This window comes from Plodia interpunctella, chromosome 9, assembly GCF_027563975.2.
Source record: "Plodia interpunctella isolate USDA-ARS_2022_Savannah chromosome 9, ilPloInte3.2, whole genome shotgun sequence".
NCBI lineage: Eukaryota > Metazoa > Arthropoda > Insecta > Lepidoptera > Pyralidae > Plodia > Plodia interpunctella.
The window spans coordinates 1,448,156-1,563,291 of record NC_071302.1 but is presented as its reverse complement, the minus strand read 5'-3'; the positions used below and the strand labels follow the sequence as shown (position 1 = coordinate 1,563,291).

General features: G+C 34.4%; 1 protein-coding gene and 1 long non-coding RNA gene across 2 annotated transcripts; both read left to right on the top strand.

Moving 5' to 3' along the window:
- Positions 1–10,324: 10,324 nt before the first annotated feature.
- Positions 10,325–86,565, top strand: LOC128672570 (uncharacterized). The gene is made up of 8 exons (XM_053749811.2): positions 10,325–11,055; positions 56,555–56,763; positions 57,797–57,932; positions 63,015–63,223; positions 72,391–72,526; positions 73,741–73,874; positions 77,607–77,808; positions 85,273–86,565. The coding sequence occupies exons 1-8, from the start codon at positions 10,977–10,979 to the stop codon at positions 85,356–85,358; spliced, it is 1,191 nt and encodes a 396-aa protein (XP_053605786.1). The 5' UTR covers positions 10,325–10,976; the 3' UTR covers positions 85,359–86,565.
- A 21,302-nt stretch (positions 86,566–107,867) lies between these two features.
- LOC128672463 (uncharacterized) lies at positions 107,868–110,555 on the top strand. The gene is made up of 3 exons (XR_008404971.1): positions 107,868–108,014; positions 109,760–109,874; positions 110,173–110,555. It is a non-coding gene; the product is annotated as an uncharacterized LOC128672463 (long non-coding RNA).
- The last annotated feature ends 4,581 nt before the right edge of the window (positions 110,556–115,136 follow it).

Here is a 115,136-nt window from a genome sequence, read left to right as displayed (position 1 = left end):
ATATTTGATTACATTATTAATGTTTGATTAAAAATTAAGAAACAAAAAATATCCGTGAGCATTGGTTTGTAAGTTAAGATACCTACAGTTTATATTACAACGATTTCCACCACAAAATTACTAGTGTAACAGATAAAAAATGTAAATAAAAAAATGTTAAAACTCAACTAATAAATATCAAATCAAATTTACACATGTAATAAATAAAGCTGACTCATTTTCGAGGGCTACCAACGCCCCGGCTATTAAAGAATTTTATCTTCGAAAACTTCTTACGACGGTTAATTATTTCTGTGACATAAATAAAAATGAAGGGCATTCCCTTTTAGGAAAAAAAAATAACAAACATATCTCTCAAAGTAAGAAAACAAACAACGTATGTTAACATCTGTTGGGGAGCACGAGCCGGTACTGTCGCGAACTCAAGTGTTAAACTTTCTTATTTTTTATATTTATTTACCACTAGCTTTTGCCCGCGCCTTCGCCCGCGTGAATTTCATAGCAAAATCTCAGTAATTTTTTTATCGCGTACTCTGTAAGACTGATAAACAGATATGATTAAATTTTTTTGCATTTTTTCTCCTCTTTAGTTCAATTTTCTGTTTCCCGCTGCGTGTCTCGTCCCGCAAAGTTGTCTACTCCCGCTTCCTGCTATGTAATGTAAAGTAGATATCCCGTACCGTTTCCTACATATTGTGCCATCATGTTTTTCGCAATGTGTCCTGTCCCGTTTTCCACTACGTGTCTCCTTCTCATTTCCCGCTCCTACTTCCCACTCCCGCTTTCTGCAACGCGTGCCGTCCCATTTTCTACGACGTTCACCGGTTAAGCTGAAATTTGGCATGTGCCAAATTTCAGCTTCCCGCCAAGCAGTTTCGGGTGTACGTTGTCTATCATTCAGTCAGTCACTCAACGGAAAAGTTTTACATTGATATATTGATACATACTGCGCCCACAATATAAAAGTATCTATCTACCTACTTAAAATAATTCGTCGTGCGTATTTTTTAATTTTACGATATTTCAGAATCTATTAATCCAATTTATGTGCTGTAAAGGACAAAATTTATCTTCATGAAATTTTCTAGATGATGATACAATCACAATACTTACTCAATACTTTTTAATTATAAGGATTAATATGCTTGTGTAATAATAATTGTAAAAATGCACCTTTTACAAAAAGATACAGAGTATTGTGTCGCGGACTTTTTTATGGATCTATTAAATATCTATATTTTTGTAGTACATTGTGTGCATGTACAATCAATGGTAGGGCCAGCGCACGAACGTAAAGATTTTCGTTAGCTCAACTTAGCTTAACATTTACAAAGAAATCGGAAAAAAAATTCGGATTTCTTTATAAATGTTGATTGATCTGGCCTAAAAATGCTTATAGCAATTTCGGATAATGTAGCTTTCTAATGGTGAAATAATTTTTGAAATCGGTTTGGTAGCTTCGGAGATTACCCGCCTCACAAACGCTTACCTCTTTATAATATTAGTATGGTTTTGTGAGAGAGACACCATTGCGCGATTTAGAGATTTAAAAGTTTTAGCGGCGCCATCTAGTGATTTATTTCGGAAGTACAATATACCATAGCGCCATGTTCAAAACTAAAATATAACAAAATTCAGACAGACGGACGGACGGACGGACGGACAGACGGAAAGACGGACAGACGGACAAAGATTTCCAAAACTATATTTTCGTCATCTATATCAGTAACTAAGTATATTCCATGAAGAATTTTAAAAAATATCCAATGTACAAATTTGACCTTTCTTCAATTTTATTATATTGTATTGATGGTGATATTGAAGTATTAAAGTATAACAATGACTTTAAACAACAAATATATAATATGTGTAGTTATTGTTCTAAATCATTATCATAAATATTCCTTATTTGAGTTTTCTTTTTATTTTATTTTTTAGTCCCTGCAAAGCAATTAGAACATAATTCCATTATTATACTGGATAAATAAACAAGATTTTGACTTACACGTTATTATATTATTCAGAACGTCGCGTAAATTTAAATTTAATATTATTAAACATTTGTAATGTTGATTGCTTTAACATAAATTCGTTTATAATGTTAAAGTGATAAATATAATAAATTAAAATATCACATATTAATTTTATTAGGCATAGATCTATCTATTCATGTATATATAAAATCTGAACGACGAATTTTCAATTATTATTTGTAGGTAGGTACTTGACTACCTACTTTGCCAATTTCGTTCTTATAATAATTTAATGAAATAGAATTCATCTCATCTTATCTTTTTCGTTCCGAATGTACCACATTCCTGAAATTCAATACGTCAGTGTTGATTGCAGTTAATTATAAATTCGTCCCCTTTCATTGTCTCTTTCACTCCCACTTACATTTCATCAAAGGATTCTTACCTTTATTTCGATTGAAATACGGTCCAAAATAGCTTGTCAATGTATTGTAATATTTCAGTTCTTTAATCTGACTGAATCAGAATCAGTACCTAAAGGCAACTCTTTGAAGACATTACTTCCGCCAATAAAATGCTCAGCTTTGTCGTTGAATTGAAAAATCTGCCCTTTGATTGTCTTATTCGTTTTGTGATTTTGTAATTTGCTTTTATTAAAATAACATTTTTGATAGAGCACTTCTTCTTAGCGTGTTGACGCCATTCCAACGATATATTTAAATTTAACCTGAAAATTGTTCTTTAGTCCACAATTGATTGTATACTTACATTATACTATACTATATTATGTCGATAATTTTGCTAGTGTAACCATCGATATGAGGCAAAATCTCTCACATCCTCGCGTGCCTGGTTAAATTAGGAGCTGTGACGCCCCGAAGCAAATGGTTCGCGTAAATAATTAACCGCTAAATTTTGGCTATGCTTTTACAACCGTCTACCTGTCTAACAACAATCATTTCAATCAATCAGCAAGCAAGATTTGAACTAGTTCTGTTCTAGGACAAAACCACACGCCATAGACAAAATATCGATGGTTATCGTTATTTAAGGTTCCGTGCCTAAAAATAAATTATTCTCAGCTACCGATGCAGTCGCGAGATCGGAGAAACTTTCAGAAGTTCTGTTGTCAATGTAATGGTCTTAAATATAGCACTAGTAACCATCAAAGACCTTTAATGGACCAAATAAATATTATCTATGGCTACCCTAGACCCAGATAAACATTTGGCTTTCATTTAAACACGATCTGGGGTCAAAGGTGATGCTTAACTAATTTTATGCAGGATTTGCATATAGATGTTAACCTATATTTTGAATCATACTAGCTTTTGCCCGTGGCTTCGCCCGCGTTAATTTCCCACGGGAACAGTTATTTTTCCGAGATGAAAGGTACCCTATGTCTTTTTCCATACTTCAAACTACGTGTACGCAAAGTTTCAAGAAGATTGGTTGATTATATAATTATGTGAAGACGTAACAAACATACTTTCACATTTATAATATTAGTTAGGATAACATACGATGGCGACCCGCCCAGGCTTCGCATATAAATGCATGTTATAACATATAAAAAAGCTTCCTCAACAATCACTTTTTCTATCATAAGAATAAGCATCAAAATCCGTTGCGTGGTTTAAAGATCTAAGCATACATAGGGACAGACAGCGGGAACACTTTGTTTTATACTATTGTACTGCCGCCTGCCTGACGTCAACCCTCCTCGGGAATGTCTCTTACTTACAGGGTACTTATTGTACTTATATTGGCAATATTTTGTCTACATGCTCAGTCCCATGATTCTGAATAACTTTTAGTGTGGGAGTAAATCCGAAATCGCGAAAAATAAATCATCTGTTCTATACAAAATTAAATACCAAAGTTTTGGATTTTTATTCGCGATTTCAAGGTTGCTTCTATATGAAAAGTTGTTCAGTACTATAGACTGAGCATGTAGATAGAATAAGCTCAATGTATAAGAAATATTCGATGAAGCTGTGGTGGTGTAATTGCTAAGACGCCCGCCTCTGGTTCGAAAGATCCCATGTTCGAATCCTACTCGTGCCACACGAGTTTGTATACCAATCTGACTCGACTCATGTAGTAGTTTTCATAGACCACCACTTGCTTCCGGTGAAGGAAAACATCGTGAGGAAACCTGCATAACTGGTTGATTATAAATAAATAAATAAATATATTAGGACAAATCACACAGATTGAGCTAGCCCCAAAGTAAGTTCTATACTTGTGTTATGGGATACTAACTCAATGATACTTATATTTTATAACAAATACATTATATAGATAAACATCCAAGACCCGGGCCAATCAGAAAAAGATCATTTTCAATCATGACCCGACCGGGGATCGAACCCGGGATCTCTCAGTTCAGAGGCAAGCACTTTACCACTTCGCCACCGATTATTATTAACTTGTGTGTGAAATGTCTCCATTTCACACACAAGTCAGGCAATGGCAAATCACTCCATTAATAATGCCAAGAAAGTTGTTGTGGGTGTTTCATTCCACGTGATGACCACGACCCTCAGCCATGAGGAATACGACTGTGAAGAATAAGAAATACTCAGTATATCTCTGAGCAAAAAATATCGTATATCATATTTCAATTATCTCCGGGCTGGCTGTGATCGTATCACATATAATCGGATTATAGGTGTTTTATATTTTTTAATGAAGAAAAGGTTATCGTGTGTGTATAAGCGATAGCTCGTTTATTTATAAACTTATATGTTGCCCGGGAATTTTGAGATGAAATAGGGTCTACAGCAATCTGCAGTGGATAATGTACCTTTCTAATGGTGGAAGAATTTTTGATATCGGTTCGGTAGTTTCAGAGATTACCCGCCTCAAACATACAAACTCACAACCTCTTAATGAAAATGATAGTATGCTATTATTCATTAGTAGCTCTGCTACTACTAGTCTAAGTACTTTCTCCAACTATTTCCACATCAAAAATCACCTTAATCCGTTGGACTGGAAGAGATTTTTGGTGTGGAGGAAGATAGTGAACTGCTGGTGGCATATGCTAATTGTAGGCAGTGCCGCATGCAACAGCTAGTTTACCAATGAAACTTAACAAACCTTATAGAAAAAGATGATTCTTTTTCTATAAGGTTTGTTACAAGCAAACTTTTTTTTATGTATAATACTGCCGTCGTACGAGAGAAGGGCACATGTATCATTTTGGTCAAACCGAGATATTTAGGATTAAAGTTTTCACCATATTCTGCTCTATAGTTTGAGAACCTATTGCTTTATAGAAAAAAAAATACTGATTATATTTGCGTAAAGGTTAGAACTATTATATTTTTAGCTTTTTAGTTTTTAAATATAATAAATTATTCAATAATTTCAAAAAATAATTTTCAACTAAAGAAAATAATATTTAAAAAATACAATTTACTACAAAGAAAAGGCATAGTTAACCAAATGTCACCTTTCTTTTTAATATTTCTAACAAATTTGTCATCGTGTCATAAAGAAAGGACATATGTGTCCAATTGTGCCTTTTTAATTTAAATAGAACTAATGTGTGTCACAAAAAATAAAAACAAATAATCATGTTAAGAAAGTTTAATAAAATGTAAAACAATTGGTCATGCCATTCCTTTAGTTAGCTTATCCAAATAACTGAAACAAAACTTAGCAAGTCACCTTCGGGAACACCAAAATTCAAACAAAAAAAATATTAATCTTCAATAGTTTTTTATAAATCATTGGGGATAAGCATCTACTTACAATATTGGCTGACAAATAGAACATAATATGAATTTGAAAAAAAAAAGTGAATCAGTAAAATTCTTAAATTCAATCATTCTTAAACCTAAGTTAGATACCTAAGGAAAGTAAAAATCAATTATTTTTAGTAACAGATTGTATGCCAAACTTAAAAATCTGTAAATAATAATTTTAATTTAATGTTGTGATTCAGAGTAAATATACTCTGAATCACAATATTAAAATAAATCAAAATATTCTATATTAATAGAGGTAGTACCTAATAGGAACATCAATTTTGGTTTTGAACCTATGTTAGAGCTTATTCTAATTATTTATTGTTCATTAACTAAATAGCTCACAGCCATAATTATTAAAGACTCTCGTAGTTAAATATTCTAAAAAGTATTATCAATATTATTATAAAAAAATAAATGTAACAACAAACATAATAACGCACTTGGTTGAATTATCACAATGCAATAGTAATAACTATAAAAAAGTTGAAAGAAATAAAATAATCACTTTAGCTTAAAATATTAATTTAAAAATTAGTCTTAAATTTCAGTCTTCATAAATTTCTGTGAGATCAGCTGAACTATCGCTAACGGGTAGGTTTTTCCAAAAACCTCTTCTATTGTCAGGCATAAGTGGCCCAAGCTTGGAAAGTATAGCTGATTTCCTCTCAGATGTTATACCACGTGGAGAAAGCTTCTGCTTAGGCGATGAAATGCCAATTTTAAGATTTTTAACTCTCAAGAAATCCAATTCTATTTGCTCTTCAGTGTCATGGCTGTTCTTGTAGAACATCGATTTGCTCCCTCGCCGAAAAGTGATTTCAGACATGTTTCTCAAATAAGCTCGTGGCACAGAATTTTGTAATTTATACGATGAAGAGCAATCTTCAAAATCGTGAAAATCCTGGACAGTCATTTTTTTCACCACAGTATTTGGACCAGTATCGGAGACAGCTTTGCAAAAGTCTTCAAAGTCATACACTCGCTTGTTCTTCTTAAGTGATTGCTCCACTCTATGGTGAAATTCATCTGCAGCCATAAATGTATGACCGACTTCCAGATAACGCAGTACAACAGTTTCAATAGTTACATCCTTGGAATTGACTAAATAAACTAAATAGGAAAATAGGCACCAGTTTTTGTTTTGGGCCGCGCAGTTATCCAGCCACAAAATCACATGTTTGTAGTCCCGGTTTTCAAAAAAAAATGCTTGAAAACAGCTAATTATATCTTCCTTTTTTCTTCCTGCAATAGCTTCGTGCCATAAGACTCCCAGTGTTTTGCCAACTCCATGTAACCTTTTGTCACCTACAGGAACGAAACTCTGATTGAAAACGATAAGCCTTGGACAAAACATTACCGTTTTGAACTCATCCATGCGAGGTAACATTATTACCTTTTCCAAATCAACTGCAAATATTGTGGTGTCAGTACTTTTTTGCTTCGTTTGGCTTTGAACGTCCTCTTCATATTTCTTTCTCGCTGAAATGTACCTAGTGTGATGATCTTCATATTCTTTGCATTCTTTGCAATTTCTGTGTCTTATTTCTGCGTTAGGGTTGTGAATAGAAAATTCTTCGCACAATTCACATTCCTCGTGTCCAAGTTTTGTGAAAGATATTTTAAGCTCATTTACGACATTCCTATAAAACCCATAGGACACATTTATTTCAGGCTCTTTCTCACAGTAATTGTCATACATCATGCGGATATTGATATCCGAAGGCAAATATTTCCTATTTGGTGCATGAACTCTCCTATAATGCGACACAACTGGACGAAAAGACATAATATGTTCTTTTATCTTAGTCCTGTCTATTTGTGATGGGTTTGGGTTATGACCTCTGCCGTCAATAATAGGCTCTGCATATTGTGTTTTATAGTAAGTGTCAATAATGTTTCTGACAGCCTTGCAGTTATTTTTCTTGTAACCCAAAGTTGTAATAAAAAACGTTTTACACACCGCAACTTTCTCACCGTTTTTATCACAAAAGAAATACGAAACACTCTTAGTACGATCATAATGTTTGCCATGCTCATCATCATGACTTTTTTTCTTTGGTCTTACTGGCTTTTGCTGCATAGTATTAGCTAAATAAAAGTGTTTTTGTTCCGACCAAGACATTTTCCAGAAATTACTATTAATGGTTTTGCGATAATCCTCTGAGAATTTCGTTGAACATTTTTTTTTACAAATGTTCTCTTGGCATCCGGGTTTCACGAAATATTTGGTACATATTTTTTCTTCTCTTTTAATTTGCTTTCGTTCTTTAAGACTAACATCATATCTTTTGCGCTTTCTTACTGTCCCTTTTTTTGTAAGTACTACATCTTCTTTTGTAGATTCATCTGACGATTCTGGAATCGTTTTTTCCAAACACGGTTGAGAACATGGAATGAAGTCTGATTCGGAGCCAGAATCATCCAATAAAATATTGGCCTCACGAGGTTCATAGTTTTCGTTATGAATCCTAATATTTAAGTTTTTAATCACAGATTGTTTTGAGCATTGAGCGGCAATATTGTACGTTTTTTGGTTTTTCGGTGGCTCATAATCTTTATCGACTACTGAATCGTCCGAATCAAAATCTGATTCAGATGCTAGAAATTGTGGCGACCAGTTTTGTAGACCACTAGTGGACGGAATTTGTTCACCAATATCGGATTTACGCTTGAGATTTTGTAAAGCGGCGCTTACTAATCTTTTACCACGTGACTGCATTGTTTAAATTATCTGAAATAATGGAAAAACAAGTGAAATAAATGATAACATATGTTTACCATATTCCTACTATAATAATGAAATAGTAAGACATATCAAATAGTGTTAAATTAAGGTGAAAAGGCTTTGTTTGGCACATCTGGCTAGAAACTGACAGATAACTATTGCGCTTTCGTAGGTGTACGACCTACCCACAAAGTGATGTACTTACTTAAAGAAAAACAGTATGTAAATATGGATAAAATGTAAATAAACTTACCAAGCGCGGGCGGGCTGCTGACAAGCGTGGAGTCGCATCGACATCGCAGGCACAACTGGCGCAATTCATTGAAACTCTACCCTCCTTTCCTCACCTCTCATCGTAAAATATTTAAAGAAAAGGCACAACTGGTTATTTATGCCTTTTATACGTAAATAATTACAATATGCATGGATGAATAATTAAGTAAACAGGGCACATCTGGCATTTGAGCCTTTCCTTTATGTTATGTTGTACGTTGTGTCTTTTCAACATAGTTTTTAGTAAAATCCTAAATGTAGTAATAGTCACAACTATGTATTTGTGCCTTTTCAATATAATATTAAATAATATGCCTTTTCATTCAATAAAACATGAATATAAGTCTCATTTGTGCCTTTTGCGCCTACTGTAACTCCGAATTCCTTAAAGTTAAAATTCTTCAAAAAATTGAGCAGATGCGCCTTTTTTTCCTCATTCTAAATATGTATATAACTCAATTTTTCTTAAAATGTTAGTTGTGCCCTTTTTTCGTATGACGGCAGAATATAACTTTGATAATTTATATTATATATAAAAAAAGTTTGCTTGTTTGTATTTATACCTCCTCATGTTTGTGTTCTCATTCAATAATTTTGTTTTGCTAAAATATGGTTAGAAATAATAATATTTACAAGGATACAGACTACGTTATTCTGGTTTAATAATATCGGTGAACTAAGACAGTGGACGACGCGAATGCGTGATTATTGCGCAGTTTGTATGAGACCTTTTGTTTACTGCAATGAAAAACCAGCAATTTATGCCGAATCTGTAAAATTATAGAAAATCTGCGTTATCTCCAAATTATTGTTGGTGATAACAGAAGCTGTGATATTCCATGGTCACCTTGTTATCACATAATTTATCTCTAAATCTAAAACTTGGTATTACAATACTTTAACATTATAATGTTAAAGTATTGTAATACCAAGTGTGGCAATAAAGTCATTATTTATTTATTTATTTATTTATTTATTATATCTTTCGCGATAAATGTGTGTTATATTTTTAAAAGAAATACTGTCATAAAAATTATTGTTCCCGCGGGAAATTAACGCGTGTAAAGTCGCGAGCAAAAGCAAGTTTAAAAAGAAAACTAGAATTTTCTAAATCATCTATAAAATAAACAACGTGTTTAGGTGAATTTTCCTCGCAAAATTTTCTTTTAATCATACACATAATTAATGTGTTAAAATATTTGTGATCAACGAATTCAAATTACCTAATTACACAAATGAATTATTTTCTTAACGCTACATAATTGGGCGAAATTATTGCATGATTATATAAATTATAAATTTGTCGTGCGTGAAATTATCAGTTAACAAGTAAATTTCCAAGTTAAACTTAATAACTCACTGTGAACACTTACATCTTTGAGATTTATGTTTATTTTAATTGCTTCTTTACACAAGATTTCAGTACGTTTCAACTCGTGTGGGAAAATCTCTTCTATCTCTTTCAGATTAGAACACACGCAACCTGCAACCCTTACGAAAATTCTCTTTTATCCTTGTCTGACGTCCGCCTGGCTGGCACGGGCTAAATCCCTTATATTATGTAAGTCAGTGTGATCCAACAGTTTCCCGGGGACAGACGTGCGCGCGGCGCCGACGGAAAATGTCGAGCGCCCGATGGTTATCCCAAAAAAGTGGTGATACAAGTGATCAAAAGAAACTTGTTTAAAAAATGACAGTGCTTTTAGTGATGCTATTTGTGATTGTAAATTAGCGGAAATGGGATGCCAAAGCGTAATATCTTTTAAACTAGCGCGTCGGGATTAAAACAAGATTTATCTCGGAAAACAACGGAGTTTCCGGGTTTATTTTAAAAGCATCCTATTCATTACATTCTATGGGCTAATCCTTACTATCATTTGTGCTGAAGTTGAATCCCGTACGAACCACTTACGTGTAACGACCCTATAGTTAAAGATTAAAAATAGATGCAAGTAAAAACTTTTAATATATGGGGTGTCATTCATTTTAAAGGCTGAACGTGTCATTTAGTTATTTGTCAACGAGTTAATTATGAACTAGAATAAATGTTGACAGATTTAGTGGAAACAGATAGAGTTAAGTTGTGACATGATGCTTTTAAGCTATTTAGTAACTAAAAGGTAGATTTAATTTAGACGAGATTTATGTTAATTGGGAACTTAGTGTCATAAAAAGTGACGATGAAGTGTGTCAAATTAAACGTAAGCTTTAGTTGTGTGTAAGATTGTGGCAAGGGATACTAAAATGGCTTGTAACTTGAAGTGGATGAAGAGACACTCCTGGCTCCTAAAATCGGTTTTACTTTTCATCACGCTGATATACGGTAAGTGAATATAGTTCTAGTGATCGAATATATAGTGATTTTAGCAATCGTCGAATATGTATTTATTTTATTTTGGTAACATCCCAAAATCGTATTGGTTAATATAAAAGTGAGACCACTCTGATTATTCTTGATTGAATTATAATTCAGATTACACTTTAATCATAAAGTTTGGTTTTGAAATTACTCCAAAATTTATAATTAAAATAAGTCAATCATTTCACCTTACAGTTCACGTACCTACGGTTTTTCAATGACGAAAATATATAAAAAAAAAAAATAATTATTATTAATGTGCCTACATACCAATGTTCATAGAAGTATTAAGGATATTTACGTATAAATTTACTGTCTTAGTTTCACGCTATAAATAATATATTTCATCCCAAACTTATCTCGTTGGTTGTTCAGAAAGGTTGTACTTACATTACTCTGCGTAACGAAGTAATTAATACTACAGCTCTCTGAATAGACCTCTTTGTTACGAGTCGGTTGCAAGTTTTCAATCCCGGTCCGAGATTGAAAGTTTTCAATCGTAGTACAAGATTGAAATTTCAATTTCGCTTCAATCTCTGTTAAGATTTTGATTAGTTTTTCGTTTAGTTTTGAACTCTAGTCCTGGGCTATTTTAAGTTTGAACATTTTGTTTAATTGATATTTGACGCGAGTAAAATGTATTATTTCAATTTGACATGAAAATGTGTCTTCAAAATTCGAATTTTCTCTTAAATATTTTGATCTGAGTATTTTTAAATTAATTTATATTATATATCACATACATTTAATGTAGGTATCTAGAGGAGGTATATATGGATTTTATGATAAAATATAAGCATTTTAAATATTTTTTTTGTATTTGTTTATCAAGCGTTAATAACCAGCCCGTAAATTAACCACGACTGAGTGTCAAAATTAGTATAAAGCATCATATATTTTATTTGTTAAACTTTATAGTTTACCAAGTAAAAACATACATATAAACAAATATCGAACTTAATGCTAAAAGCACTCTATGCCATCCAACCATTAGGAAAAAAAAGAATAATTTGTGCGGCACAGAAATGTATAGTTTAGCAAATTGACAAAAAAAATCCAAAAATAAATATCTACTTCAATTTATGTGCTTTACTCGTAATAATTTTACTATCAAAAGCATATAACGTCTGGAAATGTTTAAAATATGAGCAAGGTGCAAATATAACTTAAGTTTGCTTAACTTCAAACTTATCCACACATACGCTAGCATGAATTTTAAAGTCACGTTTTCTCTAACTTATTCGCAACCATAGCGTAATAACATAAGTCATGGTACTAACATTTCTATGGATTTACTGGTGATCCGAAATAAACGAATTTTTATTTTTTTTTTTATTTATAGCGGCTAGTAAATATTGTTTTCATAGCAGACGTGAGGTATGTTCGGAAAAAATATTTTAAATAAAATATATGAATATGTATGATACAAATCACACAGATTGAGTTGGCTCCAAAGTACGTTTGAGACTTGTGTTATGGGTTACCAACTTAACGATACTATATTTTATATTATATACATAAATAGATAAACATCCAAGACCCAGGCCAATCTGAAAAAGTTCATTTTCCATCTTGCCCTGACCGGGGATCGAACCTGGGACGCAGCGTATCAGACCGGCGGGATGACCATTAGGCCACGGAGGTCATCATTTTAGCCCGACTTACTAGTGGCCTACTCTAGTTATGACTTACTAGTGGCCGGTCCTGGCTTTGCTTGGGTAAAACCATAATTAATTATACACTTGAACCACTGTATCAATTTAAAAAACCCGCATTATAATCCGTTGCGTAGTTTCAAAGATCGGAAATCTCTTTAAAATTATATAATGTGAATAGTCACATGTGGACTCATGTACACTCAACATAGGAGTCGTGCAGCGTTCAGTCACGCAACTTGGACGCCATTTAGGCTGAAAATTTGCGAGTTGAAATTCGGGCCTAAACAGCAACTAAGTGTATACTCAAGTCTTTATTCAATTGGTATTAACAAAATTATGTTATTAGCAGGCAATTTCCGAAGTTTTCAATGTTATTGGAGTTGGCAACTTTGTAAGAAGTGGGACAGGAGTGTTAACCATTTCAAATTTGACCTAAAATATTGTTGAAGAATCGTTTATTCGACTGAATAGACTCCTTTTGTGTAAAATAAGTCTGCTATTGTATATTTTATTAAAATTGTGTCGTTGTTTTCAATGCAAATGAGATACAATAAAATGTAGACTTTTATATAATGTTAACAAATAATTTTGTTGAAAACAGACTTTTTTAACAACACAATTCAAAAACACAACGATTTATACTCTGCCAATGAAACTAGTTTCACTTTCACCTAAGCCATAATATTTTAAGGTTTAAAGAATTTATTTTTTCAAAGAATTAAATTCACTTACAGAGAAAATGCATAGGTATAACTTAATGAGCTATTTACGTACCTTAACTTAATTTAGCGGTGATGGTATAATGGTTAAGACGCCCGCCTGTGGATCGAAAGGTGCCAGGTTCGAATCCTACTCGTGCCACATGAGTTTGTATACCAATCTGACTCATGTATAGTAGTTTTCATCGACTACCACTTGCTTCCGGTGAAGGAAAACATCGTGAGGAAACCTGCACACTGGTTGATTCTCATTAACTTGTGTGTGAAATGGAGAAGGCAATGGCAAACCACACCATTAATAATGTCAAGAAAGTTGTTGTGTGTGTTTCATTCCACGTAATAACCACGACCCTCAGCCATGAGGAATACGACTATGAAGAAGACTCAATATTAATATCTATATATGCCAACAGAAAATGTTTTGCTACACTACACTGATAACCTAACAATTAAATACACTTCACAGTAAAAACTTTTATTTAGTGGTTTTTTACTACGGAAATACATTTCAGCACTCAGCAATTGGCAAAGACAATGCACAAAGCTAATACAAATAGTTTAAAATCAAAGTTACAACGAAGGTAGATTGCATACATTTTACTATAAAAAATAACGTATCCCACCATAAATATAATAGTTTGGGCATATAAGGATGTTTGTTCTCGACTAAATAGGAATATTTGGGTTAAACTTGACAAATAGATAAATGTGTTTCTAAAATTCCCATTTGAAGACGCTTCGTTTTATATCTTTATTGTTATAGCTGGCACTAGATACTCTGCAAATCTAACAAATATAGCAAAAACTTACGACGATGGCATTATCATCAAATCAAATGTTTTATAATCACGTATTTATTTGTGGTGACATATGTTGTCGCCGCTCTTCACTTAAACGCTCACCGTCGCAACGCGTCGTGTACATTCTCTCGATTACCTAGGACGTTTACGAATATTTTTTTGTAACAATTGAGCCTATGTGTCAAATGTCAAACATTTGTTAAATACTCTAAATTTAACGCGTACGGACTTAATTAAAATTTCCTACCGGAAGAAAGAACACTTGTGATTAATTGTAAAGTGTTGGATTCATTCTCGAAATGAGGTCAAGCCCGTATTGTTATATTTTACTAGCTGCGCCCTGGGGTTTCACTCCCGGAGAAATTCCTTGACAAAAATAACTAATAAATAATTTAGTATAAGTTGTTATAACTGATTAATAATATAGTTGGCAAACGACCGATACGAGTCCCTGGTGCTTTGCCGACATTTTGAGGAAGCGAGAGACTCTTTTCTTGAAAACTCCAATGTCAAAACTATTGGGGAACACCGCTGAGGGAAAGTTATTCCATGTTTTATTCCATTCCATGTTCAGCGCAGTAAGCATGTAAGAAATTACTTTAAAAACGGACTGTAGTTGACCGTCAACCGTTAATATTATGTGAGTCGTACAGTTCTGGGACTCAGCGGCTGGCACAAGGTCAAATAGCTGGCCTTAGAACATTCTTCATTATAAATGTATTTATTTCATTTATTGTTATTTAAATACATCGGTATATGTGCATCCTATTACAGTATTTAGTTAATAACAAGTATTTGTTACATAAATTAAATAAAAAATGGTATTTTTTTTTTAAGTTAAACTCATAACCTACTTACTCACTTTGTGGAAATATCTATGTTCACATAAATTCCTAAAATGCAGTGTATTAAAGATTAATGGAATTAAATATGTCAAAAGATGATGTTTTTGAAATATACGAATTTAAAACATATGCATTGATTAGACTAAAATAAAACCGTGGGGCACGTCGCAAGCAATATTCTATTCAACAAAGTCCTAAAATAAATTTCAGATTTGTTCAATTCCATTCCAGTTTTTCGATCTAAACTAATATCCTAATCCTATCCTAACTAATATATACGAAAGTGAGTTTGTTTGTTACCTCTTCACGCTCTATCTAACTCAACCAATCTTCTTGAAATTTTGCATAGTATATAGTTTGAAATATGGAGGACATAGGGTGCCTTTCATCCCGGAAATCAAATGTTACCGTGGGAAATTTACGCGGGCAAAAGCTGGTAACGTATAAGCATCTACATGTGTCTGTTACCGTAAAAACTTCACGTACACAGCCGTGCGTCAATCCTGAACACATGTGCCTTCGAAGTTTTGCATTTATGACAGTTTCACCCGAGCCAGTGTTTACGATAGATTAAATAAGTTTACCGCTTCGGACCGCTTGTTTCATTTGACTTCCACTCTTGTCTATTGGACTTGCCTATTTGTGTTGCCATATTTATATAAATCAAACATATAGTTTTAATACGCACGGTTTGTTAATCGGGGTATTTTTTAATTTGTTGACGTCCAGATTCCTTTAGGCGACTTGAATATAATCTGTCACCTGTCACCAGTGTTAGTAATTAATACACTCGAATAATAATCTTTAAGAAATATAATTATTTTCCCTCTCAATTTTTAACCCCCGACGCAAAAAGAGAGGTGTTAAAAGTTTGACCGGTAAGTGTGTGTGTCTTTGAGTAGCTCATCAACAGGTGAACTGATTCGGATGCGGTTTTTTTCATTTGATAGCTTATTTTTATGCGGTCGTTCTCAAAATCGGGTCAGCCGTTTGTATGTTGTAGCGAAATGAATATTGAAAGTCGGGGGTGTTTTAATTTGTCTACCAAATAAACTTAGATAGATAGATAAACTGTTTATTCATATCGAGGACAAACAATATACATTTATGATACAGTGAACCATTAAAATAAAGGACAAATACACAGGAAACATTCTACATATCATAATCATGTGCCGCAGCGATATAAAAGAGCAGTATCTCAGTGCATATTCTGGTCGACAAAGAGAGCTGGGCACTGGTTTTTAGATACCACCAGAGGGTACACTTGTCATCTATACCTTTAATCTGTGACAAATAAAAATATAATACTTCACTTTTATTATCATTTTGAGTTACAAGAAATTCTATCAATAAAAATACCTCAATTCTTATCATTATAATCATTCGTAAAGGAAACATAAAATCAAAATGGAATACCAGAAAAAACGGTAATAACTGGTATGACGAACCACTTCAATTTTATCGTATATAAAAAAATTCATACCAATAAGTTATACTTAAAATACGAGAGTGAAAGAGTATGTTCCAAATCAAATTAATCCAAAGGAAAATTTATTATGTTGTTCATAAAATAAAAAATTGTGTGATACGTGATATTTTTCGGTTGGTTTGCTTTTACAATCAATTTTCTCGTCGACATTTTTGAGTTGAGTAAAAATTTTGCCAAAATAATGGATTTTCCTGCTCTTATAGCAAAGATACGGTGCTAAGAATAGGTTTTGAATTCACCAATCATATACATTGATTCATATAGCATAACACTATTGAAAACGGGTTGAACGCTAAGATCTTTCACTTAAATTCGTATCACAAGCTCACACATCTAGTCTAAAGTCAAGAATAAACTGATATAGACTTCGTCCTTCACTGGTGTTCACTGTTCACAAAAATTTTCGACATTGCGGCCTTCCAGAAAAATCTTTCGCTTTTCATTAAAAATCACATTCGAAAAAGTTCAATCGTTTTGTTGTGATTTACTTATTTTGTGTAAATATTTAACTCACAATGTTTTTTCGTGTTGAATCTTGTAATTCAATTTTGAAGTAGATTTCTCCAATCGATTGAGCTGAAATTTTGTACATGTGTTCAATTTGGATGACAACACATTATTATGATAAATATGATACGATGGTGCATTTAGACGGCTTCCGACGTTGGAACTCCTCAACGGCTTACTGCACCTACCTAAAGTTTGTGTTAAAAATGTTATTTTTTTAATTTTATTTTGTAATGTTATTTCTTCAGTATACCTCTATATATACTTACTAAGATCTTCTTCATAGTCGTATTCCTCATGGCTGAGGGTCGTGGTCATTACGTGGAATGAAACACACACAACAACTTTCTTGGCATTATTAATGGAGTGGTTTGCATTTGCTTTCTACATTTCTCACACAAGTTAATAATAATCAACCAGTGTGCAGGTTTCCTCACGATGTTTTCCTTCACCGGAAGCAAGTGGTGGTATATGAAAACTACTATACATGACGCAGATTAATATACAAACTCATGTGGCACGAGTAGGATTCGAACCTGGGACCCTTCGATCCACAGGCGGGCGTCTTAGCCATTACACCACCACAGAATAGCAATGTATACTGACGTAAGTACATTTGACGGCGGTTGAAGCCATAGGCGGTCAGTTATTAGTAAATAAAAATATTACATGTCTTTACTTCTATGAAGCCAATGTTGATACAGAATGTACTTTATATAAAATAGCAAAGGTTTTTCATCTTCATAAATATTTCAATAAAACTTGGCGAGAATATAGATTGCTTATTTATTTGTTACAATTTCACGATAAAGATAATACTTTATGTATATTTATGGCTGAAATGATATTTTATTATCTATGCATATCATTCGGTGGAGATATTGCAAAGCATGAAAAACAGCGTAGTAATGAATTCTCAAACTCATCTGAGAATCTACCAGGTTTCTTCTTCAGTCGTATAGCGTTAGAACCCAGTGTCCGCTAGCACCATGAAGAAAATTAAAAGTAAAAAAAACTATGTATATATATATAAAAGAACAAGCGTTATTTAATAATCAACGTCCAGCCTAAATCATATATAAACGCGAAATTTGGGCCGTAGCTTTAGGTAGTGTTTAAATAGCAAAGGAATTCGACCCCCAAAGTGATAAACGTTGGGCGTAAAGTTTATATGAAAAATAACGAAAACCTTTACTGATCTACTTGAAAATTGGCATAAATGCTATGCAACAATGATACCCGTGTTTCAGGATTTCTTAAAATTTGACCTTTAGGATAATTAAATGAGGGTGAAAAGAAATAACGAATAATCCCATTCAAAATTCATGAACTAAAGATATGAGTAGACAGCTCAGCGATAAACACCATTGAATTCACGTTGTTACTGTTGATGGTTCGAATTCTGAACTTCAATTATTTTGAATTAAATCTGATTATCTATAGGGTGATTTCTGAGAAAGATTTATTATGGTTTTACCCGTGGTTTTACTCGAACGAAGCCGGGACGAGCTGCTAGTTGATCATAAAATGTAAAACGATTTTTTTCTTCAATAAGTAGATTAAGAAGCCGTTGCCAAAGTTATTGGATTTATAATGAGAATCTTTATATTAAGAGGTTTAGGAAATTAAGGAATATTAATTACACAAATTGGTTGATGAAATTTTATTACCTGATCTTTATTAATTAAGTGAAGAGATTAATTTAAATTTTCATTCAATCAATTTCAAAATATTTTATTTTATCGATTTTCAAGCTTTCGAAACAGCAAAGGAATAGAATAAGCAAACACAACAATCACGTTTAAGTTAATGTGAAAGTTGTTTGGTGTAACCCACTCTTAATCACGTGTAACCATTTCTATTTTTTAAGTTCGACCTCTGTGGCCGGATCATGGCGGTCCTCAGTCAGGTACAGATAGAAAAAGAACTCTTTCAGATTGTTGATATTCTTGGATTTTTATCTATGAAATATAAACCATAACACAAGTCTCGAATCACAGACTTACATATTAACCTTGGTGTCTCGAACTTACTTTGAGGCCAACTCAATCTCTGTGATTTGTTCATATATAATTATTTTTTCGGCTGATATGGTGCGACAATTCGAAATTTTAATTGTATGATTTCTCGACTGTTCGGTCTATATCTAAGACTGATTTAAAAGATAAAAAAAAAACGGTCCCTAGTATATCTCCTTCATGTGCTTGGATGATTGTGATCGCCCTATATTATTTTAGAACAAACATCTCACAAGACCTCTAGAGTGTACAAGCATCAAAAGACCTGGTTACGAGTTATTTCCAGAAACAATTATAACAAGACTCTTCGATGTCGGCTTCAGTTCCAAGAATGCCTCAAAAAACCGATTCCATCGAATCCGTGGCTGAAAATGCGTACCAACATAAAAACAAACTAGAAACAGCAAATCAAAGTAATAACGATGAAGAAAAGGAAATTGTAAATGTCATACAATAGAAATCGCAGCTAACAAACAAGTGAATAAAGAACTTTGATGTATCGCGAGCGTCGACAAGCGGAATTGTAGCCGAAAAATCTGAATAAACCATGAAATATTTATAGAAATGTGTATCATATGTAAATGTTCCACTGGACGGTGATATATAGAGCTTCACCTTGAATATCAGCATTTAAGTTATTAACTTTTTGTTTAGATTGTATCTTAGTGGGCACATAAAAGTAGCTTCTTCATCTTCACATCATTCACCTGTTTTAACCATAGTCGAGGGAAGTTATAAGTTTAACATGTCGTGTGTATCTTTATGTATGTCTGTATCATCGTAGCAGCCAAACAGCAGAATTGGTTATGATCTACATTTTTCATTGGAAAGAGAATATAATCGAGACTGTTCTTAGCTATATTTCGACGCATACTTTTGTGTATAACGCATATTTATGCCTTTAGCCCTTTGGAAACTGTCAGCACCTTTCGAGCAGATCATGCCAGCATCGTAAATTTTTAATTTATTTTTTAAATCCAAAATCTATTAGTTCTTCATGCCAGTTTAAGTTCAAAAGATTCGATTGGAATCATACTCAGGACAAATGAAATAATATGGGTTAGTTTTCATAGAAAAAAACGTCGTGAGTAAATCTGCAAGCGCCACTGCTACTAGATGCTTTAGGCTATCTACTTGAATTCAAACACCAGTATTAGCAATAATACACTTGACAAAAAACAGAAGTAAATCCAACATCATAAGATTATTCAATATTCTGAGGCTCTGTTTTTCCTAATGTAGATAATGGATAATTTTCCGTGAATATATTCCTAATGTGAAACTATTGCCGTTCTCGCCCGAGCCTGGCAAAAGGAGCGGCTTTACGGCTGAAGAAGAAACCGATAAAATGCTCAGATGGGAGAGAGGGAACCAACATTGACATAATTACATCGTAAAACACAGTTAGATATTAATTGACTGGTAAAAGTGTACTCAAAAATTTGACTACTCAACTTTTTCTTTATTTCCATAAAACCCAACCATCAGTCAAGTCGTCGGCGGCTCAAATAAAGGAAACTTGAACAATGCTGACAGCCATAAATGAACTCAAGAAACTTCGCGTTGTAAAGTTAACGAAATTTTCATTGTGCTACAAGTCCTTAATCTAGCTTTGTTATACTTTACATATTAATTGCGATGGGAGTTCATGGTGTGTGTTGTTATAATATTGGTAATAAATCAGAAATATTTTCCTAAAGTTATTTACAATTGCTGCGCTTATTCTTGCATCATTGAAAATTCAAACAATCAATTGAAAAGGAGATGGCAATCTGAATGTTCTTTCTTTCTTTCTTTGTCTTTGCCATTTCCCACGTTAGTTGGGGTCGGCTTACCTACTTTTTGTCACGAAGACAATCTTAATCCATACTTAATATTTATTATAAATGTGAAAGTCTATCGCTAGTTGCAGGGGAGGAGCCCCGCGGCTCCGCTGAAAGCTAGTGATATAAATACCATCATTACCAAAGGTCCTAAGTTCAGTGAAACACATTTAAATGCTTCAACTTGAGTTTGCAACCACGAAGTTTGTAACCTGTCTAGGAAACCAAGTAAATTGTCATTTGAAAGCAATTAAGTGCCGCGGGAATCCTAGAGCAAGTGCTATGCACTAATTGTGGCACTTTAATGAAACTGCGTTCACTTCTCTATTGATTGTGTGTGCCTTGTGAAGTTAGAAGGACTTTTTGCGAGTATCATTGTAGGTAACTGGGAAAATGGGGATTTTTTGATACGATATGAGATAACATGCTTATTATATATGGCACTTCTCGACTTGTAGTTCAGTACCTTTATAATTTTTTCTAATTGCCTTGTTCAAAATTGTATCTAGGAATGTAATGCTCATTTATTTGTGATTTGTGATGTCGTGTTAAGAAATTATCGGGATAATTATAGATTATGTTTACATTCTTCTAAAACGGTTTAAAATTACTCAGTAAAAGTATTAAAATTAAACAAAATTTATAACAAAATTCTCACAACAATATAAAGATTAGAATTTAAATTTATTTAAAAAGCGCAATGATTGATAAATGTTATTATAATTTGAACGATTTTTTAAAATGATGACTCGTGAAAAATGAGTTAATTTAGTTACTTTCATTTATTAGATTTTGTTTTGTGGGATGATAGCATGCTCTCCATTTAAATTTGCATACCCGTGGACGGTGAAACATGTAGGATTAAGTTTTTCTTTTAATACCACATTGTAAAAAAATGTAAACTCATGTTTTTGCAAATAAATAATCTTCGTCTTTATCTTGTTTTTAGTACAATGTAGTGTTTTTACTTACTTTGAATTGGATTATCAAGTTGATGTCGTACGTGACAAAGTGATGAAATCTTTAACAGCGATGAAGCAACAACAGCATTTCTTAAAATGATTGATGGTCGGTTAGAAAACCATAGCTAAAACTAAGCAATTTTGAAACGGCCGACTTTGGCATTAAGGCATACAGCCACGAATTAAATATTTCCGTAAACACGCGAGAGAGAAAGAGAAGCCATGATAGAAATTAATTCTGGAATATTGTAACAATAAATAAATATATTTGGACAAATCACACAGATTGAGCTAGCCCCAAAGTAAGTTCGAGACTTGTGTTATGGGATACTAACTCAACGATACTATATTTTATAACAAATACATATATAGATAAACAATCCCGGGCCAATCAGAAAAAGATCATTTTCCATCATGACCCGACCGGGGATCGAACCAGGGACCTCTCGGTTCACAAGCAAGCACTTTACCACCTGCGCCACCGAGCTCGTCACAGTAAATGTTAAAATATTCCAACAATCTTGACCAAGAACTAGCTCATTATAATATTTCTCGCGAGAATCCAACAACAAAAGAAGACTGGGTAAAAATAGCTGAAGATAATTAATAACAAGTTTTCTTCAACAAAGCCCATCCTGTAAATGCCTTGCCATATATTTTTAAAGGAGCTCGTTAAGTATGGAAAATGAAGGCATCGTGTTTGTTTGAAAGGTGAAGTTATAATGACTTGGATAACAAGGAAATTGTCACATACTTCTAAATGAGCGAACGTAGATCACATTTATAATTTCAACTTTTTGAGAAATCACTGTAACCTGATATAAAATTTGTATCATCTAAACTAGGTGGCGTAAATAAAATCATTTATTCAGAAATTACTGACCGGCACTTTTTTCAAGTCTGAATAATGTAGTCATTTTGATTAATCTATTAAGCCTTTAAGTACAATTTTCTTGGACAAATGGCGAAGTAGAAGGGAGGCTTTTGCCCAGCAGTGGGACACTACATGCTAATAAAAAAAACCTCCATATCAAAGTAATCATCGACTAGAGCGCAAGTTTCGATGTTTGTATTTACTGGAAAGAAATGCTGATCTATTTAAACATTCTATTGGTTTACAAGCTCTTGTGGAACGAGTAGAATTCGAACTTAGGACCTATTGGTTCACAGTCTTACCCACTGAACCACCTCCGTTTGGTTAAACTAGTGCCTATGTGACTTTTGTTAACAAAAGTCCTCATGCGGGCGTAGGGATGAAATGAATACAAGCTGTCGACTCCACGCCTCATTAGTGAGGCGGAAACGCGAACGACTTTGTGAGTATGTTTTGCTGTAGTATGTTCCCTTTATCCCTCAGCTATTGCTCCTAACTGGGGGACATTTTTCCTTTCATAACGAGCGTCCTTAACACTGGTGTCAGATTTTATTTAATAGCATCTGACAAGACTTGTACGATAACCAACCGATATCTCATTGCAATTATTCGTGTCAAAATGAACTAAATTAACAATCAGCGTGCAAATTTTCTCACGTTGTTCCGCTTTAGCGGAAGCAAGTGGTATTTGTAACTACTGCACTATATACATGCATTTGACTGGTATACATAATCATGTGGCAAGAATAGGATCTGAAACTCGGACCTTTCAATGGCAGGCGGACTGTTTTAACCATTTAACCACTAGACCGCTTCGTCACTGGACTAAATCAAAATCAATCAATCAAATCAATATCATGCATTTAAGATACTATAATTTTTCACTGTTAATATGAACACAGAATATGCTCGCGTCGAAAAACTAAAAACAGTAAAAGTGCAGATGAAACATTAAAAAAGCGGATCCTAGGCTCAGATTCTTATGGCTAAGGAAGGAAATGGGAAGAAGTGGCTTTTAGGCGCACCTAACGAAATGTACCTAAATCTTAGCTAATATTATAAATGCGAACGTTGTTACCTCTTCACGCTCTATCTACTCAACCAATCTTCTTGAAATTTTGCTTACATGTAGTTTGAAGTACGGAGAAGGACATTAGGACACCTTTGATCCCGGAAATAGGTATAATGGTTCCCGTTGAAAAATTACGCGAGCGAAGTCGCGGGCAACAGCTAGTGCTCCTATATAGCACCTTTTACCAAATACGAAGTGCGATTCCAGGAATAGTTTCGGTGCGCCTTAAAATCGGTTGCGCTTCGAGGAATATCTATATAGGGACAAACGCTTGGAAACAGTGGGAATAAAAATTTTCTCTACATATTGTATCAGTCATATTCATGCGAGATTTGTCTGGGACTTATCCTGTGAAGGTAAGAAAATTGACAGGTTGGGACTTGAACTGGAACCGTTTTTACACTTAAGTTTTTTTTTTTTTGTAGTATTAACAAAATGGAATTAGGTATTTAAAATATCATATGAAATAGAATACAGATGGTGTAAAAAATATTTTGTACAAATTTTTGTAATGTTGTGTTATAAAGTTTATTAATTTGATTTGAGCCTTTTTCTGCGCACGCGATTGGTGCAATCCACTCTAATTGTATGAATGTCTGTTATACCTATATACATTCATCTTTTTCACTCAACTTCAACTCAAATTGTAAAGATAATAAAGACTAGACTAGCATGCTAGCATATATCACCAAAACAGTCTCCACACAATTAAACACAAAAAAAATATCTATTCTATTATCATATGTCTCTTATTAAATTAATTTCTAACCATCGTAGAAGCTCCGCAATATATGTTATATAAGATCTCCTTTCTCGATGCTCCCTTTAGTAATTGTACTTTAGACTTACTCCAGGCGAGGAGAGGCTGGTGTACTGAGATACAGGCTCTGCTTAGTTCAGGTACCAGTCTCTTACAATCTTCTTTTATTGATACCTATTTACATATCTAGATTATACCATGTTAAGATTGTAGAGAAAATAAAGAATTTTTTATTTGATTCGATTTGAAAACTAGGCAATAAAATTAAAATGCGTATTCTTGTGTGCAGATAAGTGGTTGGTGGGCTGTGTACTAATTGGCAAGAGTTGAGTGGTTGAACGTTTTGGCACCGACCTAGCTCGTTTATGGAATACGTCTTTAGAAAACAATGGCTTTTCGGCAATTTGGCGGTTACATTTAGATGGTCACTTAAGTTAAACATAGACGAAAATTAATAGGAAGATTTTATTGCGAAGCGGAATGTTTAAGTACTAGATGAGGTTAAACAATACTTGAAGGATAAAAATTATATTGAAGTATGAATTACTTACTATTATGGCGTAAATAACCAGTGGATCTTGAGCTTCGATACTAATAGTAATAATTGTTTATTTCGGCAATAAATGAATACCATATTAAGTGTTAGTAACAATGTTCTTAAAACTATGTTAGTTACTTATTTAAGTGGATATGGGTCCAGTGTTTAAAAAAGGGCCCATCTACCCTGCCAGCGATAATAGTGAGGAGGCTGTTGGGGCCAGCGGCCACTCTCCGCATCAAGGAGGCCACCCTCTTTCGCACTATGGCTTGGAAGGTGTCCACGCGCGCCTCCGCGAACATCCCTGACGCGGAACAACGTCTCGGTAACCCCAACATTGCCCTCAAACCATTATTATATTGGACACGCAAGGCGCTGTGTGCTTTTTGTGTGTAATCGATATTAAGAATCTATTTCGTGCTAACAAATTAATTGAAGTCCTAATTATTATTTTTTCTCACAATTTTGTTTATTGCACCTAATGTAATTACAATTATCATATCAATTAAAGTTTTATGTAGTACCTAATTTCATTATTTTTATCATTGACGCCATATTGACGACCTCGCAATATGGCGTAGTGGTCAGAGGTCCCGGGTTCGATCCCCGGTCGGGTCATGATGGAAAATGATCTTTTCCTGATTGGCCCGGGTCTTGGATGTTTATCTACATATATGTATTTGTTGTAAAATATAGTATCGTTGAGTTATTATCCCATAACACATGTCTCGAACTTACTTTGGGGCTAGCTCAATCTGTGTGATTTGTCCTAATATATTTATTTATTAATAATTTATTTATATGCCTGTCTCTCAAATAAAAGTTTTGGATAAATTGTAACATGTACAAACCATAATAGTACAAGAATAGCATACAAATTGACATAAAAATATGCGTCGCTATATATGATAAATACGTAAAAAATAAAATACAAAAGAATCGCATTTTTTTTACGGAGAAAATGACACATAAATCGCGTTTCGCTCCAAAATGTGTCGCTAGCTCTCGTAATATCTGTGATGACTTCAAATTAGCCATTTATGAATCTCCATATGACATTTCTGGTAAAAGCACGTATGCTGTACAATTTACGGGTGACGTGCGTATTGACTGAAATATGTAGCAGAATGGGAATGGAAGACACCGATGTTCGGTGATATATCGGTGCTGTTAGAGGATAATTTATCAACGGAATTTTTCCGGTACGCACTTTTTTTAAAGGAAAATAAAAGAAGGTGTAATAGCATTTTTATTGGATTTTAAATCGCTTTTTTTTTCTTTTTTTTTTACAGATACTATATTAAAGGTATAAGGTGTGTTTTAGCAGAAGCGTATAGCCTAAAATGATTCAATCAATCATTTAATTTAAGTACATTGTTCTTGTCGGTGGAGCATTTTCCATCTAATTCTGTCCTCAGCCATTGATTTCACCTCCCTATACGACACGAGCTCCGCCTTCTCTTTTATTTCATCTAGGAATGCCCTTCTTGGCTTTCCTTTTCCACTTCTTGCTTCGAGTTTTCCTTCAATCAGATATTTCATAAAGTTGTCGTGTCGTATAAGGTGGCCAAACATCTTTCCCCTTCTTGTCTCTATTGCTTTCAATAACGTTCTTCTTTCTTTGATATTGTCTAGTACTTCTTCATTTGTTTTCTTATCTGTCCAATTCATTCTCTCCATGCGCCTCCAGCGCCACATTTCAAAAGCTTGTAAACTCATTCGATCCTTCTTTAGCAAAGTCCACGCCTCGCTGCCACACAACGCAATATTCCAAACATATGTTTTAATGAGACGTTTTTTCAAGGCTGTTTGAAGCCTATAAGTCATATCATTAATAATACCAACATGATGAAAAAAACTCTGAAGGATGAAGAATCTCAAGAAAACTTGTTTGGTTAGCCATCTGATGATCGACCATTGTCAGAATAACTTAACCGCCGCTATCGTAGTCCGAATACGCAACCAGAGGAGATTACATATTTCTAGTGAAATTATAAATGTTCATAATTTCCATTACAAAGCCTTTATCGTGCTAATTCTCTGATTTTATATCTTCCACCTCGATGGCTTGATTAGAATATTACATAATTCAAAGCGGTTAGCCAATTGAACCGGAAAATTAACAACGCGGAATCCTTAAGCGATTACTCTCTACACCATCTCACATTTTTATTAATTTATTTCAGTTCTTACCGATAATACATTTTCTTAGCATAGCAAGCACAGTATTGGTCAATTTCCAGTGTAATGAAATTTTAAGACACAAAACTGTAGATTTCTATACCAGGAAAAAATATCTTCAGATCTTATAGATGCTCAATCACTATCAAAAATCGTACATTTCTTCCTCTAAGCCTCGTTTACCTGTCGTAAGTTTATCAGTTATCGATAGACCTATCCATCAATTTTCTTAGTAATTCCGTTTTAGGAAGTGGTTCATAAAATACATTTAGTATAAAGTATTTAAATGTTACTTACATTTAAATACTTTATACTAAATGTATTTTTAGCCCTTACTCCATAAAAACACTAACATTTTTTTGCCAATAAGATTAGTCATCAGGGTACTGAGGCGTGTGCTTCCCGCCCTAGAATAAGACCTCTTCATAACCTGCATTATAGGAGATGACTCCGACATAAAGCCATTTGTTTGGTAGTTACAGCATTCCCAAAGAGGGATAAAGTTGGCAGCCCATACAGAATTTCCAAAATTCAAAGGCAAATTCTTACGTGGATTCCGGACTGTGGACGTCACAGTCAGGAATGTATCCAGGAATACACAACAATAAGAAAAAGAGAATACGAGTATCTCTCACTTAAATTTTTGACCATGTATTTTATGTATTATTTTATTATTTACACTATCAGAAAGAAAAAGAAACAATAATATTAAGCCCTTCTAGCATGATCGCCAGCGCTGTTTAAATAAGTTTCTTTCGACATTTCTTCTCAGCTGCGACCGTTCTGAGATGTAATAGTTCGTACCTATTTGAGAAATTACTAAATTATATAAAAAATCGACTTGAAAAATTGCATGTGAATGTAAAATTTTTGAATAAATGATTTGGTTTTGTACAAATGGAACGTGGTAAAAGTCTAAAGGCGGTAAGTGGGTATTTCGACAGAGCACCTGTGACTTCCTGTGTGCACATTAAGTTATCCTGCATGAACCTCTATGGCGCGGTAATAGCGGCGAGTTTGCAATGAATTTGGGTAGTTTCGTTGTGCTGTTGACGGTACCAAGGGCATAAGATAACGTGTATCACATACTTAGTTACAATGAAATAGCTTTTACACAGTCTCTCTTTATAGAATTAATTCTTTACTATAAAACAAGCTGTAATTACATATTTTACCATCTTGAAAAAATCGTAACCAAGCGCATCATAACTTTTCCTAAGAAATGCATAAAAGCATAAAATCTAAGTAAGCAAATAAAATGGCTTCTTTAGAACCAAAGGCTCTTAGAAATACCATTACAAAACTTTCCATCGCCGGCAGCCGCCTTTAGAACACAAAAAAAATCCAATTACAAACTTTTAAATGATCTTAAGTAATAGCAAGAAAGGTCGAATAGTTAGCTAGTTTAAGTCCTTCAGACTTCTTGAAATATTTCAGTTGTTATGTTTACAGTTCATAAGTTTGTCATTGTGAGAAAGAATCATATTTTTTTTAAACTGATTTTTATGTAGCCGCCTGTATCGGAGTTTGTACTTTAGTTCCAGGTTTTAATTTTACTCGTGAAAAAATATTCTTTTCTCTAGTCCTCACTTGAATGTAATTAGCGGCCGTGATGCCTTAGCGATAGCGTAAAAACACAATTTTTATAATTCAGCTGTGATTTTACGACCGGCTACCTGATTGAAGTAATTTCTCTTTGGAAGTGATTCCACAAGAGTATATGCATAAATAAACTAATGTTTAACAAAAAATAAGATACTTGTATCTTGTTTTTTGTTAAGTTTCTTATTAAACAAAGTGTTTTTAGTTCATTAAGTTCGTCGTTCATTGGTTTAACAAAAAATTTGATACAAATATCTTATTATTTGTTAAACAAAGTATTTTTATTTCATTATGTTCCTCGTTCCATACACGTCCGACTGCGTCTTGACGCAAACCGAAGTCTGTGCAAAATGGAGAAGAAAAAGTTGGAAAGAGGACCTTGGGCTCCTTGGCTTTGCAACAAAGGAAGACCCCGAGAAATCTCTCCGATGACAGAGATCCACAACAGGACAGGAGGTGGGACTTTAGGTCGGCTACACCTTGTAAAAGCAATATTTGTATATAGATATATTAGAAATATATACTAATAATATTATAAATGCGAAAGTCTGTCTGTCTGTCTGTTGCGCTCCGCTCGTCCAATTTTGAAAAATCAACCCCCAAATGTCTATAATGGGGTGAAAGTTTGTATGAAAATCGTCGTTCGGCTTTCGCAGATAAATTCACGGGCGAAGCTAGTGAGACATATATGTATATAATCTTCATTACAAACCTCAAGTGTTGATTGGAGCTTGTCTTGCACCACATCTCAAAGCTGTAGTTAGTGCATTACGTAATTAGCCTGGCTAATGTGCATTTAGTATCATCATTTGCAAACATGCTCTTAGCGCGTTTAGTACCTACACTCAACTCCTGCATATACTAGATGTGGCCTGGGGCTTCGCTCCCGTGGGAATTTTGAGATAAAATATAGCCTTACAGCAATCTTGTATAATGTACCTTTCTAATGGTGAAAGAATTTTTGAAATCGGTTCGGTAGTTTCGGAGATTATACCAAGTAGTTTTTAAGTTTATTCATTACAAACAAAATAATAAAAACGCTAAATCATTCATCTTTATAATATTATTATGGATATTGCAATTTTTTTTACAATACGTACAGAAGATGACACGCAACAAATAAACGTTAGCGGCGCGGAGGTTAAATTAATTTTCAAAGTTGACTGGTGGAACTCAGCCTGTGTCCTATCAATTGATCCACCAATTCGTTTTAATTTATAAAATTAATGTAACAAAAAAAAGACATGATTAAAAGGAATTTTTTTGGACATTGCTCATAAAAGTACACTAAGGGTGTACGCATGTTAAAGTTAACGTTAACGTTAAAGTTAACGTTAACGTTAAAGTTAAAGTTAACGTTAAAGTTAACGTTAAAGTTAACGTTGAAGTTAAAGTTAACGTTAAAGTTAGTGCCAGCCACTCTAAAAATTACCCCAAACTGCCATATATCAAGTCCCAGAACGCAGCCAATCTAAATAACACTCATTATAACTTAAAATAACAACGCTACCGGTGTTGTAAATTCAGTTACCGTGTGGTTTTCGGTGGTAACCATTCACCTAACTTCTCAACACACGTGCCAGTTAAAGTTTAAACTCCTCACTTCCGATTCGGCGGCTCCTGTTTTAGAAAGGTTAAAATTGAAAATCTCCCTTCCTTCCTGATGTGAAAATTGCGAAATATGTACGTAACGTTGCTTTATTGTTTACAACTAGCTGATGCCCGCGACTCCGTTCACGTAGACCCGGCGACTCCATCACCTTTTTTATAATATGTAATAAAGCAAATACGATATAATATGGCGCAAAACGCTTAGGCAACATTGTGATATTTTACGTTTAATTTGGATGATAAGTAATTACTCTGAGATAAGTATGATCTGATGCTGCACCCAGGAACGGATCCCGACTAGGGAACTTAACAGTTTACTGCACGGACAAGACGCTTTTCTCACGCATTCATTGAATGCAACAATAAAAGCTTGTGTCAAATGTAATGACATTTTTGTAAATATTTTGTCTTGTTGTTTAATAAGTACAGAGATATTTTACAATAGAATATCTCTTATCGAAGGCCGACATGCCCTGCGATCTATTGCCATCAGTCGGGACTCTATAGTCATTCTTTTGGCTCATCTTTCCGGCGCCATGCGGCTTACATACATACCTACTTACACTTTTTTTTATCCTTTCTTTTATTATACAGAACAGCGTCTGTATATTTCGATTAAATAATCGCTTATACAGGCTCTGGTAGTATTCACAAAAGATTTTCAAAACTGAACGTTGAGTAAAATGATACAGTGTCCAATTTTTGGAAAAAAAAAATTACGCTTCACTAGCTCCAAACGTAATCAATCATTGTAAATACAATCAAAATGAAGAATTTCTTTGACCAAAATAGCAATGTCGGTCTATTTGACTGACAGCAGTAGGGAAGTAATGTTTTTTTTTTTAAATTCAAACCACAGATAAACACAGATTGGTGCGTTGAAGAGAGACTTGTGGGAATTCTCCCTCTAGTTTAAAACAATATTGTTATTGGCTGTTGGCTGGTACAATAAAATGTATTTATATCGCCTTCTTGACTATATACGTGGCATTCCAAGTATATTGTCAAGAAGACAATAGAATACGATGTATCATTATACACACACCTTTCTTGGCACTATTATTGGAGTGATTTACCTTTGTCTTCTTCATTTCATACACAAGTTGATAATTAACCAGACTGCTTCTGGTTTCCTCACGATGTTTTCCTTCACCGGAAGCAAGTGGTGTTCGATGAAAACTACTACACATGAGTCAGTTTGGTACACAAACTTATGTGGTACAAGTAGGATTCAAATCTGGGACCTTTCAGTTCACAGCTGCTGCAGTTAGTTAAATAATGTATTTTATTAAAATAACCTAACAATTCGAATTCAATATTAAAGTAGATATTACAAAAAAAAGGATTCAGCTTCTTAGCATTTGCAATCTCGTTTAGCAAAATCAGACAAAACAAATCAATCAACGTTCAAGAAAATCCCACTGTCAAAACAAAAAAAAAAAAACTAGTGAAGGTGTGTCCATTATTTCATTCGTAAAGCACCGACGACGCGCAAAAAGCATTTTTCGATAAATTGAATTCCGTTGTCTCCCGTAAATTCATTCAAATTGGCAAGCGCGGTCGCCCTACATCTGACTCAATAGTTGACTCGAATTCCCATTGTCCCCTTCTGTTTCGAGACATGGGGAAAGAGTTGGGGGACATTTATTTTTTCTTTTCTTTTGGGTATTACAGTGAAATATTGCAGTATATGTTTCAATGAATTAAATGTATGTTTCTTCATAGTATTATTCCTCATGGCTGAGGGTCGTGGTCATTACGCGGAATTAAACACACGCAATTTTCTTGGCATTAGTAATGAAGTGGTTTGCCATTGCTTTATCCATTTCACACACAAGTTAATAATCAACCAGTGTGCACGTTTCCTCACGATGTTTTTCTTCACCGGAAATCTATGTAAAATATATCAATTTAGAACAAAATATAATCCTAAGAAAATGAATGTACTGCAAATACTGTAAGAGTACATGAGTTACGATTGTGGAATACGGTGGATGTATTGTATTGTGTTTTGACAAAATGTACTGGTACAAAATAAAGTCGAAGGCAAATTAAAGATTTTGATCAAATTGTTACCATTCTCAAGCTTCTGTTTAATTTATTTCTATTCCATACCGTCTGTCTGTCGTTCTGTATGATTAAAATATTTTGTTGCACGGCTTGTTCTACTGAAGTGAAATTTAATTCGCGTCTACACACATCTACGCTTTATGGCTAAGAAAGTAACCTGAAATACGATGAGATAGAAAGAGAACACAATGGGAATATAATACCATCGCATTCTTTTTTAAGTTGGTATTGGTTTGACGACCTCGATGACGCAGTGGAAAGTGCTTGCCTCTGCATCGAAAGGTCCCGGGTTCGATACCCGGTCGGGTAATGATGGAAAATGATCTTTTTCTGATTGGCCCGGGTCTTGAATATTTATTTATATATGTTTTTGTTATTAAATATAGTATCGTTGAGTTAGTATCCCGTAACACGAGTCACGAACTTATCCTGGGGCTAGCTCAATCTGTGTGATTGGTCCTAATATATATATTTATTTATTTTATTTATTGGTGGATAAAGCATGGGGACAAAGAGAATAGACCATTGACTTTAGGGTCAGCACACAAGGTGAATGAAACTAGAGATCAGTATATGTTGGTAATACATACAGATAAAAGCATTACCAGTCTTAAAAGATCTATACAACTTTTTTTCGTTTGGTAGATGAGTCAATAGGTATTGTAGGACAAGAATGGTACTAATATAGAAATAAACTTAAACACCACATGAATGTATATATCCCTCTAATATTATAAATGAGAATGTCTGAGAGATTGTATGTGTAGAATAATAACAACAACTAAGTGTTGCCATTACAATGATATTGCCAGTAATACAGAACAATTAATTTTTGCAATTTAAATTTACAACTGACTACAGTATGTGTGTATGTTTGTTCAACTAACACGCAAAATCTACTAGAATTGCTATGAAATTTGGTACACATGTAGAATGTAAGCTGGAATAACACATAGGGTACTTTTTATCACGAAATTCCCACGGGACTAAGCCTCGGGGCTAACACCAAAATAATGTATATATTCTAAAATACATAGTATGTCGAGAGTTTACTTCATGTATATTGTAAATCGGAGAATTAGTACGGAATGAGCCTCCTTTAATCATTGCAATCTCATTTAACTCAAAGCATTGTTAATGGTTATATACCTAAGTGATACACCCCTTCATTTCTGCAAAAGCACGTACCCACTAGTGTTTATGTTTGGATAGTAAATTATTATATCTCGGGGCGTGTGGATCTGCCCTTGAATAGGACCATTCCGTATACTCACGTGGATATCTTACGGGGTGAGTAAGGGACACATATAGCCTTAACAGATGATAGACAAATATAGCATTTCTAAAGTAGCTTGAAACCAGGTGGATTTCTTCCAAATCAAATGACAATTTTTTTTTACTGAACCTAACTAACCTAACTAAGTTTTGGGCGTCACAGCTTCAAAATGAAGGAAGACGCGAAGATGTGAGAGAGTAAATTATTATCTCTCTCTCCCTCGTTGCATTGTAGGTTGTGATGCCGCGAAGTACAGGGTGAGCGTAAAAACAAGTAAAACTTAAAATTTTGAAGATTCGCATTTTACAACCACAGCCGCCTGCCTGACGTCAACATGTGAATGCTGCTGTTGTCTCTCAGTCGCTTCATACAACACGGTTATATGAAGCAGACATATTGTGATTTTATATAAAACTAGCTTTTACCCGCGGCTTCGCCCGCGTGAATTTCCCACGCGTACTTTTCCACCACACATTTTCAAAATTTCAAGAATATTGATTTAGTATATAAAGCGTGAAAAGGTAACAAACAAACGTACTCTCGCATTTATAATACAATTAGGTTGCGGCTTAGCCCGCGTGAATTTTTCCGGGATGACAGGTACCCTATTTACTTCTCCATACTTCAAACTACATGTATGCAAAAATTCAAGATTCAAATTCAAAATTCAAATTCAAATCATTTATTCAGAAATTAGACCTTCACAGGCACTTTTTCTCGTCAATCTTTATATTTATAGTTATTTCTCACAAGCTACAAACTACTGGCATTTCGGAACGACCACTGCTGAGAAGAAATGCCGAAAGAAACTCATTTGAACAGTGTTGGTCCCTATCATGCCAGATCGGCTTACCATTATTGTTTCTTACAATGGTTTTTTTTTCTTTCTAATAATATATAAAAGTACATAATGTACATAGTCAAAAGGTATATCAAAACAGGTTATGATTGTGATCCGAGTGCTGATTATAATATATATATATATATATATTGAATAGATTGATCGCCTATATGAAGAATTGAAGAGGCAACAAAAAAGCCAAAAATTTTTACTTTCGCATTTATAATATTAGTTAGGATAAAGTTAGGATAAGTTAAAATTTGTTTCCTCAAGCTCACTTGTATACATCAGCTTTTTACAAACTTTTAATTGGCTTTTGTATAATGATGAAAATCCAAATGCCAAGGTCGAATTGCTAAGAGTTCTGAGTATTTATTATTAACTTCTATTATACTCAGGACTTTGATTCCACGCAGTTACTTTTTTATCTTTCTTCTTCATCCCTTGGGATTTTAATCATATTAAAATCACAACCTTAATTTTATCTTTTACTAGCTGCACAATGTGGCGATACCCACAAAATTCTGAAAAACAAACCAACGTTTTTACGAACAGTTGTAGCGCCGTTTACTTTATAAGGCGCCATTGTCTATCAGAATTTTTGATCAAATCATACGGGAATCGCGTTCTTTCGGGATAAAAAGTATACTATGTATTAATCCAAGGTATCAGCCACCTCAACATCAAATTTCATAAAAATTGAGCCAGCCGTTTGAGAGTGAATAAGTTAACAAACATACCCACAAGGTTTCGCCTTTATAATATTAGTGGGATAGCATATGGTAGTACGAGCTATTTAACCACAGTCCTAACATAATGCGATGTGTAAAAATATCTCCGTTTTAAGTCTTCAGCTATCCTCCTACAGATCTCCAACTGCCTATATATTTTTCCCCCATTACGTCAGCCTTATCAGCTGGCTCCCACCCAAAACATAAAGCTATTATGCTCCTGTAACATTACGCATTTGTGTATGTATTTTTTTGCTTACAAAGTATTTTTCGAAGATTTTTTTAGGTTTGAAAATTAATTCAAATATTACAAAAACTAATCTATTAAAATGGTTCTGTATTAACGCAAAATCTAGTCTTTATCTTTTGAATGTGTTAGGTGATTGTCAGAGAAAACTTTTGAATTTATAATATTAGGATGAAACAACTAAGTTTTTATCAAGCACGTGAATGCAGCTCAAGATGCCGCTATTTAAAATGACCTTTATATGTTCATACATTGATATTGTATCATGTAGAAGGCATGCATTACAATAAGATCGATGTCGACACTAGTGGGCTTCTAGAAGTTTCAATTGTTCAGTCCGTCATTGTGATATGACAATGCAAACGAAGCCTTAATAGCGTTCACTTCATAGAATTTGGACCATTTCTGTTATTTACAAGTATGTTTAAAATATGAACTGCAGGCCTACCATCAACTTTTACGGAACGGTTCAAATGAGTTCAATTTAGGAACCTAAAATGAATCGCATTCATACTAAAAATTAAGTTAATGGTACGAATTGGCGATGCAGATCAGTTTAGGTCGTAAAGTGGATCGCGTTAAGAGATGATGGTAAACCCCCTGTTATTTAAAATATGCTTGTAATTTTGATAATCAACGCTGATTTAGAACGGTGATGTTGTGAAAATATATATAGATAACATGGCTTTTTTAAATTATTATTGTCCATACCCGTCACTGTATTTTTTTCTTATATTCGAGTGTGTCATTGCTGACACAGAAGGCCTACCACGAAACATACAAACGCGTACAATACAAAACGTTAGTGGCGTCCACGTGCTCTCTCTTTTGCCGTGTACGTTTTATCGTGTACGCATCGTGTAAAAAAGGAAAGAATGTATCGACGCAATAACGTGCTACTTGTGTTATGTTTCATGGTAGGTGCCCTCCTGGTGTCAGATTTTATTTAAGTAAGTATTTAAGTCGCCTAAAGTCATCTGGCATGACTGTTACAACTACTTACCAATATGGAGTGGCAAGTAGCCGCATACACACTAGTGAACTTAAACTGTCAACCAGTGTGCAGGTTCCCTATGTTTTCCTTCGCCGGAAGCAAGTGGAATGAAATGAATCAGGTTGGTATACAGTTTGTATACCAACCTGATTCATTTCATTGATTCATTTCATTCACGTGGCACGAGTAGGATTCGAACATGCGACCTTTCGGTTCACAGGCCTTAACCATTACACCGCCACTTCATACGATACGTGATACCTACGATTGTATAAAAAATATTAGTTTAGTTGTTAATTGTATTTCACTGTAATGGGATCACGATGTAATTACATTGTGATTAGATATAGAGAGATTAAATTGTAATCCACATCTGGTTCTCTCATCATCAACTAAGTACTACATTTATGTGAGGACTTTGAATAATAATTTATCATTTGTTAAATTTTTATGCTCAGTCTACTGTGAAAGTAATGATATATTCGACAAATAATCTCAAACAAATCCATATTTTTTTTACTTCTGTTTACTTAAGTACTAGCTGATGCCTGCGACTTCGTTTGCGTGGCCGAACAATTTTTGGTAAGGAGTCAAAATTATTAGAGAAATTTAATTGTACAGACAAATGTAACGATACCTATACATATAGCTAATCAGACTGAAAAAGTATACTTTTTATAGTTTAGCTGAACTATTATGACTCTTCTTCAGATGTTCCAGATCTTCGATTTTTATATCTCAGCAGAAAATTTTCATCAGACTGAAAATTTTTTGTTAAGTCGTCATTTCTATATTCGCTATAGTTTAGCTGTACCATCATGGGTCTACATCAGGTGTTGAAGATTTTCGATTTTTATATCTCAACAAAAAATTCTCATCAGACTGAAAAATTTTTGTTAAGTCGTCATTTCTATATTCCCTATAGTTTAGCTGTACTATCATAGTACTCCATCCAGGTGTTCCAGTTTTCAAAATCATTTATACCCTATATGTTGACCAGGCTTTATAGCTAAACAACAAAAAAGCTTCATTCAAATCAAATGCTGTTAAATGTCAATTGTCAATTGTGACATCCGATAATTTTTGAAGTGAAAAAACTTCTTTAGCAACGTTGTGCACTTTTTGTGATGGGTAAAAATGTTAAACTCGCGTCAGGACACGTGACCTGATCGAAAATTCGTAAAATGTCGAAAATGCACAACGTAAATATTCAAGTTTTCACTTCTGCCGGCACCTCCCGGGGTGCAACCCGGTTTTTTTTCTCTCTCTAAGGCCTGCGCTCATTCTCTTTGCACTGTGTATTCGCCTTGTCTGGTGTATGAGAAATTAAATCCAAAAAACACCTACCTAACGTTGTTTCGCTGCTACATGGATAAATCTATTCCAACAGTGCCTACTTATCTAGTGCTAGATCTAATTTTAACCATTACGACCCCGGACCAAGGTGTAGCCGGTCTCACATGGTTTTAGCCGTAACATATACATACATGCATGAATTGGCATTTAATTGGTCTGCGTCATTCTCGGCTTTGATGCCCCAAACCCCAATGGATTTGGGGCACCACAGCCGAGAGTCATAATGGAAACGTGCTGCGTTTTGAGTGGGATTAAGTCGCAAAGTAACATTTTTATTTCCGTACATAATATTTTTCTCAGAGCACTTTTAAGACTTCTGTTATTGACAGTTCCGGCTTTTCCTTGTTCCAGGAAAATATAGTTTTACGAGAGTTTGCTGCTGGCGCTAAAATGACGTCTGAGACATTGGGTTTACAATTATATTTTTATAAAAAAAGATTTTTTTATTTTTTGATTTTTGAATCAAGGGATTCAAACTTGGCTACGACGCCACTACCTTTTAATTAGTATAATTAACATAAAATATATTTATAATAAATTTTGAACTGCCATGATATTCTCGCCGTACAAAATTTCCTGTTTTTTGAGTGCATTTTGTCATTTTAATTTACTGAATTATTTTCTTATTATTTATTGTTAATTGAACAACTTTTAGTATGGGAGTGATCCATAAAACGTGAAAAATATGAGCTGTTCCATACAAAATCAATTACCTCTAACATGAGATAGGATCAGCTGATTTTTCATTAGACTGAGCACGTATACAAAATAATGGAAATGTATAAAAAATAAAACTGTATGGATCCGTTCTTAATAATGTATTCCAATTTAAACGTTGTAGTTACAGTGAATCAAATAACCCGTCCAAACTTTGTGTACTTAACCCAAAAGTAATTTACGTTTCTTAACTAAAACAAGTCGTATTACAAACAGCACAAAGCTCACTATGGATTCTGCGTCAAATATAAAAGAGATCTATTAAAACTAGAAGTGCTTAAGTTGTAACAAGTCCATTGTATCAAAAGCAAGTTGGAGGCAAGCACAGAATTTGAAATAAATATAAAAAAGAAGTGGCACCGACGCGACGTGTTAGGTCTTCGTTGACGTTTACCATTCGTAACCAAACGATTGAAATTTTATTCCCACGGATCTCCTTGCAATGTAGGTCCTCCATTCAATCACTCATACACGCAATGTTTTTAAACCAGTGGTTCCCAAAGGTTAAGAGTGCTAGGACTCATCTAATACTATTTTGGTTTCATATAAGTTCTTGTGAAAAAAAAAAGAATTTAGATTTTTTTTTAATCTTCAATTATCGTTTATTTAAATTTCCAATTACGGTTTACTGAATGTCTTGCGTGTTTGTGTTGTATGAGTATATTTATTTGTGAAAATATATATTATTTCAATATTGTCCCTGTTATTTAGTGAACTTTATTAGACAACTGATGTCATTTCTCTTCATTTTATTATTCCAAGTTTGGAGATTGGATTACAGGCAAGATAAAAGCAAGAGGTGTTTTTCATTTTATATCCAACTTACTATAGAATTAGTTGTTAGAAAGTTTTTGTCTTCGCACTTTCATCTGGTATTTAAGTGCAATGTTATTAATGGAAAAGTCTGGGATTAAGAGTGTCCTGTTCTAAGTGAAGTTACTGAATAAACTTAATTTTATTTTGTGTTATTGTTACAGTTATCCTATTCTATTTATTATAATCATTACTCGATGCCGTCTCGATACCACTCTCGTATTGCAGACATACAATTATATACCCATCGTTGGGTTATCGATATTATAAAAAATTTTTAGGTCAAAAAATTATTGTATAAAACTATAAACTTTTTTGCAACACTATCTGTGACTCTCATCTTCGGGTGTTCCCGGTTACATTCGGAGCTGTGACTCCCCAAGCCCAGGGTTAGCTTAATAAATATGCTATAAATTTTTAAGACTTAGTTATGATTTTACAACTGGCCGCTTACCTGACATCAACCCTATTTGGGAATGCCATTGTTGTCTTTTAGCTGTTAAAGCTGTGTCCCTTAGTCACACTATAATGGTCCTATTTTACGGCGGGAGCACACGCTACGCAATATTTTATGTAACTATCGTCCACATACACTTCTCTTATTAACTAGTCCAGATTTTCCTCTACAGTTTTCGTCAATTTTTCTATCAACATAAAGCTTGGAAATCTTTTGGAAACAGATCACTCAAGTTCCACTTGTAACCTTACAAGGGAGTAAAATTAAACAGTTTTATTTTACCTCTAGAAAAAGAATGAATATAACATTTAATAAAAGACGAAGTGGAAGTAAAAAAAAAACGGAATTATTCTCCTCCTCAAAACATCTTGCTCCGGTAAAATGCTATGAAAATTCTTTGTAGTTTTAAAATGGTATTTCTTTGATAGTTTGTTCCTGATAAATTAGTTCTAAGTTAGTTCAGAACAAGATTCTTTAGTTTCATGCTTGATAGCTTGCTTGATGCTTGTAGATATGTAAAATATATATTTTTTTATATTTTATAAAATATAATAAAAAATATTTTAATTAAATTTATTATTAAATGCGTTCTTATAATTAGACCAGGCAAAAGGGGCAAATCCACGAAATGCTGGCTTGATGTCGTAAAGGATGATATGCGCGCCCCTGATCTGACTACTAGGGATGCCAACGACCGTGCGAAGTGTAGACGTAAATGAGGAAAGCGGACCCTGGGCTCCAACGCTCAATGGCTCAGGAAGAAACCAAGAAAACGCTCAGATGAGAGAGAGTAGTACAAAGCAACTGAGTGGATTGCACCAGTCAATTTTAATCGGCGCGGAAACACGCAAAGTATACGCCATTTTGTCAAAACGTCCGAGGGGTTGACGGTTTAATTTATATAGGTAAACAGTCAACCCCCAAAAGGGTTGAAGTGAAACATTAAATGACTCATGAATCTTCAAGATTGGTTTTATAAAAGTTTGATTTTTATGCAGACATAGGAGAATGCAACAAGGGATCACCTAAACGTATGTGATGCTTATATCCTATCCCATAGAATCCTTTGTTCCGTTATGGAAAGAGAAAACAGTCGATTGCTAATCGCTTCCTCGCCTGGCTTAAACCCATTAGGCTCAAAACGGATGTTTCAAAACAGTATTTTGCCCATCTGTTTGTGTTCTTCCGTGAGTGGACCCAAGCTTCCCATTAGCCACTTGAAATGTGTTTAAATGTTTATGTTTACATTATGCGTAATAAGGAATTGTTCATAATTACAAAGCGGTTAATTTTAGGGAGCGTTGTGATCTTTTAGGATAATTTTCTTGATGCAATTAGTTGATGAGGGGTTCTATTAACTGGTCAAAACTTAAGATAAATATTAAAAATTATATATGGTAGGTAGATACTTACGTCGATATTAGATTATCGTTACTGGCATTCAGAATTGCAGACGACAAACACAAAATGGCTATCACATTCCGTTTATTTATATTTTTCGGATTATAATGATAGTTTGTACAACTTTACAAGTTTTTACAAATTTTCTTGCGCGTATCTTCTTTCCTCAATTGATCTTCACAAATCTCGGGGTATTGTTTTACTCATTCAGGATTTTGTATCATTTTCCCGTCTACAATATTGTCTACCTTGGGTTTTTAAAGCATATTTTAATAGATTATAATACTAGATAGAACTAAAGTAACAAAACTGGAGTGCCACAGTAAGCTTTGTACAGTCAACAGCACATCAAATTACGCTGCATAAACCTCTATGTCGCGGTAATAGCGGCGAGTTTGCAATGAATTTGTGATGGTTGATGTGTTGTTGACATAGTGATGGGTTGTTACACTATATGACGCCTATGAGAATGGAAAAGCAACTGAAATGTTCTATTTTTCATTTGTTTGAAATATATCTTGATTAACCACAACAAAATACTTAAAAGTATAAGCATTAACGAGAAAACTTAATTAATAATATTTACTTTTTCCTTCTCTCCCACACCAGTCAGTTTAGTTAAAAACTTTATTATTTTTGTCCCGACATACGATATGCGGACACATAAAGCGTAAATCAAAATATTGAATTCGAAATATTCGCACCCATATATCATAAGCTAACTCCCTGAATTACAAAAGCATTTCCTAATACATTTTTTTAAAAAAAGCTCCCGAAAGCCAATGCTATTTAAAACATGTCGTGTCAGATTAAGTCATAGGAAGAAGCGGTTTACTATGGTTTCGAAATAAAGGAAGTTTTGTGTGTGTCTATCATGACGTATCTTTATTTTTAAGGATAAATATATTACCTACATTAGTCACTTCCCGCTGTTTTTCCCTATGACATGTATGCTTGCATTTTTAAAACTACGCAACGGATTTTGATGCGGATTTTTTTATAAATTGTGTGACTCCTGGGAAATCTTTCGTTGTCATGTAATATTTATGTATAATATGATAAACTAGGAGCCCAGGTAAAAACGTGGATATCACTTCAAAATTTACGTATTTTATAACAGTTTTTGATAATAAATGTATTTGATTTGATTTTTATATGGTAAAACGCAACGTACCTCATTTTGTCTAAACGTCAGCGACGAGCATATTAAAGTCAACGCCAAAGGTACAATCATAGGTGCAACTCACCCAAACACAACAAATGAATTCTTTCATTTAAATGGTCAAGTTATACATGTCACACATGCATTTTAACGTATATCATCGTTTTTTGTAATCTTTCATTTTGCAACAGGAAGATTTCCAAATCGCCAACGTCTATACGCTTGTACCAAACCACACAAAGGACGCATTTGAAATACGGCCGTGAATCACGGGGTGGAATGCGTTAATAAGTCCCATAGGAACTCTCTCTGATGCTTTGCCGTGTGTTTAAGCGGGACTATTTGACGGGAATTGCCACAGTCTATGGAACTGTGTGATTTGCAATTCGTTCATAATCTATTATTTACCCTTATCTTCCCAGTTTCCTTCGACATTTATCGTTGTTTAGTAATGCCAGTAGTTTGTAGCTCTTTGAGAAATTCTCTCTCTCATCTCCGCATGTTTACGGATGCGTTCGGGACTGTGGCGCCTTGAAGCCAGCGGTATATGCTAACAAAAACGTTGCCGCTGATTTACGTAAGTACAGTAACGTCAAAGTTGATTGGTGTCAACTTCGACATTAACTTTAACCTGCTCATCGCCGTCGCGCTGTGAAGACACAATGACGTTTGCGTTTTCGTCAAAGTTGACTGGTGAAACTGATCTTTAGTTATCATCTTGTTTGATGATTATATCAATGCCAGAACATGGATTTGTCTTTACTACCAGGAGTAGGCGGAAAACCAATCCAAATTTTTTAAACGCTGCTTTTATAATAAAAAATGTAAGGATTTATAAATTGACTAGAAATCGGATTGACGTGAATTAGTGTTAACACCCATTAAAAGTATTAAAAAGTCCTCCGAGCAGGCATCACAGATATCAATCAATCACTCAAAAATTAATCACCCAAAAAAAGGTGTCACTAAACGATTTATTACCGAATTCGCTGAAAGTAGGGTGCTGTTGAAGCGAATCTGAAATCACTTGGTAACCACGACTTTATTCCTTTTACATCTATTTCTTTGAACCGAATAAATAACTGATAAATATAAGCACATTTTAAGGACAAGCTATTTAAAAAAGGAATATTCTTTCATTCGTGTGTTGCTTTTGACAGTGACATCAAACGCGTAAGCAAAATTTGATGTAAACGTATTTGTGGCTTCTTCTAAGAAATATATTTCAATAATGATAGTAAGTAGTAAAGCGTACGAAAACTGACTAATGTATCGTGGTATAAATAAATAATAATAAATAAATAAATAAATTAGGACAAATCACACAGATTGAGCTAGCCCCAAAGTAAGTTCGAGACTTGTGTTATGGGATACTAACTCAACGATATTATATTTTATAACAAATACATATATAGATAAACATCGAAGACCCGGGCCAATCAGAAAAAGATCATTTTCCATCATGACCCGACCGGGGATCGAACCCGGGACTTCTCGGTTCAGTCGCTAGAACCTTACCACTGCGCCACCGAGGTCGTCAAATAAACAAAAACATACTTATAAACAAACGGCGAACTTATTGCTAAAAGCCAGCTAACTATTAGTACATACAGAACAATATCTTATACTATACCTAAGTTACTTTGAAATATCATAGCGTAATCAACATAGAAAACTATTTTAAAAATTGTGCGCTGACTGACTCAACTGCTTGCGATTTGATTCTACCTATACGGAGACGAAATAACTTAGTTTTAAAAGAAATAAAAATTTCAAAAGCCTTTTGATTTACAAGCTTAAAAATATATGTGGAAAATTCTCGGAGTGTGTGAAATACGGGTTGTAAGTTTGTATGAAAAGTGGGTACTATTGATTTTATAGTTATGCCGGCTAGATCTAATCATAGTCAGATAGAAAGTAGGTTAAGCAAGTAAAATATGGGATCAAAACTGCATGATCAATGAGAATACGACCAAATTGAAATGAAGGAAGATGGGATTATCTGCCGACTGGTGTAAGCCGGTAGATTTGTATGCCTCGCTTTGTGAGCTCGCCTCGACTATTTCGATGCCAATCGCAATCTGCCTCTTTATATCTACACATCTAAATTAATATTATAAAAAGTGTTTTTAGGGTTTTTGGGGGTAATCTTCGGAACCGCTTAACCGATTTTCACATATTAATTCCCTCAAAATATGTTATAAAATAAATGATCTTGCATTTCATTGAAATCTATATACACATAATAAAACTGTAAGTGGGCTATGTCTGTACATAGGAGATATTAAAGAAAAATAAATATGGGTGGTCGTTATGGGAGTAATAGAAGCCAAAAAATATATATATTTTTAATTTTTGCCTGTCTTTATGTCTGTTCACGCATCCCGCAATAACTTGTGAATAGAATTTGACGCGTTTTATTATGCGTCGAAATTTTTATGCTAAAAAACGCGGGTGAAGCCGCTAGTATTAAATAAGAAATAGTTATTGATTATGCCAACCAACTAAGTCAGATCTATACGATACATTTCAAGCGGAAAACCGTAAAATTACGAGTACCACTCTATTGTTTTTAAAAAAAAAAAACGTGTGAAAGTCCCTGAACGTAAAATCATAATATATACGGCCATATTTTACGAATGACACGCAAATGTACTTACAGTTGTCATGTAAAGAATTATTATCCATTGTGTTATTGACAAACAGCGCTTTTTTGTATTCCCAAAGGCGTTCATGTCATACAGTAACATAATTTTCATTGTTGACTTGCTACGTCCCTGTTTACTGACAGGTGTCAAAAACAATTTTGTCTTCATTATCGTTCTACTTTCCCTTGATAAATTGGGCGATATTTTGTCGACAATTGATTAGAAAAAAATGTTTTTCCAAAGCGCTGAATGATTTGGCTATTTTCTTCATGTTTTGCTGTTTAGTTTATTCGTGGTTTTTAGGCACGCGTCACTCGACTTCTGTTCAGACAATATAGGTGAAAGTTTTTTTTTTTATAGATAATAATTTCTACTTTCTATCAAATTGCCTCTCTTTGTTTTTCATTTGTATTAGATTGTCTTTCCCTTATTTTTCATTAAATTTTAAACCCAAAAAAATTGTGAAAACTGGTTTCCTCAAATATTTCCAAGCACATAATTTTACTGTGACGATGTTATGCCGTATCTTTTCATAGCATTGCGATTATTTTTTTATACTCCTAAAGTATCATGTTGATTGTTACATATACGTATATAAAAAAAAATAAAATTGATGTACAAATAAAGAACTTAATATCTTGAAATCTATATTAGCACAAGCATATTATTAGTGCAGCTATATAAAATATTTATTATATATTTATTTTATTCTATCAATCTATACATTTAAGAACAAGGTTCTTGTCGATGTCATAAACAATAATTTCCATTCTATTCCGTTCTCTGCCATAGATTTTACCTCCCTATACGACACGACTATGAATGCCCTTGCTGGCTTTGCTTTCCCTTTTCTAGCTCAAAATTTTCTTTCAATTATATCTTATATATTATATGGTACATGATCAAAGAAAAAAATTGAAACTTTCATATATGAAATAAATATTTAAAATCTATTATTTCATGAAGTACTAGATGTTGCCCGCTGCTTCGCTTCCGTGGGAATTTAGAGATAAAATAAAGTCTATAGCAATCTTGGATAATGTACCTTTCTAATGGTGAAAAAATTTTTGAAATCGGTTCAGGTAGTTTCAGAGATTAGTCGCCTCAAACATACAAAGTCACAAACATATTTATAATAATAGAATAGATAAAGTATTTCACATGCAGAACCGAATTTCGTTATAAATTTCTAAATACAAATAGCAACAAAAAACATGCATTAGAGAATCGTACGCCCTCATTAAACTTTGCAGATAGGTCAAAAGTTTTCCCATCAGGGCAAATGTATTTAACATTCTGAAATCCGACACAGTGCCTAAGGTTATTTATCCAATAACCACTAAAGCGTATTACACGCTATCAATCTGCAAATATTGCTTTACATAACTATAATTTACCCGCGATATATAATACCATTTTATTCTTACATGTATATTCACTTTGACATTATCAATGTTCTTCATAAAAAAGCAAAAATATTTTTGTCTCTTTTTGTCAATGGAAAATATTATAAAGTGCAATACATAAAAGATAATTTTGGCTTAAAGTATTCTTTAACTTTTTATGAATAACGGGATATGAATTTAAGCCGTCTCAAATTAGATTTTAAGCTCCAGAGCATAAAGTAAAATCTTATATCTATAAATTTCTTTTTTACACAACAGCGTATAATTAAAATCTCATAAAAAAGTGAAATAAAATGGAACAAAATAAATAAATAAAAATATATTATATTAGGACATATCGCACAGATCAAACAAAAACGTAATATCTTCGTCTAATCAGGTCATAAGTGGCCAGCAATAATAATTTGACCCAAGAAAAACAGGCGCGTATGAACGTATTAGAGAGCACTTAACTCTTACGTTTCCCTGCCTGATTTTCTGGCATCGACCAACATTTTCTTTTCTGCCTTGAGGAATCGAGTGTATTCAAAAATATGTTTAAAAATAAGTGGCGTGTGGCCGATACAAGCTCACTGATCAGGCGTACTTGCATTAGAATCTTCTATACTTTTTTCTAGCCTAGTGACATCAATGGCAGTTAACTCTCACAATAGTCGGTTATTGGAAGGGTGACCAAAATTATCTTGTGCTTCTTCGTGCTTCGGAAGGCGTAAAGCAGTTGGTCCCGATTGTATTTGCAGTCGTTAAAACCCGCCAATCTGCAATGGGACCGCGTGGTGGGTCGTGACCCCAGCATTGGGGGATTTTTAAATGGTTGTAGAATGATGGTAAGACTCAATTTATTTTCCGTAGAAAATTTATACAGTCGTTCAAATATTGTATTCAGTTATCACGTCGACAGGCTGTGATATACGACATTCGACAGACAAAAATACCACGTCTTACTTATCCCCTTGTAAATTACGAACGTGCTTATATAAATAAATTTCTCTTCCACGCATTCTAAATTACATCGGAATTTCAAAATAAAGCTGTGTGTCTTTATTTATTAGGGAAATATTCCTATTTATTTTTGTATTTCAATAGAAAATACGTGATATTGTGAATGTCGTAAGATTTTTGGTAGCAATGATTCTATTTAATTTTCAACATTGGAGAATCCCAAGTAGGTATATATTGTCTATAATTCATTACTTTTTCAGTAGTTTATAAGTTTAAAACAAACTTTCACATATCGAATTGAGTTTGTTCATAAATAATAATAACTTTATATTAAAAAAATGCCGTATTAATGATTTAGTTTTGTTTTATACAAAGGAGCTCAGTTAAGGGTACATTATTGCTATTTAAATAAATAGCAAGTATTATAACGAATTGATAACTTATATTTTTGTTAGTATTTGTGAACCATTTATATGTGGTTAACACTTGTACAAAAAGAAATAGCAAAAAATACTAGTATTATTACATTAATTTGGGCATTATTCCGGTTTCTTTTGCGGCTATTGAGCATTAGAGTTCAGTGTCCCAGGTTTTACACACGTGAACAGTTACTAACAAATCCGTAAAAAATATTCATACTTTTAATAAAACTAACAAGTTACAATCATAAATTTTAATATTAGATACTATAGTATATTACTTCTATAAAAAAAAGCATAAGTGTCTTGAATAAATTATCAAAAGAAATATAAAAGTTGTTGTAATAATTGAAAATTATAATACAAAAGATACGAAACAAAATTTTCATATAAACTGTTCCGAAGCGACTCTCCCATTACAGAAATGAGATATGAAATAAGGGAGTCACATTTTCAGATCCCGAGGGAAGCTGTATAGTAGGTAATACATATATTTACTCGATGTTGAGATTAGATTTCACAAAGAGACAAAGCTCTTTGTGAACCTTCAAATATATATTAATATTGGTAAGTTTATTTAGAATTTTATTATTGCAAATGCATTGTAATGTCTATGTGATCCAAATTACCAACAAGATATTTTACGCGATCTTTTGAGTGTATTGAAATGCGTTTATTTAAAGACAAAACATCGCTATACTTTTAAGTTTATATATATATATATATATATATATATATATATATATATATATATATATATATATATATATATATATATATATATATATATATATATATATATATATATATATATATATATATATATATACATATACAAAACATCGCTATACTTTTAAGTTTATATATATATATATATATATCATAGTAATAAAGAGGAAACCATTACAAAGGTACATTATTATTATATATATATTTTATCTCAAAATTCCCACGGAAGTGAAGCCCCGGGCAACATCTAGTAAATAATATTTTCACACATAAAATGTACAGGCAATTAAAATCTATATATAAGTATTAAACAGCACCTAATTTCTTATTTTATTTGTCGCGTATCAATAATTGACTATACCTACTTAATTTTTCCTCTGTGTCTAGATGTATACATGTACACATGTTCAATATCGAAGTTATTCTATGTTTGTTTTACTTATTACAAAATGTTGTTTTTATTCTTGAACAAATTGTTTTTGCTCGAGTTTTTTGAGATAAAAGTGAACATTTACATTTTGATGAAACTATATTTCGTAGATTTTTAGGGTCCCGTAGTAATACAGATAAGGAACCCTTTAGTTTCGTCATGTTCGTTTGTCCTTCCATCCGCGATTTTGCTCAAAAACTGTTAGGTAGTATTAGAATGATGTAATTTGGTATTCACATTAATTATGCCGACAAAGTGGTCTAATAAAATTTTGAAAAAAATATTTTACATATTTTAGGGTACCTCCCATATCCGTGAAATGAGAAAGATTTTTTTCTCATATTTCCTAGTGTGGGGTATTGTTAGATAGGTCTTTCAAAATTATCATACGTGTGAGAAGACCGTATGGATTTGGTAAACTGTTAGTAAATTATTAAGCTTTAAATTGCCAATTTTCGTCAGAGTCAAGTGCCATTTCCCTCTACCAACGAAACGGTTGTTGTTAAGAATTCAAATGTTATGGCATCAGTACTCATAATGAAATTAGAAGAAAGACATCTAAGTTAGACTTTACAAGTTTGCGAGTAATAGTCGACCAACTGTATATTCTACTTCGAACAACTCACGGAAAATATGGAACCCTTAACTGTGCGTGGCCCGACATGCACTTGGCCAGTTATTTTTGTAGGCAAAGAAACTTAATGTAAATAAAATGTTTTTAAGTCATCAAAGTATACTATTACTAAATCTTCTCCTTGGTATCCTGTATTTTGTGACTTGTTTCCTTTTATGGCATAAGAATAAACTCTCCTAGATGATTGGCATGGGAGCTGATATGCAATAATAGCATTTCCAAGGAGGGTTAACGTCAGTCAGGTGGCTGGTTGTATAATCTAAATTTTCAAAATTATAACGAATTTTGCGGAAAATCCGAGGAAGAGAGAAATATAGCGAATGACGTGTATTAAATCACATGAAACGACGATTCTTGAGTCGAGTACGTTCTCACTCGTGGTTCTATCCACTCACATCCTCAATATAATTTGCAGGATCCGTGTAGATGACAGAACAAATGTTTGTATTCGGGATTGGCCTATCACACCTGTGTTGAACTAACTTTGCTATATATACCTTTGCTAGTCTGGACATTGAATTCCTGTTTGATACAAAAGTATTTTACACTGTGCTTTGTTTTTGACTCTTAAAATTCTGTCTAGTTGTTACTCTTCTTTGTTACATTTGAGCGTTTTCCAGGTTGATTCCTTAGCTGTTGTACGTTGGAGTTATACTTGGCATCTTTGCTGGTATACTTGACGGAAATCTAATTCTGTTTGGCCATAAGGTTTGACTATTTTTTCACATTTAAGCATTTACCCGTTGAGCGTTGGATATACACCTAACATATTTGATAGTGACACATGAACATGAACATGGAAATCTGTTTTACCAAAAGTTAGTAGTTTGACTGTTCATTTTCACATTGAACAAAAAATTTCTTAATTGCTTCCCAGCCATCGAGCGTCGAGGTCGTCAAATCTTTGCTAGTATACTGACGTGGCGTACTGTTACATTGTCAGATGATACTTGTAGCATTAAGTCCACGCATAATTTATTTATTTGGTATTTTGAACAAAGGACCTGTTTCATCAGTTTATGATAAAATCTTATATTGTGACAGATCCAACATTATACACAATATATTGTAGAATAACAAACACGCATAACACTGACGGATTGATATGCTTTAGGATAAAGTAATTTGTAACAAAGCGTGACGCATAATAGTGACGGATTGATATGCTTTAGGATAAGGCAATTTGTAAGAAAGCGTGACGCATAATAGTGATGGATTGATATGCTTTAGGATAAGGCAATTTGTAAGAAAGCGTGACGCATAATAGTGATGGATTGATATGCTTTAGGATAAGGCAATTTGTAAGAAAGCGTGACGCATAATAGTGACGGATTGATATGCTTTAGGATAAAGCAATTTGTAACAAAGCGTGACGTATAATAGTGACGGATTGATATGCTTTAGGATAAGGCAATTTGTAACAAAGCGTGACGCATAATAGTGACGGATTGATATGCTTTAGGATAAGGCAATTTGTAAGAAAGCGTGACGCATAATACTGATTGATTGATATGCTTTAGGATAAAGCAATACGTAACAAATCGTGTTACTTTTCATTAATTAAAAGCACTAATAAATACTAAAGTTGTGTAAATTGAAATTTAACAAAACACACTTTCTGAAGCACACGCGTACACAGTTCAGTGTCTTATTAAAAAGGTCAATGCCTTGTCTTTTCAAACGTTATTTCGAAATGTGTTTTTTTTTGTGTAATCACCTACCGGAAATTGATTTTACATGGAATGAGCATTTTTGTCTTTCAACTTCACTTTAATACACGTGTCCGTTATATACGCTTAAGCTATTTTAGTTACAAATATATACTATTTGAATAATTTATTTAAAGATATTATTTTATCTTATCACCGAATGCGGAAATGCGCATTCATTCGTGTTTGTATTCGACTTAGTTCACCGATAAAGCATGACGAAGATTTCCATGTAATCAAAACTGGTTTGTGATCTTTGATATTTGTCTGCGGCTCTAGGTGAACTCATCTGTTTTTTATGTGCCTCCTTCTGTATTTGTGTCCATCGGATTCAACAGATCGGATACAAGCTTAGTGCTTAATGTGAGCCGTTGAGTGTTGTCCATTAATCTATTATTTGCCACAGTTGTATCGATTTTTATATCCTAATCCTAACTATTAATAAATTCGAAAGTAAGTTTGTTTGTATGTTGTCTCTTCACGTTATATCTACTCGACCAATCTTCTTGAAATTTTGTGTACATGTAGTTTTAAGAATAGAGAAGGGTACTTCACGTCGCGAAAAATTGTTTCCGTGGGAAATTTATGCGTTAATGTTAATGAGACAAGAGCACGTAAAATATAAAGCAAAACAAGCGAAGTTTTCTAAAATTTATGTCCGCCCAGATAGGTACCATCATCAGCATTACTCAGTTTTTCGTCCAAACTCAGAGTGCAACGTGATAAACTCGTTTAATGCTTGTGAACGAACTTTGGAACGTGAATTAAGAGAGTTGAGCTATGTAGGGATGTCCTTTGTTCTATCTTTTTCAGTCTCAATTTTCGCTTAAAAATTCAGGATAGGGCAGAGTTTGCTTTCTTGATTTTCTAAACTCCGTACCATCCATCGTCTTTGGCAAATTTATCATTTAGACTATTGACATGTGAGTACATCTTGATAATATCCAGCCAGTACTTTTTGACTTTACTCCGTTTGCGATGACCAGGCTGAAGCAGCATGACCTGATTTTTGTTTCGTAAGTAATATCGGTGGCTACGTAATAGTGGTATTTCTATACATGTTTATTGTTATTTCTGCCAAACTGTTGGACCAGCCCTGAGGGTAGCTTCCTTTTCGTAAACTTCCTTTGGGAAACTTTATGCAGATCCAAAGAGAGTACCAACTCGTTTGACACTGGCTACGGAAGTTCCTGACATAACAATACTTGATGTAAACAAATAAACATAGAGATAGAAAATTTTACCAGAATTATTAATGATTCTCAGATTTTCTTTACATTCCTATGCACTGGTTCATTACTAATGAAAATAGACCCAATCACTATACTCTTTAAGAATACTTATATATATACTTGACGACCTCGGTGGCGCAGTGGTAAAGTTCTTGCCACTGAACCGAGAGGTCCCGGGTTCGATCCCCGGTCGGGTCATGATGGAAAATGATCTTTTTCTGATTGGCCCGGGTCTTGGATGTCTATTTATATATGTATCTATTTATAAAATATAGTATCGTTGAGTTAGTATCCCATAACACAAGTCTCGAACTTACTTTGGGGCTAGCTCAATCTGTGTGATTTGTCGTGATATATTTAATATATTTATATATTTATATTTAATAGGAAGCAAAAGTAAGAAATAGATATATTCAAACAGGTTAAAAATACACGTACCTACGTAGTAGAGAACTTAATGTTTGTGTCAATCAGTTAAGTATTTTTAGAAATCGATCGATCGGGTCCGCACTATTTTGGGAAAGAAACAACATTTAGTTTTATTACGAATACCTACCTATAATAGTTTTTTTTTTCAACGTGATTCCAACCTACAATTCTCATATTGATTGGACCGTGGTTCTAATGTTCCATTTAGATGTATAACCGAGAAGTAATACTTAGGTACCTAATTCGGACCAAATGCACAGTTCAAATATCTCACATTCTTAATCGACAGTTAATTGAACTAATCAGATTGTGTATTTTCTCAAGTTATATAACCGTAACGTCAGGATATATAATGTTCCTATAGATAACACAGGTTTTATTCATATCGTGAAAGTAAATTGATCGATTTTAGCCTTCGTTTTTAACAGTCACCATTTTGCCATTAAATAAAGAATCGCGGAGTCACGTATGAATTTTATATTAAATAGATTTGCTCTTGCTGAAAAACCGAAGTAACAAATATTTTATTTAAATAAGAAATAATTGCGTCATGTTCTACTAAACTAATACTATAAATAGGAAAATTTGTGAGAATGTATATGTGTATGTATGTAGGTTTGTTACTCTTTTACGAAAAAACAACTGGACGGATTGTGATGAAATTTGATAAACGGCTACATTATAACCTAGATTAATACATAGGGTAAATGTTATCTCGATATCCCTACGAGGACGAAGCCGTGGGGCGCAGCTAGTAATTCATATTTTAAAATCACACTATCAACCCGCATCAATGAATTAAAATCTATAGCATAGTTCCAAAGATCTAAGCATACATAAGGACAGACAGCTGGAAGCGACTTTATGATGATATAGTTTAACAATAATAACAATTAGTTTTACTACTTCAACAAGTCAACTTATGAATGATTGATTTTGGAAATGATACATTCGTCAAGAAAATTGACGGATCGTATTGACAGCGCGGCCGCAGCGGTCGAAACGATCGGAGAATCATCCCAAAATCCGTTACGTGGTTTAAAAGAACTTGAAAAACAAAAAGTTGCGCTTACCTACTTTATTTTATATTATGTAGTGAAGATATTCAAGTATCGTGTGATGTGATTTATACAAAGATAATAGAGAGGTCAAACTAACACCAGACTTCGTGTCGTGACCTTACATTAACAAAGGTTATGTGAATGATATATTCCATGACCGCTAAGACCATCAACTTATTCTATTATATACAGAGAGAATATTTTTAGCTGAACCTTTTAGACATAAAAGACATAGACACAAGACATGCTAACATAGGTTTTTTTTTCTCCTTTGATGCGTAAAAATAAGAATGAACATATATAACAGCAACAGATATTTTGTGATAGGTACACCAGTATGATATAATACATTTGTTGTCTGTAATTTACCCGCTTAGTTCACCTAGTAGTGGAGATGAGAGATTCAAAAATATCCTGTTACAGTATATTTTTGAATTCGGTCTCACAATAGGACCTCTTCATATTCTCCGGTAGATGTATGAAGCGATTTAGGTTTTCGCAACAGTATTCCCAAAGAGCGTTGACGTCAGACAGTCCGCCGAATCTACAGCGTAATGGTTTTTATTCATTCCGCGATCAACCAATCATCCAAAGAATTGTTTATTGTTTAGTGAAACGTTTTATTATATTGCATTGAATTGGGGTAATTCCGAAAATGGGTATATTCCGAAATATATTGAAAAAATCTACTAATCTGAGCGATATCTCCTTGTTGCCAATATTAATTTAGCCGCCATCTTGATTGGCCTGGCCGCATTGTGGGCGTGAGCCATTAGTGTCAAGATTACATCAGCACCATCAAGTTTTCAATTTCAAGTGTTTTTCGCGCCATTTCTGTTTATTTTCATAACATCCCCAAGATAGTTCGTAATTTCCCCTATACACGAAAAAATATGATTCTATATTTTAAATGGTTGATTTGAAGAATCTTGTAACATGTTTAAGATTCTAATACAATTAATACATCATTTTATTTAGTACACAGAGGTCAAACTTTGTATCTCATCTGTCCTCATCAAATCCCTGACCGCAGTAAATTGCTGCCCTTCACACAGTAAATATAAGTCCCTCTTGACCGCGGTAGGTACCCCTATTTTTCCCCTTCACTTTTCCCCCGTCATTCATCACTACAGGGTAAAAAAAACCCACGGCGGTAATAAAACCACTTGTAAATTATTACAAGCTCTTATTTAGTTTCACCTGTCCCGTTGTCTGTCTGTAATCAAATCTTGCAAGTTGAAATTTCCCACGTCGCTTCAGTGTCCATGGAAATGCATTATTATGATAAACATGACCTAATAGTGCAGCCCGGATCGGCTCCACACGAGGTAACTCCTGGATGATTTACAGCACGGACATGGGTTTTTTGTCAGGCGTCAAATGCCATAATATCTCTCTGAAGCTTGTGGCAAAAATGACTTTTTCTTGCCGCTTCAAGTACCATTCTGCACAGCAACAAGGGAGGCGCTCAACGCCAATTGCGCCAGTTGGGTCGCTCCGGATGTTTGAAATATGTACGTGTGTTAAAGTCACTACTTTTTTTTATCGTTTTTATTATTTTATTATGTAGCATAATTATTTTCGAAACAGTTTTTCAATATACCTAGTAAAACACCGTCTACTCGCGTAACCTCTGTGATATTCATTAAGTTTTGGAGTTGTCGTATTTGAGCATTATTGTTTGTTGAAACTTTCTCTAATTATAACTTTAATACATCGAACGACGTTACGTTTTCCTTGCTATTTTTAAACTAGGTATTATATTAATAACAATCAACTATTTTACGAATATTATAAATGCGAAATTTTGTGAGGATAAATGTATGTGTGTTCCTCTTTCACACGAAATCTACTGGACGGTTTGTTATGAAATTTTGTACACAGGTAGAATACCTGGAATAACACACAGGGTACTTTTTATCCCGAAATTCCCACGGGTTCGCTACCATGGGAATTTTGGGAGAATTTAAACCAGGGGCGCTGCTAGCTTTATGTATTTATTAAAAAAAAAACGAAGTTAACTTATATCAAAAATGTATTTAACTTGTGTAAATAGTACATTATTGTTGTGAAAAATTGCACAAAATAAAAAGGAACCGTCTGATTTCACTCCAAATAAATGCAATTCTCTTTCCAAATAGATCAAAAGGACTTGTCGATACAGATACAATAGCACAAAAAAGTTATTGTTTCCAACCCCTTTCATTACCAATACCCTTAGCAAAATAGGAAAACGATATCATTCGAGCTGCCATATCAATATATATTCTTAAACTCAATCATATCTTTGTCTGCAGAGGCGGGGGGCCTCCGTACCACGGAACTGCGGATATCTCCAAGGGTCGTTCAGCGAGGAAGGAACGTTACAATGGCCTGTATATACCAGTCGCACGACTACGGGATCTACTCGGTCAAGTGGTACAGGGGAGCACAGGAGTTCTATAGATACTCTCCGTTGGAGAATCCCACAACCAGGGTGATGCCCATTACTGGGATTAAAGTTGATGTAAGTTGATTTTTGTGTGGCAAATTAATCATAATCATAATCATAATCATTTATTCCTTTAAAACATGTGTACAAACAAACACATACATATGGTCTTATATAAATTAGAGTCAAACATATTCTGCCACCTGAGGCGTAGGAAAATATATGTATCTTATTAAATAGTTCACAATAATAATAATTCAATACAATTTCATCTAATTATTACGATGTCAAAATAAAAAAAATATATATTTATAAGTATAAATAAAAACAATGTCAATAATTATAAAATAACGTGAATAATTATTAAAAACAATGTCAATAATTATTAAAAAGACGAATATATTGGATACAATGAAAGCCGTAATAGCGGCGAGTTTCCAATGAATGACTTAGAGTTTAGACTAATGCCATTAGTCTAAACTCCAAGTCTATTTGTGTTATTTTTAATTGTTACGTTAAACTATCAATAACAAAGTGTCACGATTGTAGCTCTGCGTCTAAGTAATTTATTTTGTGTCGCAAACAACTCTTAAGGGTTGTACCGTCAAATTTGACGTTGATGTTAACCGGCGCGCCGCGCCGCTGACGTTTAGACAAAATGACGTATTTTGCTTTTTTCTACTCTAATGTTAAATTTAACGTCACAGTAGACCGTGCAACCTACCCTAACTTCTTGATTAAATTGCGACAAATGCTCAGAAATTTTTCAAATCTCTTTATATACATGTGCAGCAAAATATGACATCATTAAAATATGACCACTCAAAACTTCTCAAAATTTTTAAAATTTGTTAATTTCTCAATGAATACAGCTGTTTTGCCATTTCGAACGCAATAAAATGTATCGGGTCCATTAGTCACACAAGCTTTCTGGTATTGGGTGTAAAAAATTAAAAAATATATCTGCCTATGTGGGCATTGGAGTTTATAACTATTCCCATACCAAATTTCTTAAATATCATTCTGTCGTTCAGCTTGAAATGTGAGACTTTCGCATTATTAATACTACAGATGTACGAATGTTATTGAATACAGATTTTTTTTTCAGAGGTTAAGGTCAAACGAAACACACGTAGTGATAGTTCGAGTGACGCCTGCGCTTAGCGGGAATTATAGCTGTGAGGTTATACTAAACGCGCCTTCATACCCCCACTACACCGCTGTGGGCAGACTGGATGTTGTTGGTAAGTTTATTCATTAAATGTTTTTTTGTATAGGTTTAGCCTTCTTGCACCTTGTGACTGCACTACAGGAGGATTTGCCCTCCTACATATTAGATATATATTATATATAAGTATATATAAGTTAAGGACGACCTCGGTGGCGCAGTGGTAAGATTCTTGCCACTGAACCGAGAGGTCCCGGGTTCGATCCCCGGTCGGGTCATGATGGAAAATGATCTTTTTCTGATTGGCCCGGGTCTTGGATGTTTATCTATATATGTATTATATTATATAAAATATAATATCGTTGAGTTAGTATCTCATAACACAAGTCTCGAACTTACTTTGGGGCTAGCTCAATTTGTGTGATTTGTCCTAATATATTTATTTATTTATTTATTTATTTATTTAAATGACAAATAACGTATAAATCTAGTGTAATATATATATATTTATTTCTGTTATGTTTATCCGAACTTTGTGTAAACATTTGGCAAATTTGTCGCCAGTATGTATGCAGTACTAGTAAATAAACATTTTACCTAACTACACTTTTATACCATATAATTTGTTATACTATTAGAAAAAAAAAAATTAAACAATAATGGTAAGCCCTTCTGACACGACATCCCTATCATTTAACACTAACACTGTTTAAATGAGTTTCTTTCGGCATTTCATCTCAGCAGCGGTCGTTCCGATATCCCAGTAGTTTGTGACTGAGAAATGACTATATAATATAAAATTTCGTCGTGAAAAAGTGCCTGTTAAAATCTAATTTCTAAACATTTCATTTTGATTTCTACATTTCCAACAAGTTACCATCTACCAACTAAAATCGATATGATATCTTCATAAACCAGTAACAGTCCACTTGGATCTCATCCACATAGCCCAAACTAACTAGATCCCTTCTTGGGAATAATTTGGCCTCTGTGAAGAGCAGATTGATATCCACAGATGCATCGTTCTTTTTCTTCTTGTATAAACTTTACCGCACCACAATAACGCTATCTCTGTTTGTTTATGGACTGGTAGAAATGCCACATGGTAGTATGTCCACCATTTTTATAATTTTGTGCAATACAGTTTTGTGAGATTTTAATTTGCCAAACCTCAATTAATAGATTATGCCTTATGATTCAAACTTGAGACCTTTCAGTCCACAAGCAGGCGTCCACCACTTCTTTTTTAAAATAGAGATTTTAATTTGCCAAACCTCAATTCATAAACTATGCCTTATGATTCAAACTTGAGACCTTTCAGTCCACAAGCAGGCGTCCACCGCTTCTTTTTTAAAATAGAGATTTTAATTTGCCAAACCTCAATTAATAGATTATGCCTTATGATTCAAACTTGAAACCTTTCAGTCCACAAGCAGGCGTCCACCTCCGTCCTCAATTAATATATTATTCACACCTAAATAAAATGATCTGACTTTAATCTATTTTATTTAACTTTTAAATCAATGCCAGCGAGTATTTCTTGATATTTCAACAGGAAAATAGAATGAACTGCCGTCTCCGGGTCTGGAGAGCGGAAGTCGGCACGAATCCAATTAGAGACGAATTACTAATGAATCTACTTGTTTTTGTGTCAGTTTTTTCCTGTATGCTCTCATAGTGGGCGTGTTAGTACTCCCTAAGGGTCGCTATCATTAGACAGGATTTAACTAATATACCCTATATTTTTATATGATGTTATATATACCCTGTTATATTAGTCTATGAGATTGAATTGATCGAAGATATTTTCGTTATTATTTAGTAAATATGTATCTACTAGAGTAATAATGGGATCGTATTACTATGATCAACGCAGTATTGTAAACCAACTGCGTACATCATATATGTTGAGTCAACATGGCGCGACGGAGCAGTGAGGGGATCTATTTTATTTTTGATGTATTTTTTTGCGATTACGAACGTGATTTTTTTGTACATTCAATTATCATCACACAAAGTTCTCATAATCCTAGCTAATAATATAAATGCGAAAGTAACTTGATTTGTTACTACTTCACGCTATATTTACTCAACCGATCTTCTTGAAATTTTCCATACATGTAAGAATATACGTACACTGTTCCCGTGGAAAGAACGCGGGCGAAGCCGCGGGCAACATCTAGTACACTAGTATATATTTAACTGAAGTAAGACGTATAATAGTACTATGTTAGCTAGTAGTTACAAAGTGAATTTCTCCTTTGAGCTGTAAACAAGTAATGAATTCCATTAAGAAGACGGCAGGTGCTGTATCGTTTTATAGCCTCTTTCTATATCAGCTGTCCTAATACGTTAAAAGGCTCTACTAATTGTAAAGGACTTAAGAACAAGCATTTTGTTCTTTGGGGGAATTGAAAACGAATTGACGTTTATGGCCATTTAAAACAATTGACTGTGGGTTGAGTTCTTTGACGTTTAACCTATGTGCCGCTGACGTTTAGACAAAATGGCGCACTTTGCTTTTATCTGCGCAGGTTAAAAGTTAACGTCAAAATTGACTGGTGCAACCAAAATCATAGACATTCGAATAGAATAATATCCTTTTGGTAATAAATAACCGCTTACAAGTTTCTCTCAAGTCACTGGGAAAAGAAAATATTGACTCAAAGTAAAACAAAAAAGTAGGATGTCGAGGCCCAAATCAACTCAAACAAGTTGGTCCGTTAAAAAGGTTTCGCAAATCGGCCTGAAAAGATAGATCTTGTGTACGTGACGGAAAAGCGGTGGGTTTCACCAGTCAACTTTGATGTTAACTTTAACCTGAGCATATACCACAAAGTACGCCATTTTGTCTTATTGGTAGCGGCGCGTAGATAAACGTTGACTTGTACAGTCGTTTACGTCAAGTTATCCTGCATGAACCTCTATGACGCGGTAATTTGGGTATGTTGATGTGCTGTTGACAGTACAAGAGGTACAAGTCTATTCTCTTTTGAAATTATTATTTAGTTTAATTTTGAAGTATAAATATTAAGAACTGGAAATAGTATAGTTTATTGAGAAAAGTCTTAATATTTTGTCCTCGCATATTTCCGGCTGCATTCAGGATTGTGAAACTGTGAAGCCCAGAATCAGTGTAAAGAAACAGTGCTAAAATTTTGACAATTTGGTTATTTTCCAACTTGCCACCTGCCTGACGTCAAATCTCCCAGAGAATGCTATCCTTGCCTGTCGAGAGGACATAGTGTGGTCTCTATTACAGAAGGTCTACTACGAAACACACAAACACGTAGCACGTGTCCACATGCAGTCTCAATTCTCCTATTTGGTCCGCATCGTGTAAAAAAGAGAAAACGCAACGTGACGTGCTACATGTTTAGTGTTTCGTTCCATGCGGCCAGTTATAAATAAATATTTATATATAGGCATATATGGACAAAACACACAGATTGGGTAAGCCCCAAAGTAAGTTCGAGACTTGTGTTATGGGATACTAACTCAACGATACAATATTTTATAACATATAAATAATTAGATAAACATCCAAGACTCAAGTCAATCTGAAAATGGGGGATCGAACCCGGGACCTCCAATATGTTCAAGTCTGGCATGATGAAGGCCGCCGAAGAGGTCGTCACTTTTTTTCACGACATCTCTATATGTTTTAGGTCTATGGTTCCCCTAAATAAAGACATATTACCTTCGGCAGTACTATACTGTCCTTTTGGGACACTATCTCATTAAATAATAATCTAGGATGGCCTTTGAAGATGTTTTGAGGGTTTTTGTTTTAAGTGGCCTAATTTTGTTTGATCAACAAAAAGAAAAAAAATATTGATACATAGCATTATAAATGACAACACAGCATTTATAATATTAGAATGGTAAAGGGAAGGCCTTAGCCCAGCAGTGGGACACATAAAACAGGCAATAAAAATAGTATGGTTAAATTATATAATCTGCGGTATTTCACTGTAATCTATTCGATAATCTAAACTATAGAAATTAGACATTCATTACGTAATGGAATTTATTCATCGTACTGTGTCTTTACAGGCACCTTTTCACGTCAAATTCTAAATTATGTAGTACTTCTCGAATCTCACAGTTTAATCGAAATCATGCTTTATTATCATACACATTGAATTCAAAGTAAAGCGGCACAAAATGGCTTTGTGTTCCATGCACTATAACAACACAAAAAGAACGTACGTTTACTTACATGAATAGTTAGGAGATTATTTCAGATGCTTTGAATTTATTTGTACTTTTTTGCTTTTACAGCGAATAAAAGCATTCTACTACTTCTTAATAATAGTATTTTCCTTTGAGACTGGTTTGTTTTTGCTCTGAGTGGAAAACATGTCAATTAACTAGGCGATGGAAGTCCATCAATTACATTATGAACCTAAATTATGTTCGTATCAAAAATTTCTCTCTCTATGCATATTCCCGGTTACGTTCGGGTTTGTGGAGCCGCGAATCCCGGGGTCAGCGTAAAAAAAACCTTACAATTTTGATGATTCAACTGTGATTTTACAGCCGGCCCGATGCCTGAGGTCAACTCTCCTTGGGAATGCAATCATTCCCTAGGCTTTGTGTCCCTTAGTCGGCTCGTACTACATCCACGGGAGAATATGGCGTATAGAAAATAGGTCATAATCTAGGACGGAACCACACGCCTAATCGTTCGTATCAAAAGTGTTGAACTGTTTTCGTGAGCTCTGACGCTTTACGGCTGAAGAAGCAACCGTGAATTATACTGACAGTGACAGAAATATTGAGGCTTAAATAGAGTTTTAGATACGTATGTACAAACAAACTAGGAACTCATCATCGTACATCGCTGAGGCATCTTCAAAACCAAGTCTACAATTTTTTTGATAAACCAACAATACTCCCTACTGCAGTTGTTAGAACACTTACCTTCGGGTGATCCGCTTGAAACGCTACCATATTACTACAGCCATAAAGAAGAAAGTTAAAAAACTTGAATTCCGAAATCACTTGTGGTCGTACAAATCAAAATGGACCTTACGGCGGCTAGCACTTAGTTATTTTAGCCGTTGTTATGTATTGGAACAACGGCAATAAAGACCTAAGTGCTAGCCGCCATAAGGTCCATTTTGATAAGGAAGACCACATTTCTTTTCACCAGGTATCGGCGGTCTCCGAGCGACGGAGTTAAGAATATCCCCACCAGTCGTCCAGCGAGGGTCAGACGCCACCCTGGCCTGCTTGTACGAGCTGACCGACGCCCCACTGTACTCCGTCAAGTGGTACCGAGGCAGACACGAGTTTTACCGATATTCCCCGACGGAAACTCCGGCCACGAAGATATTTCCTTTCGCCGGGATCAACGTTGATGTAAGTAGATTTGTTATAATCACACATGCTTTTTAAATTATTTTCGAAAAGAATAATGAGATGAAAAAATTCTGGAATCTAGCGGATAGCCCGCGCCTCTGTCTATCAATCTAGTTATCGAGACCATGCCAGTTTGGGCTTGAGTATTTTCATAAAATATAATTTCTTAAACATAATTTGTGTATGTTGATTAATTGAGAGCACCACTACTCTCTCTAATGAAAATACTGTACGTCGGCGTGAGACGTGAAGAGATGAGTTTATGTAAGAATATTTGAAAATTCTGAACAATCTAATAAAGCAGGGTTACGGTGTTGCCATTAAGGTGCAGATATGCATGTCATACGCAGTATTAATAAATACATATATTAGGACAAAATCACCCAGATTGAGCTAGCCCCAAAGTAAGTTCGAGACTTGTGTTATGGGATACTAACTCAACGATACTATATTTTATAACAAATACGTACATAGATAAACATCCAAGAAAAATATAATTTTACATCATGACTCGACCGGGGTTCGAACCCGGGACCTTTCGGTTCAGAGGCAAGCACTTTCCCACTCCCCCACCGAGGTCGTCGACAGTATATCATAGACTAAAAAAGAAACAAAGAAAAATGTATCCCCTTCTCTGTCGTTCTGGCAAAGCCACATACTTATATATTAGGGCAAATCAGTGATTTTAACTTGGTACATTCGATCGCGTTGATACGAGTAGACTTCAGAGTTTACTAGCCATCGCGCAATCGTTAAATTATAAGATAAACTTGTACCTTTTTTGATCTTAAACCACTTTAAGAGTTTTTCATAGCCCAAATTTATATAAGTACTTACCTACTGTATTCTTAATAGTCATATTTTCTCGTGGCTCAGGTTTGTGGCATTTACGTAGGATGATATATTTTGGCACTATTAATAATGTGGTTTGCCATTGCCTTCTCCATTTCACACACAAGTTAATATTTCAACCAGGGTGCAGGTTTCCTCATGATGTTCTCCTTCACCGGAAGCAAGCGGAAAGTATAAAAACTACTATACATGAGTCAGATTTGTAGCTATACAAACTCATGTGGCGATATATAACGAGTTGGATTTGAACCTGAGACCTTTTCGATCCACAGGCGGGCGACTTAACCATTACACTACCGCTTCGAGTACTGCATATTGTTCTATTATTATATATATATATCATATGATCGTACTTGAAGCTTTGAGCTGTGAACAGATTACATCAAATCACATTACTGTATGAAAATCTTGCACTCATTTTAAATATGCAATATACGTAAGAAAATTTTAAATTACTGATATAAATAAAAGTATTTAATTTCTCACAATAACCGTGACCTTTTGCCATCAAGAAATCGATAGAAGAAAAGGAAACACGGTCTCGAACAAGACAAAAAAACGAAGTTCAAACGTATCAAAAGTAAACAATTTGTAACAAGCAAATTGGAAACACAAAGAAATGTCAAAACACACCGTGACAGTAGTCATAAACTTGAAAAGTCTGAACGGACATATTTCCAAGTTACGAGATGAGTGGGAAGTGAAAACATATGACATAGTACACTTTTATGTAAAATTTTGACGTCAATAAAAGATGTATATACCTTAAATTGAATAAATAATTTTAAATTCATGTAAATAATGTTGTATAGGTATACACATTTGTATATATTTTTATACACTGATTAACTTAACGGTTAATGATTTTGGCAATCGATCAAATTGAATTAAAATGCAATTATTTATTTTAGTTAAAAATATTAGGAAGTAATTCAGTAAATTACTTTTTTAATAGTTTTATGTTGATGAACTTTGTTTAGACTTAGACCTCGCTTGAAACTCCAAAAAGATATATTTTCGATTTAAATTGCCTTATTAAAATAATTATAATCGTAATAATAATAATCATAATCATAATTTTCTAGTTAAATATAATAAACACAATATTTTATATGCTGATATTGTTCGTAACGACATTTAGTATTTTAAATAAACATTTAATTTTAATTTATTTAGTATTTTAATTGCTTATTCTGCGATATTTCGTACGAAGCTTGGGCTCTGCTCCGACGGTATGATGTAACTGCGGTGTCTCAAATTTTCCGCACATACGGCGAAGTTTAGGCGATTTGTCTCGCGAGACTGTCACAAACTGCTCGCTTCATTTAAATGCAGGTTTCGGAAGGTATAAATAAGGTATACTATATATAAGCGAAGAGATATTACCGCGAACAACAGACTTAAACTGTTTTGATTTTAACCCACTCCTGGATTGGTCGCACGAGGCGATCAAGGGACATATAGCCGTGGCAGCTGATATGCAATAATAGTCTTTCAGAAATGCCAGTAGTTTATATCTTTTTGGGAAACTACTATATAAATAATAGTTTCCCAAAAAGCTATAAGTCAAAACTCACACAAAATTTAACGTGAAAAAGTATTGTGAAGATCAATTTTTTTAATAAATGCTTTGACGTTGACATATCGTCTCCAAAGAGAGTTGATCTCAGACTCATCATTAAAGGTTTTTTTTGCGCTCACCTAGACTTAGGCTTCGAGTCGTCGCAGCACCGAATGAAACTGAGATGAGCAAAGATACTGGCAGTATTGTTTCCATAATTTTGTCAGAAGGTTCACCTGTTGAATGGAGCTTTCATGGCTTGGAAATCCGTTAATGTCCTGTTCAATTGCTCAGAAAACCAGTAAAAAAATATATTAATTTTAAACAAAATGGCCGGTCTCTTTTTGTGATGCGATTTTTTTTTTGGTCGACTTGCTTTTGGATTCAGATAAAAACTACCATTTGTTGTGTTCCGTAACCGTTTTGAACTTTACACCGAAAATACAATCAAAATCGGATAAGTCGTTCCGGAGATTAGCCTGAAAAATGAAACGAAAGTTGTTTCGGTAATAGATTCGGGTAAATAATAATATACAAAAAAAATGTTATGAAATTACAAACAGACAATTTTCAATTTAATTTATGTAACCAATAATAAAAAATTTCACTCTTTTCTATTTTACATTTCTACTAATATTATAAATGCGAAAGTTTGTGAGGATGTGTGTGTATATATGTATGTTTGTTACGCTTTCACGAAAAATCTATCTAAAGCGATTGTCATGAGATTTGGTACACGGGTAGAATATAATATGGAATATCATATAGGGTACTTTTTATCCCGAAATTTCCACGGGAGCGAAGCCCCGGGGCGCAGCTGGTACCTACTTCATAACTCCAGCTGTACCTGGAACTACCTTCATGGTCATGTCCAAATTGCACGAACCTCTCCTATCCCCTCTATCGAGCGATATTCGATATTCAGCTTTCAATTCGTTGACTCGACGACCTCGGTGACGCAGTGGTAAGGTTCTTGCCTCTGAACCGAGAGGTCCCGGGTTCGATCCCCGGTCGGGTTATGATGGAAAATGATCTTTTTCTGATTGGCCCGGGTCTTGGATGTACATCTATATATGTATTTGTTATAAAATATAGTATCGTTGAGTTAGTATCCCATAACACAAGTCTCGAACTTACTTTGGGGCTAGCTCAATCTGTGTGATTTGTCCTAATATATTTATTTATTTATTTTATTTATAATTATAGAATAGTTGCCATTTATGTCACTCTCGTATACCTATTTTAATTATCCCCAAATAATTTTTTAAACCTTAAAACAAATAAATTAGTAGCTTTGTGAACAAAATTAGGCAGTCAGAAACAGAAAACTGGTTCTATTGTCCATTTATAATTTACGATTATAAACAATATTTATCTACCTACTTTCCTTTTGTGTTAAATTAATACTTAGTATTAGTATTGGCTTGTGTTTTTGAGCTCAGCTGAAAGTGATAGGAGAGAGCGGATTAATATTTTTATTATTCTATAAAAATATGCAGGTGGGAATTTTTCTATAATTTTTTTATTGCATAGGTTGTAGAGATGTGCTGCCGAGTGTACTTCAGCTAAGTTAATTTCGAGTGAATGTTATAACAAAAAAAATATTAATTAAAAACCACAATTAATTAACTTCTAAGTCTGTCAGAATTCTTGTTATACGTTAACAATAGAAACGGGGGACAATTAATGTGAACTAATATCACTTTAAATCTAAAGATCTGTATTAACTAATTCACGTATAATGAGCCTTATGTAAAGGACTTAAGAATACTAATGACTCCCCTTCACTAGTTGGCTTGAATACAAGAATCCACATCCTTGAATACAAGACGAAGAACCATAGTTAATACACTAAAAAATATGCTTAATTATTTGACACAATCGAAGAGTGAAATCGACATTATCAATATGCCCTAAATTTTACCAGTTGGACAATGAATTATTTCTAATTCTGAGTAAGTATTCAAACTACTGCTTGCATACGTTAGTTGTTAGTAAAAATTATGTGATTATCACATCGCATACAACATAATATATACCTGAGATACCTATTGCACTCAAGCAAATGGAAACTTAAGTCTATGTCGTGTGCATCGGTGCAATATTGCAGTATCATTTTGCACGAAACCGTGTGCACAGACATCAATTCAAATAGATCACAGAAGCAATTACTTGTCACATTGAGCAGAAGACAATGGACAATGACTTTTTTTAGGAAATGATTTTTTACACGGATTTAGATTTTTCGTAGACAGTTCACGATGTATATGCTACAGAAAAAAAAATCACATAATAACAAGCAATAGGACAAGTCGAAGATGTGTTGGCTTGATTTGGTTATGGTTAAGGAGGATCGTCACTTTTGTTCTCATCTGAGCGTAGCGCAACGTTAGCGGGACTCCTTTTTCTTCAACGTACGACTTCAATTTTCTTCGTCATGTGGAAGACGTACGAGGCGACTAAGGGGCCCACAGCTTCGGTCGCTTACAAGCAAAATTAGAATTCTCAAAGAAAGTTGACGTCAAGTACAAGTTCTGTGTTATAAATTCTCAGCTGAATGTTCCAATTTTTGTCGTCTACTTTCAGGTTCACAGAACCGGGCTTTGCGGTAATATAACGCTGAATCAAATAGAAACATGCAAAAATGAGAGGAAGATTCTAGTTTGAAAACAGAAAATAAAAAGTAGTATATAGTGAGATACATAGATAAAAGAAGTGAGATAGCAACCGGTAATGCGCACAGATATAGAAAAATATGGCATGTGCAATCTATTTACCCTATACGTCTATGGAATTCATCCTTGCGTGTGATGCTTCGCGAAACGGTCGCATGCTCAATGCAGCTAATGTTCGTTCTTAGATCGGGACCTGAAAGGTTGTGCTCAGGTAGAGTGCTTAGTTTTGTGTCGCAAAGGAAACTGGGAATATTGTTGGAGCACGATTTTATTTCGATGGCTTCGATTTTGTTCAAAGAAATGTCTTCCATTCACAAATTTGAGAATAGAGACTTTCTTTCATGCAAAGAAAGGATTATAGGACAAAACAAAGGCATAATTTATTTCGGAATTTTCCTAATCATACAATTTAGGGATCTTCAAAGCATGAGTGAATAGGAGTTTTTGAGCTTAAGTGTGAAACCTTAAAACTCATCATTACTTTCTGTCAGACTTGATTGAGATTAAAAGTACTCAAAGTATTATATATATATATATATATATATATATATATATATATATATATATATATATATATATATATATATATATATATATACAGGGTATTACTTTGCATTCTTGATTTGACACCCTGTATGTATAGGTTCCAATAGTATGCAAATGAATTATTCGAGGAAAAATATATTATTAATTACTTAATATTTTGTAAAAAAAAAAAAGGTTTAGCATATTATTGTGGAAGTCATAGCTGATTTTCAACTGACACCATGAGGCTTTGTACGTTTCATGACACACTGTTTGGGAGCGATCAAACATTAGTATGTACCAACTGCTCAGTTTCTCCCGTGCGAAATTGTACAAGACGATTAAGAGGATTTTCACTAAAGATTCTGCTCATTGGCGATGAGCTAGTTATCTGTCGCTATTTCGATGTCTCAAAGACTATTAGAAATGCCAGCGAAATAATTATTGTGACAATGACAATGCTTTCAAAGATACGATAAAAATGAAATCACACATATTTTATTTGAAACGCTCCATACAAAATTATATATTTGTCATATCATATGTCACTTCTGTAAGTTACGTCACGATTTGTATATATAGATAACGTCACAAACACTACCAGAAGTGCAGTACTGTCTTTGGCATCATACAGGCCCTTCAATGTGCGAGTGGTAGGACACATAGGGTTGGAAACATATTACACATTCAGATCCCTGTGATTTAATTATAAATAGACATTTTTATTTCTGGTCTTTTGTTCATTGTAGTGAGAAGAGACGATATATTTTAACATCCAATGGAATTTCGTTAGTCTATTTCGAATCAAATTCATTTGAATATATGCAACATATTTTTTGTTGTATCAATAAAAAAGCTTTTTTTGAAACTACATTTTATAGAGATTCGCTTTGAACTGACCGGTTCTTGTCTGGAATGGGAATTCCTGCAAATTTTCGAAACGGATTTGGAAATTCTTCTATGCATTATTTCAAAACATAATTTAAATCTAACATAGACCGAATATGAGTTTGTTCTATGGTTGTATATCTGGTTGTATATATGGTTGTGTATCTATATAATAATACATGCTTTTCCCATGGCCTGTATTGTTGGAGAACAAACAATATTCTATGCAACCGAGTCCTAATATAAATTTCAGATTCGCTCAATCCTATTCCACTTTTTCGATTTCATTTAATATCTATGATAAATGATAAAGTGAGTTTGTATGTTTCTCTTCAATCGACATTCGTGAAATATTACAAGAAATGATAGATCTCTGCGTGAGAAATTGATGCGGGAGAAGCCGCGGGCAAAAGCTAGTATATATTTGCGGTTCTGGATCTGTTGTGCACATGCACAAATATTTGCCCAAGCTGGGAATCAAACCCAGGACCTCCAACGACGTACAGGCGACCACTACTACAAACTATTAAATTGATTCCCTAATCATTTAGAGAGTTCAGCGTCAAAGCATCGCTCAGTCCAAATCCAGTTATTAAGACCAGTTGACCGTATGATGTCAGTTACTGGTAATTACAGGCGACATGTACTATAAGCCCTTCTGGGTAGGATGGTTCAGTCGCCCAAGTACTAATTTGATTCAGGTGTAACCCGTGTCTAAATTCCAACAAAATAACGAAGCACGTCGCCGTTTGGTTAGGACATTTGAATATTGTGAAATGTTTTTTTATATTATTTTTTACACTATTATGCACAAAATTGTGCGATTACATAATCAAATAGGCATCAACGTTTACATAGAAAATGTATAGTGCTATTATCACAAGTACCTAAAATAAACTATTTATTCTACTAAATATTATAAATGCGTAAGTAAGTTTGTAACCTCTTCACGCTTTATCTACTCAACCAATCTTCTTGAAGTTTTGCATACATGTAGTTTTAAGTACGAAGAAGCATATAGGATACCTTTCATCCCGGAAAAATAACTGTTCCCGTGGGAAAATCACGCGGGCAAAGCGGGGGTAAAAGCTAGTTGGATAGAAATCGCTTCAGTTTCAGCTGTACACCACATACAGCCTTACGAACCGTTGCTCGAACGCCTCCAAAACATTCTATAATACATTATTATTGTTATCTTTCCGACCCTTTGTCCAATGCCAGGCTGGCATTTTGATTAAACTATGAATTGAAATTCCTTTTGAGTCCGTCCTACTTAACGTTTAGTTCGTATGAGTTAATTCCTTTGAAGATTAAACGGTTTGTTAAAATTACAGTATGCATACTAATTTTCAATATGTAAGTTTGCTTACTGCATATATTTCGCATGGAATTTCGTAATAAAATATAAGGAAATTGTGTAAAGTATATGTATACACACCATCAAAGGCATTTTTTCACATTAAATTTTAAATTATCGTCATCAAACTACTTAACTGGCATCTCTACTGAAATGAAATGCCCGAAGAAACTCATTAAGGAGAAGTTGCACCGTCAAATTTGACGTTGATTTTAACTCTGTCACTCTTAGTAAATTAAACCTTGCAAATATAATATGTTCATACTTACTTCAATATTTACAAATTGTATTCGGAATTGCAAAAATACACAACATTCCCGTTTCAAACCCGTTTCATTCTAGTTCCAAGCAATTCTCACACTATCCCACTTTTCCCAAGGCTATGTTTCGCCGTCACGCAGACACCAGATGTTCATAAATTCAACCCTTTATCTACCAACCTCTTATTTCACGACCCAACGCGATAATAACCTGGTGCTTTGTATCCTTTTCCTTATTTTCAGCAGTTTCCCAGATGGTTAGAGAGATTTTTCCTTAAGATAATAATGTTTGGTTGAATTTTTTGATTACAGATGCTCAAACAAATGAAATATAATCAAAACTATATTACACAAACGATTGTACGAGAGGTTTCACTGCTACGATGACACAAACAGATACACAGACACGTTAAACTTATAACACTCCATCCTTATGTTGACCGGGGTTAAAAAAATATCTACTCATCAAGCTCGAATTGTCTCGCTCTCAATACCTGTTATAGATAACGCGCCGCAGGGCATAGTGGTGAATGGTGATTTTAAATGCCTATTTCTTAAACATATTACACATTCAGATCCCTGTGATTTAATTATAAGTACATATGTAATAGTGTAAAGTAATGTGTTAAAATTGAGATCACATTTACATTCATTTATTTCAAAAAACAATATATTACAAGGATATTAAATAAAAAATCAAATAAAAATAATACATTAAATCAATCACAAAGTTTTGGGCTACTGCAATGAATAGTAACATTTTATCAAAAGATAATCTTTTATTTCTAGAATTCATTACATATACAATAAATCTTTTAGCTCGATCGGAAGTACCTATATTAAAAAATCAAATGGCTTGAAGCTATCATTTACCACTAACAGCTGGGGCCCAATCGATCAGACCGCTAGACTCACAGAAAAAAATGTGAAGTTTATTAATCCGTGGCTGGATTATACCTAAGGAAGATTCTTAAAGAGAATCAAACACTCCAAACACTGTACAATTGTTTTTATTCAATAAAGACTAAAATACATTTTGTTACCAACAGCTGGCGCGGTCAAATCAGAGTCAAGTAGTACTCACCAGGGTTAGCTTCGGCCTGTCCGGGAACTTCAGTTGTGAGGTGACTGCCGACGCTCCCTCCTTCGCCACATCCATCGTCTCCAATAACATGGAAGTTGTGGGTAAGAAACAATATACTATTACTACACCATATACACGGCGACTTTTTATACATTGGCAATATTTTGTCTACATGCTCAGTCACATGATTCTGAACAACTTTTAGTATGGGGAGTAACTCCGAAATCGCGAAAAAAAATCAGCTGTTCTATTACAAAATGAAATACCTAAGTTGTAACCTAACCTAAATATAGATATATTATTACGAGTACGAAGCCTTCTTACACAATTTTTTCCGGGATAAAAAGTATCCCTTACATAGGCTACCATTTATTCCGGAAAAAATGCTATTCACTCGTTAAATCGTTAAACGCATGCATCGCGGCTTAATATAGTGTTTAAATAAAAATCTGGATTCCAACTGTATCTGAAACATGCAGGAACACGTACCGTGACAGCCGTGAAAGTACTTCGTGTAGCTCGTCTCACTTAACCCATTTATTTTTGTCGGAAATAAAAGTTTCCGCAGCTGAGATGCCTCAGAATATTTCGCGGTTACTTGTAATGTAAGCACATATTTTTCGAATGCGCTACGTAACATATTGTAAGTACATATATGAGATGCCTGCAAATTATGTTCTTTTTACTCTACTAACTAGAGAATATGTTTTCAGTTTTATGTGTAAAAGCATTTTTTTATGAAATCCATATCCATGAAATCTTGGTGATGTTAATAGAGCTTTCCCCTGGTCCAGGCAGAAGGGTCGAACCGGTCCGGTCCGGCAGTGGGTCGATGAAGACAAGGATGTAAAGAAAGAAAGAAAGAAAGAAAACATTTATTTGCCAAAAACATGAGTACAAATAGACAAATTGATGTCAAAATGAATTAAACCTACATGTTTTACCGAATATAGGTATGCAAATATAAATAAATAAAGAGGAGCATGCTATCCACTACAAATCCAACATGTTCTTGCGCAGTACATGTCATTTAAATTTAGACGGCATTAAATTGTGCCATTACGTTTATGATAATGTCATTCGGGGCTCCAATTTTACTATCGACTTCCATCCGCTATCTCGACCTGGCTGGGTTCGATTCCCAGCGTCGCCGAATATTATACTTGCGATCACAAATATTTGTCTGCGGTTCGGGTGTTTTGACCGTCTCTGTGTTAGATTCCATTGAACCCACGATAGTAGCTTAGTGCTTAGTGTCAGTCACTGAGTATTGAGGTTATAAATACAAGATCACAAACTCTTTGCCTGTCCACAGTGCTCCCACCGTCGTCACCGACAATACACACGAGCCAGAACTACTACACGCCAGGGGACGTCATGAAAGCCAACTGTTCTTCAGGTCCCAGTCGCCCTCCATCCGTCCTCGAGTTCTACATCAACGACCTTCCTGTGAGTTCATTATTTATCGAGCTGTATAGATTTATCGGTGATGATAAAGGATGTGAACCGGAACGTCTCATGATTATATCCATAGACAAAAGAAATATGTTTATCCTGTTCGCGCCACATGAGTTTGTATTCGCATACCAGTATATGTATGAAATGAATAGTAGTTTTAATAACCACTTGATTCCGGTCAAGGAAAACATCGTGAGGAAACCTGCTCACTGCGTGAAATGTGTCAATTTTATTTATTTATGGGGATGCGTGGAAAAATACTAAAATTGTATGAAAAGCACTATGTTTATATATTAAGAATTCTGTTTTGGAATGCATTTCGGTGCCCGAATTAATCTGTATAAGAGCTTGAAATAAATGCATTATTCGTCATCAGAAATAGTTAGAACAATAGTGTCCTGGCAAGTTTTAATGCTGCAGACGTACTGTGGGTAAGCCAGAGAATCCGCGGGTTATTGTTCTCCGTTTTGAATAAACTATTGAAAACTGCACGAACTTTTGTTCGAATTAAATATGTTTATTTGTAGAGTAGATTTTGTAGTGGCTATTTATATTTTAACTAGATTTTTGCCGCGGCTTCGCCCGCGTAAATTTCATAGTAAAATCTCGGTCATTCTTTAAGAAAAATGATGAAGAGTTTGTTTTCCAATTTTCAGCTTTTAATTTTTTATTTTTTATTAAGTTCCTTACAATATTTCACCCCCCTTTTGAAGGGGTTGAGGGTTAATTTTCAGAAAAATCTGAAACACGCATTTGTTAATTTGTTGTAAACAACCAAAATCCAAATTTTCAAGTCACTAACTTCAACGGTGTAGAAGTTTCATATCATTTTTTTCACCTCTGTCATCCTCTTCGGGGTATAATTTCCAAAGATCCTCTCTTAATGCTCGCCTATACTCGCCAGGGAACCTACATGCCAAATTTCATCTTCCTACGCCCAGTAGTTTCGGCTGTACGTAGTCTGTCAGTCAGTCAGTCAATCAGAAGAGTTTTATATATTATATTGATTGATAAAAAATTGTACGTGGTACTTCTTTCTCTCATTTTTTTTACGGTTGCATCATTATCCATTGAGCCTCGGAGTTCTGGAACCCGCTTTTCTATTGTCGTCGTATTTGTACCTACTTTGATAAAATTCATCTACAATTGCATTTCTTAAACGCAACTTGATAAAATCCTTCCTTCGAGCAGTAAAATGACAGTTTTGAATTATGTCTTCCAAATCCAAATTAATTAATTAACAAAATCCTTGTTTCAACATTTAGGTACCTGATTGAAATTTGTACTCTTGATTGATCATAAAATTTTCAAATTTCATTAAAATTTTCAAATTTCATTAAAATTTTTATCAGTCCCAATGAAAACTATTTTTTTTTTACCAATTTTTCATGAAACCTAGCAAAATTTTCCACTTTATACGTGAATGTTCCCCCATTGCAATCAACTAGTTGATATTTTTAAAAGTGTATAATGAAATTTGAAAGGCTGAATTACATTGAAAAACCTATATTTAATAGTCAAATGGTTTAGCAGTGAAAGCATAACATATACAGACATTTCATTATAAATAATGATTAATGAATATAATGTATTGGTGGATTCTTCTTTACCTATATTCTTCTTCCTAGCGTGTCGACTCGGCGAATCATATTTGTGAAGAATAATGAGACTCCACCGATACAGGAGTATCTGCGGTGTCATACAAATTCTTAAGTGTATACTAAGTTATATATTAAGTCACTGATAGTCATTGATTCCATCATGAATAAATAGGCCATATAAATATTGATTTACTGACTCCGATTTTGAATTACTGTAACTATGACTGGACGGACTATGTATGGACATAAACTATGTATAAACAAAAAATACTAATTTAGGGTCAATAGTATTTAATAAGAGTGACACAAATTAAATTTTGTCATCAAAGCCGCAGGCAACACCTAGTTGCGAATAACGTCCAAACAAACACGGAAGTTTAATAAAATTTGAAATTTAAGCTCAAAATCCCGGTATTCTTCAGAGATCTCGCACCAAAAGCTCTCGAAAGCTTAAAACTTGTAGAAATACAAGTTTCACTCTTTGCTGAATGCGTTTGTATGTTAATAAAGTGCTAAATAAACTCGGCGCGGCTTAGATGAAGCTAACTTTAGGAAAATAAATTGAGTTACAGTTAGTTTTAGACTGGAACTATCGCTATATTAAGTGCTTAGTCCGGCTGGCGTCTCCTAACGAACTTAATTTCTGTCGAGAAGGTGGAAATTAGACATTTTGATAGAAATAGGATTTGAAAAGAACTATTTTTTACGAGATAGGGTGGCGAATGGGCAAGCGAGTAATCGGGATACTAAGTCAACGATACTATATTTTATAACAAATACATCTATAAATAGACCCGGGCCAGTCAGAATAAGATCTTTTTCAAATCCATCATGACCCGACAGGGGTTCGAACCCGGGACCTCTCGGTTCAGAGGCAATCACTTTACCACAGCGCCAGCGGGGTCATCATCGTTGCATCAAAACAATTTAGTCAACAAAGCTAATCGAACTGTATCACGGCAAGGTTATTAAACTCTCATAATTATATATATTCACTCTTTTATATTCACCATTTCATTCGAATCCACTTTGATTACGGCGTGTAGATTTCATTTTAGCATGTCCGCCATTTCCTTTGATAATATTCTGTTGAACTAGAATTTGCATTTTCAGAGCCTGACGAATAACCATAGTTTAAGTAAATGGACCGCTTTAAACTTTGACATGTTTAAAATTTAGTTTCCGGTTATTTTTAGACAATTTTGAAAGGTTTTTTTTAAACAGCTATAACATGTCACACTGCTGGGCAAAAGCCTGCCCTCTCAATTTCCACGCGTCCCTTTCTTTGGTCTTCTCCTTCCAATGTCTGTCGAATGCCCCAAGCTCACCCGACCTACCTCGCTCTCTGTACCGTACGTTTGTCAAATGCAGCCTAAGAGATGGACCCATATACTTACCTGGATTCCAACTGACGGATACAGAAAGCATTTTAAGTTATTAAATATACTAACCAGAGAGACTTGGTGCAAAGGTCGTCTGCATGGGTACCTCACGATCTCTATATCTGGCAAAAAGCAGCGCTAGCATTGTAACAATGTAACAGGAACACAACAGTTGTGTTCCTGTTTAAAGGTCTGAGAGAGGCAGTGTAATTACAGGGCAAAAGATACTAGGCCACAAAGTAAGCGTAAGGCGCGTGCGCAGGCGTTGATAGCCTGTGGTGACCACTTAACATCAGGTGGGCCGTATGCCTGTTTCCCTATTTGATAGTATAAAAAATATATTACGAAAACATTTTAGTCATTTGTTCTATGTATCTGGTTAATGCTGCACTTGAGCCAACATACAGAGCGCAGCAAAATTGTATTTCACATATTTAAAAAAATATATATCACTAAAGAAATATTCTTAGTTGCCAGAATTATTTCAATTTCTGTAGTGTCTTGAAAATGTCCTTACGACATTTCCGCATCAAATGGCTCGTCTAGTGTTGACTTTGTTATAATTCGCGCAGCCGTGTCCCGACTTCTGAGATCCAATTGTCACAATCGCATTAAAGGCGTCTTCTGTAGGGTGGCAATACTTTCGATATTATATCTGGAAACGTTTAAGTAATTTTTAAGAATAGAATGACTTACTTACGTATATTAGTTAATATTAATATACTATGCTTTGTCCCCAGGTCATGCCAGGGTTGTACCAAGTGCACCCGTCGACTGAAGGTCTGTTCCGCGCTGATCTGTTCGTTCAGATCCAACTCTGGCCGGCGCATTACGAGAGGGGCGCCCCTATATTACGGTGCGAGGCGAAAGTAGCAGACTTGTATAGAGAAGACTCCACAGTAGCCCTTTACTCCGCCAACAGTGATCCTAAAATTGAAAGAGGTTAGTATCTTTTCGAATAGGTATAATTAAAAATAAAATAATTAATTATTTACATAAGTAATTTTTCTTTTACTGCCTACGAAAGACCGATATTGTGACGTCTATCTATCAACCTTCATCTAAGTTAACTTAACTTCATATACTTTAAGTAAGGTTTTTGAAAAAAGAATGATTCATTTTTCAAAAACCTTACTTAGGAACCAAACGAAACAATAAAAAAAAAATGCCGTATTTTAGATGTATAATTTTTTTATTGAAGATTTGTGTCACTTGTATACCTACATCGTGGCATTAGTAGGTACCCCGTGTCCCTACTAATTCCACCTACATATTATTATATGATCTACATTTGTCAATTATTGACGTCCTTGGAGAAAAGGCTGCGGTGAAGTTTGTTGCGCCGCTTCTTCTTCACCTGCGCTTTGGAAGCCGGCGGTAGACTAAGATTGATAAGTAATTTTTTGACGTCAATAAGTGATGTACATTTTATTTGTATCTAACATAGAATTTTTATTGCGTTCTTGAAATATGAGACCGTTTCAAAATCCAGAATATTCAGCACTTTGTAACGTAACATGAACATTCAACAGAATACGAATTAAAATTTCATTTAAACCTAGAGGAAATTCTGGTGCATTTTCTAATATGACGAACACTTTTGTTTGTTTATGTATAAACCGATTATATATAGAAGAGGTTCTATACCTACCTATACCACACATATAGAACTGTATGAACTTACGTATTTTAATAAATATTCGAAGTAACTAATTATCTTCGTCGTTGTTGCTGCCAAAGCCTGGCAACACTGGCGACGACGGACGTCAAGGGAAGAGACGACGGACGTCCGTTACTCGACGTCTTATACTAACTCACATCTTTCTACAAATTCAGCGCCTTATAAATACAGTCAAGTCACAACCTATATTCAGGCCTCTGCGGCACCAGTCATGATGACATTAAAAAGTGTATAATGAATGACTATTTATCAAAATGGCTAAATTAATTTTAAAAAGTACCTCAAATTGTAATTGAACAAAAATTTACATTATTTTTATGTGTGTTTAGCTTAGCGGAGTTTGTACAAAATAACAGTTTTTATACAATTATTATTTGCATTTCGTCGTATACAATTTGTGAAACATTAAGTTTTATTTGTGATGAGTTCGAATCCTACTCGTTCCACATGAGTTGTATACTAATCTGACTCATGTATAGTAATTTTCATCGGCCACCATTTTCTTCCGGTGAAGGAAAACATCGTGAGGAAACCTGCACACTGGTTGATTATTAACTTGTGTGTGAAATGGAGAAGGCAATGACAAACCACTTCATTACTAATGCCCAGAAAGTTGTTATGTGTGTTTCATTCCACGTAATGATCACGACCCTCAGCCATGATTAATACGACCATGAAGAGAAGGGTCTAAGTAAGTATTGTTAGAGTTGAAAACCTGGTTGCACAGGCTACTTTGGGCTTTGAACAGATTCGCAGACATCTAGTTTCACATATAACATTTGAGAACTCCACTTGGCACTAATTATATAACTACTAGGTACACAATTACATTAAGCACAAAGCCATAACATATTCAAGTGCTTCAAACTGGTAACAGGTCCAAATGCTGTTACAGTACTTGCCAAAGCAGTTCCGCGTACGTTGCATACTAGAAACACGTGGCACGCCTCAGTAATCCGGTAACGACATTGACCTGTATACAAGTATGCTAGACTGAGCCTAATGACTTACTAACCACTCATGCATAACTAGCGGCCCCTACCGAATTCGATCGCGTAAAATCATTATTATAACTTAAATCTTCCGCTTGAATTAATTTAACTGGTAGTTGTTCGCCGCGAACACAATAAATTTTAACAAAATTATGATTATTTCAAAAACGACTTAACCGATTTTGTTGCCCGACGAACTTAAAAATTATATTCATAGATCCTATCTACCTTTTAAATTTCATCAAAATCAGACCAACTGTTCTAAAGTACCTAGTGTACATACATACATATATAGAAAAAAATATTTTTGCCCCAAGTTAATTTGTAGATTATAAAAACCCGAGTCAAAATCCATTGTGTAGTTTTAAAATTTTAAGCAAACATGAACAAACAAACAGACAACGAAATGCGAGTTTGTTTTGTACTATGTAGTGATAATGTTAAAGCACACATTAATTTAAAGTATTTGTAACACCGGACTTCACAATATTTTATATGACAGAACGAGACAAAATGCATATTTTAAGAAGTTGAATTTGAAATATGTATTTATGTACCTTTTTATAATTAAAAGGGTTAGAAAGAAATCACGAAGTTAGAGAGAGTATTCGCTGGTTTCACGCATACGTTGAGTTAAACCAGCGTTATAATCTATGAAGGAGAATTATCTTTCTTTTATGTCACAACTTCATATTTGCAATAAGTATGTCAGTGTCTGGTACTTATGGCAGCATATAGACGCGATATGACATATTTTGTAACACTAAAGTGTCCATCAAAGATATGAGTTCTGAAGGAAATTGAGCTAGTTTTATTGAATGCAGAGGCTTGCGTTTAGTAATACCAGGTTTATTTTCTTCCCTAGATTTAGGAATCAAACTTGTCGTCTACATGAATAATTTCATTTTAAATCCAATCAACTATCGAAAAGGTTTTAGTTGCTGAAGTAAAAAAATAAAATGTAAGCTTAAACATCACATTCCAGTAGTAATTTCCAAAATTACATTCTTAACATAACATATGCATGGACTAACCTGTATGCGTAATGAAATCAATAAACATTGTTTCTATAACCGGTTCCATACAAAAAATCCTCAAAATTTTACTTTATACATTAACACCCACATAAAATCTCAGAGACAGGTGTGTCTGAAAATCAGCGTTTTCTCCGACAAACTTTTATTGGAGACAACAGAAGCTGAGACATTCCTTTGTCGCCTTGATATGATGATAAATGTATATCTTTAAAACTAAAATAAATATTAATATGTTCTATTGTAATACTAAGTTTGGCAATAACGTTATTTTCAATTATTTATTCATTTTTATTATTAATTAAAATTTTATTATTGAACAGTGATACTATTAAATCGACTATGGCTCTGTCTAGCGTAATAACATCGTGATCAACGGGTCACGTACTATTTGCGATGGAAATTGATTCTGGCATAGAGGCATCCCAAAGTACGCCGTCATTTCGGACATTAAATTATCATAATCTACGGGATTGAACCGCGTTCAGACTGAGCACTCGGAATAATTGATATTCTTAGAAAGAGTTGGTGTATGATTTTTCAGGGTTCCATAAAGGGAAGCTATTCGATCGAGTCTAGCTCTCTTCTATTAACAAATTAATGTCTTGATAGACGGTCACAAAATAGGGTTCCATACCAACTTACAACCCCTATTGCATTACCATAAAGATGGAATTTCTGAAAAGTCATAGCGATTGGACGAAATCGATTTAAAGTGAAGTTTCGATCGGATAGCTTCCCTTTATTGAACCCTGAAAAGTGATACACCAACTCTTTTTAAAAATGTCAATTATTCCGAGTGCTCAGTCTGACCTAAACCACATTGTCTGCATACCAAATTTCACCCCGAACCGTCCAGTAGTTTGGGCTGTGCGTTGATAGATCAGTCATCTTTGCATTTTATGTATATTAACGTCTAACTGCGCCCCGGGGCTTTGCTCCCATAGAAGTTGTGGGATAAAAAGTACCCTATGTATTATTCTATGTTATATTCTACCCATGTACCAAATTTCATAACAATCCGTCCAGTAGATTTTTCGTGAAAGAGTAACAAACATACAGACATCACAAATTTTCGCATTTATAATATTAGTAGAATATAGAAAAAGTATAAAAAAAATTCCTCGGAATGGACAAATTCAAATTCAATTTAGGATGATATACATCACTTTTGACGTCAAAAAAAATACTTAAACAAAGTCTACTCTGCCGACTTCCAAAGCGCAGGTGAAGAAGAAGCGGCGCAACAAACTTCACCGCAGCCTTTTCGCCAAGGACGTCAATTAACAAATGTAGGTTTTATACATATATTAAAAAGAAAAAAACATTATTCCACCAATCCATAATTCATAATTAATTTATATGAAAATATGTACAGCATAAGGAATACAAAATATTGTGCAGTTAAACATGTGCCCAGTGTAGCAATTTAAAATTAAAATTTTACAAAATTATTGCGCTATAACTGTCAGATTACATAATACAAATAATATTAGAAAGAATATATTTACATGCGGTGCGTAGGATTCAAATTACGCGTCTCAGATCTTGTCAAATATAAATAAGCGAAATTCAAATTAAACGGTCAATTTTTACTATTTTTACTACGAGTCTATTGAGATAATTCACAATCATAAGCTGTTTTGTCATTTTAATACTCTTCAAAATTAGTAATGATTTGAATTTATTTATGAATGTAGTGTCTTCTTTTCCGGGTTTTTATTATATATTTTAATAGATTGTACATAAGGACTATTTTGAAGTGTGTTATAGATAGTATTAATCTGTTTTTGTGTCGTGTGTTAATTGCGTGTGTGTCCATTATTTGGGTAAATAGATAGAAATTTCCTGACAAACGTGGCTATTTCTAGGCTTTTAATATTGTTTTTTTTTTTCGTGGCTTTTATAAACACGGGAGTATAAGTATTTTCTTTTGAATAAAGTGTGTATCCCTAACCTATGAGTGGAATAATAATAACAAAGATAGCTATTGGCCAGCGGATACAGACACCGAAGATATTTATAACTTCGCACAAGGCTCCTCTGTGCCGCAGAGTTGGAGGAAATTGTCTTCGCAAATGAGATGAAGCCTCTCATTCGGTTGAGGTCAGTGACCTTTTATAAAGTAGTGTTATTAGATCACTATACATTAGTAGGTTGCATATATTAGCACTATGATAGCTATTATCGTGATGTTTATTTTTTTTTTTGAGCTTGCGTGTTGTTACACGCACCTTAGACTTCATCTCTGCTTCCCATCATGCTAGATAAGGTCAGTCGCACTTGAATTTCTATAAAAAATAAATAAGGGTATCCTGTACTTTCGGTATAAAAAGTACCCTATTAATCCAAGGTCCAAAATCCTCAACACCAAATTTGATAAAAATTTGAGCGTAAAGAATTACAAACATACCCACAAACTTAAATTTCACTATTATAATATTAGTGGGAATTCTAGTTTTACTAGCACCCCGAAGCTTCGCTTCTGTGGGAATTTCGGGATAAAAAGTACCCTTTATATTATCCCAGGTTATATTCTACCCGTGTACAAAAAATATATCATTGACCGGTACATTTTTATGTACCAGTTAAATCTTTTCTCAAGGTCGACTGTTATGTATTAAAGTTAAAAAACTATAAAAACTGTATTTAAGTTAAAAAACCAGCAAAGTCCGAATCGGTATCGCGATCAAAGGGTTCCGTAATCTATAAAATGGCAAAAAAATCTCATTTGTTGTCTGTGAGCTATTCCGAAATATTTATTTCATTATGTGTTCTAGTTTTTGTTGTTATAGTGACAACAGAAATATATCATCTCTAATTTCAAATAGGTATCTAACTATTACGGTTAATGAAATGGCGACAAACGGATAGACAGACAGACAGATAGCGGAGTCTAGTAACAGGATACCGTTTTATCCTTAGGGTGCGGAATACTAAAAATGCGTTGTTTTTTTTTTCTTACTTATTTTTTCACGAAATTCACATCCGTCCGTGTCTCGGAGGAAATTGGCTTCGTAAATGAGAAATAATATTATTTCTATTTCAAGTTCACTGCCCTTTCTGGCAGTAATCTTATTTACGAGGGTACTTGATTTCATCAATATATTAATTTGCGTTTTGATATGATTACTATCGGCCATAAGTTTGGGTATTTTGGGTATTCCAAGCTGAGAATTCAGTCAGATAAAAATAAGTAATTCTCTATGGTAAATAGTCATTTTTAACATTATATGCATACTATAAGTCTGTCTATCTGTCTGTTCCGCTTTCACCGCTAAACAGACAAATTTTGATGAAATTTGGTATGCATGTAGTTAAAGACACCCGTTCAAACATAGGCTACTTTTTTCCAATGGGGGGGGGGGGGGGGTGAAAGTTTGTATGAAAACCGTCCGCTTTCGCAGATAAATTTACGCGGGCGAAGCCGCGGGCAGGAGCTAGTATCTATCTTTTAAGAGTAATATAAGCTACCTTACGCGAACAAAGTCGCGGGCGGCCACTAGTATAATGATTGCTTTAAAAAACCGGAATACATATTTGACAGTCTAAATTTCACAAAACTACACGTAACAACTTGTAGGATTCGAACCTACGACCTCCTGATCAATAAAGCGATGGTTTACCACTTCTAGAACACGGAAATCGTTTAAAAGGTGTAATATTAAATATTGTTGCAACACTAAGCTTCCTTTCTACACTTGCAAGCTTAAATTAAAATTAAATTACAGGAGCCTTGGCCTGGCGCAAAGCGTTGTGAATTCCGTCTAGGAAAGTCTTACTATTAATATAATATTAATATTACATTGGGAGCGGTGGTGGTGTAATGGTTAAGATCCCAGCCTGTGGATCGAAAGGTCCCAGGTTCGAATCCTACTCGTACCACATGAGTTTTTATACCAATCTGACTCACGTATCGTAGTTTCCATCGTCCACCACTTGCTTCCGGTGAAGGGAAACATCGTGAGGAAACCTGCACACTTATTGATTATTAACTTGTGTGTGAAATTGAGAAGGCAAGGAAATGACAAACCACTCCATTAATAATGCCACGAAAGTTGTTACGTGTGTTTCATTCCATGTAATGACCACGACCCTCACTCATGAGGAATACGACTATGAAGAAGGGAATATTACATTGCCAAACTTAGGCTTCTCGAAGATCTCTTTCTTTTTTACCCGACTGCATAAAAAAGGTTTTGTAAGTCAGTGCGCAACGTCATGAGAATTCTTGTAGTCTGCTGCTAATTTTGTGATATTATGAATACCTTTTTAACTAAACACGAAAATATAAATTGTGTAAGGATGTATATTACAGCCTTATATACAGTTTCAATACGGGATACAAATACGTCGATCAGACAACACAAACTTGCAACAGAAAACTCCATGTTATAAATAAATAATAAATAAATATATTAGGACAAATCACACAGATTGAGCTAGCCCCAAAGTAAGTTCGAGACTTGTACTATGGGATACTAACTCAACGATACTATATTTTATAACAAATACATAATATAGATAAACATCCAAGACCCGGATCAATCAGAAAAAGATCATTTTCCATCATGACCCGACCGGGGATCGAACCCGGGACCTCTCGGTTCAGTGGCAAGAACCTTACCACTGCGCCACTGTCGTTATAACCTCATATATGTTGCGATATTGTAAAATAACTGTGTATTTTTTGTTACAGTGACGTCACCTGGGTCATCTACAAAACTGCAAGCGTGCCAAATACTAGTGTTAATAATCTTGCTCGTTTGGGCGAACAACACTTAGATATATAAGTTAAATATATACCAAAGACTTTAATTACTCGACAAAAAAGGTAGTTAAGTGAAGTTATGGTATGAAAGTCTTATGAAATAATTTTATTAAACTTCTAGGTACATCTATTTCTTTGCATGTCGATGGCAAAACCTGAAACGCTACTACACACTGGCTACTCAAGATTCATGCCTTCACGAAGCCAAATCAAAATAAAAAAAAAAAACATGTTTTTAATTATTGTTCACCCGCCTACATGGAAAACAGGTATGATAATGTGTTTTTAAATTTATTTTTATTGAAATATTTATTTTTATTTAACTTTAGAATCCAAAAATTTAAAAGTAAAATAAAGAGAATGATGACAATTACAATTTGTAATTCAATGTTTGTGTTATAAAAGAACTCATTCATACAGAAACATTGTATCTTGAGATAAAGGTACTATGAATAAGCATTAAGTGACCTCAAAATCTTTTATTAGTTCATACTAGTAAGTACTAAATAATTTAATGTAATCAACATTGTTTTAATATTTCTCAGGCACGTTTTTTGCCAAAGCTATTTGTAGCTTTGACGCTAGTAGTTTGCTACTTGCGTTTCGGGATAACTATGCCTATGTTGGGGTAATTAGTGACGCGATGCGATACATTGGTTATGTTGTAGATTAATCAAGCGACTATACACAGGACACAAACACATACGTCCTTACTTTTGATATTTTTGTTTCAAACGAAAGTCTTAAGTTTTGTCCCAATACATACCAAAAGCACTGACCGACGACAAACGATCTTTCAATCAAACGATCATAATTGATCTGGATCTTTGATCCAACAAGAGAAAAATGTATCATTAAGTACATACCTACTGTTTTTTATATAAAAACATTTAATAAAATTATCGAATAGGCACGCTGAAAACTTTCTTCTAGTCCGTTATATATGTAGCTAAACATTTCCAAAAGGTTAAAACCTGTGATTGTCTTCAGCGCTTGAAAAAGCGCATCATCAAAATGTGAGGAAAAATCGAGAATTTAAAGTCTTTAGTCAATTGTAAACTGTATAAAATATAAGTTATAAATAAATATTTAGATGTATTTGATTCTGTCAGCGGGACATTGTGAATTTAATATAGATACTGTACCTAAACGAGCTGCTATACCAAAGAATGTAAAGACTAAAAATATTGTTGATTTAATACAAATTATATATATGTCGGGTGTTATTGTTTTATTTCTCTTGATACCCTTTAGTTTTTATGATACAGCGTGAATAAAATATGTTGAACTTAGTTCCAAAAATAATATATAATATAGTATTGTGGCGAGCTGTTGGGGAGTAGGGGAGTAGCGACCCCACGGACCTGATTGCTCCCAGGGCAGGCCCCTGTTCCTCACCTCCGCCTTCCTTCCCCAAGGTCGGAGTGGAAACAGGTAACAGGTACCCCTACCTCTGGCTTGCCTTCATCGGCCGGCCAGAGTGGAGTTGCGAGAGCTATATGCTCGAAGGGTGGAAGTGTAAAATGTCATAACGCCGGGGGTGTCGGACTGGATCACCACGATTTCGCGCCCCGCAGACTCACCTCTCTACACCCTTAGCCGCCCACGTCAATGTTGCCCCTTTGTCGCCAATCACGGCGATTGATTTGAGGGGCCCATCCAGTGAGCGGCGAGTCACCACCTGCCACTGAATAGTCTGATAACTGACTGATTATGGCAGGTGACCGAACTCTTTGCAATAACCCATTCTCAGTCCATTCAATTTTCATTCTATAGACCAGTACTTCTATCCATTATTCTGCAATAGTTCACACTCCCGCCGAGACCTGCTCATGGGCATATCATTTCATTAGTATATCCGGGAGCGGGTCTTGGCGGGAGACCTACACAACATCAAAACTCTCCAAAGGGCCTCTACGTGTTGGATCCATATTCCCACGCAAGCCTCTCAAAGGACCGGACTATGTGCCGTGAATCCCAAAGGGAGATACAATTAATGTTATAAATGAGAAAGTCCGTTTTTCGGTTCCGCTTTCAAATATATACTAAATTTCGTGAAAATCGGTGCAGCGGATTATCCGTGAAAGCGTAACGGCGGAAAAAGCCTTTGAACAGGTAACTTAGGTATATAGATAAACATTCAAGACCCGGGTCAATCTGAAAATGTTCAAATTCCTTGACCAGGGGATCGAACCCGGGGCTCCCAGTGTATCAGTCCGTTTGATTCACTAATTCAAAAAATGTTATACGTTAATTCATCAAAAGCTAGGTATAACAAAAAATGGACAATTCTCAACGTTTATTAATGACTTAGCTTGTATCATTGGTCCGATGGACACACACACAGAAACTAGGACACAGGTACAAATATTTGCGGCCATAAGCCACGAAGCTGTTTAAATAAACCTTCAACTCTCATCATAAGCCAACACATAGAAAATGTTTAACATAAGCCGACTATACACATATAGGCATAATATTGCACCATCCAGGTAATATATAGGCTTTTCACTTCATGACAAAATAGCAATTAGGCATATATTAGCTCAAAATTATACAGCACTTTATGCACAAATTAGTTTGCAGATGTAATTAGAGGTTAGATTTTTGGATATCTACGGGTTAAATCTTAATTTTAATGGATCATAGCGCAGTTTAGCTTAATTGGAGTTCGGCTGTACTATATTCAATTGTTTATAACTTCGTAGTCATATTCCTCATGGCTGAGGATCGTTGCCAGTCGAGTTACGTGGATACACACAACAACTTTCTTGCCAATGCCTTCTCCATTTCACACAAGTTAACAATCAACTATTACCTACCTAAGCAGGTCTTTTTACGATGTTTTCCTGCACAGGAAGCAAATGGTGGTCGATGAAAACAATAAAACATGAGTCAGATTGGTTTGTACCTATATAAACTCATGTGGCACCAGTAGGATTCAAACCTGGGACCTTTCGGTCCATGGGCGGGCGTTTTAACAATTATACCACCGTTTTAAAATACACCGAACGAGAAAGCCGACAAGCGAAGTGGGTATATAGGAATACCCTCTTTTCATGTAGTGGCACCCTGGGGAGCACTTAGCGGTTTAGCTCCTGACTGTGGTACAAGGCTTGTTTAGCCATTAGTATTACAATTTGTAATTAATTAACCAATGCTTGAAATAAATTCGATGTAATATGATGTACAACAAACGGGAAATTATATGATTTATCAAAACGAAATAGTTTTTTTTTTGGTTTGTTCTATTGAAATAATTATTTAAAATGATTTTTTGTATATATTTCTTTTTTATTTGCCCGCGATCAAAATCGAACCTTGATCCCTCTTTAGGATTGATTGCACCGCGATTGGACTAGACTAGATCCCTGTTACCTCTAACATCCTCATGTTAGAGGATAGTATGCTCTAGAGAAGGAACACTATAGACACCATGTCATGTAAGGTAGCTAGTTGATAATTTGCCTAGTGAACTGTTATGTAACGATTTCCAAAATGAGATGACGTCAGGCAGGTTAGGTTGAATGAATGATAATTTATTTGCATTAAAAGGTGTACAAAAGCTGAGGTAAAAAGGGGTAAAACTGCTTTTGTATCCCTATACAACAACCCCTAACAACTATATTTATATATATATCTCACTCCTACATACCCCACGTTGTAAATAGGTAGTGACCCGATGGAAAGCAGTCACCGCAGCCTATTATCGCCTGCAACACTATGGGTTTAGCCACGCATGTTGTCTTTTGAGACAGTACCGTAATTACACTGCCCCTCGGGACTCAACAAATTGGAACTTCTTTCATAGTCGTATTCATGGCTGAGGGTCGTGGTCATTACGTGGGATCAAACACACAACGACTTTCTTGGCACTATTAATGGAGTGGTTTGCCATTGCCTTCTCCATTTCACACAGAAGTTGATAAATCGAGCAGAGTGCAGGTTTCGTCACGATGTTTTCCTTCAACGGAAGCAAAGTGGTGGTCGATGAAAACTACTATACATGTGTTAGATTAGTATACAAACTCATGTGGCAAGTGTAGGATTCGAATCTGGGACCTTTCGGTTCACAGGACGCCTTAACCATTCACCGCTTCAACAACAAACTGGAACACAACAATGAAATCTTTGCTTTTCGGCGGCAAAAACACATGTAAGACACGTAAACAAAACTTGTCCTAAAAGTCTAGTCACACGGCCATCAAAAATCGATAGTAAACCGATAACTCAAGTCTCAAGTCCCACTGAAAGAGCCAAGGAAAGGAAGAAAACAGGAAGAAAAACACTCGGGTATTTGACATGTTTCCGATACGGGCGGGAACTTAGCCAGGTAAAGTGAACTTTTTAATTTCTTCGAGAGTTTCTTTGACATTATAATGGCCGGATTTCATTCGCTTTTCTTTTGTTTTTATTATAATCTTCTAGTTACAAAGTTATGTTTCAAACTTATCCCACATTGGCTACCGAACGAAATCCATTTTTTTATTCATTAAAAAGTACTTTTTCTGATGAAATAATAATGTTAGTTGCCGTTTAGGGAATACCCCATTTGACATTTTGTCAGGTACCATTTTTTTCGATGCTCAAAGTGGCATTCGTCAACTTTAACTTGCAAGTGTTAGGGTGAGTTGTACCGTCAAATTTGACGTTGCTTTTAACTGGCGTGCCGCTTGTGTTTAAACAAAATGGCGTGTCTTACGATTTTCTGTGCACGCTACGAACAACATGAAATTTGACGAACTCACGTGTGTGCGTAATAAAATTTACTACGTTAGCATTTTACTAGATTATCTTTAATCAAAAACGAACCATGATTTTTGTACCATATTCATGATTGGCCATGGCTAAACCTATCCAACAAATATTGTGTATAGTTCTTCAGCGCTTTCAGCTTCTACCTTTAAACCATTATTAATTTGTTCCTCTCTATATAATCTTACCTTCAAAGTATTTAGGTAAAAGACTTTTTTTTTGGGAAAGAATGATGTATTATCTGTAATTTCCTTCAGTTTATTTCGTTCTCTTTCCCTTATAGCCTTATAGTAGGGGAGCCTTGCGAGCGAGGAGCCTTGGGGTGCGATGCAATTTGAGTCATTACTCGAACGTCGATATAAAATTAAGAAAAGAATATAGTTTAAATATTTTTTTTATTATAGCTATATATTTAATTTAGCTATATATTAAAAAAAAAAATAACACGGCAATTCTCAATTGCGTTAGATATTGAGCGTTTAATTATTCCATATATTTATATTTAGATATAGGGCTCAAAGCGTTTTGATCCACATGTATCATTGTATGGTTTGTCAAATAATTGTATCATTATAATGATCCGAGGGTCCGGCCAGGTAAAAATATATCCTAAACACCAAGGTCTCCGAAGTACTTGAATATTGAAGCTATATATCGCCACAAATGGGGAGACATCGTGATAGTTGGATCGACAATATCATGACACGCACGCACACGATACTGAAGAAGGAGGATGAGCGACCCGAAACTCAAAAAGTCTGACGCGCTCGCGTAAAGACCAAAACCTTATCATGGACTCTTAGACTATTGGAAACATGTTTTTGAGTAAATTAGGATTACAGCGTTCAGGGCAGGCTGCATTTACATAATTAAAGTAATAACGTTTCTTTATAAAAATTTAGAAAGGCGTTGAAAATAGGAACGGGAAAGAAAATCTTGCGAGCTGAATTATCTATAATCTTACGCCCGTGGTTTTACTTGCTTTAACTTTGCGTAAAACCTTAATCAGTTTTCCAGCTCCTTTGTTTTTATGTTAGACTAGCTTTTGCCCGTGGTTTCGCCCGCGTAAATTTCCCACGGTAACATTTAATTTCCGTGATGAAAGACACCCTATGTATTCCATATTACAAACCATATGTATGCAAAATTTCAAGAAGAAGGAACCTTTACCAGGATGAAATATATCTAAGATGTTAACCCGGTATATAAGGTTTATATTACCTTTGCCATAATCTTTTGTAACAGCTATTTTGTAATTAAAAGACGATCCAAATCTGTCACAATCACAACTTTTGATCAAATTTCCAAACAGATGTCAGGTCAGGCAAAAGCAAACAATTTCTAGGTAAATTTACTTTGATCTATTCTACAAAATGTTTAATAATAATAATAATGAGATCCTCGGATTTTATAAGTGATTTTGAGAAATAATTATGGAATTATCTATACGATGGTAATAAGATACTCTATGTTTGTAAGAAATTTTATATGAAGCATCAGAAATAAATAAAAAATATTTATTTCAAGCATTGCAATAACCTTCGCTTTGGAAGTCGGCAGTAGACTTATAATTGGTAAGTAAATTTTTAACGTCAATAAATGATCATTAAGTATTAAGAATTTTCAAATTAATATCTATTTTATATATTATATTCATGTCACACTTGCTGTTTAAATGAAATTTTAAGTAATATTTTCTAAGTAAGGTTATTGCTTTAAACAACTTACTTCTGGTATGTATATTCCACAGTTTACGAGCCAATCAATTGCACATCGATTGTAAATTTTAACACCCCGTAGAAGCCTACTTACTCTTTTGGATAAAAAAATTAATTCGATGTAAGGTATTTTTTCTTGATTGTACTTTGGCTATATTCTGCTATTTCGATAATTTAATATTTTATGAATCTGATATTTTGAGAATAAAGATCGTAACTAACGGAAAATTCTCACACTACGATTAATTTAATTTCTCATACGTAAATGGGCAAGTAATAGCCGAAGTGGCACCCAACCTGGCCACTCATAAAAGCGATTTTACGATCCATTTTAAGCCACAAACGACCGTTTCCGGCTCACAATGTGTTGAGCAAAACGCAGCAACCCACGCTGATATTGTTAATAAATAACAATAGCTGCCACAGATTATTTAATACTTCACTGCCATTTTTAAACTGTTGCTATTGATTTTGCGTAGACTGTGATCATAATTTAACCCTTTAGTGAACCGAGAAGGTGTTAATAGTTACACTATTCTTGTGATTGCTCATGATAGTAAAGAGGGAGAGAGACACACACTATCTACAGAAAACAAAACACTGGCTTAACTTTAAATCGTCTGCCTTTTTCTTCAGTCTGTGGGTAGGCTGCATTAGTTGTTGATGTTATAGTTCCCGGAGATACCAAACAATACCCTAAGACAAAAACGAAAGGTGTAAGACCTCAAATCCCTGGTTTTACTAGGTGGTATTAATAAGACAAGCGCGTTAGGTCGTAAAATAAAATAAAAATCTTCTTCTTCATAGTCGTATTCCTCATGGTTGTGGGTCGTGGTTATTACGTGGAATGAATCACACACAACAACTTTCTTGGCATTATTAATGGAGTGGTTTGCCATTATCTTCTCCATTTCACACACAAGTTAATAAGAATCAACCAGTGTGCAGGTTTCCTTACTGGTACATACAAACTCATGTGGCACCAGTAGAATTCGAATCTGGGACCTTTCGATCCACAGGCGAGCGTCTTAACCATTACACCACCACCGTTTCCTAAAATAAAAATACCTACCCAAAAATAGAAGTGATCTGTCAAAAAGGGAACAATAATGGATTAAAACCTTTTGAAAAAATATTTAGAGCATTGGCTCCACCAAGCTATTTCGCGAAAGCGTCACTATTAATGAATATATTTAATGAAACAAAGGCATTTTGCGAATTGTTTGGAATCACTTAATTGTTACTGATTTAATTACAGTTTCTATTCACCTAGATATCCTGTTGATTTTGGACTCTAAAGATAAAAATGGCAATGTTACAAAATATCATTTTAAGCCTATTTTGTATCCCACTGCTGGGCAAAGTAGTTTGTATCCCACTTTCTGCTTCCAAACAAACAAAACAAACGAAATATTTATGTGAATAAAATATTAAAATGGATTTTAATATTAATTCACTAATTAATCCAATTAATTTTAACCAAAAAGAAGAAACCGCTCTTCTTTTTGATGAAATAAAATATAGTACTCGCAAAATACATTTTTCCCACGTCAACGATCTACGATGTCAACCCCAACCTTTGACAACCCTCATAACACCTCAGGTCATGATTTTTAGGGTTCCATACTCCAAAAAAAGTTAAAAGGGAACCATTTATGAATCACTTCGTGAATAGATGACACATAAAAAGCGTGTTCATGGACTCGAGCTCTGGGGTTACTCGAGTCCAACTCGCTTCTGGGTTAGGGTTCCATACCCAAAGTATAAAATGAATCGCTATTTCTAAGACTCCACTGTCTGTCCTCAAGATGACAGATTCTAATGAACCGTGATAGTTAGCAGGTTGAAAATTTCACAGACCCTTAATGCGCAAGTCCGACTCGAACATGGCTGCTTTTTTTTACGTTTATCTCAGTCACGAATGTTTTCGTGTGACGTTTAATTTCGCACGAAATATAATTGAAACACGTGCACCGCACTCCCACTGAATACTAAATAATAAAATGGTCAAAGGATGGAACAATGACGGTGTAAAGATAAAGCTTTAAATGAACATACACTTTCCACTTTCTTCAATCTTACGCATATCTGGATGGCTTAGTGTATGACAGCCAAATTTTCCCTGCAGGTCTGAAAACCGAAGTATCATAAGAATTTAATTTGTTGTACGACTGAGCAAGCGAAAAGGCGTGTTACCCATCTGATGGGATGTGATTACCGCAGCCTGCTGTAATACGAAAAATAATTTTAAGTGAATCTTCGCATGGCCTTTTTTAATATTATACTGCTGATTTTAATATTCCATTGATCTTGGCTTTATATATGATTGGCTTAATATACTTAGAATGTCGAAAAAGCATGTTATTTTTTCATATTTTCTGTCATAGCTTGTTACATCAGTCGACACGCGTTTCGACACCTTTCAAGTTTCTAAATCTTCCCTATTTGCTTCAAGTGGATTAAAATAGTTTTATCACTAACACCGAAGTCTGAAGCTAACTCGGACGTGGTTTGCGATGGATCTGCTTCCACAATAGCCTTCAATTCTTCATTATCAACTAGGGTCTCTGGCCGTCCATGGGGCTTGTTCTGCAGGTCAAAATTTCCAGAACGAAAACGATGAAACCAAAAACGCACTGTGTTTTCTTTGGCGACACGACTTATCGTGAGCGTATTGTGAAAATTTATGAATGGTCACGTACCAAGCTTCAACAGTAGCATTTTAGTAAAATACTTTTTCAAATTTTAAATTATATATTTATAAAGTTACACTAGTGTTTCACACCGTCATCTGCTTAATATAAATGAGAAAAAACTCATTTTAACCGTATCTATCACCATAATTACTAGACAAGCGGAATACTTTACGATATTTACTTCTATGCTCTGGTTGTTTTATAGTCAAACTTCAACACGAATGAAAGCTCGCAAAAAGTTATCGTTTCATTTTTTTCGTTGACCGTAAAACTTTTGTTTTCCTTATGTAGATTACACTGAATGCGGTTTGAAATTCAGTTATATGGAAATTGATATTCTTTTACACATAAAATATTTTAATAATGGTGGTGCGTTCAACAACTCATGTACTATACATATTATGTAAATGCAAGTAAAAAAATTAAATTAAATAAAGCTTATTATGTCGCAAGCCTTCCATCTGGGAATTATTAAATTAATTTTATTTTAATTTAAGCTCAACTAGCGCCCCGTCCCGGCTCCGCTCTTGTAAAAACATAGTAAATTATACAGCTAAACCTTGCGGTAGAGAACTTTATTTTATTATATGTAAACGGTTCAGAAGAAGAAAGGTGATAGGAACATTTGAACCGGGTACTTTCCGGGTTATTATCGGTATTTCAAATATTTTTTAATTGATAATTAATTTCCGAATTAAGGTCTTATAGGTTATTGTAAGAATACATTTTTGTTTGAAAGGAAAAAATATATATAAACTAAAAATAGGCACAAAGAAAAACCGATGAAAATATGCGACAAATATTTAAAAATAAAATAGTAAAAGAACAAATATTTACTTTACTTTCGAAATCATTACATACTACTGCAGACAATAACTTTGTTTAATTTCCCGAAATATATAATAAATAAATTTAACTGCGTCGAGCATTCATATATTTGCTTTCATCATGAAGTTATCAAAAACACACAATATTTAATGCCGGAATATTTTGAAGAGGTTGAAAAAAAAATGGCCAAACAATAAAATAAAATTATATATATACTTATAAAGTTCGAGACTTGTGGACTATGGAATATGAACTCAACGATGCTATATTTAATAACAAATACATATATAGATAAATATCCAAGACCTAGGTCAATCTGAAAAATATCATTTTCCATGTTGACCTGACCGAGGATCGAACCCGGGACCTCCAGTGTAGCAGTCCGGCTTGATGACCATTAGGCCACAGAATTCGTCGAAACAATATTTATTTAAGCCGAAAAACTTTCAAGTATGCACAGCGACACGCTCGACAGATCAAATACTTCGAAAGCTCGGAAGACGTCAGGAGAGCTTTTATCTTATCTTTTATACTAGCAGTTGTTAGATGAACTTTGCGAGAGTAAAGCTTAGAGTGCGCTTTTATTATTATTTTGGTATTTGATGGAGAATTTTGCATTGAACTTTTTTACGGTCAGTTTAAATGTGGTTTAGTTTTGTACGAGTCAAAATTGTACATAGCAAAGATGAAATGCAACCCGCTTTCGGCTGTAGCCGACATCAGCTTCTGTGCTTGATCAGTGGAGAATATAAACGTATAAGTGTCAACACGATCTTTGATTTTACAAGCTTTTATCTACTATCACCTGTCCCGTTGCTGTCTGTAATGAAATCTTGCAAGTCAGATTTTACCTACTTCCAGTTGACCTACAGAGTTGAAATTTCAAAGTAGAAATTATGACAAGCATGGCCGGATGGTGCAGCCCGGATCGGCTCCGAATGAGGGAACTGCTGAAACGTTTTTTGTCTTATGTTAAATGCCATAAGATCAATGACGACAATAAAGGCTTGTGGTTAAAATGATATTTTTGTAAAAGGCTTGTTATATTTAAACTCGTACACTCAAAAACTAACCTTTTCAATTATTCGTCTATATATAAATTTGTGTGTTCAATTGCGATGTTTTCCTTCACCTACAGCATTAGGCGATGGTGGTGTAATGTTTAAGACGCCCATCTGTGGATCGAAAGATCCCAGGTTCGAGTCCTACTTGTTTGTATATCAATCAGACTCGTGTATAGTTATTTTCATCGACCACCACTTGCTTCCGGTGAAGGAAAACATCGTGAGGAAACCTGCGCACTGGTTGAATATTAACTTGTGTGTGAAATGGAGAGGGCAATTGCAAACCACTCCATTACTAATGCCAAGAAAGTTGTTGTGTGTTTAATTCCACATAATGACCACGACCCTCAGCGGAATACGACTATGAAAGAAAAAAGCATTAGGTGGTCTATGAAAACTATAATATACACACGAGTCAGATTGGTAAACAAACCGAGCACGAGTAGGACTCGAACCTGGGACCTTTCGATCACAGGAGGATCTTAACCACTGGACCACTATATATTGTATGCTATCAAATAAATAGATAAACAATATAATCGCGTGCACGCCTCGCGTGCCCCGATCTCATTCTCCGGATGTGTAATTAGGAGCTCTCATTTCATTTGGATTTACCCAGGGAGATTTGCTGAGGCATGGGCATGAGGTAGGAATAACCAGCTTAATTTGACCTATTCCACATAGTGCACCCATTTGAATAGCACCTGAGAGAATGACAATGCTGACAACGGCTAGGGGTGCCGATGACCGTGCGAAGTTTAGACGAAAAAGTAGGAATCGGTCCCTGGGCTCCGACGCTCAATGGCTGTAGCGACTAAGAAAATGCTCAGATGAGAGAAAGAATGACAACAACCTCTGTAAGTATTTTTCACTACTTTTAAACTTTCGCGTTGCATAAATTATATACTAAACAACGGGTATTGAACGCGTACATACCTTTTTTCATTCCCAGACTTTTCGGATTCTTTGCTGCAAAGGTGTCCATGGTCACTGGGACCTTTGTAACAAGGTCAGAAACGTCTGGGAAATAAAAAAGGTATGTGAAAAATACTTACAGAGGTTGTTGTCATTCTATTCTTTCTCTCATCTGAGTATTTTCTTAGTCGCTATATACTATATCCACACAATATCACTGATAGGTGCCGTTGGTGAAATACCGTATTTGATGTTACTGTTAACAAAAAACCGGTTCAGTCCTAATGTATACTGCTCGCGTACGCAACACAAACTATATGCTACATTATACTATATAATGTTATATCTTAAACTACACAAATCGTTACCGCCGAAACGATTCTATTAAAGACGTGGAAAAGGAAAATAAGTTAACATAAAAAAATCTTTAATTAAACGAATAATGCACACTTAAGATATAAATGATAAAGTTTGTCTGTTTATCTGTTCCACTTTCACGGCTAAACCTCTGGATCGACTTTGATGAAATTTGGTGTGCATTTAATTTTTAAAAAATTAACTCCCAAATGACTAGTGAAAGGGGGGGGATGAAAGTATGTATGGAAATCATGTTTAATTCAAATTCACGCGGGCGATGCCGCGGGAAAAGGCTAGTTCACTATATACAAAAGCGCATAATCGCAGGCAAGCTCGATTGCGTGTATACAAACCATTGTTGCACTATTACCGGGCGATGGTGCAGGAATGTGCTGCACAATAATTTATTGACGACCTCGGTGGCGCAGTGGTAAGGTTCTAGCGACTGAACCGAGAGGTCCCGGGTTCGATCCCCGGTCGGGTCATGATGGAAAATGATCTTTTTCTGATTGGCCCGGGTCTTGGATGTTTATCTATATATGTATTTGTTATAAAATATAGTATCGTTGAGTTAGTATCCCATAACACAAGTCTCGAACTTACTTTGGGGCTAGCTCAATCTGTGTGATTTGTCCTAATATATTTATTTATTTATATTTATTTATTTTAAAGTTAATAATTATTTTCTACTAACATATAGGATAACATAACATTAGTTTACTAAGAAAATGAGAGTCTTGACCGATCTTTTTTTTTATCAATTCAAAAGAGTAAGTAAACGTAAAAATTAATCATAATAATGATTAATATATTCTCATAGTCTAGTCTCTGTGCAAAATTTCATCAAAATCGGCCGAGAAGTTGTTGAGGTTATTCATTCACAAACAAAAACAAATCTTTTCTCTTTATAACGTTAGAATAGAATGGATGTATGCATAATATGGATAGATACTTACGAAAACTAGTGAATTTTATACAAAACCATTTTAATATTGAAAGTAATTCCAATATTTGTTTTTTACTCGCGCCAAAATGTCTTTCATGGAATAAAAAACTTTGTTGTTTCGCTTAAGAGAACAAAAACATTCGACGACAAAGTTTAGTCATTCTAAAACTGAAACAAAGCTTCGAACTCTCGTCCATTCCACTCACAATTTTTGTAATGTTTTGGGGTCAGAATGTACGTACCAGGTTTATTTGTTGTCAAGTGTACCTATTATGCTGTCTATATGCCGGGCATTTTTAAATCCCTACGCAAAAAGAGGGGTGCCATAAGTTTAACGTGTCTGTCTGTGGCATCGTAGCTCGACGGATGAACCGATTTTCGTTTAGTTTTTTTTTTTGTGTCATAAATAATTTTATCCCGAGTGTTTTTAGCCATATTTCATGCCAATCGGATCAGCCATTTAAAAGTTGTAGCGAAATTAATATCGAAATTCGGGGGTTCTTTTCAATTTGTCTAACAAATAAACTTCTTTATTCACAGCTCAAATTCACAACATACGAGTACATCAGCATGGAATACAACGACATGTATAAAATAAACAAGATTGAAAAACAAAAAAGGTCGTCTTCTCTCAATCCGATCAACTGATTGTATGGAAGATAAGACAATTTTTTGACATCAATTTGTATATTGGATATAGACTCAGTTTCATAATCCGAATCTGTTCACAGAAATTGTGCAGTAAAAAAAAAGAATTGTGTATTTTCTCTCATTACAGTTTTGAGTTTTGGTTTCACTGCTGGCTGTATGCCCCAAAGTAAGAAATGAACTTAAATAGTTTTAAGTTATGAAAATTTTACTTGGTATTACGTCCAAAGGCCAACCCGAAATCAACATTCTTCGGGAACGATTTATCACAATTTTTGTCTGTTTTTCCGTCTATAATTTTGTTCACACATCACACAAAATCTGCCGAACGAATCAAAATTGATGTAGAGATTCTATGCTTGGAATAGCACATAGGCCGGGGATAAAGAGTATTTGTCACGGTGAATGTGCGATTTGGGACGTGTTGTACCACAATTAGCTCTAAAATTGTATTGCAGGTTCGATGGTAACCAACACAGAAACGAACCACAACTAGAACCGCAGATAAACATCTGTTGTGATCACAGGTACAAATATTTTCCCGCGCTGGGAAGTGAACCCATGACCTCAGTTTTACGTGACCACGTACATTGTTACGTGGGCCAGTAGTTTGTAGCTTGTGAGAAATTACTATTTAATATAAAAATTGACGTGAAAAAGTACCTGTGAATGTCTGTGAATTTCTGTATAAATGATTTGAATTGAATTCCAGATAGCGACCTGCGTGGTGACCATGTCAAAAACCATGGCATGCTAGTATTTAATTAATAATATGATCATCATCATCATCATTTGCAGCTCTCCGTGACCCACTGCTGGGCATAGGCCTCCTCTCCTTCCGTCTCCGCCAACCATCTCTGTCCTGGGCAATCCCCATCCAGTTGTTGCCAGCAATTTCCTTTACATCATCGACCCATTTAGCTGCCGGATATAATATGATCACAGCCTCAAAATCCATCTGTGACATTTCTTATTGCTTCACCCAAACGTAGATTAAGCTTCAGTCAAACCCACAAACTTCATATCGCGATCCCAAAATAGGCTTTTCATTCAAACGATTCCAAATCTTTGCTGACAAAAGGATCACGATATTAAGCGCCAATAAAGCCTTAATAAAAGTTTTATTCAACGCCAATATTTGCGTAAGATTCGAAGGCCCCTGGGAGTCAGCTCTGGCAGGTTTAATTAGGGACGGGGCTAATTCTCAAGTTTTGATGAATGCGATTCCACGGGTAATAATTTACTCTCTATAGAACTTGACGGTGGATATTTTATTATATTTCTTTCACTATAAGTGGTGTAAATTAGGCGATATTTTATATTATAGATGAAATCAGAGGAGAATTATGTCAAGCAGTGACATACGTCACAGAGGAAGTTACTCAGATCAGACTGTGTTATTTTGAGTAAATGTTACGATTTCAATTTCGAATACTCATTTAAATGAGACTTGATCCACAAATTTGGCATAAGGCATCTGTAAATAATTTTTCAGAGAAATTTTATGTTTATGTTTGCACTATTTTGTTACAATAGTTTTGTAAGATTGGCCTGTAATAGATTTTGTGCCACATTACATACAATATAAACAGTCAATTTTTGTGGTTAGCGGGAATCTCATATCCTTACTACATACTATCCATCCATTTTTTTAACTAATATTTTTTTTAATGAATATTAGTTCAAAAGTTCAAAAAATACTGAATCATTTTTTACGACATTGGGCACAGAAACAAACGAAACCATCTGAAGTAATAAGCTATCAATTTCTGTTACCTGAAGTAAAAATAATAATTATAAATATATTGTTATGACTGATATTGCAAGGTCACAAATACATATTTCAAAAAGGGTTTTAAACGATCAGACCTAACGAAAACAAACCAGGAACCGACCAGCATAATTTGAAATTTTGATTTAAGTCCTGTTTACGTAATTACTATTGATACTGGTAAACAACTTCCTCGGATAAATACGGTTTTGGATTAACCGGATTGAGGTCAATTATTTGGGCCACTTACATATATTTAGTTAGTGGCTTTTGCTTGCAATTAAGCGGTTGAAGCGGAGGTGAGGGTCCAGTAGTTCCTTTACTAGGACACTAGCCATACTAACAGATAAGGAGAATGACCATAACCCACCATGATTGCGGATTGGCGGGTGTGAAAGACTGCATAAAAAAACCGGCACCAACGGCTTAACGTGCCTTCCGAAGCACGGAGGTGCTCAAGATAATTTTGGTCACCCATCCAATGATCGACCATTGTGAGAGTGTCTTAACCGCCACTATCACAGGCCGAATGCGCTGACCGCTCCGCCATTAGCTCCATACTTTCAATTTAATTTCACCAATAATAGTAAGCCCTTCTGGCATGATAGGGACCTTATAATAATAATAATAAATATATTAGGACAAATCACACATATTGAGCTAGCCCCAAAGTAAGTTCTATACTTGTGTTATGGGATACTAACTCAACGATACTAAATTTTATAACAAATACATATATAGATAAACATCCAAGACCCGGGCCAATCAGGAAAAGATCATTTTCCATCATGACCCGACCGGGGATCGAACCCGGGACCTCTCGGTTCAGTGGCAAGAACCTTACCACTGCGCCATCAACGTCGTCAAAACCTTTACTTTACCTTTAACTTTATGAGTTTCTTTTGACATTTTTTTTTTTTATACAGAATGTACTTAAAAACGTCAAAAAGTGCCCGTGAAGGTCTTTTGAAACTTCTGAATAAATGTTTTGATTCGTTTAACATATTTATAAAATAAAACTTTTAAAAATTTTAAATTTCAAAATATAATAAATGCTTTCAACGATTGAAATGATAATAGAACGAACGGTGAAGAACATGAAAAATAATAAAAATATCGAAAATCCATCATAAAATTCGGGGATAGCGGAAGTTTACGGCTTAATTTTTGATTAAACTGCGCTCACATCTCTCGGCCCAATTTGTTATTCCGGCATTAAGAGATCGAGTAAATGGAAAGAAAATATTTGTAGATAATTCCATTTCTTCGCATTTCCAATTTCCAATTTTTCCATTTTTGGACGTTGGTAACATTATCTCTCATTATTGAGCGCTTTCTCGGGTATCTTACTTAGCCATTGAGCGTTGAAGCCCAGGGTCCGCTTTCTTATGCCCCTAGTTGTCAGACACTGGAATTAGTTTTTTTTTTATTAATAGGATCTATTCATGTCTCAAACATTCATCAATAATTCAAGATCATGCGTTCAGTGATATTAGTTTAATTTAGTTTTATTTATTTCATTTAGTACGATTGCTTTCAGATCTAAATTTGTAAGTTGACATGATCAACAGAGTCGCATAATTTACAATTTCACAAGGAGATAAAAAACTATCGCGTACATCCTGTAGACCTTGTATCAGTATAAGTATTGTCTTATATAATAAATCTGAAAACAGAAAAAATACGCGCGAATCATATTCGCTTTTGACCAGTATTTACAAGTTTTTATATAACCAACAAAATACTCGTATGTATGAAGGTAACTATGGTAGTTCAGTCGGAACGTTCCAACTCAGTTTTTAAGATAATCTTTAGAGAACTGTAATTTTGTATACACGTTTAGTGCACTAATTTAATTTTTTGTCAAAAATTACAAACAAAAATTTAAATCAAGTACAACTTGAATATACTGGTACAAAGCGCCTTAAATCTATTAAATTCAAATTCAAATCATTCATTGAGAAATTAGACCTTCCCGGCACTTTTTCTCGTCAATTTTTATATTTATAGTTATTTCTCACAAGCTACAAACTACTGGCATTTCGGAACGACCACTGCTGAGAAGAAATGCCGAAAGAAACTCATTTGAACAGTGTTGGTCACTATCCAACGTGAACATTAGATGTATTGTAATAGATTAATAATAAATTATACAACAGTAAGATATAGTTTATCAGCTAATAACACTAACAACAGCATAATGGCATGACAGACGGCTGTGGGATTTGGTACCCTCGTTTGTTAGAAGCAGGTGCTGCCAATAGGATTAGTGCGGACACCCAACAAACAAAGGAATGTTTGAGCCTTTCAGGTGGTATTATGCGACAATATTACAATTAAATAGTAATCTTTCTCTCTTTTCAAGTGTGTGTTGTTGTGGATGGTGTCATTTGTCGCTGCGTTGTGGTCGTGCTGTCAGTTCGGCAACGTAAGGCAACGCTATTATATAATCGACAATTGACATATTATTAAAAAACAAAATCTTTCCTGCACTGCAATCGAAATGTATCTTCGCTAATATGTAAATATAAAACCCGTAAAATTTTCTCAAAAAGTTACAAACTACTTTCGGCACGACCGTCGCTGAGAAGTAATGCCGAAAGGAACTCATTTAAATTCTGTCCAGAAGGAATTAGCATTATTGATTCAAACTTTTTTTTTTCTTATAGTATAACATAGTACAAGATCAAAAAGTGTACAAATAAAAACATGTTATGATTGTGATCGAATGCTGATAAAAAAGATTATCCTTACATATTATAAAACAAAGTCCACTGCCGCGTCTGTCGGTTTATTCGCGATAAACTCAAAAACTACTGCAAGGATTTTCATGCGGCTTTCAACAAAAAAAAAATCAAAAAAATTTCATTTGTCTCCACAATCTTTCTAGAACTGTGTTCCTAAATATAATTAATACAAGTATTATCATGAATACAAAATAAGATTGTGAGAGACTGGTGTCTGAACTAAGCAGAGCCTGTATCTCAGAATACCAGCCTCAACAAATAGTTTGTCTTGAGGAAGGTTCAGGTATAAAATGTATTATGTTTTACCCAAGCGAAATCGGGACGGGCGTCTAGTACAGTATAAAATAAGAATCACCAAGCAAAATATGTGAGAATCGAACCTAACTCCTGGCCTACTAAAATAATGCCTAAGCAAACAGAGTGGTCCTATTTTAGGGTGGCAAACACACGCCGTAAAAAGTGAATAGCTATTTAACCGTTTGGCTGCGACACAGACACAAAATTGGCGCTCCTTATCAAAACAGAGACATACGGAAGAAATTTATTCAAACTAGATTCATTAAGTGAAGCTGGCAACACTCCAGCACCTCGTCTTGAGAAACTTACTTTTTTAGCTTGAAATGTAGTGTATTTTGAACTTTATGGACAGTTAGTATGAAATAGTTAAGTAGATATTAGGTGGTGTCAGCTACAAACTACCGCCGAACTCAAACAGACCTATGCACATTGCGTAGTCTGTATGACAGCTTTTATTTTCCGCAATGAAAATAAATAAATAAATAAATATATTAGGACAAATCACACAGATTGAGCTAGCCCCAAAGTAAGTTCGAGACTTGTGTTATGGGATACTAACTCAACGATACTATATTTTGTAACAAATACATATATAGATAAACATCCAAGACCCGGGCCAATCAGAAAAAGATCATTTTCCATCATGACCCGACCGGGGATCGAACCCGGGACCTCTCGGTTCAGTCGCTAGAACCTTACCACTGCGCCACCGAGGTCGTCAAAAACCGGTAATGTATGCCGAATCTGCCAATAACTATATCAGGTTGTCAATGTCTAGCAGGTTCTAGAATAGAAGTATAGAGAAAAATGTAGGCGGCTGAGGAAGAAGCTGGAAGAATGCGCAGATGAAAGTGAGAGTGAGTTCAATAGCAGCATATTTGTATAATACATCAAAATCGATATAACAAAAATTAATATTATAATGGAATTGAAAGATAATACCCAAATGATAAAAAAAAAAAACAATGAGAATTTCGTGTGTAAATAATTTTTTTTGAGGTAATTTTTGGTTATACAATTCACTTTTTGGTTACAAATATGTGTGTGTAATTAAAACCTCAATTTATATTAATAAAAGCTAAACAATAAAATAAATTTCCCAAAATAATAAATTTCCAATATTATTCTATACAATATAAATAGTTTATTCCTTTCTGTAATAAATAAATATAATAACTAAATATGTATTTCACCTTTTAAAGCTATCAGGAATACAGTTTTAAAAGAGTGTTTTTTTTTTATAAATTTTATACAATTTTATATATAAATATAATAACTAAATATTCATTTCACCTTTTAAAGCTATCGGGAAACAGTACAGTTTTAAAAGAGTGTTTTTTTTTTAATAATTCTTATACAATTTTAGTTCAATCATTCCAGTTGGAAGTTATTGCGATATAGTCCTATTGTCGCAAATCCAATATCAGAGCATAGAACCTTATCCCAATTCCCAATTCGTTCCAGCAGGGCACTTTGTTCTTTGACGGATAGTTGGAAAATGTGTCCAGAATATTTATATGTGTTACGTTTGAAAACTCGCCGCAGGGTTCAATTTCTTTACACAACATAGTACAGTATATCAAGAAAGTGAAAAAATGAACAGATTTTCGACGAACGACTTATATTTTTTGCCATTGCAATACCAAATAAGATGTCCTAGATTGGTTGATAATCACCGAGTGTTGCCAGCCAATAGGAGACACTGCACTTACTTTTAATTTTTTCACTGTCTCGACAGATTATGTGATAATTTTCTTATCGATTCGCTGGTAGTCCAGTGGTTAAGATTTAAATATGTATACGAAAGGTCCCAGGTTCGAACCAATGTAGCTCATGAAAGTATAGTTAGGTACAATATGCCGCTACACGGCTACACGTTTTCTTTCTATAAAGAAAAACAAAACATCAGTAAGAAATCTGTACTCTAGTACCCATCAAAGTTGTGCTTGGTAGGTAAAACTGTACAGGTGTTATACAAAACCAACTAACCTAGAGAACAACCGATAGTCAAAGTAAAAATGAAAAAAAAAATGTTTTTAATCAAAAAGTGGACCTTCACAGACACTTTTGAAAACTTTAATCGATATAATAGTATCTCATTTGTCGAAATTAACAATACTCCATTGGAATACGAACAAATAAAAAAAAATGGCGATAATAATCTTCGCTATTATTGTCGACCTCGTTGGAGCAGTGGTAAAGCGCTTGCCTCTGAACCGAGAGGTCCCGGGTTCGAAACCCGGTCGGGTCATTATGGAAAATTATATTTTTCTCATTGGCCCGGGTCTTGGATGTTTATCTATATATGTATATGTTATAAAATATTGTATAAAATATTGTCAGTATCCCATAACACAAATCTAGAACTTACTTTCAATCTGCTGAAAAAAAAAAATGTTTTTTACGGCACGACTTTGGTAGACAAAGGTTTTGGTTTCAAAAGCAAAATTGAAGTAAATACAAAGACGCAGTTAGTCATTATACAAACTTGCCAAGTTAGAGCGGTATGGAGTCTAAGAGAAATTTCATGTTGCTATTGAAACGACAGAGTTCTAAAATAAATATTTACTTTCAAGTTAGGCCAATATTTCGGAGAACTATCAAGTTTGTACTCGGAACTTGAATGGCTTGAATGTGAAGGGAAAGAAGTTGATTACCTAAAGTTAGATAAATTGTTATTACTTTATTCGCGAATTATTTAAATAAGACATTTGACGTCCGTCGACACACAACGCAGAAATTGTATGAAGTTGTATCCCAAAACACAAGTCTTTGGGGCCAGCGCAATATTAATGTGATTTTTCCTAATGTATTTATTTATATTGGCATCAATAAGTTATCAGCGTAACATAATTATGTGATTTTCCACGGGTAAAAGAACATTATGGACGGTGAAGCGGTGGTGGTGTAATGGTTAAGACGGCCGCCTGTGGATCGAAAGGTCTCAGGTTCGTATCCTACTCGTGTCATATGAGTTTGTATACCAATCTGATTCATATATAGTAGTTTTCATAGACCACCACTGATTTCCGGTGAAGGAAAACATCGTGAGGAAACCTGCACACTGGTTAACAGTTTCACTAGTGTGTATCCGACTATCTGCCACTAGATGGAGTAAGTTATCGTAAAAGTCTTGTCAGATGCCTTTAGGCGACTCGAATAAAATCTGACACCGGTGTTAGCAATAACACACTCGATGATGATTGACGGTTATTATTGTATGTGTTTTTATTATGAGTAGTGAATCATATTATATTCATTTACAAACATTCGAAAATACGGATGGACACCATTACGACCACTCTGCGATCAACAATCATTCATATCGATTCGATTCGATCATTATAACACTAAGCCAATGTAAAATTACTCATTAGCCTGTTACGAGACTATACCAATAGATAATCACAATCGTAATTATCCTAACTAATATTATTATAACAGCGAAAGTAAGTTTGTATGTTACTTCTTCACGCTCTCCTATCTTCTTAAAAATGTGCATACATTAGTTTGAAGTGTGACCATTCATGTTGAGGAATGTTATTTTTGCCTATCAGCTGTGAAGGCTTATCATTTCTTAGTGATCCACGGGAGTAATTTGAGTAATTTTAGCGCGGGAACCGCACACTGTAAAGTCTCAAACATACCTGATCCCGTGGGAAATTCACGCAGGCGAAGCCGCGGTGAAAAAGCTTGTAAATAATATATTTAATACAATTTAATCGTAATAAAAGTTAAGCAAAAACAAAAACAGATATTATATATCAACTTTCCAATTCACTTAACACGGAACGTAGCGCCAACAATTGTGTATTAAAATTTATACAGACAGCTAAAGTGTCGTGAACGTTATTCATGAAACAGTACCATACAAACTTTGTACAACTTTTCATATGAGCTGCAGTTTGGACTAACTTGTTTTGCTAACGTGAGGATACAACTTTGTATGCGACTTCGCGGTTTACATATTTTATTTATTAGTTATTAATAGCTGCCAGGCGTGTTTTACTATTATGATAATTTTTTAAACTAGACGTTACGTACGTACGTTACGTTACGTTACGTTACGTCACGCACGTTCACGTGTACGAAAAGCAGGGTTTATTAACGTTACCAAATTCACAATATCAGGGTGCGTTGCACCAGTCGACTTTGACGTTAACTTTAAGGCGGCGAGTAGGTTAAAGTTAACGTCAAAGCTGACCGTTGTTTCTGACCTCTTCTTAAAATGTTGCGTACAATATGTAGTTTGAAGTATGGAGAAGGACATAAGGGTACTTTTCTTCCAGGAAAAATAACTGTTCCCGTGGAAAATACACGCGGGCGAAGCTGCGGGCTAGTAAAATATAATAATTAAGTATTAATATTAAGATGACCTCACCTTAAGTTCCCAAGATAAAATGTATCAAAAATATGAGACGATTTTTAAAATCGACGTTGCAACACTGAAGACGATTATCTAACATCGATCAGATAATGATCGAGTGCGCTCGTAATGTATCGAGACGCCGTGGAATCGATTGGTATCTTTAAAGTCTGCGCCACAATTTATCGGTTAGTAGCGAAAATCTTTTGAAAATAGCGTGTTTTAAAATGGGTCCTGAAGTTTAAGGCGGTCGGATTAACTTCTTTTTGAAAATTCTCATCTCACTCTCATTCTCGCGTGATCTCAGTTCCATTCTCGGATGTGGCGTCCTGAAATATAAACTGTTAACCTGTAAATTTTAAAGATTTGCCTGTAATCGAAAGCTTGACGTCAACCCACTTTGGGAATGTCATTTTTGCCTATCAGCTGTGCAGGCTTATTATTCCTTAGTCGTCCACGGGAGCAATTTGAGTGATTTTAGAGCGGGAACCACACACCGTAAAGTCTCACACATACCATTAACTATAGATATGTGTATACAAACATTGACATGCGTGAGCTACACACTCTGTGAATTTAAAATTATTTGTATCACTGTAAAATGTCAAAAAACTATTCATTAATACTTTATCTTTTTTATTTTTCTTAAATTGACTAATTATGGTAACACGTGTCATTGTGTAACATAATATAAGCGGTTAAAAAAGATCAGAAAATTAATATCACAATGAAAAAGTAGAATAATATCGAGTTTCAAAACGAAACAAATTTATAAAACAGAGTGTCTGGCCGCAAATTAAAAGATATTTTTAAAAAAAGTAGACAGCGCAAAATTCCAGGATGACTTTTCATAAAATAATACCCGAAAAATCAACAACCAATCAAAATTTATCTCGAGCTTCAAATTAACGTGTTTAATTAAATAATATCTCAAACGATTCGTTAGATTAAAGTAGGAACTGAAGAGCAACTCAAAGAGATTTGTTCAAACAAAAATGCCCTTTGTGCTTATTTAAACTGCTTAATTTTTATTATGAAGGCCCTTGAATATTTCTCCTTCGATAAATGGGCCTGGCATAGATTAAATTTTTACTAGACATCGCATCTTTCGAGATAAATCCTCCTAATTATCCTTCTCGGGTATTCTCTCTCTTTCTTATTTTTATTATAATCGCAGTGGAATTTTTGTAGTTTAATTGCACATCGCTTATGATTACAATAAACATATCCAGTTCTAGAATCTACTAAAATAAGTTTTTTTACAAATATGAGATTTTTATCACAAGATATGTGATTTTTGTTGTCAGATAGCATCAATGCGTGACAAAAAAAAATATGTTCGTGCAGTAAACCGTTCAAGAGTTCTTTCGTCGAGAGCCGGGTCTTGCTTATCATAATAATGCATTGTCATCCAAACTAAACGTATGTATAAGATGTTGACTCTTGTTGTTAATATCTGCTTCAAAGTTGAGTTACAAGATTACAATACTTTATACATTGCAAGTTAAAAGCTTGTGATTTAAAAAGATATGTTTCTCTTTATATGTACTGTTTTATTTATTTGTAGCCAGGTTTTATTGGTATCACTTTGGTTCATTTATATAATCGAGTACTTAAATTTGTAAAACTTAATTCGTATTCAAATTCAAAATTCTTAATTCAAATTAGGATAGTATAACTTAATGACGCCAAATAATTACTTATATTAACTCTATTGCAGACTTCCAAAGCGCAGGTGAACATGAAACGGGGAACCAAACTTCACCGCAGCCTTTTATCCAAAGACTTCATGTGGATCTTATAGTTATAGTCGCGGTATCAATAAAGTTAGATACAATCTAGGTATGTCATGTTTGCTTAGGGTGGGTGTACCGTCAACTTTGACGTTGATTAACTTTAACATGCACAGATAAACGAAAAGTACACCAGTTTATCTAAACGTCAGGGGTGCATCGGTTAAAATCAACGTCAAATTTGATGGTGCAACTCACCCTTAGATTCACTTTGAGCTTGGATATTGAACTTGCTAATTCTTTAATGCCTCGTTTACATGGGCTTCGTAGTCTAACTAAATTATGTGCATAGTAAAACGTTATGACGGAAACTAGCAAATACTGTGTGATATATCGATGTTATAAAACTTTATATCTTCACAAAATCGGTTTAGTATTTGAAGCTTCTGTAAAAGGACCTTTATGGAAATAATAGGAAAAAATATTTCACTTAACGGGTCCCACTGGGCTTGTGGAGTGTGAGCTTTGCTTCGGCCCCAAAACGTATAATTATATATATATATATATATATATACAGGGTTACTGGTATCTAACGCATAACCTTCCAAAGGCGCATAAGGTACATAGAAACTGACATCTTTTTTGTTCTACGACTTTTGTCTAAACGTAATAAAAAAACAAAAGAAAATCCTTTTTTTTTGTTTTAATATCGATTCCATAAAACGTTAACTCTATGATCGATTCCGTTACATAAAGCTACTGTACTGTCTCGCGGTGCCTGGCTATTATGTAGAGTAAAGATGTGTAGAATCGCAAATTATGTATAATTTTTTTATATGAAAAAAAAAATACGAATCACGAAAAGTCATAGAACAAAAGTTGCTTATTTTAATGTAGGGAGGTTTTGCGTTTGATACCAGTAAACCTGTACATCTTCCGTTGGATATGATGAGGCGACTAAAAGTCACATTGGCTAGATCTGTTGATAGGCAATGATAGATTGTCTGATCTATCATTGCCTATTAGCTATAGGCAACAATAGAGAATTGCCGAGACTGTATGGAGAACTACAGCTGTATTGAGACCTGTAAAAATATTCTCGAATCTTATAAGAACATGACGAAACACAACAAAGTGTCACGAATTTCATCTGGCCATCGATAATCAAACCCAGATTGTTGTCTCTATCGAGACTTGTGGCCTATACCGTTACAGCAATATCAGAATTTACAATGTAGCCGATCTTTCACTTGCTACTGCTTGCAAAAACAAATTTTTTATCCAAATTAAAAAAGGATACTTTTTTACGCAGAACATTGGCTTCGCGGTGTCACAGCCTCCAACTAAATGGGAATATACGGAGATGATAGTTAGAGCCTCAATGGACTTTTCTTCTCACCAATTGTTTTGTTATAAAGTGTTAATAATTTATTTTTTTAAACATCAAAGTTACACTTATTAAGGATCACATCAAACCATCGTTTTATGTTATTCAAAGCGTTGAGTTTTATCTGTTAATTAGTTATAATTTGGAACACATTAATTACATCTAAAAGCAAAATCATGTCTCGAGTGTAATTACCATCAATTAACATTTAACATGAACGTCTTGATGTTAGTCAAAAGTTTCCGATGAAGTAACTTAATAATTATACTGATAATTGCTAGTCTGCGGGGTTTCAATATATATTTTTTTTTTTTAAAGCTATGATTAACGCAAATAATTGACTTTATATCTTTATTACATTCATAATTTCGTCTACAAATATTCACTATAATATGTCTATGATTCTATAGGTTACCTGGCGTGCGTCCAGCATCCTGCTTTTACTTTGACCATTTGTCACTTAGTGAGCTGTCGATATTTTCCTTACGAACTTTCCGCTCCGAGATACAACTTTTCATTCCAACAAGATTATATAGAATAATAATAATAATAATGGCCGGTAAATAAGCAAAAAAAGATGTAATTTAAAATTAGTAAAGTATCGTGAACATCGTAAAATCGTGTTTTTTAACATGTAGATATTACCAAAGATAAGATTTTTATTGTATTTTAAACACGCGCATCCGAGAGTGTAAGCGGAACGGTTCCATTCGGCCGCGTGCAAAATGACCAATCGAACGAGCGCATCTAAATCGCGATGTTAAAGTTTTTTCGTTTGTTTGTATATAAGTAAAATTTCCAGCCAGTATTTCGGGGAGTCCGTTGCTACTACGAAGACCGGCGTTGGCGAGAGCCGGACTCAAGCCTCGCTGAATTTTAATTAAATAGTGTTTGGTAGAGCGGTGCGATTTCTTGGAAGGCGCAATTGGTTACGGATGAGAGTTGAACCACTCTTCTTCATAAGTAGCAAGATTTGACTTCCTTTTGTTAAATACTGTCATGGATAAGTAACGATCGAATAGTAGCGATTTACTCCTAAGTGTTTTCAACTCTTAAATGTCAACTCTTCATCATAGTCGTATTCCTCATGACTGTGGATCGTGATCATTACGTGGAATGAAACACATAACAACTTTCTTGTCATTATTTATGGAGCCATAGTGCGTTGACTTTCTAAAGGTACATTTTCTGAGAAGACCATGAGTACATAAATAAATTAAAAACTTACAATTTAGGTAACTATGGTAGATATAATGAACAGAAAATTAAATTTCCCAAAATATGTTTACACGAATAAATGAAACCATTCTATTCTACTTACTACATATTTTTACTTTTCTACATCAAGATTTTGCCGTAGTTTATGAATTGACTAACATTTTCATTCAATTAATAAAAATATATCACTTATAAATTTAAAATTACTTTACAGTTTTTAATTTTACATACGATATAAATAAACCTATATGTTTAGTACATGATGCTCGTAGGAATTAATACAACACTGACGCGTTTCGAATCCACATATAAGTTACCTCTGTCAAAGACAGTACCCGTTCAGTTAACAAATTGGCGGGTAAGCCGCGCATTACTTGAACATCCTTCTGACACTGAATCGTACCTCTATAACTCTTGAAACTAATGACTACACAAATATTGAGCTCTAAGAACATAAATAGCCATTTCATTATACACCCAAATCATTGTAAAATCAATTTAATTCCAACTTCTCAACTGATATTATAAATGCGCGTTTGTTTATTTGATTCTTTGTTGCCTCTTCACGCTTTATTTATTCAATCGACCTTCTTAAAATTACTCATACAATGTACCTAGTTCAGAATACGGAGAATATAGGCTACCTTTAATACCGTAAATAGTACATTTTCCATGGGAAATTCACGCGGAAAAAGACAAGGGTAAAAGCTAGTCTGTCATAATTATACTAGGAAATACATTTTCTCACTTCAAAAGCAAATTGTAAAGTCGACTAAAAAAGGAACACAAAGTGGAGATTCTCGTAAAATAGAAACATTTTAATCCCACCAATATTTTCACCTAAACATGGCCTTCGACACTCCTGGCACTGTCTACCTCGTAAAGAAGAAAGACGTAATACAAGCTTTTAAGATAATATAGAGAGTTTCGAATTGTCAGTATTTTTAGTTGATTTTCAAACAGAAATTGCTCGTCTCGCAAGCAATGATTCTAAACGTCGGAAGACGTCAATAATAAAGACTTATAAACTTAATAACCTATATAATGATTAAGTAGATAATCATAAAATGAAACATAACCGTACCGTTCGGGAGAGGGCAGTAAAAATTTAACTGTCAGCGCAGTCGGCTGATTGTATCCGAAAAGTTGGATTTGTTCCTTATCGATCTTTTACGAGTCATTTGATTTGATCTGATTGATTTTCAAGATTTGTACTTAACATACATACAAGTTAAATCAAGTTAAATAAAAGCTTTTAATAAATCTTATCGCGTGTTTTATTTCAGATAAAATCGTTTAGAAATTAGACCTTCACAGGCGCTTTTTCAAGTAGAATTTTAAACGTATAGCTAACAGAGTTATCAGATTTTATTCAAGTCGCCTAAAGGCATCTACAAGTGTTATTCCAGTTCGATCCATAAGAACGACTCGCCAGGAGCTGTGCTAAGCTGTGCTGACAGAAGTAAGTTATGAACAATTTATAGAATTTTAAAAAAGAAAATTAGGAAATTCTATTAGCTTAGGTCGAATAGTTCCTTCCCTACTGGGACGACCTTTTCATTCTTCATAGTCTTCTTTCTTTATAGTAGTTCATAGTCGGAACCTGGACCTTTCGGTTCACAGGCATCTCAATTATTAATTGAAAAAACACTAGCACCGTTTCTCTTAACTATTACACAACCAGCGACCTAAACTTTTACTCTTTGTAATTTTTGAACTATTAGTTGTTTGAAACTTATCTTCAGTTAGCACAACACAGCAGAGCACTAGTAGATTTCGTAACCTGATATTCTCAGATGAGAGGGAAATGGTTTAAAGGGAACGGTGACAAAGAAAGCATATCAAAAATGGTTGAAGTTATTGAGAGATAGAATCCCTCGCTTTACGGGCAGGCAATTTTGTTGAACATGAATTTATTTCTTGATTAATTAACTTGATTGACTTTTTCGGGTACGGGCTTATTGATTCCATTGTCGGGAATGACGATTGCATTGTTGAACTCAAATGAATAACTTCAAATTGACTACGCAGTTGACACGCGAATTACGAGTATCCGTGAAATAAAAATATTGTGTGTTTATCAAAATAACAATATTCCCAGTCGATTCTTTAAAATTATTAGATTTAATCTTGTTCAAATTTAATCGATTTAATCTTTAAATTTAGTTTTTAATCGAAGTTATTAAATGAAAATAATTTTGTAAAAAATTACATAATTGTTTTTTTTTTATACAATAACATGTGGCACGAGTAAGATTTGAACCTGGGATCTTTCGATCACAGGTGGACCGTCCCACTGGCTCACCACCGCTTCCTTTTTACACCGCCGCTACCGCTTCAATTTGA

What these genes read in the sequence shown, in the direction of transcription:
- LOC128672570 (XM_053749811.2), top strand. Translation starts at nt 10,977, where the DNA reads ATGGCTTGTAACTTGAAGTGGATGAAGAGACACTCCTGGCTCCTAAAA. An exon ending in TTTCATCACGCTGATATACG is followed by an intron (nt 11,056 to 56,554) that starts GTAAGTGAATAT and finishes CTTTGTCTGCAG; the next exon opens with AGGCGGGGGGCCTCCGTACC. An exon ending in TCTACATCAACGACCTTCCT is followed by an intron (nt 73,875 to 77,606) that starts GTGAGTTCATTA and finishes CTTTGTCCCCAG; the next exon opens with GTCATGCCAGGGTTGTACCA.